General features: G+C 42.7%; 6 protein-coding genes across 13 annotated transcripts in view; 5 read left to right on the forward strand and 1 right to left on the reverse strand.

Moving 5' to 3' along the window:
* Positions 1–6415, forward strand: part of gucy1a1 (guanylate cyclase 1 soluble subunit alpha 1) — an 8433-nt gene extending 2018 nt beyond the window's left edge. The window contains 6 exon segments of the mRNA XM_029258900.1: positions 1–549; positions 1716–2201; positions 3244–3387; positions 4415–4569; positions 5899–6016; positions 6018–6415. The exon segment at positions 1–549 is cut by the window's left edge and continues 161 nt beyond it. Coding sequence (XP_029114733.1) covers positions 1–549; positions 1716–2201; positions 3244–3387; positions 4415–4569; positions 5899–6016; positions 6018–6155 — 1590 coding nt within the window. The 3' untranslated portion in view covers positions 6156–6415.
* A 2044-nt stretch (positions 6416–8459) lies between these two features.
* On the forward strand, positions 8460–23601 carry gucy1b1 (guanylate cyclase 1 soluble subunit beta 1). 3 transcript variants are annotated; one of them, XM_018735910.2, is made up of 13 exons: positions 8460–8555; positions 9009–9082; positions 11015–11115; positions 11356–11474; positions 11890–12087; positions 13782–14012; positions 14910–15026; positions 15109–15242; positions 15680–15877; positions 18919–19156; positions 19624–19764; positions 21972–22126; positions 22582–23601. In XM_018735910.2, exons 1-13 carry the CDS (start codon positions 8553–8555, stop codon positions 22712–22714), a joined length of 1842 nt encoding a protein of 613 aa, XP_018591426.1. In that variant the 5' UTR covers positions 8460–8552; the 3' UTR covers positions 22715–23601. The 3 variants fall into 3 exon arrangements, with proteins under 3 accessions (XP_018591426.1, XP_018591427.1, XP_018591428.1); XM_018735911.2 differs by having other exon boundaries at positions 13794–14012; XM_018735912.2 differs by lacking the exon at positions 22582–23601 and adding an exon at positions 20609–20716 and having other exon boundaries at positions 21972–22022.
* Positions 23602–28521: 4920 nt separating this feature from the next.
* On the forward strand, positions 28522–33513 carry LOC108924345 (tryptophan 2,3-dioxygenase B-like). Its single transcript, XM_018735660.2, has 12 exons — positions 28522–28640; positions 28756–28858; positions 28980–29070; positions 29203–29273; positions 29550–29677; positions 29964–30150; positions 31184–31291; positions 31410–31521; positions 31685–31742; positions 31828–31907; positions 32110–32200; positions 32803–33513. The coding sequence occupies exons 1-12, from the start codon at positions 28606–28608 to the stop codon at positions 32951–32953; spliced, it is 1215 nt and encodes a 404-aa protein (XP_018591176.2). The 5' UTR covers positions 28522–28605; the 3' UTR covers positions 32954–33513.
* Positions 33514–71213: 37700 nt separating this feature from the next.
* LOC108924448 (platelet-derived growth factor C-like) lies at positions 71214–102543 on the reverse strand. The gene is made up of 6 exons (XM_018735780.2): positions 102169–102543; positions 83717–83912; positions 81087–81264; positions 72875–73082; positions 71462–71682; positions 71214–71356 (listed from the first exon to the last, which is right to left on the reverse strand). Exons 1-6 carry the CDS (start codon positions 102293–102295, stop codon positions 71240–71242), a joined length of 1047 nt encoding a protein of 348 aa, XP_018591296.2. The 5' UTR covers positions 102296–102543; the 3' UTR covers positions 71214–71239.
* An 8146-nt stretch (positions 102544–110689) lies between these two features.
* On the forward strand, positions 110690–124974 carry LOC108924472 (glycine receptor subunit beta-like). 2 transcript variants are annotated; one of them, XM_018735847.2, is made up of 10 exons: positions 110708–111049; positions 113880–114014; positions 114956–115062; positions 115664–115731; positions 118120–118346; positions 119781–119863; positions 120114–120254; positions 120916–121068; positions 122074–122363; positions 124161–124974. In XM_018735847.2, exons 2-10 carry the CDS (start codon positions 113896–113898, stop codon positions 124455–124457), a joined length of 1485 nt encoding a protein of 494 aa, XP_018591363.1. In that variant the 5' UTR covers positions 110708–111049; positions 113880–113895; the 3' UTR covers positions 124458–124974. The 2 variants fall into 2 exon arrangements, with proteins under 2 accessions (XP_018591364.1, XP_018591363.1); XM_018735848.2 differs by lacking the exon at positions 124161–124974 and having other exon boundaries at positions 110690–111049; positions 120916–121265; positions 122074–122146.
* Positions 124975–133054: 8080 nt separating this feature from the next.
* Positions 133055–144179, forward strand: part of LOC108924471 (glutamate receptor 2-like) — a 28765-nt gene continuing 17640 nt past the window's right edge. For all 5 annotated transcript variants that reach the window (XM_018735845.2, XM_018735838.2, XM_018735839.2 and 2 more), the window contains exons 1-3: positions 133055–133497; positions 134114–134254; positions 143611–143850. In XM_018735845.2, coding sequence (XP_018591361.2) covers positions 133413–133497; positions 134114–134254; positions 143611–143850 — 466 coding nt within the window. In that variant the 5' untranslated portion in view covers positions 133055–133412. The remainder of the gene's footprint in view (positions 133498–134113; positions 134255–143610; positions 143851–144179) is intronic.

Below are 144179 nucleotides of genomic sequence, written 5' to 3' on the forward strand. Positions count from 1 at the left end.
AGTGCGGGCTGCGCCAAGGACGCCTCCGTGCTCTGCCTGGATAAGGACCCGGGCCAGCTGACCGTGTACTACTTCGACCCTCACGAGGCGACCGAGCTTTTCTTCCCGGGCATCATCAAGGCGGCCGCCAGCGTGCTCTACCAGACGGACGTGGAGGTGACCATGGAGCCCTCGTGCTGCAAGGAGAGCACCCTGCAGTCCCACCGCCAGCCCCACCTGCTCTACTCCGTGGTGGTGACCAACGCCAAACGTCTCACCCCAAGTCCTCTGAAGGCGCAGTCCCCGGTGGATATACCCATGTCCTTCTTCAACTCCACGTTCCCGTTCCACGTCCTCTTCGACCGCGACATGAACTTGCTGCAGATCGGAGACGGCCTGAGGAAGCGGTTGAACCGCAAAGATGTCCAGAGGAAGCCGGTGTTTGAGGACCATTTTCTCATAGTGTCCCCGCAGATCAGGGCGAACTTCCAAAGTATTTTAGCCATGCTGAACACGCAGTTTGTTTTAAAGATAAAGCACGGCACCGGCACCGCGGACGGCACGACTAAGGTAACGGACGACGCCTCCGTAACTTTGCTCCGCTTGCTTCTTGTTGAGGTCACCGGGAACTGGGAGTGACAGAAAAGGCCCAAAGCCGCCGAGAAGAAGACGGAGAAGGGAGGGATAATCGCGCGCCGGGTTTAAAGTTGACAGTATTTAAAGGATCCCCATCGTCCGGAAGTATCCTGGAGGATCTCAGCTCCAGATGTCAGAGCAGATGGAAACATTCACCCATCACACTTAGACGCTGAAAAATCCCATTATTTAATGCCGTGCAGAGAGCGTATCCCAGTTTAAATTAAAACTGAGAGTGGCAGGCGGAGATCGATTGAGTCCATTTAATCTCGTGCAACGTCGCACCACGCTTTGAGGCTTCGTCTTTCAGGAACACCGCGGTGCTTTGATACCGCTTTGATTCCACTTTACACGCTCTGTGGAATATGCTTCAAAGCAGTCCATCTGTTTATGTTACACAACTATGTATTTATGTGTACTGTGTATACAGTTCCTGGTAACCCGAGCCTCCCCAGAAACCGATCTTAACAATTCGAGGTTTCCCGGCTCGCAACTGGAACGGGGCCACGGGGGCAGTTGGTTAAACATGTGTCACTTCTCCAGTGTGACTTCACAGGCTTTTTCTTCGTGTAAAGGTCAAGCCCGTATCAAAAGAAATAAATAACGCAGGGCCTCCTTCCACGAAGGGCCGTGCGCACGTCGGTCGCCGTTGCAGCCCATTCGAACCCATTGGCCCAGTTGGTAAACAATCACAGGTTGTATTTGTAATTATCTTGAACTTTTTTGAAAGTCAGCACCATGAAATTTATGGTGTTTGTTAGGTTTGGCCACAAAAGAACCGCAGTCATCGGATGCACTTTGACATTTCATCCGACACTGTAGCACGCTGCATTTATCATACCGACTAATTAAGAGGTTGTTGGAGCCAAAACCTGCATACGCGTGGAGTGTACGGATCTGCGAACGCTAGTTTATATCCTATAAAGTTTCCCCGCGTGCTAATTTAGTTTCGCATGTAATCAGCGCAACCTTTTCAAAATCTGATTGCGCGTTTTAAAAATACAAAAGAACTCATGAAAATGTGCTCCTTTAATGACTGCCGTGCTCTTTTCTCTTAGCAGCTATGTGACTTTCTCTGAATTTCTTTCCCTTTCTTTAAGCTCATGGACCTCAAAGGACAAATGATCTTCGTTTCAGAGTCCAACTGTATTTTGTTTCTGGGCTCGCCATGCGTGGACAAGCTGGAGGAGCTCACGGGGAGGGGTCTCTACCTCTCGGACATCCCGATCCACAACGCCCTGCGGGACGTGGTGCTGGTGGGAGAGCAGGCCAAGGCTCAGGATGGCCTGAAGAAGCGCCTGGGGAAGGCTAAGACAGCCCTGGAGCAGGCCCACCGCGCTCTGGAGGAGGAGAAGAAGAGGACGGTGGACCTCCTCTTTACCATATTCCCGGGCGTGGTGGCACAGAAGCTGTGGCAGGGCCAAGCCGTGCAGGCCAAGAAGTTCGATAACGTCACCATGCTGTTCTCCGACATCGTGGGCTTCACGGCCATCTGCTCCGTGTGCACCCCGATGCAGGTGGTCACCATGCTCAATGAGCTCTACACCAGGTTTGACCACGAGTGCGGAGAGCTGGACGTCTATAAGGTGTGCTTCACACGACTGCTTGCTGCCGCTGTTGATTTCCATTATTTCACTAAGTGGCCTCTTTTTATTCAGTCGCTTTGCATATTTTGCAGTTTGGACAAATATGAACCCATGCAACTGAACGTCTTCGTCCTGGAGCTTCTACATGGAGTGCTTTGGTCGCATGTTTCGTTCCTTATTTCTTGTTTTTTTTTTTGTAATAAATTTGATCTAATACCACATTCTTCCCTAATGAAGTAACATTTTCCATGAAATTCTATGATTGCTGAACTCATAATGTTCCCATGTTAACTTCCTTACTCGCATTGCGAGGTAATTATATTAATTTAATTTTAGATAATGCCTTCCTTATCAAAGCAATTTAAACTACTTTCATTTCCAAGAAGCAGAAATCCGTTTCCCTTAAATAATGCAAGTCAGTGGATAAACTTCTTGGACCTCTTATCAGTTATGAATATACAATATGATAACGCATTTCACTTGGAGTTTCGACCCACCGTATTTTAATCTCGTTTATTTATGTGCTGCCGATTTAAATCATTTTCGGAATGGAATGCGGAAAATGTTGTACTTTTTCCATACACGTCTGCAACTCGTATGAAATATGACGCGACATCTTGCCGTAATACATCTGTGTGACCCTTTCGAGACCTGCTGATGGCAGAACGTTTCTTCATGAAGCTTCTGGCAACTCTAGCTGCAGTGAAACACACTCGCTGCCGTACCATCGGCGTGAAGGTGTGAAAAAGGCGTTGCAGAACTTTCAGTTCCAACTTTCGGGTTCTATACTTTATAAGACTGTATATTGAATGTTCCAAACTACAGTTGAGGAATGTGTGGTGTTTTGAGTTTGTATAACATTATTTCCAAAAATAGCTCTAATGTAACTATAACCAGGGAACTCTTAAGTGCCCTCATGTAGAAATAATATTTGGATGTGTGACATTCATTGACTGCAGTGTTTATGTGTCCAGCCGTTACTCCCGGTGAAGGAGAGGAGGAGAACGGACCTCAGATCTCAACCTTCTTCCACGAATTTCAGGTGGAGACCATCGGAGATGCGTACTGCGTGGCGGGCGGTCTCCACAAAGAGAGCCAGACGCACGCCGTCCAGATCGCGCTGATGGCCCTGAAGATGATGGAGCTGTCTGACGAGGTCATGACCCCCACAGGAGAGGTCATCAAGGTCGCTACTGGCACCCGTACTGGGGGAGATTGGGGGATTTCTGGAAAAAGTGGCACTGGGAAGCGCTTGCACGTTTGGTTCCAGAGGACTTTAAATTTGGTTTAGTTTTACATCACGCCCGTCTCTGCATGGCCACCCGGAGGGCTTTGGAAACGTGCGGCATCCTGGAGGAATCGAAGCACTCCCGTCAAAGTCGAATTGTGCATCGTAGTCTGCGTTCAAACACGCGCGCGCCAACAGTGTGGCGTTATTATATCGCGACGCTTTGATTAACGCGGAAAAATACGATTTGAGCCTGTCGAGGGCCGTCGGAAGTGGAACGGAGCTATTCCGAGAGGCAGGGCCGGCGTTGCTGCAGCCGCGCTCCGCGGCGCTTGTGCCGAGACCGCCGCTCACGTGGCCCTGGCGGCCTGCGGAGAGGACACCGAAAACGCGGAAGATTACCGCGGTGTCACCGTAGTCATCTCCCGCGATGGCGAGCCCACGGACGGGCGGCTAAAAATAGGCCGCGCTTTGAAAACGATTCCGGGCATGGCGGCGAAACACAAAGCCCTTGTTCAGCGCGTGCCGTCGAGCTCCCTCTCTGTCACGTCGATTAGCGAAAGCGATCGCAAGCAAATTGGCCTCCTGATGTGTGAAAAACGGTGGGCGGCCAGAGGTCTCGTACAGTCGCCGCTCTCCATCTGTGACAGCTCGCCGCGCATCCGTGCGTCGTCCCTCGTTTTTAGGGACATCTCATTTCGCCTTAAATGCAAGCGATGGCAGCAGACGGGTAATTAAAAACACTGGAGAGCAAGAGTGTAAGAGGTCACGTATTTACTAAATAAACATCAACATCAAACCTGTTTTAATGCGCTCGCTTTCCTCGAGTGCCTCTTCTCAGGCTTTCGATTGAAATTTTTTTTCTTTTTTTTTTTTCGTTCCGTGAGCTCAGAAGCATTTTCACAGAGGAAGCGCGGTGTAAATAACCTGTTTTTCGCTGCTCTGATGTGCTCCATTAAGTGAAGCTGTTTGTTGTCGTCCTCAGATGCGAATCGGCCTCCATTCGGGCTCCGTCCTCGCCGGTGTCGTGGGTGTTAAAATGCCTCGCTACTGCCTTTTTGGGAACAATGTCACGCTGGCGAATAAGTTCGAATCGTGCAGCCTCCCGAGGAGAATAAACGTCAGCCCCACGACTCACAGGTGAAGTTGGAATGTACATTTTGATCAGCACAAGGGCGCAGAAATGAGAACCCGAACGGTGCATTGAAGGAAGAAAGAAGAAGCTCAATTGCAACCGGTGTTTGAACCCAGAAAGTATTTGGATGGAATAACATACGGCACAGTAGAAAATATACTGTATGTAATTTGAATTTCTTTTTGTTCACACCCATATATGAAATGTACTGGAAAAAAAGTGAGAAATTTTCATGTTTATGTTCATATTTCTTACTTCAGTTTATTAATTTGTCAGGAGCTTTCTCTGCTTAAGTGACGTACGTCATATTTTATATTGTAGCCGTTGCATTTTTTCGAAAAAGACGTGCAACGTTACTGCACCTTGTGCGTTTGGCGAAGTGGAAGGATTTACGCTTGAAATGCCGCCGAAATTCGGATGGGTAGTGAATTACGGTACGATGATCTAAATCGTCCCGGAAGATACTCGGCTCAGATGTTTAGGCCCAACGAGCAAATGTGGGGAGAAGAAAAAAAAAATCAACAAGCACGTACATTATGACTAACGGCCTATAAATCGCGTGTTTGTTTGTGTGACAGCGAAGTGTCCAGCAATTCCGTCCTACAGCAGTTTGATTCAAACAACATCCTACATTAGTGTAGGACGGGACGTTATTTATTTGTGCGCTCAGATGTACCACGCTACTGCCGCGATCACGGCTGACAAGCTGCCAATGTGTATCCCTGTCAGAGGCGTTTTTTTCTCATCTAATGATTGATGCTGAAACCAAATAGCCTGCTGAACAAAGGCGGATAATTGAGTCACCAGTGGGAAAGTAATTTGGGGATAGGCGAAAAAACTGCATGTACTGAAAATACCCCTGCGAACTGCGTTTATTACATTTAACCTTTTAAGTGCTTTTTAAATGTGTTGTTAAAAGCAATTTTACGGAACCTACAACTGAAGCCGAGGTTTATTTGCTTTATGACAGGAATTAGGTTTACATGCTGGTGATGCCCTGTGTAACTTTGGTTTTCAGCGGTTTACTTGCCCTAAAATTACTCCAGTACAAGTTATCCAGCTGTGTAAACGGGTAAATCAGTGTAAGTCGCTTTGGAGAAAGGTGTCGGCTAAGTGAATAAATGTAACGTTTATTTAGAAGAACTCGGTGAGCTCGTGGCGTTCATTCCTCCACCTGCATCCACCTTTCTTATGTTGAGATTATTGATCACACGGTTGGGCTGTAGTGGAGTTATACGTTGTGGGGTCGGTTGAATTATTTGTGACGTTGCATTTGGTGAACATCTCCTATTATTGGGAATAAACTAACATCTGCACTCTTTTTTTTTTGCCAGACTCCTCAAGGAGCGACCGGAGTTTGTATTCACACCCAGGACCCGGGAGGATCTCCCGCCAAACTTCCCCTCCGATATTCCTGGGGTGTGCTACTTCCTGGAGGCGTTCGATCAACAGAGCGGCGGCACCGCCAGGGACTCGGCAGCCCACGATTACAGCAGCACGCACTTCATGGCAGAGCAGATGTAGTGCACACGACAGGCTTGTTCTGCGCATTGTGCCGGGGCATTGCTGCAGGTTCATGGGGGTCAAGTAATTCTGAAGATTACTCTCGAGTCACTAAATGTGATAATCAGCCTTTGTTTTAAAGCATTCGTTGTGCACGGTTGGATTCACATTGTGATACCATGTAACTATCCTTTTAACTTCTGCACAATGGAGTTTGCATAATGCTCTGTAAATGTAATACTGACACATAGTTAGACCACGATGAATGATTTACTATTCCAACAAATGTTTATTACAGCCATTATTTCCTCATTGTTTCAGAACTATAATAAACATGATTCCATAAAATGCGATTGCTTCTTTTTCGAATCAAGCACACGTTTAAAAGCAACTAAAAAGCTTTATCTGACATTTTTCTCCCGGGGAGCGTTTGAAAACGGGTAGAGGTTTAAGTGCATTAAATATGAAAGTGCCAAATTGCACTTATTTTTTTTAGAAACAATCAGAAAAACCAAGAGAATACCTACACTGATGTTTAATTTAGATTTTTAAATATTTAATAATTTACGGACAGAAGATTTGTATCACTGGAAAATTAGATCGGACATATTTCTCTGGCAATGTTGGTTGACATTTTACCTGTACTCTGTGTGTGTGAGAGAGAGAGAGAGAGAGAGAGAGAGAGAGAGAGAGAGAGAGAGAGAGAGAGAGAGAGAGAGAGAGAGAGAGAGAGAGAGAGAGAGAGAGAGAGAGAGAGAGAGAGAGAGAGAGAGAGAGAGAGAGAGAGAGAGAGAGAGAGAGATTTACAAGGGTGGCAAAGATGCCTTTTTTAATCACAGAACAGAGAATGGATACCACTTTGAATTCCTGCAGTTGAGCTCATTTATGGTGTTTATGAATACCAACGCTGACACTTTTATGCCATTGAGAGCACTATAACTGTCACTACACCCTGGCAGTTATGCTTATCTGAATATATGGTGTGTTTTAGTGGCATGCCTGTGTACCAAAGCTTCAGCTCAGTTTATGTGTGGGGGGTTGAGCCATAACACATTTGCTCAGTAGGGCAGCACACAGCGCTGGCTTTAGTACCCTTGAGCAAGACACTTAACCTGAATTCCTCCAGTAAAATGTTCCGCTGTATGCTTGGACACACCGCATGAAATCACCAGCTGAGCTGAGAAAGAATCGCTAAAATTAGGGCTGCACGCTTTAATACGGACAATTTTCGTGTCTTTCGTGTTGGACCACATCTTTGCCTGCACGGAAATTGAGCTGTTGCTTCTGCAAAGGGTTACTCTCCCCACCTTTACCGGGAAACTAAATATAGCATCTAGAGTACATTCTGGCAGCGGAAAACGTCTTCGCAGGTGCACTTAGGCGTACGTGTTTGCAGGAAGATCACGGCCACGTTTGACACCATCCTGTTTAGTCGATCTTTGGTTCAGCAGAAGGAGCGAGACGTCACACATTCTCCCACATCTCTCAACACCATTCGCCGAAGATGTCCAACACCCTCACTTGTCCTCGTCTTTCGCTTGAGCGCCGCTGGTCGGGCTGCGACCCCTTTCCGTGCGAAAGCTGAATTTGCCAAGTTCCATTTCAAACTGATGGCCATTTTTCCTCGCTTACTATTTGGTTGCCCTGGCATGGGGGACATCAGGGAGTGACCACACATGTGGGTTTATAGATGAAGGTTTACGGTGCGTTCGTGGTCATGACTGCGGGTACACAAGGGCGCACAGAAACTGTGAAAAATATGCCAGGAACACGTATCCTTTCCCTGCCTTACTGTGGTTTGTCATAAGCAGGACAATATCAATGCACACTTTGAGCTTTTTCAATAAACATGCTACGGTATGAATTCTGAACAATCCGGACGGAGCAACTTTTGAAAGAGCAGTTCCACAAGGGGTCCCATCAGTGCCACGTAAGGAAAGATTCCGAATGAGATTTTTAGTTAGTAAATTCAAGGTTTTTTTTAAATATGCTGTTTTGCTGATGTTCACTAGTCAGTAAGAAAAGTGTTTCTGTCATATTTTCTGTAACATTTTTCTAAAGTACTAGACCACCCAGACAGTAATTCCACATATTTCACCCTATTATTACATATTTCACTTTGGATTAAGAATCATTCTTAGATGTTAAGCTTTAATTTAACACCATCTTTAACTGGTACCCTTACACCAGCTGATAAAAGAGATTATTAGATCATTGTAGTCCAAAAATTCCCAGGAAGTAAGTGATGGTGACATTTGATATAACATCTACATACAGTGCCGTCGCACATAGCGCCCTCCTCCCCACACCTCTGATTGGTCACAACACTGGCGACTGTGAGCTCCGATTGGTCAAAAGCAACAGCAATCACTACGGAGACGCCCCACGGGGATGGTGGTACCTCCCGCTGCAGTAACGAGCCGCAACATTCAGAGATACGTTGTCGTTTGGGGAAATAAGGAAGAATTTGTCGGTTTAAATAAACATGGTACGTAAAATCGCCAAATATTTTATTCAGTAAATATGCTTGTGTTCAGCGCGCGAGCCGCGGTCTTTATTAAATGCATCCCTGTCATGGATTAGTGTACGTAAACGTCATTTCTCTCTTAAAATGTTGTATGATATGCGTTTTGGGGATGGATATGCAATCTGAGACATTTTAATCTACGAAATAATGAATTATGCGTTAATGCATCAGTTGCAATAAAACACGTCCGTTTAAGATGTAAGAATTCAGTAGAAGATGATGTGCTTTCATTTGGAATGGAGGTATGATGACAGCATCACGGTCATCATCATCATCATCATCAGGATCATGACAGCATCAGCATCACAGCATCAGCATCACGGCATCCTGTTCACAAACGCACTGCGTGATGGATTTCTTCTTCAGGTGTGCTGTGTGTGTATTGATCCCACGTGCCTGTGGTTATTGTTGCAGTATGGCTTTGTCAATCACGCCTTGGAGCTGCTTGTTCTGAGAAATTATGGCCCTGAAGTATGGGAAGACATCAAGTGAGTTTTTTTTTTTTTTTTTTAATAAAACGTGTTTGTCACAGCACAAAGAGACAATGCAAATCTTACACGGAATGATCCGAAAAACTTACTGCATGTATTTTGTCATAATGGCTTTTTTTTTTTTTTTGTAGTGCCCCCGGAATATGCATTTAATGAAATATTCCTTCTCAGTCCTTCTCTGAATCTTTAAAGGAGTTCCCTTTGAAAATGCAATATCCCGAAAACATATTAATCTGTCGTTAAATACTTTTTCAGATGTGGTGAGGTATACTCTATAGCACAGTAGTAATCATAATAGTAGGCTCAAGAGTTCATGTTATCTCAGCAGTTCCCTGCTGAACTTTACAAACATGACTTCATGCCAAAAATTTAACCCCTATGGAAAAATCCCTTTGAAGCTTAAAATGACAATTCACATAGAAAAAAAAGCCAAATCCACAGCTCTCATCTTATTTCGCTCAGATTTTCACATCCACAAGCGCTGTAAACTTGATCTTTTCTACTACGCTTACTCTTTACGTTTTTATGGACACGATTCCCAGAGTCGTAACATAATGCCGATGGTAAAAAAAGATATTACTAGAGCTCAGCGTGTCCACAGAGTCGAGGATGGACCATCGAGTGTCAGGATTGTGTAAACAGGCCTTCGCTCTTAAGCGCACAAACATAAAAGTGAGGTTTGTTTTACTTTTTCTGTCTTTTCGTGCCCCAGACTTGACTTTATCTGGTGCTTTTAGGAGCATGTTTTCAATAGTCTGCGTAATGTCACATCATGACAAATGCCTTTGGCTTAGTGTTATCTCAGCTGACGTAATGGCCCTGATTAATGGCTCGGTTGCTTTTATCGGCCGGTGTCCTGCGAAAGGATCAGAAAAATCAAGGAAGGAATACTATGGGATTACCTCGTTGGAGGTATTTGTTCAAGCAGTGCTGAGCGCAGGAGAATGTTGTCGCTGGCCAACTAAGCAAATGAATAATTTTTTTCTAACTCCGCTGACCTCATCCCCGCTGGTGAGGCAACAGGGGTCAAAAAGTTCGAGTTTGTGGCTGTGATATTCATTAAGTGGACAGATCAGATTGTTGTGATGCAAATTCCCTATTTAAAGGATTATGTAAGTGAGTTTTTTTCCCCTCACCGTAGCTTGTTTATTTTTGGTTATGATACAACCCAGAAATGCGATTAAATACATTTTGACTGATTATGGTTAGGAATTCTCACGACCTTGCTTGGCATCCAGCTTTAGCTGCACGGATTGCCATCAAACTCCATATAACCCTGAAGCCTTTACCTTAAAGATAAACACATGTCCAGTTTATAATAGACTCACTGTAATATGGATATTATTACGAAGTGTTTGCTTTTTGATTGTTTAAATGGTATGGTGAAGTTAGAGGAAATCAGCCCTTCATTACACGTATATTATGGTGACAAAACCTGCAATTACATGTATGATATACTGTATATAATATGTGACGCAATTTGTGCTTTCACTTAAGTTGTAGACAAAATTAACATTGTAAGTCAAGTCGGGTGATTAATAGTTATTTGCACAGCAACTAACATAGTGGTTACAACCGTTACCTTACATTTGCGGAGCTGGATTCGAATCGTAGCTCTTGCAGAAGTACCGTTGATGAATGTACTCACTCTGGATTGATACAGTAAAAATGACCCCAGTGTATGAACTGGTAAAAAAGCCGACATTGTAAGTCGCCTCGGACGAAGGCATCAGATCAATAACTGGGAAAATTACAGGTGCTCAAGTGCTGCAGTATATTTGCCGTCAGCGTGGTATGTTCTTATATTAGGGCTTCAGCTATTTCTACCTCAAGACAAGGTAAAAAAAGAAGGGAAGAACATGTACAGGTCATCCAGAAATAAGCAGGAGCACATTTGTCATTTTTACATGAACTTGAACGGGTTCCCAGGAAGGAAGCACAGCTGGATGTCGAAGGCCAGTTCCTGGTCAGAATCATTTACGAGGATGCCAAAACATATGACCTGGTGGCAGCCGCAAGCAAAGTTCTCAGTAAGTACAGTGACCGGTGCTTAATGAAGATACGCGATAAGAGAATTCGCGTTCACAATGTGACCTTTGTTATGGTTACGGCTCACGCTGTAGATATTATATCTAAATCAAGACAGATGTGTGTTCTTCTTCGGCGGTTTGGCAGCTGCGCAGTCAGGCTGCATTTCGTGTACCTTGTGGAGAAAAATGACTTTTTCTTATTTGTTTAATTCCAGCCTGTGTTTATTACTCTTCTCGTAGAGATCGACGCCGGTGACATTCTGCAGATGTTTGGAAAGATGTTCTTTGAGTTCTGTCAGGAATCCGGATATGACACTATCCTGCGTGTGCTGGGTTCCAACGTCCGAGAGTTCCTGCAAGTAAGAGGGATCGCGCTTTTCCGTTTCCCCGCTCGACGCCTTTCGGTCTGCCTTCAAAACGTCCCTGCTGTACCGTAGGCGACGCGAAACTTTACCTGCCCAGGGTGTCACTCTCCTCCCTAAGCAAAGCAGGTTTGCAGTGTTTCAAAGCAATTACGTCACTGTGGCATAGCGTTAAATTGCAATAAGTACAATATCGTGAGTGAAGAGACGAACGTTTGAAGGTTGTTTAACCGCACGAAAGTGGATGACCTAAGAAAAAAGGCACTATAACGTTATGTATTAATGCTAAATCTCTTTTTCTTCGTGGTGCTTCATCAAGACTGTGTTTCATGATGAAGATGCGAAAGGTAGAATATGCTTGTTATTACATCAGGGTCGGAGACCCATGGATGATTTCCCACCTTCTTTTCAGAACCTGGATGCCCTCCATGACCACCTGGGTACCATCTACCCGGGCATGAGGGCGCCCTCCTTCAGGTGCACCGACGCCGAGAAGGGAAACAGCCTCATTCTGCACTACTACTCGGAGAGGGAGGGATTGCAGGACATCGTGATCGGCATCATCAAGACGGTGGCCCAGCAGATCCATGGCACCGAAATCGAGATGAAGGTCAGTAGCTGGTCCTCGCTGTTTTTTTTTTTTTTAAAAAATAGTTTTTCCTGCTCTCCGCGGTGTGTCGCGAAACGGCACTCCACGTGGAAGTAATCTGAAAAGGCCGCGAGCCCGGAGTTGTGACTCACTGGGGGTATTTTTAGACTCCTGTCCGCTGTACGCCTAGTGCATCTGCAGATGGAGGGGTGGGTTGTGACACATTTCGCTGCTGTTATTGAAAGTCCATTTGTGCAGCACTGTGTGAAGCGCCGCAACACTAAAAACACTGAAATGCGAGTTTGTCCCTTTGCGAGGCACCATTTACTTGGGATTTCACGGAAAATGTTGCGTTGTGTGGTTTGCCGCGCCGCACATGCCACTTAGTTCGCCATATCAGATAGGAGCGTAGAAGCAAAGGCCGATAATGGTAACAGTAGAACCCAACAAACAAACTGAACGTGTTTGGGTGAGCAGCGCTAAATGACATACCGCATACTCATATTTTGTCTACACACATTATTCGAAACGTGATCCACCTCTGGGGATGAATCAGCAGGGCAGTGATCTGATGAACTAAACGCAACCGTTGAGACGTAATTCGAACCGTGGCTGCCGAGTTTATCCGTAAATGTTATCCAGCTTCTAATTCTCGCCAGCTGCATCGATTAACGTTACGTTTTATTTCGCGTGAGCTTGCGTAATCCCACAATTAACTGTTTAGGTTGCGTTTTCGTTTTTTGCCATCGACTTCTAATCCGATGGCCCGAATCTTAACCCCGCGTTAATCCGGGCATGAAACGAAAGTGCAGTATTGACATCCTTTCCAATGTGACAGGCGATTTATCCAAACGCTGGCCAGCGTAGCCATGGCGACCGTGTGCGACGAGACAGCAGTTTGACGTCAGCAGCGAAAGGTCTGCACTCAGTTACCCAGTGGACCACATTGCTTGTGTCTCTCCACCCAGCTTTTACCCCCTTTTAAGCACATTTAACCTTTGGGTTGGCTTCTCGCCACGCTGAGTTTCATTCTGCTGCCTCTAAGATTTACTTCACGCTGTGCTGTAAATACAGCATTTTTTTTTCTTCATTTGTGAAAGACAGTGTTTGCTTATGAACAAATAAAGGATGCCATCTGAGGCTGTGCAAACGCGTCGGGTAACACGGGCGCAGCCTAGAGCTCGGCACATAAAAGTCCATTCAGCGCTCAAAGAGGGTAATTATGATTAAACGTTTGTAAACTCCTCCGAGTCTTTGTTCCGGCTATTTCCCTGATTACGACGAGGCGTTGCAATAAAAGTTATTAAAAAGACAAAGTGTGTTGCGGGCACAGTGTGCTCGGTAATGAGCGCATGGCCCCGCGTGTATTTCGTGCCCGTGGCGGAAAGCTGCGGCCCCTTTTCCCAAACTCTCAAGGCAATCAGCAAGATATTATTTATCGCAGCACATTTTTGCAAAATCAGATGTCACAAAGTGCAGCACAGGTGACTTTCTGGGGGGAAAAGAACGCTAAAAAAAATCCAATTTGCTGTGTGCGAGAGTTTGCTTTTACCGAGGTGGAAATTTTGTGTCCCTCGTGGTGTTTAAAATTGTTATAGTTTCAAAGTCAGCTTTCTTCTAAAAGTGAAACCTTAGCGCTGCTGCCGAACCCTGGATGTAAGGGTGCGGTGGCCCCCGTCGGGCCCACCCTCTCCTGTGCACTCCCGACCCGTCAGGTCATCCAGCAGAAGAGCGAAGACTGTGACCACATCAAGTTTCTGATCGAAGAGAAGGACTCCGAGGAGGAGGCGTTCTACGAAGACCTGGACGGGTTTGAGGAGAACGGCACCCAGGAGACACGGATCAGCCCGTACACTTTCTGCAAGGCCTTCCCCTTCCATCTCATGTTTGACCGGGACCTCGTGCTCACCCAGTGCGGGAACGCCATCTTCCGTGTCCTGCCGCAGGTGAGGGCTCCGGCGAGCTCAGTGACCCCGTCCGAGGACACCAGATGGATTTAGCGTGTTGGGCACATCTGTCGTCTTCTTCCCGAATCAGTGCGCTGCAGATTAATATCGAGGTCGCTCTAGGCTGGGCGGTACAGTGGTGCAGCGGGTTACTCTGATGACTCAGGACTGGACTGTGCATTCAGGCACGAGTTCGGCTCTGGTTCTTTTTGCGAAGAGTTTGCATATTCTTCCTGTGTCCGTGTGGGTTTTGCTCTCGGTGCTCTGGTTTCCTCTCACAGTCCAAAGACATGCACTTCGTGTGAACTGGTGACAGTAAATTGCCACCTGTGTAATTGTGCTGTGGGGCTCTGGTGTCCTGTCCAGGGTGTACCCTCCCTCACACCGCATGTTTTCAAGATAGGCGATTGACCACCATGACCCTCTAGTGGAGCGGGAGCACTGGGCCTCCCGTAGCTCAACACTAACTACTCATCTGTGTATTTAAATTTATCTGGCGCTTTTCTCCAAAGTGACTTACGATGCCAAGCTGCTTACGGTAATTTAACGTTTTGTACGGCTCGCTTATTTTACTGGAGCGATGCAGGGTAAGTACCTCGATCAAGGGTACTACAGCAGGAGGTAGCATTCGAACCCGAGACCTTCGAATTCGCAGGCGTTTTAGTTATGGGGTTTGCCTTAGTGTGACCACATTATACGACAGTTGCAGTGAGAGCATACAAAAGTTTAAACAGGCATTAGCATTTCATGACTTGTGAATGAAAAGCACTCGACTCAAGGCAGCGGTAAAATGCAGCATCCACCGGGATTAGCCTTAATGCGGAGCGTTTGACAGATTGAAGTTAGCTAAAGGAGTCGGGTTGTTTGCGAATGAATAAACTCGGTGGTCTCTCGCAGCTCCAGCCCGGGACCTGCAGCCTGCCGTCGGTCTTCTCCCTGGTGCGACCGCACATCGACTTCAGTTTCCACGGCATCCTGTCGCACATCAACACCGTCTTCGTGCTGAGGAGCAAGGTGAGTCGCCCTGGCTCAGACTCCGCCCCTTCCTCGCTCGGTCATCCGTCCCCCAACTCTTTCTTTCCCTCCATGTGGGCAGGAGGGCCTGCTGAACGTGGAGGCCCCCGAGTGCGAGGATGACTTGACGGGAACCGAGATCAGCTGCCTTCGGCTCAAGGGCCAGATGATTTACCTGCCGGAAGCGGAGAACATCCTCTTCCTGTGCTCCCCCAGGTACGCGGGCGAAACACGTGACGTCCGCTGCCCCGATCCATTTGCGGACGTTTCTCGAGGCTCTTTTTTTGCTCTTTTTCTCACGCCACGTCGGAACGAAAAGTGTCATCCCACCACATGCAGGCAACTACTTTACACCTTTTAAAATAAGAGCAGTGTGCCTGGCTTATATACTTAGTACCTTACATTTGTACTAATGCCTGTATTTATCTAGCTGAAACTTTTATCCAAAGTGACTTACAGTGTTCAGCTACTTACAGTGATTTACCCATTTATACAGCTGGGTTGTCTTTACTGGGGCAATTTAGGGTAAAGTACCATCGTTAGGGGGAGGCGGGATTAACATGTGTTTATTATTGTTTCATTCAGAATAAAGATCCAGTATTAAAGTGCTGGAGTAGAACGGTATGTATATTCACTGACCCTTGTGTTGCCAGCGTGATGAACCTGGATGACCTGACCCGGCGGGGGCTGTACCTGAGCGACATCCCGCTGCACGATGCCACGCGGGACTTGGTGCTGCTCGGGGAGCAGTTCCGCGAGGAGTACAAGCTGACTCAGGAGCTGGAGATCCTGACCGATCGGCTGCAGCACACCCTGCGCGCCCTGGAGGACGAGAAGAAGAAGACGGACAGGTCTCCTTTCTCTCCGTGTCACGTCCGCCGTACATTGCTGTACCACTGCACGTTCACATCTGTGATGGGGGTCCATTCCCTCCCCTGCTTAGGTTTCAATAAGGTTAAGGTCGACTTTGCTGGTAACTGTGAGCCAAAGATCATTATGCATGGGGCTCGAGGCAAGATGTACTTCAGGGTGAGACGGGATGCTCTCAATTCACATCTAGAGGTGTTTCAGGAGGAGACCAGAGCACCTAGATAAAGCCTTCGCAACCCAGTAGAGGCTTGTTGGGTTGTACCTGGGTTCATCCCGAAAAGGCAGCACCTCTGACCACTACGCCACCTGCTGCCCCGGGTAAATAGGAGCAGGCAGCGATTGCGGTGAACCTCCTTGGACCAGTAAGTTCCCGTTCGCTGCCGACCTTGACCTCTGCAGGTCTACTATCGCTTTAAATCGCCAAATGAATGTGAGGCTCGAGAAGCGGAATATGAACATCCCTGTACAGCCCACGGGTCCAGGCCTTATTTTTACTGGCATACATTCTTACAGTAATATGGCTGGGATGTATAATTTAAACCGCCAGAATGTCTAAACCGTAGCATATTTCTCTTTTTCGACTTTTAAGTCTCGACACGATATTTCCAAAGCTGTGACAGTATTTTATTTTTAGGAGCTGGTTCGTAGAGTCGCTCTAGACACATTTACATACCTATACGAGCGCATATTTCTCCCCTCGGAGCAGTGTCTTCTTTCCATGTCACGTAGGCTCTCCAAGAGTTTGAGATATTTCCTGCATTTGGCATGTAAATTGCAGAGATTTGCATTAACCAACGTGATGCGCTGCGTTTCGGCTCGTAATTTCGCTCTGCTGTATTGCTGAGAGTGGCATGTTCATGGGAAGGGTTGGATCCTTTGAATTTATTTATGATTTTGCAGAAGAGATATAATGAGCACACGAGCAGCATGTGTGGGGATTACTTTGTGGACCCTCGCTGTCATTTTCGCTCTGAACTGTGGGTCTCGTCTTGCCGCTTCCTACACAAGCGCCGATGTGATTTGGAAGATGTCAGAGACCCATGAGGTGTCTCAGGGTTTCATTTTGAAAGGGCTTCAGCACTAGATTTTCAGCACCAGTTCACACAGCTCATGATATCTCGTGACATGTATACGGTGAAGCTATTCTTTTAGAACAATTATACTTCCCCACAATGGTTTTTGCTGGATTCAAGCTGAATTTCCCACGGTAATGGGTGAACTGTGAATAGTTTGCCTCTTTTTGAACAGTATTCTGCACCATTATAAGTCGACAAACTTTTTTGACCTCCAAAATTAATCTTGAGTTTTATTATTTTCAAAATATTAAAGATTACTATATTTACAGCCTCTTACCAACGCAATGGGAATCTGAAGATTTGGTAATTCATTTTAGTCATAATTTTAGTCACTTCTACAGTCCTTTTGTTTATTCAAGGGTGAGATAGTTTATCAACCTTGGAAGTAACTATAATAACATAAAATTTAAATTGACATTTATTAAACTCACACATACACACAGTCTGAACCACTTGTCCCATATGGGGTTGTGGGGAGCCGGAGCCTAACCCAGCAACAGGGGGCATAGGGCTGGAGGGGGAGGGGGCACACCCAGGACGGGACGCCAGTCCATCGCAAGGCACCCCAAGCAGGACTCGAATCCCAGACCCACCGGAGAGCGGGACCCGGTCCAATCCACTGCACCGCCGCGCCCCCGTTTATTAAACTAGTTTGTAATAATTTTCCTATTTGTAGAGTTGGGCAACTTTTACTGGAGCAACTTGGGGTAGGTACCACGGTCAAGTACAGTAAAGTATGAGGAGGGATTCAAACCTGTAACCTTTAAGTGCAGAGGTCTCTACGCTAAGCACTACGCCACCTAGTGCTGGTCAGTGCAATCTTTTGCTGATTCATTAGCACTGACACTCTCACCCCCTTATCCTGGATACATTATTTCATAAACGCCTGAAATCCATCTTACAAGCAAAAGTCTGACTGACCATGATGGTCATGCAGTAACCTTTTTCTTAGTACAATAAAAGAATGTAATGATTTCAATCTCACACAAGCACAATACCTGATCTGGAAAAAGAAAAAATGTGTGAGGTCTTCTTTGTATAAATGCTGCAGAACAAGATGCTGCAGATACAAGAAACAGAGAGACTTTGTGTTAAATTATCTGCTCGACAGAAAAAATAACAAAGTTCCGCCTCGTATCTGTTGGACAAATATTACGTTTTGTAACTTCGAACTGAAAATCTTCCAGGTGACTGATACTAAGTTGGGCTGCAGAGAATGCTGCACATTCTGTGCCTTGTAAGGCTGATACATTATTTAAAACATTTTGGATTTGGCAGAAAATAATGCTTAAGTTAGTTTCTATGGCAACCTCTCACTCAAAGTTTAAGCGTTGCGTGTGAATCGAAAGGGATGCAGCAGAATTTTTATTCCGTGACATTAAGAGGGACTTTTACAAACGGCATGTCACAGCCTAATGAAATTAAAAAAAAAGTTTGTGTAAAGTAGTAATGTAACTGATAGTATGTAACTGGTATGTACATACACACACATCTTGAAACAATACATTCAAAAGGTTTTATATATATTCATATTTCACTTATATATGTTTTCATATATAAGTTATATATAGAGACACACACACGCCACTTGTCCCGAGTGGAGGTCGCAGCAAGCTGGAGCCTAACCCAGCAATGTAGGGCACAGGGCTGGAGGGGGAGGGGACACACCCAGGACGGGACGCCACTCCATTGCAAGGCACCCCAAGCAGGTCTCGAACCCCAGACCCGGCAGAGAGCGGGACCCAGACAAACCCGCTGCGCCACCGCACCCCCCCTCCCTGCAGTTTTTGTCATTTTTGTTTATATTATTTTAAATATAACCATAGCTATAGATAAAGCCATATATATTTTGAAGTAAGAGAAATAAGATTTGAGCGTATTAAAAATCGGTTTGTTGGGGTGTGTTGTTGAAGACTAGAAATGCGTGTCTTTGTCCCCTTTCCCAGACTCCTTTACTCGGTCCTGCCCCCATCGGTGGCCAATGAGCTCCGGCACAAGCGTCCAGTCCCCGCGAAGCGCTACGACAACGTCACCATCCTCTTCAGCGGCATCGTGGGCTTCAACGCCTTCTGCAGCAAACACGCCTCGGCCGAGGGCGCCATAAAGATCGTCAACCTGCTCAACGATGTGTACACCAGGTTTGACATCCTGACAGACTCGAGGATGAACCCCTATGTTTATAAGGTAAAATAACGCAGCCCATTTCCTCCCCGCACCCTCCAAGTCTAGTCCACGGTCGGCTGGGAGTGGGAATATCCCCCCCATCGCCCCCCTCCAGTTCCACTATTGATTTTATAACTGGGCAGCTTGGCAGGGGTTGTCAAATAAGGCTATAAATGTACTCGTACACATCGGAAAATGTGAGCGCAAGCCAAGGACCCCCGATCCCGTATCTCGGCCTGGACTCCGAGCGACCTCGCAGCGTGGCAGATTGTTATTCTGAAATCTAATTTTCCCTCGACAGGTGAAAGGCAACGGCACAGTTTTTTCTCGAAGCGCTCCGTTGGATTTCAGGGGTGACCTCAGAGAGCCCGACCGCTCTGCGGATGCGAAACAGCCTCCCTGGTGCCGCCCCGGCGGTCCAGAGGTAGCCGTAGGAGGCGGCGGTGCAGGGCGGAGGGCTAACGGGACCGGCGCTCTCGCTCTTGCAGGTGGAGACGGTCGGGGACAAGTACATGACCGTGAGCGGGCTTCCCGAACCGTGCGGACACCACGCAAAGTCCATCTGTCACCTGGCCCTGGACATGATGGAGATCGCCGGCCAGGTCAAAGTGGACGACGAGCCCGTTCAGGTGAGAACGACGGACGTTTTTTCCGGTCGGCCGCGCGTCCGCTTTCCACAAAATTCCGCGGAGGTGTATTTTTAGCGTGCGGCCGCCAGCAGCCGAGAAGGCGACGACGAACCCTCCCCAGTTTAAACACAGCAGTGTGTACAGCTGCTGGGAGACACCTGTAAACGACGGCGATGGTTGACATTTCGGCAGCTCGCCGCTCCGCCGTTGTATTTCGAGGTGGTGTCAAACCCGTGTCCCACGCTGGGTTTGATCGGGCGGACGAGGACGTGTCAACACAACCTTCTGTTAGTCCCGATAATAGACCCTCTGTGCTTTCACCTCTTTCCGAGCAGCGCAGGTGCCGTGACTCACTATTGTTCAATCAGCCTTTCTTATTGTGCTACAAAACCGGCGGCTTTAGATATTTATGGCCTCCTGCTGAATTATTTATGTCGGTTGAAGCCTTTCAAACCACAGATCTCTTGAGCACGATGGTAATGGATGTGGTATCATGATTCTTAATCAGTTAATATATAAATAACCCATGATCTAGCTTTGGTTATAAACAGTGTATAATTAGTTAGAGTAGCCCGGAGCAGCCTTTTTATTACTGACATAAACACAAAGGGACTTCTTTAATCTGAACTCAGATATTTTTTTGAGCACTTATTCATAACTTGAATTTCTGTTTTTTTTTCTTTTTAAAACCGAAAGTTTGCTTAGATTATGCAGAAGAATGATGGGATTTACATTCTTTTATTATAAAGAATATATATATTTTTAAAGTCTACGCAAACAAATTCTCGATGGAATGCATAATATGTAAATGAAAATGGTTCATTGTTCTTGTTACATAAATTAGAAGAAAGCGTGCAAGCTGTGTTGCGGAACAGGCGGTGGCTCGGACGCGCAGGACAAATGGCTTTACCTGAAATAGCAGCAGCACGGAGCGCCGTTCCCTCTCGTGAAGGTCAGCAGCAGTAAACTTGATCTTAAACAGCCTACATTTGTTTAAACCAGCGGTTCTGGTTGTTATGGTGTGTGCGGCTGGGGGGGGCGTGTGTACCGGGCACATGGCGCGGACAACGCCGGAACGCAGCCCGGCAACGACATGCTCGGACCCCACTCGCATCTCGCCCTCCGGCCTTTCACGAGCACCCCGCATCCGCCCGTAAATTCGCCGGCTCGCGTCGCCGTGCTGCGCGGGCCTCCGAAACACAAGCTGTCACATGGCAGGAAGTCGGTGATGTGTTTGGATGTTCAAAGCAAAGTGTGTTATTAATGAATCAAAAATACTGGAGTGGCATCAGGGGAGAATGAAAACAGCGCAGAGCTTAGACAGCGAAAAAAACAACATGAAAAATACACTTTTCCATTTTTACGCTGCCTGGCTTTCGGACCTCTCCGCTAACACTGGCGTAATGCTTCCTGCCCGAGCTCCGAGGGCGCCGGTCCGTCCGGAGCGGACGGAGGTGGACGGTGCCGTGACCCGGTTCTGTCAAAGCGGACGGATTGCCGCATCGCGGCGGCCGCGGGGCCCGGCGAGACGGCGCCTCCTTGAGAGATCGTGCATGTCCGCGTTTCCCACCAAACCCCGAAAAAGAACATGCCGTGGAGAATGGAAGTGAGCGGGTGACCAGGGCAGGACCCGGACCGAGCAGCGCTGGGAAACGAATGTCGGGTCGGGCCGAGGTTGCCGGAGTACGGCGGGCTCTCCCGCCGCAGGGCCGGGAACGGATCTCAGATACGATTTAGTTTACTTAATGTGCCTCGCTCCCGATTCCGTCCCCAGCGTTTACTCATTACTGCCTGCCGTTGGAACCACCCACGCGCTCGTTTCCCTCGTATTCGCAGCGCAATGCAAATGATGCCAAGGCTGATATGGCACTTAGTCAGGGTTACGCTTTCAAATGGTGCGGGTTTCCTTAGTAAATAAAAAGGCCGTGCAGCACTCGCAGCCACCTTAATCTCACGAAGACGTACACACGCTGAAATGTTTATAAGGTAGTAATAGCTACGTTCCTTAAGAGCCTTGCGGGCCGCGCATACATTTAGCATCTCGCTCGTGGGTGGGCCCGTAAAGTATGAGCCCTCGTTAAATTCCCTTCTTGTCTTCTCGTTTTTCTTATGTTTTACGTTTAAAACCCTCTTCGGTTCTGTTCTGCCCAGGCTGTGTAAATAAGCCCCGTGGGGTCAAGTTTAGGTTTTGGCTGTTTTCTCTTCAGATTACCATCGGAATCCACACGGGAGAAGTGGTGACAGGGGTCATAGGGCAGCGGATGCCTCGTTACTGCCTGTTTGGAAACACGGTCAACCTGACGAGCCGCACCGAGACAACGGGCGAGAAGGGGAGAATTAACGTTTCAGAGTATACCTACAGGTGGGTTCTCCGCATGGTCCTGTTACATTATTTAAATATAGATATATGGATGGATGGATGGATATATGGATGGATGGATAGATATATGGATGGATGGATAGATATATGGATGGATATATGGATGGATATATGGATGGATGGATGGATGGATGGATGATAGATGGATGGATGGATAGATGGATGGATGGATAGATATATGGATGGATATATGGATGGATGGATGGATGGATGGATGGATGATAGATGGATGGATAGATAGATAGATGGATAGATGCTTATTCATGCTTATTATTAAACGTTTTCGGTTTTCCCTTGAGAATGGCCGATAAATCATGGACGGTGTCAAATTTTATGTTACTGTATTCCAGTAGCCGTTATTTTCTTACACACTGGTGTTTTTGATCTCACGTGAAAAGGTTTGTTGGGTATGTATTCCTGTCGCCGTGCCGTTTCAGGTGTCTGCAGTCGGAGGAGAATGCGGACCCTCAGTTTCACCTGGAGTACCGCGGTCCAGTTGCTATGAAGGGTAAAAAGGAACCGATGAAAGTGTGGTTCCTGTCCCGGAAGAGCGCCGAGGCTGAAGCGTGACCGGGATGGAGACTCCAACACGCTGAAAGCTATTAAGGAAGCCAGGAAAGTATTATTGTCAAATAAGCGTATTCTTACATTAATTACGTGCCACATTAATATATATGTGATACGTTTAAAAATATTTTTGAGACGGCTTCAGTTTCTTCCTATCCATTTACGTATGTTTCTTACATCACCCACCGAGAGAAATAAAGCGACCAACTAAAGTAACACTTATTTTAAATACACAACAGAGTGTTGTACATATTATTTGTGTATACATACTATATTTAATTTAAAAATATGCATAGAATGGTATATTTAGTGGTTTTGTAGTCTACACATCTATCGCTAAGCTGAGCACTGACTCAACTGCAGGTGTTTACTCGTGAAGCGATGCAACATCCGAGTTCACTTTTACATCCGCCACTTTTTTTTTCGTGAGAAAAGAAAGATGTTTTGGTAAACTGTATTAAATAATGCATTCGTCACTATGTATCGCAGCGAAATGTGCAATGTATTATATATTCTTTTTTACTTATGTATCATGATTGTCACTGTGTACCCTCCTGGTTTTTAATTTGTATTTTTTAAAGTGAGGTGAAGATTTTTTTTTTATATTCGCACACACGTATTGATGCAAGAATTGAGGGTTCTGGTGGAAAAGCGTCACTTGAAAACACTTGGTCTCAGTTCGTAATTGTAGGACCAAATTACATGGGAGTCTGCAGGGGGAGGGTAAATTTTACCTGAAGACGGTGTCAAGGAGGGGACTCTGGTCACGTCACTGCGTTTCCATGCAAAACCTTTGACTTACATGTGCCAAGTGCCTCGCAAAATAGCGTGCAATTTTGTACCATGAGGAAGAAGAGCCTTTCCTGATAAATAAAGAGAAACAAAGATGATTTGTCGTGGTTTTCATTTTCTCCGGACAATTTAAAGTTCCCGTTAAAGTGATCCCAGTGCCACGGGAAAAACAATCATCTTTATCGCCGCATTAAGCCCTCCTCTGCTCTCCGTCTGCGTAAGCTGGTCGTCGGATCTCCCACATAAACATCTGCCTCTCGGTGCGTCCGCGAGGTAACCGTGGGCGGGCTTTCAGGAGCGTGAAAAACGAAAATAGATCCTTCGTGCAGGTGTTTGCATAAAGAAAATTCATTTTGCAGGTGTTTGCAGGGAAGTCACAAATGGGAGGACATAAATGTAGGCCTTGAGCATTTGGTCTATTATAAATTCATGAGCTTTGAGAGAGCTGAAAAGACACGCTCAGCCGTTTTCTCTGGATTTGTGCAATCCTTCCTTGCATATTGTTTGAAAATGTTTTTCATTCTTGGTGCCGCTTTGGCCAGATGTTTGACGCTCTTCATTCATGTTGTAACAAGTAGTGATGCGTGACCATCTTAGGGATTAACACTTTTCTTCCATAGTAGATACAGCATCCTGTCAGGTGACTCCGGGATCAACATATGATAAACACATTTAAATGTTCTTGTGTTGTGCTTTTACAGACGGATATAGAGAAATAAAGTCAGATATCGCCTTGCATAAGAATGTGTAGTTAAAATCATATTAAGTCTACTAATCCCATTCTTCAGAGCCAGACTATAAAAGTCTGTACTGAACAGAGGAGGTACAGTACATAAAATCTAAGTTTTGTGTAAATATAAATTTTACAGTTTACAACCATATATTTTTTATGTATATACCTTGCTGGGATGAATGGCAAAGCTATATTCACAATGCAGTATTTATTTGTTAATCCAGAATATTTTCCCTCGAAATATTCACATCGTCTTTTTTATACCGTCCTCGGACTGAACATTGTTTGGTAGCGATAATAGATGGTGGGACATACAGTATGTACTCGTGTGATTAAAAATATCACACCAGTTCATTTCCATGTCAAATACTTGGACTGTCTCCTTGGAGGAGGTGAGTTTCACACCCCAGGAAAATGAGCTCTAGCTGTGATCACATAGCTTCATTATGGCCACTGTAGCTTTTCCCTCCAATAAACAGCTGACAGTTTGTCTATTATGACCTTTGATTTATCATGCGTGAGATTGCCAAAATATGCAGTAAAACTCATTCCAGCATCCTCTGAAAGTGTGAAACGATTTTATAGTAGCGCAAAAGAAGGCAGCTGCATAGCTTCCAGAGAAAACTCCATATAGAGTAAATTTTACATTTTAAAGTGACACCCATTCGAATTTGACGCCGATAACGTCCATGATTTAAGCTCTGGAGAGTGTGATTACTTGTCATTTTGCTCAGAGCCTAACAAATTGAACAGATGGCATTTTCCACAAACTCGTTCCATGTATCTTTGGTATAAATAGAGATGCGCAACGGATCCACAATTATTTTCTGTGTATTAAGTGGCCAGGGCTCCCGGTGCTCTGACTTAAAGGCTCAAATATAGAATTTTATACTGCACGCGCTTCATAAGAGCATTGACAAATTAACCCATTTTGTGTACCTTCGCGTAAAGTGTTGAAATCTTGAAATGATGAATATATTTTCGAAAACTCGGAATCTCCAAAATTCATTTCATACGTAATAGGCCCCAGAAAAACTTAAAATAACTTGGGTTTTATGACAAGAAGGGATTTTGTTCGATCTGATTTCGTTTTAACGCACGTTGTTGAATCATTGTGATGCGCACGCTGTGTTTTCTATGAGACGTACACCGCTTTGGAGAAAAGCGTCTGCTAAATGAATAAATGTAAATGTAACAGAGCATTCAGCAGTAGGTGACATTCTGGTGTAATGTGATTTACTGGTGTAGTGGGCTGACATGAATGGGGCGCAGAAGTACCAGGGGTCTGTTGTCCTGCAGTTGCTAAGCAGAGAGGTCAGCTTCCCAGCTCCGTACTCTGCTGTCGCACAGATACGCTGGCACTTGTTTCTGTGGGCGGTGGCAGCGGCGTGTAAACGGTGTGTAAAATCGTCCAGCCCGACTGGCCTACAGGGTGCCACCGCGTCGTCTGGCTCTTTCTCCGAAAATACCGTTTGAAGTGCGTGATGAAGCAGCAGCCAGCAGCAGTTGGTCCACTTTGACTCATCCTGACATCACGGAAATGCGCCCGTGGCCCGAATATTGATTTGTTTAGCGTGTTAAATTAATCAGTGTTGCAGCATGGTGCTCACTGCTCTTTGATGCCTCCCATTTATACAGCTATTAGAGTAGAGCTTCAAAAGAAGCCGTGAAGCGTAAATGTTGAAAGCAGCTGGGAAAAATGATGCTGCGTCTCCCTCATATGGCTTTACCGTGGTACTGCCCGTGCAGCTCGTGATGCATTACAGCATTTTCATTCGTTATTATTTTTTTGCCTTCATTAAAAAAATAGATTTACGAAGAGCAGTGGGTCGCAGCGACGTGGAGACGGTATACTGAGAAAAGGCAAATAGATCCAAATGCATCAACCAAAGACAGAAGGTCCGAAGGTTGTAGTATTTCGCAGGATTGGCCACGTAGCTCCGTGTAAAAACTTCCAGAAGGGTGACCAGACTTTCGAGAACTCCTTTGAATGATCGCAAAGATCAAACTTCCGACATTGTCAAACGGAAGAAACACAAACTTGAAACTGTTCATTTTTTCCAGCGGGCAAAAATGGAGCGCCTTCGTCACCCACGTATTAGAGAGGGAGCTTCCAGTGTAGAGCGCAACACGAAATAATGTGAGAATAGAGTCTGCAGATATTTCAGGAGCAGCATAGCCACTTCTGCAAGTGCAGAGTAGTGGTCAGCTTTATAAATTATAGGCACATTCATAACACTGATAAACTGATTTCTGTATAAAGCAATGAGGTGCACTTTGACAGACCATATATCATATTTTAAAATATTAAAATAGTGATAATATTCCTGCTAGGATATTTGGACGACAAATTGATAACGATAGTAAATTGTTAAAGCCGACATAGACCCCAGATAAGACATGACAAATTTCCACTGATGTGTTGTAAATAGGGGGTGCGGTGGCGCAGTGGGTTGAACCACAGTCCTGCTCTCCGGTGGGTCTGGCGTTCGAGTCCCGCTTGGGGTGCCTTGCGACGGACTGGCGTCCCGTCCTGGGTGTGTCCCCTCCCCCTCCGGCCTTACGCCCTGTGTTACCGGGTAGGCTCCGGTTCCCCGTGACCCCGTATGGGACAAGCGGTTCTGAAAATGTGTGTGTGTGTGTTGTAAATACAAGCTGAATATGTATGTTGCCCAAGGCCCATGACACGGAACCACAACGGTCACATGAGCCACACGGTCAATGTTTGACAGACCACACTCCTAAGAAAATGGTTATGGCTTTCAGGGTATTTTCCGGTGCTGGCCATTGGTTTTCAGTCAAATCTGGGAAGTTTACTCATTAACCACACTGAAATGTTGGATGCTGGTCTAAGGAATAGTCCAGAACTTGTTTGTAATAGGTCTGCTCTGAGATAAACCTCTCTTGTAGAGAATCAACATAAACAAACTTTAAACTTCTTTTGGGCGCTACAAAGAACTCAGAATGGCTTGATAAGCACTATTATGTCATCGCAAACATGTTATCTTTTTTAATACATTTCACTATGCAAACCCTGTATGATACATATTTATTTTTACCTACTGTATTATCAGTTATTTTACATTTAAATCGTGTAAGTCTATTTTTATGAATTTACATTTGACCATTTAATTATTTTGCAAACTACTACATATTATAACCACTATATATTAAATATTGTGATCACATTACTGGCATGAGTTCGTTTACGCAACCGCTGCATTTCAGCTTGTTTACTGTGGATGAGAAGTCAGATAATTTTGGAGCTCAGAGTCACAAAATGTTCTTTGTTTTTTTTTTAAACTTCCAGACTCAGAGAGAAACACTTGCTTCCGAAATTGTTACCATGTCTTCTCATTTGCAGTCATTTGACTTCTAAAGCGTACTGATATGCATAAAATAAATATGGACGCAGTTATTCCTTTGGATTCTTTGTTATGTCTGAGCTTTTTAACCTCTGATACTTGTCGGGGGCTATTAGCAAAATCAACAAGGGCAAATTATTCAGTCGTGTCTTCATGATATCGCACGTGTAAATATTTAGCACGTTTCTCCCCATGCGGCTTGCAGTGCTTTACACGTTTATGTAGCTAAGTTATTTTTACTCAAACAGTTTAGGGTAAGTACCTTGCTCCAGGGTAGTACAATAAGAGTGGGATTTGAATTTTTAGTGCTGGGTTTCTTCATTGCAATGAAGAGGCTCTAACCATTACGCCCCCTACTGCCTTAGTATGACCTTTGCAGTTTTCTGGGTAATATGAGTGGAAGTAACACACAGCTCCTCTAACTTTGAGCACTACTATGAGAACGGTATTTATACCACAGTACTGACAGGTGCATGAGGCATTGCTTCTCCCTCTACGGAAGAATGTATTGTATGTTATGGTATCTATTGTTTTACTTGAGTCCAATGTTGTGCGCTGGCCGTGTTATGGTTGTCAAAGACAAATTTCCCAGGAATGGGACAATAAAGTATATTCTGTTCTATTCTATTCTATTCTATTCTATTCTATTCTATTCTATTCTAAACAATGACATGTTGTTTTTAGACTTCAGGAGTTCATATGAAACATTTTTATTCAGTACTTCACTAGACTGTTTGGTTTTAGGTGAGTAAAATAAACAGTGAGATTCAATGCACTTTCCCCTGATAAGGAGCACAACATGCCGTCCGTGAGCTCAGTCCAAACACACCGGCCACACGGTGTGTTTGGACTCTATTGACATGCCTGGGCAGGGTTTCAGCGCAAGCTTTTCATTGGATGTGGGGAAAACTTTAAAAGACTTATTTACCTTGAGCCACTCACAGATTTCAGAGGGAACAGAGTGAGAATAAGTCTCGTTGCTGCCCTGGATCCTTCCGTGAACCATGAGTGGATGTCCCTCTTTTGAAAGAAAGCTCCAGTATGTATTTTTCGCTCACTGGAAAGTGCTGTTAATTCGCAGGTTAATCTCACATTGGCTGTTTTTAATTTTTCTGGAACATCTGTTGCATGATCTTTGTGTTTGAAAATGATAGAACGTTCCAGAAGCGGTCTGCTCAGGTGGACAATGGGGATGATGCCCAGGCGGGATGCAACAAGGCGACCAAAGGAGGCACCGTCTACGGAGAGTATCTACAAGTAAAGACCTCTTCAGGATTCATAATTGCTGAAAATACTGATATCCCGGCACTCATAGTATTAGGTGTTACGTTCTTAGATGACAGATGGGAGAAGCATGAGCTTTTCCTCTGTTTTGTAGCTGGACAAAATTGTCGCCGCTCAATTGCTGCAGAGTGAACGGAAGGGAAAGAAGGTCCATGATGAGCATCTATTCATTGTCACGCATCAAGGTAAATTTGTGTTGCTGCTACCTTGTGTGGTCATGTTACTGATTTTAACAGCCAGAACAGAGAAGCACTTTCATGGTAAAAATAGCGAGAAATTTTAATTAAAAATATGCATTTTGATTTTTTTTGTTTCAGCTAATGAGCTCTGGTTTAAGCAGATACTCTGGGAACTAGACTCAGTGCAACAAATTTTCATGAAAGGTCATGTAAGTGTTTCTTCTTTTGACTTTCTTAACTGAGACTAACTAAAAATATACGTTGTTCTTAAGGCTCGTGAAAGGTAAATAAATGCGCAGTTTATATTTGCGTTATTTACAAAAAGAAATTTCTTTGAACTGTACAGTATTTCAGCAATTTCACTGTCAATTAAAATTAGCTGCCGGAAATCTGTCAATCAATTGTTTAACTGCCCGTCAATGAAAAATATATAAAGAAAGAGTATTCAGTGTAAAGGTGCACAAGGCAATGTGATCTTTTACCAGGTTCGCGATGAACGGAATATGCTGAAAGTCGTGAGTCGAATACAAAGGATCGCAATGATCTTCAAGCTTCTGGTTCAGCAGTTTATGGTCCTGGAGACCATGACCGCCATGGATTTTTTTGATTTCCGGTGAGATGGTCCGAATATTCTTTGATATGCGCTCTGACATGACCTTCTACTAGTCTGATCATGTCAGCTGTGGCCATGAGCTTCTTCTAAACTCATAAAGCGATCGATTCAAACATGATGTTCTTCTCGTTTCACCAGAAGTGACCATTCTTAATATGATCCTCTTCCTATCACATTAACAGTGCAGATTCACTGTTTCTAGGCCCCCAAGTTCCCATTTTGTCCCCAGTGCTTTTCCTGATACTGTGTCTTCATGACCAACCTGTTTGTGTACTGCTACCATCAGGGAATACCTGGCCTCATCCTCTGGCACCCAGAGTCTTCAGTTCAGGCTTCTGGAGACCAAGATTGGAGTCCCAGAGTGCCAGAGAGTCCCTTACAACCGCCGGCACTACAGAGACAGCTTCCAGGGCAAAGAAAATGAGATCCTGTTGAAGTCTGAGCAGGAGCCCACCCTTCTGCAGCTTGTAGAGGTGTGAAACACACACCTGTTCTCATGTTACTGACACTTGTTTGTATCTGTCTTGACACCTTTTCACATCCACCTCTCACACATTCAAATCTATGTGACACCAATTCACCTTTACTTGACACATGTTCACATCAATCCAGTTCAACATACAGTTACCACAAACAAATTTGCCTAACATACTAATATATTAATATACAGTATATTAGTATGTATTAGTAATATATATTATGTATTACTATATACTAATACTATTGCAGACGGTTTCCGACTTACAATGGGGTTACATTCCAATAAACCCATCGTGAATCGAAAATATTGTAAGTTGAAAATACATTTAATACACCTAACCTACCGAACGTCATCGCTTCTTATCCTTTAAGATGGTCGAGATTGCCAGATTGCGAAAGTCCTAGTTCATGTTCGATGGCCATTACGGGCTTGCCGCCTTCATGCTGGGCAATTGTCTTGAGTTTCTCCTCAACAGTAATTGCCTTCCTCTTCTTCTTCTCACCAGCAGCAGGAGACACAGATGGGCATTTTGTAGACATGATGGATGCACAAAACACGACATAGATATGAGGGGTATCCAAAAAAACACTGGCAACACAGACCACTGTAGAGTATCGGTGTACTGAATAGCGACCACGTGGCAGACTGGGAGATACTAATTGCTACCCAGCTACCCAGCATCACAAGAAAGTATCGTACCGCATAAAAAAACGAAAATTTGAAATTCGAAGTACGATTCTTACGGAATGCGTATCGATATTTGCACCATCCTAATGTCGAAAAATCATAAGTTGGACCACTGTAACTCGGGGACCATCTGTATACTAAAATAGTAATAAAAAAGCTCATAAGGTAATATAAATTCTGATTAATTTAAGCAGCCAATGAAACCTAGTCCTTCACATCTTCTCATGGATGTGTATTTTCACTCCTCATGGGTTCACTCCATGTCGTCCAATTGACTGTCATCACATTCTGATCTCAAAAGTATTTAATGGTAACCAAACCTACTTCATGATTGGCAGAAATGGCTGGAAAGAACACCTGGTCTTGAAAAAGATGGGTTTAACTTCTGGGAGAAGCTGCAAGCAAATGTCGAAGAGGGCTTCAGGTCCGAAACGAGGAAACTTGACGTATGTAATTTTATGTAATTCACGTTATGGATTTAAATCCATAAACTTACCTTAAATTTATATTTATTTTCGATGGCTGTGTCGAGAAAATAAGTGATATATTATTGTCTGCTGGCAGCAAAAACCCAAATCCGAGATGAAAAAGGAGATAATGGAAGATCTCCAAAAGCGGAAGATGGTTTTCACTTCTTTGTTTGATGAAAAATGTCACAATCATCTTTTAAGCAAAGGTGAACCTTTTCTCTCTTTCATTTTTCTTTATATACATGATCAGACTGTCAGGCGCTTTAGGCGTTATCTGCAATGACAAAGGTTCAAACTGAGACTCATCTACAGTTCAGATAAACATACTAGATGAGAGAATCTCACAGTGAATCTCCCCCTGCCTTCCAGGTGAAAGACGGATCTCGTACAAGGCCCTCCAGGGAGCGCTGATGATTTACTACTACAGGTATAGCTCTTCGCTCTTCTTCCTCGCCTTTTTACTTCGTTCCACTGGAAGAACCATTTCACACCCGTCTTTGCTCCCCACCCAGAGAGGAGCCCCGCTTCCAGCTTCCATTTCAGCTCCTCACCTCTCTGATGGACATCGATGCTTTCATGACAAAGTGGAGATGTGAGTACCTGCTGTGGATGGTCGAATTTTGAGAACATAATCAGTACTGACAGCTGAGACTCTCATATAAATATGTAAAATACACTGCCTGGGAAATAAATAGTGTGGTAATGTTGAGGTACTCCTACTCAAGTGCTCTTGTTGAGACACCCCTGTTAAGAAATCCCCATGGAAGCCTCTCTTATCCACTACACTGCTTTAGACAGCCATGTCTGCATGGTACACCGTATGATTGGGAGCAAGGCCGGTATTGGGAGCTCCTCCGGATACCACTACCTGCGCTCTACCTTAAGGTAAGAGCTCCTTTCTGTGAGCCACTCACTAAGCCCAAGCACATTGCTTTCTGATCACTACCAACCAACCAACGTCAACAACCACTCGTCCCGAGCGGGGTCGCTGTGAGCCGGAGCCTACCCGGCGACACAGGGCGTAAGGCCAAAGGGGAGGGGACGCACTCAGGACGAGATGCCAGTCCGTCACAAGGCACCCAAAGCAGGGCTCAAACCCCAGATCTGCCAAACAGCAGGCACCGTTCAAACCCGCCATACCACCACGCCCTCATTTACCAGTTCAGTTCATTTTATTTTTGCACAGCACTCTTCTCTGCAATGACACAGAGTGACAAACAATTTAACTGACACATAAATGATGATAAAAAAGCAGATTGCAAATGAACAAGGAATCTGGCTTGTGTACTATTCCGGACTAAGCCATTCGGCAACTGAGGAAAGGAAAAAAAAACAAAACAAAATCTACAAGGCTAGGAAATGGGAGAACACTGGAGGAATATTCTGGAAGTGTTTCAGGGTGAAGAATCATTGCACGCACCCCCGTATTCTGGGGGTTCCGGGGATCTGAATCCTCACAGACTGGTACCCTCCTGCTTGTGTTGCAGTGACCATTACAAGGTCTTTGTGGACTTCTTCAACCTGGCCACATTCCTGGTTCCCCGGAGCTGGGTGCCCAGGCTGAATCCCAGCATCCACAAGTTCCTCGTCACGGCAGAGCGCTACGACAGCTCCTACTGCAGCGAGGACTCGGACTAGCGCTGCTGGGATGGGGTGGGAAGGCAGCAGGTTTGAATTTTCAGGACATGTAGGACTGTCTCCTCTAAGCGTAGCTGCACTTGCAAACAGTGCTAAGTACACATTTTGGAGATACTTGGCATATGACAGCAGCTGCTGACTGATGTTTGCTTGTTCATGTGATCGCTTTAACCTTGGAGTTGCCCCAAAGCGTACTTCAGAAAACAGAACATAACGCACATGCCAACTGGAAGCAACGGGTCAAAACCATGACTCTGTGAGGACTTGGAGTTTATTGACCCTGCAAAATATTGACATTAAGAGGTTGACTTACGAGATGCAGAGCTTCCTCCAAACATTCGTACTTTACTGCCGGAAAATCAATGCTCAAGTGCAGTATATAAATACATAATTACAATTATGACTTATAATTGCGTGTATATATTGTTTAATTCCTTGTGCTAACTTATTAATATACATCTGATGTGCACCCTTGTATTTCTTATATCCTGTGGTACTTATTCCTGTGATGTGAAATGTGCTGTGCATTTTTGCCCTGGGAATAAACAATTTTTAATAAACTGTTACTGTATGTTTAATATCTCACTCATATTTTCATTAAACTGATCTGAGTCTATGGTCAACGTATCCAGCTTTACATTTTTAATGTTCCTATACATGATGTAACACATTTCATTATGTGGCAAAAATTACATTCCTGGTCTGTGCTTCTCATGTGAAAATCCTGGACAATAAAATTATTTCATGCATCAACGCAGCATTTCAACAATTTTTAAGGACCAGTTGAAGTTGAAAACACAACATTTAATGAAACGAGTTAGAAATTAAGTTTTATAGTAAAACTTTGCAGAAAAATACATACAAAAGGAACAGGCTTAATCAAGTTTTGCCACCAAAATAATATATATTTGAACCACATGGACAGGAGTATCTGAGGCCTCAGCCCCCGTCTTGGACTCACGAGCACTCCTGGGGGTTTGTTAAAAAGAATTAAGTACAAGGTGCAGTCCTTTAGTATTTGGAGACTCCGTTTTAAAAGATGCTTGAGGGTGCGGATGGGACGAGGGTTCGTTGTTTTGAGAGTGGTGGTTTAATGCTTCATTTCTCTTTGTTTCTTGAGTTTTTTCTTCTTCCCTTTCGTTATATGGACGGTGTTGATTTATGTTTCGGAAATACCGAAAGCCCTAAGCTGACAACCCGGTGGCTCATGTCTTGTCACTTCTGCGACCAAACACGCCCTGAGCTGCCGAAAACCGACACGGTTTCCCTTTTCAGAACACAGAAAACAATGAAATACAAAGAAATCTAAAGAGTGTGTAGTGAATCTAGGGATCTCTGAGATCAGGCTGAAAAATGACAAATTTAAAGAACAATTTTGAAGGCCACTGGTGATGGTTTGTGAATTTGGAGGATAAACTCAAATCACTGTATTTAGCTATTACATATACTGTTATTTATATTTATTTAGCAGACACTTTTTCTTCTTCAAAACAACTTACAATGAACTCTATGTAGTGCTACCAGCCCACACACCTTATTCACCATGGTGATTTACACTGTTAGATACACTACTTACACTGGGTCACTCATCCCTACATCAGTGGAACACACTTTCTCTCTGTCACTCACACACTATGGGGGAACCTGAACAGCATGTCTTTGGACTGTGAGAGGAAACCCACATAGATACAAGGAGAACATTCAAACTCCACACAGACTAAGCAAGGATCAAACCCACATCCTCATCCATCACCCAGACACTGTGAGACAGCAGCTCTACTCACTGTGCCACAAATCAAACCGGACAACTCACTCATTTTGCCTACGCCCTTGGCTAAGAGTTTGGGAGTGATGGCTGACTCAAGTTTATCTTTCTCTCAGCACATCGAAGCCACAACTCATACCTGCAGATACATCCTGTATAATATTCTTAGGATCCATCCCTACCTCACAACTGACTCTGCCCAATTACTTGTCCAGGCCATGGTGACTTCCCATCTGGACTACTGCAACTCTCTCCTGTGTGGCCTTCCTGCTACTGCCATCAAACCTCTGCAGCTTCTACAAAATGCTGCTGCACAAGTTGTGTTTGATTTGCCAAAGTGTTCCCACGTATCTCCTCTACTTGTTTCTCTGCACTGGCTTCCTACAGCTGCCAGAATCAAATTCAAGACCCTGGTTATTGTCTACACATGCATCAGCTGAACCCCTCCCACCTATTTACAAGTCTTGATCAACCGCTACACTCCAGCCAGACCCCTTCATTCATCTACTTCTGCTCACTTGGTGGTCCCGCGCACGGAAGGTAAAGCATGGAGGTTCTCGGTTCTGTTATGGTGGAACGACCTCCCCTTCTCACTCAGAACTGCTGAAACTCTGTCCACATTTAAGAAAGGTCTGAAAACTCACCTCTTCCAGACTCACTTCGCCCATGATCTCTCCAGCTCATGTTTCATGTAAATGTTCATGCACCATAACTTTATAATCATGCCCAGATAATCCTTCACACAGCTGCTACTCCTGTATTGTATATAAATGTGTGTGTACCTTCATAAAAAATAATAATAATAAAAAAATTGTAGGAAGGTGATCAGGAGTCGTCTATTCTGAGTTTTATGCACATACTCATGCGATGAAGATCGGTGCATAAAGTGGAAAGAAACAAAGTTTACTTAAGAATCACACGTCTGCAACTATGTCTCTTTGTAATGCCCTCATTGTATTTCTCCGAAGTGTATGTCACTTTGGAGAAAAGTGTCTGCTAAATAAATAAATGTAAATGTAAATGTAAATATAAACCAACTTACAAGGAAAAAAAGATCCAGAGAAGAAATACACAAGATGAACTGTGAACTAGATTAGTCACAACCACTGGGGACAGACAAAAAATTACAAACTCTAGCAGACTAAATATACTGTAATGTTGAGAATGATTCATATGTATATATGTACTTTTTGAATTAACCATCAAAGCAGCGGGAATGGCCTGCTCAGTGTTTCTGTGTGTTAATGGGCTGGTATTTATGTTCCGTTATTTGTGTTTTATTATCGCTCACATTTTCCGTAAATAAACAAGCTCCCCACAAGCTAAACTCCAACACCCACGAGAGAGAAACCAGGCAACCTGCAAAGCAATGCCTCTCCGAGATTACGTGAGGTCCAAATTAAACATGGCAAGGGTGTGCTTCCCTGCCAAAGTCTTCAGGGTCAGTAGCCGTGGACAGGGCTGCTTCGGTTTTCACTGCAACCTCATGGTCTCTTCTGTTCACATTGTTTAAGGTCTGGTAAGAAGCTGTAGCCTGTACAGTAAAATAAAGGCTTAATTTCGAAGAAAAATGGAAAATATGATGGACATCATCATTATCATCAATAAGGATATTCAAAATATAATTCCATGCATCGATGAATCACTGCTTGTCCAGTGCAGGGTCGCATCCCAACAGGAGGAAACAAGAGCATCTGGAGGAAACCAGCCCAAACACACGGAGAACGTGCAAATGCCACACCAAGTAGCCAGATTCAAACCTAGGGCCCAGAAGCTCTGAGGGACTAGTGCTACCACATATGTAGCAATGCCTTTTTGAAATATAATGCTCATATCACATGGGGATTGATAATAATGGATATGGCTTGTTAATACGAATAAATAGTGGATATACTGATGGGATGTTAAGGTAAAAGAGTGATTTAATAAAAATGTTTTCATAATAGCTTGGGATTAAGTCTTTAATATCAACTTCAATAGCAATACAATAGTAGTACTTTGCTCGCGCCTTTGCAAGGTGCAGGAAATCCTAATTCATAGGAAAAATGCGGAAAAGCTGCTGTGATTCATCCACAGTGTGTGGCTATAGAAAGAACGGCAGCCGCATTTGCAAAAACCTGAGTGTTTCATATTACTCATCTGCCTTCCACTGAGCAGCAAGAGCTCATTCATAATTGATATGAAACGCCCGGTCTAAATATATCTCCACAGGAGGTCACCAGAGTCCTTCCAAAAGGGAGCATCCAATTTTTCAACATCTAGTCTAACAAAAAGTTATTTATTTATTCTTTTAAATATTAACAACAGATCAACATGGGCAAATAACCTATGCATTTGCGAGGAATATACAGTGTTTCGCTAAAATAAATGACAAAAAGAGAAAAGCTAAATGTCAAAATATGACGATGAGGTGATCTCTAGTAATGGAGGTGGTCAGTGGCAGCAACAGCAACAACAGGAGCACTTCCACCTGGTGTCACGTGCACAGCTACAGGTGTTCAGATGTTGCACTGCAGAGATCCGCTTAATATTCCCCCCCACCAAAATGTGGTTAAAGACTGCTAGATTGGTTAAGGGCCACCGGATGGCAGTCATGTTACACACTCCTCTGTTCTCATGTGGGTCCTTTCCCCATATAGAGTGATTACGGATTTCAAACTGCACTGATTTGCAGTTAGTTCAGGTTGAACCAAATGTTGACCAGGGTCTCCAGTGCATACAATACCGTGTTTTCACCATAGTGCTGCTGAGTCCTTCCTCCTTGAGAACAGACACATTTTCTTCTATTTTCTGCATGACTGGCCCTAATAGCAGCAATTTGTTTGCGCTGCAGTTTTCATGCTCCTGGAAGCCTTTACCACAGATGCATGCTCTATAGCTACACGAACGCCCATCTCCTCATGCCCACAACGCTGTCCTCAGCACTGAGACACGGTTTCATCTCACGGTGCTCCTGCTGCACTTGTTGAAAGGCAGCACCACCTTGTAGTGCCCAACACTTTCTCCTAAATTTATAAATAGCTTTACATTTATGCCTCCATGACACAGCGAGTAGTGCTGCTGTCTCACGGTGCCTGGGTGGTGCGAGAGAACGTAGGTTCGATCCCTGCTCAAGCTGTGTGGAGTTTGCATGTTTTCCCCATGTCTGTGTGGGTTTCCTCCAGGTGCTCTGGTTTCCTCCCACACTACAAAGATATGCTGTTCAGGTTCCCCCATAGTGAGTGAGTGACAGAGAGAGTGTGTTTCACTGATGTATGGATGAGTGACCCAGTGTAAGTAGTGTATCTAGCAGTGTAAGTCACTGCGGTGAATAAGATGTGTGAGCTGATGACACTACATAGAGTTCACTGGAAGTCACTTTGGAGAAAAGCACACACACACACATTTTCGGAGCCGCTCGTCCCATACGGGGTCGCGGGGAACCGGAGCCTACCCGGCAGCACAGGGCGTAAGGCCAGAGGGGGAGGGGACACACCCAGGACGGGAGGAGAAAAGCATCTGCTAAATAAATAAATGTAAAAGCAATGTGTTCTCGGAGACTTCCCATCATGTGAGGTTATGAAGGTTATGAGAGGAGCACACTATACCATTCCTTGGATTTATTTATTCTCCAGTTTGAGCTGTTTACTCAAACTCATTATGGAAAGGAGAAGCACATGCATCTCACATTGTTCATGGAAATCAGTCACTGAATTGCAGATGTAACCTAAAATCTACAAGATAGCCTGCACACCTGATGATTCTCCATTGTAATATGAGTCACTTGGAGATGCATTTTGTAAGCAGAAAGCCTCAGAGACCACACTCTAAAGTACCTCCCATAGGTGTCCGAAGGGGACCTCCGTCAGCGAAGCCACATAAAACGCCAAAGAATAGGAGCACAAACACTTCGACACCTTCCTACCTCTGTTCCTAGGGATGGGCTCCAGGGATGGTGGGAATCCAATAGTGGGCACCAAGCATGAGCATCACCGAAACAGTAGTGAGCAGAAGACTGCACAATGTCTAGCTTCCCCCCCAGTTCTCTCCCCCTGAATTTGAGTAACCTTGCTTTAAAGCGACATTAAAACTACATGGAAAATAGCATGCCGTAACTTTCACCATATGGCAAATATGAACATTTACAGTTTATCTTCAAAACACCCATATGAGACCGAGTGATGGAAATAACCTATTAAATGGAATTCATCATCTGCCAAAAAGAGCAGCAGTTTGCAGTCCATCAGTCTACCCATCCGTCATCAATAACCTCTAGTCCAATCCAGGGACACAGTGGTACAAAGACTATCTTGGATGCATGGGGCATGAGGTAGGGCGCACACTCATTCACTCACCCATGCACACACACACACACACACACACACACATTAGGGGCAAGTTAGAGCTACCAGTCCACTTGAAACACATGGGTTTGGACTGTGGGAGGAACATGGGGAGAAGATGCAAACTCCAGTTTCTGCTTTGAAATATAAAAAAATATTCAGAAACACACAAAACATAAATATCCTCAGGCGAGGCCAATGTTGTACTTGCAACCTCAATCTCAGCACAATTTGAGCCCCTTACTCACCCCAAAGCAACCCCGTTCCCCCTCAATGTACCACTAAGCCAGAGGTGCTCTCACCATAGTAAAGGTAGGGTGCATTTTAATTCTCCCGGAGCACCCTTGGGACCTGCGGTGTATGTCCAAAGTGTGTGCGTTTGTGTCTGAACATCACATGCGCTCTGCCGCCAACTAGTAGGAGAATTTTCTGGACGGCAGTCCAATCAATTCATTATGAGCCTTGCGGTTAAGTGAGTTTGCAGGGGAAGGAGTTCATGTTTATTTGAAAACAGTAACATGGAACTCAGGGATAAAGTATGCATTTTTACATGGTTTAACTATCTGCATGAAAAATGAATTCCATCACTTGCCATATTGGGTTAAATATAACATGTCAAAGTTGTTTTTCAGTAACACATCATCTGTGCTCAATTGTTTTTTCATTTTCTGTTTAATATTTTATCATTTATACATTTTTAATTTGTCAAGTTCTCTTCAAACGCCTCTGAAAAGTCACCCTATTGTTCTTGGGTATTTACAGAGAAGATTAAATCATTTATCACACAGCAAGACAATGTCAGGTGCTAGAACTTAATTTGCAGCTGCAAGAGATCATTTAGAGTTTGATAGGTGGCTCGACTAGAGAGCTTGCTATTATTTGATTGATATATCCACACTTTACGAAAAAGAAACATATTAACATCCCACACGACTACATTGAAATTATGAAAATAAACGTACAGTCACGTTGTGTCAGAAAAGATAAAATAATCACAAGCATTTCATTCATGCAATTATTAACGCGGTAAAATGTCTGAGATTCCTTTCCGGTTGGGATAATCTTTAGGTTTACATATCATAAGTGGATAAAAGACCTGTAAGTGTCACAGAACTTTAGAGCAGATGGACAAGAAAAAACCCTTGATCAAAATTCCAAGAACATGGGAGGAAGAAAATGGCAAAGGTGCATTTGAACCAGGAAAAAGGAAGGCCCCCCAACCCCCCTGCGTGGCTCCAGCAGCATCGAACAACCTCTTCATCAGCGGCTGCTCGCCGGATGCCTTTATCCACAGAGCCCTGCTGCTCTACAGTTTGTGCGTCTGATGGGGAACCTTCTGCTCTTGCTGGGATCTTTTCCTTTTAGCTGAACTTTCTCAGACGCGGCCCTGCCGGAAGACGAGCTCCGCCGAGTTGGGACGGGAGCCTTGGAGGTCCCTGCAACTTCCGAATACTCCCATTAATAATTATACTGTAAAGCGGATGGTGTAGTAGCCGGAGCCTATACCTTGCAATCAGATGAATCAGATTTAAATTCTCACTCATGCTGTAGCGCCCTTGCGCAAGGTACTTAGTCATTAACCCTGAATTACCCCAGCTGTACAAATTTTAAGTGGCTTCGTGTGCAAACAAAATGTTATGTCACCTTCAAAAACACCAGGAAAGCAAGAGCTGAATGAATTAATACTACTACTACCACTAATAATAATAATAATAATAATAATAATAATAATAATAAGGATAATAATAATATTTCCCTGCTGAAGGAAAGCCAAACCTGAACTGAGTGGTTGACTCTGCTCAGAGTTAATTTGTTTTCTATTTTATGCCACAGTCTGGTCCACTTTTGATCCCTCCGGTGACATTATGAAAAAAATTCTCGGTAAACATTTCACGCCCCCCCCCCCGCCCCAGGATACCCTACAAAGATTAATTTGTTAGATATGCTAAGGCATTCTTTAAAAAACATGGGCGCGTGAAAAAGGGATTTCAGTCTTAATCTTTGTGCTCATTTCAGTTTTATGTATCTATTTCTGATCTTTATGTGTTTGACTTATTTGAATTCAAACGGCACCGAAATACCGTAACTCAGGAGCAGAGCGCTGACGGTGTCTTCATTGCATGCAGCAAAATTGCTAAAAGGATTTTTTTTTCAGCCTCTGACCTTTATGAAGGAGACAGAGAAAATCCAACAGCAGCTTTCACATGCGATGCTGCTCTACACTTGGACCCTGTGACAGCGAGCGCAGAGCAACGGGACCTGGAACAACGGCACACGGCCTCATTACTCCAATTCTCCGGCCTGACAGTCAGGGCCAGCGGTGGGAAGACGGCACCTTGCTATCAGCGCCATGACATGTATTATGTGATTTTTCGCTCGCCAGAATACACACCAGTATACACTGACCTGCTTACTTCTTAAACAAGTCAGTGTTCTGTAATTATAAACATTTCTGAAACTTGCGCAATCGCACGTGCCGCTAAATTCGTTGGCATTTTGGATTATGTTGGTGCGCAAAATAATAACAGTAATTATAAATCTGATAAATCAGTGTTTCTTTTGTCACACATTTGCTTGCATTTACTCACTTAGCTGATGCTTTTTTCCCGAAGCGACTTACACTGTTGTTACATAGAAATGATTAACCCATTTATTTATTTTTTGCAATGTCCACAACTGCTCGTCCCGAGCGGGGTCTCAGCAAACCGGAGCCTAACCCGGCAACACAGGGCGCAAGGCCGAAAGGGGAGGGGGCTCACCCTGGACGGGATGCCAGCTCGCCGCAGGGCACCTCAAGCGGGGCTCGAACCCCAGACCCGCCACACAGCAGGCACAGGTTACCCATTAATACAGCGTCATAATATTTCCTGTATCAAGCCAGGTTCAGCTCCATTCTCCGAGTGCGAGGTGACACCTCTAATCACTGCATTAATCAATAATTCTAAATAACTTTGCTATCTTTTTATGTGCCAGAGTTTTTACTAAATATATTTGCATTATATTCTGGTGAAATTTTTACTAGAACGCTTAGTTTAAAAGACCCTTTGTGGGCATGTGGTAGAGGAGTGGTTCGAGCTGGTACCTGTAGGACACAAGACTGTGGGTTCAAATCTCCCCTCCAGGTGTAATACCTATGAGCAAGGTACCATTCCTCAATTACTCTAGTAAAATTCCTCAACTGTAGCAATGAGTAAATAATTGTAGGTGGATTAATGCTGTAAGTGTCAGCTGACGAGGTGAATCGAAATGGCTGTGAGGCATATTCAAAAAAAAGACATAATTTAACTGTCACAAGCTTCCCCTGTAGGTGGTACTGTGGTTCTTTTATTTACTAATTACTATTGTCATTCGTCATAAATGCAACGGAGGCGAGTAGAAGCAGACAGAAGAAAGCGCAGCGTGAACACGGCTAATCTCCGCAGTTTGACGGCTTCGGAGATGAGTCTCACGCGGCTGCTCCGCGGTCAGAGACGACTGAAGGCGTGGAAAGGAGGGAAGTGAGAATTCTGAAGGTCTGCAGCTCCAACGGGTTTGCTGCTATCGGTCATCGGTTGAGTATCGGGAGGGCTTTGGAGCTTTGAAGATGTAATCCTCTTCGGACAGTGAGGGCATGTGGACAACAGGTGCTCTGTTTACTCTCTCTGTGTGTGTGTGTGTGTGTGTGTGTATTGGTATTTCTTCATGATGATGTGTGCTTCCTATTAAAGGTGCTCCTCTACACTGAGGTTGGCCTGATTTTCAGAAATTCTTGACACCATGTAAGGAAAAGCCAGTGGGGACAAATACAGATACATAAAATTATAATATCTAATCCAATGCTTATACAGTGTTGACTTTCTTTTCCGCACACCTTCCGCACATACTGTGGGACAGCTGGTTTTGTTGGACAAAACATATATGGTGCATTGAGACACACTGATTAAAATGAATTGTCTAATAAAAATTACTGATGGCTTTTAACTTGACACCTCAGAGAGACATTCTCACGTTGTTGATATGCTGCACCTTGGACCCATACAGGGAAAACGTAATCGTCCATCACGGTAAGGGGAGCCGACCAGATGGTAAGGGTGTTTGATGAGGGCTGGACTTACCATGGAGCTCTTTCAGAGATATCGACAACGTGGGAACCGAAGAACCGGATTTGTGTCCGTTTGGTTGAAGAGATTACATCAGTTTAACTGGCGTTCCGGGAGCCCCTGCGAACTCCAAAAGCCCAGTTGCCTTGGCCCGCTGCATAACTGCAAAGTTTCCTACAAATAGGCAGCATGAAATACAGACTCCATCTATTTAATGCATTACATTTACTCATTTAGTGTTTCTCCAAAGTGACACACGATGATTTATCCATGTACCCAGCTGGGTTATTTTTACTGGAACAATTCAGGTTAAATACCTTGACCAAGGGCACTAAAGCAGTAGTTAAGATTAGAACCTCTAACCCTATAGGCTGGTCCCCTAAAGAAATGTCGGTCCTGCTATAGGTAAGATCCAATAACCTCATATACACACAGACACACCATCTGAAACCACTTGTCCCCAGTGGGATCGCAGTGAACCGGAGCCTAACCTGGCAACTCAGGGCATAAGGCTGGAGGGGGACGGGACACACCCGGGACGGCACGCCAGTCCGTCACAAGGCACCCCAAGCAGGACTCAAACCCCAGACCCCCCAGAGCACAGGATCTGCTCAAAACCGCTGCGCCACCATGTCCCCCAGCTAACCTCATATAGCACACCTCAAATTCTCTTGAACGAAAACCCTACTTGTTACCATGGCAATGCTGTACCCTTAAAAACAACAATGTTTAATGGCATTCCACTGATAGTCACCTTGTACAAAGGCATCATCCAAATAAAGTACAATAATATAAGCTTACCCTCAGCTGCATGCTTCATTAGTAGTCCAGAAGAATATGGGAAGTCCAAATAAAGCAAAGTATTATTACTGCTATCATTGCTTCTCCCGTTCCTTCCAAAGTGTAACAGACAGCACTGATTTTACAACAACATGTTAAAAAAATAAGGGTGGCATCTCTAGACAGAGGGAGAAGAAGCTATAAAACATACTTGTAAGATATTTAAGTAAGGTCAGTCAGTACAAATGGTTCGGTATCTCAGTCTGTCTACATAGGAATAATAACACTTTGTTTTGACTGGCTGAGATATGACCGGGAACAATGTGGAATTCTGGTGTTCTATAACCTTCTGAAAATCCAGCCTTCCGAATTTGTTCTTCACAGCTACTTAATCATCGCACAGTTTTTTTCTTTCTACAACAGCAGCAAAGAGCGGAAAAAAACGTTCAGCTGCCTCTCCGAGTCGGTGGTGGTTTTCGGCTCGGTGAAGTCATTGCTCGTAAGGGGTATGATGCATAAATAAACAGCACGTGTCGGCGCTGGAGAAGGAGGAACAGAGAAGACCCTGTTGGACATCAAAAGACAGTCATCCCTTTGAAAATAACTTCATATCCATCGCCGAGTTATCCTGTCATCTATTCGTCTTTCTGCGATGTCATTGATTCTCACTCACACATATGCAGTCATCCTCCGATGGGTCAAAAGGTGCAACTCTGTGCTACAAAACAGAAACAGGGCAAGTGCAATGCGTTCAATGCTTTACGCTTTTATTTCTCTGCAGTGTGTTCACTCCGCACAAACGTTGGACATCCATGATTTTAAGTCACTCCATTTCAATGGAATACAGCTCACAAGCATATTTCACCTGTGGCATGTCATCAGTGACTTTAAACGCCCCTTATGGGACAAAAGAAACTGATGTAATATCTGTGGTACAAGGAAACCATGTGGAACATAGTGAAATATTACATCCTCCCCAGGTAAACGGTTGCACGTCCTCCCCGTACTGCAGTTAACACTCCGTAGTGGGGAATGTGTGGGAAACAATTCTCCACTGAACACATGGGCTCGGCATCTTATTGATTAACTGTCTGACGATCAGTGAAATGAGCCTGGAACACTACAGGGATGGCTTTGATTCACAAAGTCTGCTTTAAAAATGTCTGATGGGCCCGCTGTTCGGAATTCTACTGTGTTCTTTAGCGACATTAAGGCTCCGAGCGCATCGAAATATGTCGGACAGCGATCAGTGCTAATGTGATCTCTCTAAAGCCCAGAGCCTAAAGCCAGGGCCCACAAAACCCCATCATAGAAATGGCTCAGTTAAGAAAGTCAGTCTTGCTAAAGGGCTGCTGTCTTATTTAAAAGGTTTCTTTTCTAGAAGACTCCGAAAGCCTGCGTCTCGGGAATGTACTCGGATTTCCGCCTGCATGCGTGCGGCATGCTCTCGTCTCCGCTCTCACCCAGGCGCGTGTAAGGTCAATCCACGCATCGCGTCCTGTGTCAGCAGTAGCAAGCAGCTGGAGCAGAAGATGCCTTGTCGGGGCCATAGTTTGCAAGGCTTTATATTTACAGGTAGTTTTCTTTGCGAAAAATCAGGAGAACTTGTGAGACAGTAGGTAGAATTGCGGTCCAGCAAAGTGCTTAGAGGTGCTGCCTTGCAGTTGAAGGTTTGAATGCCTCCTCCTACCGAAGTACCCTTCATCAAGGTAATTACCATAAATTGCACCAATAAAAATGACTCAGCCGTATAAACGGGTAAATTGTACGTCGCTTTGGAGAAAAGTGTTAGCTAAACAATTAATTAACTATTTCTCACTCTCGGAAGATACAGAAGGGATCATTTCATCATAGACATACATCTGCATTATTGTGCTGTGAGACCCTACATGAGTTCAACATCATGCCTCACGGGACCACTGTTGTGACAATAAATTGGGCATTAAACTCCTCATAAAAGAGCTATAATGACTGTCACGGGCATGGCAATATTTACACAGAGGACCCTTCGGAGTTCACAGGCAATTTGCATGTCTATGATCATATAAATCAAACACTCATGGAGGATAATTTCATGTAATTAATGGCTCCCAGGTCACAGTCATGGTGATGTATGCATAGCAATGAGTTGTCCATAGCTCACACTTAATGACAGCATGGTGGGGGCACAGCGAGTAGTGCTGTTGTCTCACGGCACCTGGGTGGTATGAGAGGATGTGGGTTTGAACCCCACTTGGTCTGTGTAGAATTTGTATGGTGTCTCTGTGGGTTTCCTCTGGGTGCTCTGGTTTCCTCCCACATCTAAAGACATGCTGTTCAGGTTCCCCCATAGTGTGAGAGTGACAGAGAGAGCGTGTTCCACCGATGTATGGATGAGTGACCCAGTGTAAGTAGTGTATCTAGCAGTGTAAATCACTGTGGTGAATAAGGTGTGTGGGCTGATAACATGACATAGAGTTCATCAGAAGTCGCTTTGGAGGAAAGTGTCTGCTAAAAAACTATAACCCATCTTTTAAGATAATGCTCCAGCTTACCTGGGTGCGTTCTCTGGCACAGTGAACACGCAAGGAATACATAGATATGCTGAAACATTTCACTTGCAAGAAACAGATGTTGTAGGTTTTATCTGCAAACATCTCTTTGTAGCTGCCACATCGAGCAGACCTGAAGCTACATGTGACCTTATTTTTTCTGTCATATGGCCTGGAGAGGGGCCTCAGACTGGGGGCAGAGAGAAGTAGACATGTTATTGTCAGCGGGCCAGAAAGGGAGCTTATATCCATATGCACGGCCTGAAAGCCAAGCAATGGGACAGCAGAGTCCGGGTCGCACAGTCTGCTTTCTCCGACACAAATCCGGCATCAAGGACGTGAAGCACCGTGGCCAAAGATAACACAGGTGCAACAAAGATGTCCATGTGGAGCAACGGGGGACTTTGCAACAAAGTGACCGCGATGTTTCTCTCTTACAAAAAAAACGGTTTCTTTCGGTGTTGCTTTCAGCACATTTTGCCCTCCAAATTTCCTTCTGGCAGGTAGACAAAGTATTTGAACTGCATCCACAACAAAGCCAAGTAGAAATATGCAAGCATATGTCCTTGAGCCATGTTCTGAAGCAAAGCTCAAATTATAGCCAAGCCATATTGATGCCTTTTGTTTTTTTTTTTTTTTTGTTGGACCTTTCATCTTGCTGCTGTCCATCTGTGTTCGGTACCCGCCTGTGCCCTTGAACGTCCCCTTTTCAAAAGGAGGAGGGGAAGAGAGGTCAAAAATAACTGATGGTATAATTGGATAATTGAGCGCTTCTGTGGCTCCCTGCGGAAAAGGTTCATTTAGGACGTTCATTATCTCCGCTGTCAGTGCAGGTGCATCCTTTCAGCTGAACCAGCGGAAGCACGACAGGTGTAGAATGGTGTTTCATTTCCTCTGCATCCCCCCAACTGACCTGTCACGGGCCCATTATCCCCCAAATAGTCCGCACCGCTTCATGGTCCTACCCTTTGGCCTGACTGCGGCTCCAGTTTAATAGGGTTATAATGGATGTTTATCTTCCCGTATTCTTTATTTTCTCAGATTAATCCTGCCTGTTCCATCTGAAGAATTGAAACTGACCAATCGTGGATGGACGGATCGAGGAGACAATTTTCTTTAATTCATGGCTTCCACCCATTTAGAAAATAACATGTAGCCTCATTGCTTGAAAATCGGTTTTTAAAAGAGTTACAGTCCTCTCACAGGGATATAAAAACAACCAGCTGACTGTAATGAGTTAACACACTTAACAAGTATCACTTGTCATACAATCGCTGCCTGGTTTGACTGTCCACAGGAGATATTATATTAAATTCTTATACATTTACAATAATAATAAATTGATTTATAAAATATAATATTATATATTAGAAATTAGATTAGATATTAAACTATATTAAATTATAGTGTGTGAGTGACAGAGAGAGCGTGTGTGTTCCACTGATGTATGGATGAGTGACCCAGTGTAAGTAGTGTATCTAGCAGTGTAAATCACCGCAGTGAATAAGGTGTGTGGGCTCATAACGCTACATAGAGTTCATCGGAAGCTGCTTTGAAGAAAAGCATCTGCTAAATAAATGTAAATTATCTTGTAAGAGCCTACCCTTATGGTTGCTTTTTGCACTGCTTTGTGCTGAAATTCCCAACATCTTGCTGTAGCGCAGGTACATCTGGCAGCAGGTACATCTGTAGCATCTGGCAGCGAGGGACTGAACCGTGTTGTAGCCGGCGGTTCGGATGTGATTTCAGTTGAACACAAAGCAATGCACTCATAAATGTTTTTCCCATTAGTGAGACAAATTCGAATAGTAATTTGTTTGAAAATGCTATATTTATAAATTAATATGAGAAGTCGGTGTCATTGAAGATGTGGCTTCTTGCTTAGGTGTTAAGTTTAGTATTCAGACTGCTGGCCTTGATTCGTATTCAAAACAAAGTGAGAGAAAAATGTCCTTGGCAGACCATTATCTAGACTGACCAAGGAGACAACCTTTCAAATAAAGAAGAAAACAGAAGCAACCTCTGCAGTGCAAGTACAAGCAGATCTCTCTCAAACAGGCACCGCAGTTAATTACAGTCATTATTTATTAATGCTATGATGTTCTCACAATACTATTTTTAGTGAAGGGGTTTCAATTAATAAAGCCAAGGTCATACTTTTTTTTACAACATGGAATGACTTCTAGCTTGCAATGTTAAAGACTGCCACATCTGGAACAAAGGAAATAATGCATTGTGAACCTTGGGTATTAATATTCATGAAAATGCATCTCCATCCAGATGGTTTAGCTCATTTGATGCATTAAACCTGAAAATAATAATTACCATAATTGATTACCTACATTAATTAACATAATGAGGTTTCATAAAGATACCTATATTAAGATTGCTGTATAACTTGGAAGTTTTCTTAATAAAAATACTAAAAACAGACTTTTGGTGTTGGGTGATATTCCTCCGTTTTCAAAAAAGTTCTGGGAAACTTTTCAGACCGGTTCAAAAAAAAAAAAAAAAGAGAGCCAGAATTTCTAATACTGCAAAGTTCTGTTTTTAGTGAACGCATTCCCATTCCAGCAACATTAGTCATACACACATTGTCTGATTAACAGATCATAACACTACAAATAAAACAACTCTCTTTTGTGGGTATATTTGATAATTACGAAGGTGCGAAAGTTAATAACATACCTTCAGCCTTTAAACAAGGAAATAACTTTTAATAATTGTGTGCTATTAACTGTGTTGATGGGAACGATGTATTATTTGTTGCATTCTTCGGCGTGCAGAATATTGTGGGCATGATCTACTTTATGTAACCCTTTAGCATAAAACAGTTATCAGTAAATGGTGAAGTTTAAATAGAGATTCACTGCATGGTTCTGGAATGCAAAACAATATGTGCAGCCTGGAGCTTAATGTCTGGTTGCTAGGAGACCGGCCTCATTGTCCTAAACTCATTGTGTTGGACTGAAGACCTCTAACGGTGTTATTAACTATGACTCGGTTTAACCTGCTACCGTTATATCTCTCTCTCATGTGCTAATGACAGTGATGAGTTGTCAAAACTGTGGCCTTTTCGATGACATCGCTCACCTGCACAGCTTTTTAAGCTGACTCCTACATTTGCCAGTGACATGGCTCACCAGACCGAGTTACCACAGTGTACCCGCCAGACAGTTAGGTATGCACATATTTAAATAAATGTACATTTACATATTTAGCAGACACTTTTCTCCAAAGCAACTTCCAATGAAGTCTATGTAGTTATCAGCCCCCACACCTTATTCACCAAGGTGACTTATACTGCTAGATACTCTACTTACACTGGGTCACTCATCCATACATCAGTGGAACACACTCTCTCTGTCACTCATACACTACGGGAGAAGCGGAAAAGCAGGTTTTTGGACTGTGGGAGGAAACCAGAGCACCCGGAGGAAACCCACGCAGACACGGTGAGAACATGCAAACTCCACACAGACTGAGTGGGGATCGAACCCATGTCCTGTCTTATAATCAAAACGATTGATTTACATATCAGTTGCACAACAGAACATGATATTTATTCTCACGTGAATGTAATTTGTATAATGAAAAAGCACACGTGCAAAAGCTCATGTAATGCACTACACGTGAGTCGAGGAAAGCTCATAAACCATGTTTATGCACCTGGAAACAAGCACATTTGTGTGAAACAGCTATTTTCAAGCTGACAGCAATAAAAACATTGACTTTATACACCTAAGCCACTTCCTGGAGTATGATATACTATGCATCAGGCCTGCTCGATAAACGTCTTCCTCCGCGGTACCTTGGTTTTGCACAGTTTGCTCGGTTGCCTTGAGCAACGATGTGATTCTGAGGGAAACTGAATAACTTGTTACATATCGGTGCTTCATTGGTGCATGCTGATTGATAATTATTTTCAGGTTTGTGAAAGAGGACGCCAAGCCCGAGGCAGCAAATGAACAATATTCAGTAACGATGTGTTTGACTGATTGTCTTAAAACAGAAGGGGAAAATAAGTCATTAGAAGAATGTATGCATTGCAAAAACTAGAGCACATTGGGCTGGCAATTATGTGCAATCAGCATTTTAATGGCCTAGTCCTTCATTTGCTGTTGTACACAATACAAAACTGAAAACTTTGACAGCCCTGGGACTGAACAAATATTTTTGCAGGGCAAAGGTACACCGGCATGTGTATGCTGAAGTCATCAGGGTTGCGGAGTTAAAGTGAGCAGTTATGGAATCATAATTCGGTTGATCAGTGTGTAAAAGAATGAGATTGTAGAGGTACACATACTGTCTGAAATCACTTGTCCCAAACAAGCGGGGCCACGGCAAACCGGAGCCTAACACAGCAACACAGGGCACAAGGCTGGAAGGGAAGGGGAGACACCCAGGATGGGACGCCAGTCCATTGCAGGGCACCCCAAGCAGGACTCAAACCCCAGACCCACGGAGAGCAGACGTTGGGCAAAGCTACTGTGCCACTGCACCCCCTAGTTGTTGAGGTAATACATTCTTAAACTGATACACCGCAGTTAGAGTTTGAGAGAAATGTTATGATTTATGTTTCTTTAATTGTACAAATATCATAGAAATAGGTATGCATTTTGCCTCAATGGAAAAATCATATCGATTTCATATTAGCAGTTCTAATGAATCATTTCCTGAAAGAAAGTTACTTCTTTCCAAACATATAAATGGTTTAATCTTTATAAATATATTTGTCAACCATATTGCATTCAAAAAGAATAGCATTTTAAACTACTAAACAGAGGTATGCAAAGGATGGTAACTTTACCACATAAGCAAAGTGCCTTTCCTGAAGACGCCTTTGAACAGTCAAGGATTTTACCAGTTTTTGGGTTTCACAGGTTATACAGTTTTTTTTTTTTTTTTTTTTTTTTTTTTTTTTTAAAAATCATTACAAACCACTTTTTTTTAATCTTTCCCTTATTTTTGATGATCATTTTGAAAACAAACCTTGCCTTGGAACAAAAGCATTTTTACACCGTTAGACTCGAAAAAAGTGCAAAGAAATGAATTGCAATTAGGTCTTTAAAGAATAAGGAGCATATTTAGCCGACTAAAATAAACTGCGTAATACTGAGTTGCCCATTACAGTGTAAATGCAGCAGCCAGAACAGTCTTGCCACAAACGATATTTTAAAACTGCACAACTTTAATTGCTTTTTTTGATTTTTTTTTTTTTTCCCCCGAAGCATAATTTGATTTGTGCCTACTATTTGTGCTAGATCTTACGCTAAATGCCTTGGGGTGATCAAGATGGAATGGAGGTTGTGCAAAATGCAATTGATTTGAGTGTCAGTTTCATAGATTGGGAATGTGTTGCACCTTTGTTCTTGTGGGGCGCCTTCTGGTTTCCTTCGGTGTGACTGCATGAAACCCGCATTCCAGTGCATCTCACACTTACTGGAATACATGATGATGTAACCAATCAGTTCATGCAAGTCTAAAAAAAACAATAGACTTGGTTAATATGGTCTTGATGTACCTAAACCTATAGTGATGACTCAAGCAATGCAGACCATAGTGTAGCACTGGAAAACTGACCCCCAAGGCAGAGGATGTGTCACGTCCCAGGATGCCAGTGATGAGCTAGGATGCGAACCTTGCCTTTCCACCTGGAATGTGTGGGAGTGGATGTGTAAGCAAACTGTGCGTCACATCTTTACTCAGACGCTCGGAGCTCCTACAGATGCAACCACACCCTGGCGGCTCACGTGTCTTTTCCCACAGCCATGGCCGCACCTACGAAAAGAGAATCTGCTGAAATATAATTATTTTTACTGCTTGGCAGGCAGTTGTCTTTGTTCCATAAACCACTGTGCTTGAGTGGATCTCACTGTAAGATGTTTTATAATGCTGCTAATGCCAGGCCAATAATTCTTAGAAACATAGAGGCCACGCTGATATTTTTACGCACACATGCAGTCCTATGTGAATCGCAGAGCAAGACGCATTTTATTTCTTGCTGAGATGTAGAAATAATTTATCGGCAAGTTGTTTCATATCCTAAGCGTTGAGGACTGGACAGAAATGAAAGGCCTGATTTAATCTGCTAAAAACCTGGTTCTACGTCGTAATTTTATTTTAACAACACCGATTGGAAGATTTACATTTATTCATATAGCTCATGCCTTCCTGTTTCTCAGTAATACGATTCTGGCAAATTTTCATAATGACTAAGGGAATAATCACCTCGTCTGCTTATGCATTCGTCTGTCAGCTGGGTACGAGTCAGTGCAGCGGTGAAAAATGCTGACGTGTTGCTCTTGCTTCAGTAAGTGTCATAGGATGGACTGCATCCTCTTTCCTGATAAGAGTCTTGGCGTTTTAGGTATATGGGCATCATGAGTGCTGTTGTGTCCCGTTGAAAGTGCAGATCCTTGGAAGTGGCGTTTGCACAAACAGGCTCCTGGTGGAGGGAGCCTCTGTATAGGGGCACCGCGGGAACGCCGTCAGTCACCGCCAGTCCCCGTTTGCCTCTGTCGGCACTCATTACGCCCTGGCAAGCCCTGTGGAAATAACCTTTACCATCTTCCGTGCTCAGGTGAGCAGTGATGAGTTTTAGATGCGAGACTGGGGTGGGTGGTCACGTCAGCTGCGTGTGTTTCCAGGCTGTAGCGTACATGTGCCGCCCTGCCTCATCCCCCCCCAGGGTTTTACGTGCTCACATATTTTACTGCTGATACATGTTTGTTCTTTCACAGGAAACGTTTAGAGTTGTTTCTGACATTGATCATTTTTGCTTTTACTCTGTAACATTTTCGCCTCTGTATATTGGATTTCCCACTTTTAATGTTGTAACCGATGACGTCACTTTCAAAGGGGGACATTTGTGAAATCTACTCAGTGTCAGCTGAGTGGTTTCGATGGGTTTCATTGTCCACCGTCAGCTGTCAGTCATGGTCACTTTTACTGCAAACTGTTGGTGGTCGCATATCGTTATACGATCGACATAACATTTTGTAACTTATTTAGCTGACACTTTTCTCCAAAACTGTTTCCAGCAGCTTACCTGTTTATAGAGCTAATTTTTAAATTATTTTATTTTTTACTGGTACAACACTAAGTACTTTGCTCACATGTACTACAGCATTGGATGGGATTGAAACCAGGGTCCTTGGAGTCCAAGGAAACATAGTCGTAAAGGGTTAACAGTCCTGAGAGCAATGAGACCAATCAGAATTTTGTGTTGACAAACTGGAGTTCACTGCTGACCAATCACAGACTTGGGCTGAGTTTTGCACTGCCTTGTCTGACAACCCCGTTTTGTCCCACCTTGACTGACACCCTGACATTAAAAATGCAACTATCCGTGTTACTGTTAGTCTTTCCAATATTGGGAGAGTCGAACTTTATGGGGGTTAAGCAGATGAGAAAAAGCTGCGAGTTGTGAGAAAGACGGTAATGGTAAGCAATGGTAATTCACAGAATTTATAAGGGTTTCAGGTGAACCGGTGACTAAATTGTGTGCAGCATGTAAATGTGTGTGTGGCTACCCTGCAATGAACTTGTATCCCATGCGGGGGGTACACTGCCAAGCCGAGCGTCATATGTTTCCAGGATAGTCTCTGGACTACTGTGATCCAACGCAAGACAAGCAGTTACTGACAGGGACACCGAGTAATTTTATTTAGCTTTGGTGTAAAAATTCTGTACCCAGTGTAGTGTTGTGGAAAATATTCAGTGGTACATTCCCAAGGCAAGGGTGGGCATATCCCATGAGGCACTCATGAATAGCTTGCCTCTGTTTGGCAGTGAGGAAAAAAATACTACAAATAATACCACTAAGGGGCAATTTGGAAAAACAGCAGTAACAAGCAGAGGTAAATACTGCAGGACTGCATGTATACATAATTACAGAAAGTGATTTTTTTTTTTTTTCCACTTTGTCACATATGAATATAAAGGGATGGCCAAGGACTGAATTAGGACACCATAGTCACTCCCCTTAATGTGCTGAAAATTACCAAAAGTGCTTTTGGCTTCTTTCAAATGCATTTTCAATCTGTGTATCACCAACCCAGGAAACTAATGATACATTTAGATGTTCAGCAGACACTTTTTCCCCCAAAGCAACTTCCAGTGAACACCATGTAGTGCTATCAGCTCACACACCTTATTCACCAAGGTGACTTACACTGGGTCACTCATCCATGCATGTGGAACACACTCTCTCTGTATCACTCATACACACTATGGGGGACCTGAACAGCATGTTGTTGGACTGTGAGAGGAAACCAGAGCACCCATAGGAAACCCACACAGGCAGAACATGCAAACAGCACACAGATTGAGCAGGGATTGAACCCACATCCTCTTGCACCACCCAGGTGCTATGAGACAGCAGCAGTACTCACTGGGCCACCGTGCCACCCTTGTGCTTGACGTTTAATGTATCATATGTTAGGAAACTACTGCATAATACATATCACGTAATGACCTAATTAAAGTTTACATTCTACAAGTGGAATGTATGTCAAATGCAGATGGAAGTAATGCATATTAAATACAAAAAAAAATGTTGCATGTCTGCTGAAGCTTCATGAAGCTTTTCCTCATCTGCCCACTCTGGAACGCGGCATATTGTATCTCTCTAAATCTTACACTCTTATGGTATTTTTCTACAATATGAAGGACTTCAGGAGCATGTGAGGTCTTTGTCCTCACGCTGTACCTACAGATCTTTATGATCCCAACTTGGAACACTCCCAATGGCTCTGCTGCCGGAGTAATTTTTACACTGCCCCATATATACGTTTTGCCCCTTTATCCCTGGTGAATAAGATGTGTGGGCTGATAACACTACATAGAGTTCATCGGAAGTTGCTTTAGAGAAAAACGTCTGCTAAATAAATGTAAATGTAATGTAAATGTATCCTTTATTAGTCCATTGCTGCTGCTTTTCCTCAATCCTCTTGCTGGCCCCCTTGTCTTGACTACATGTGTTGAACAAGCCTTACCTTAAAACGCTCCCCAGTCTTCCTCTTCATATGACCTCATTAGGCCTGTGGTTTCTCCCGTAGTTGAAATTCCACTGCTGGAAGTAATGAAATGATTAATGTTATTTATGCGTTACCCATAGCTGAGATCAATTCCAATTTCTTCTTTTCAGATTTGTCAACCTGTGTAACTCAGAAGACCATTTGCCACCTCTGCTCTTGGTTATTATTCATCTTATTTTCAGAAATGGAATTTGTTACCGTAACGATCTTCATGGCCACTGAAGACCAAATAGCTGCTTTTTTTACATTAAATTCTGCAGTGTTTACAGCTTGTTTTAACTCGTTGATGTTTCACCTTATTGTGCATACTGCATTACCCTGTTCCCAATAAGCAGGTCCAAGCGAGGACATACACCTACCAGCTTCCTTCTTTGTGTCACAGAGGAATAAGATCATAATGCTCATAAGTCCATGATGCTCTACCAGGGCTTTGCTTTCTTTTTTATTGGTTTATTGCTGCAAAGTCAAGGGGGGCACCATGGTGCAGCGGGTTTGGCCGGTTCCTGCTCTCTGGCAGGTTTGGGGTTTGAGTCCCGCGTGGGGTGCCTTGCAATGGACTGGCATCCTGTCCAGGGTGTGTCCCCTCCCCCTCCGGCCTTACGCCCTGTGTTGCCGGGTTAGGCTCCGGTTACCCGTGACCCCGTATGGGACGAGCGGTTCAGAAAATGTGTGTGTGTGTGTGTGTGTTTCACCTTATTGTGCATACTGCATTACCCTGTTCCCAATAAGCAGGTCCAAGCGAGGACATACACCTACCAGCTTCCTTCTTTGTGTCACAGAGGAATAAGATCATAATGCTCATAAGTCCATAATGCTCTACCAGGGCTTTGCTTTCTTTTTTATTGGTTTATTGCTGCAAAGTCAAGGGGGGCACCATGGTGCAGCGGGTTTGGCCGGTTCCTGCTCTCTGGCAGGTTTGGGGTTTGAGTCCCGCGTGGGGTGCCTTGCAATGGACTGGCATCCTGTCCAGGGTGTGTCCCCTCCCACTCCAGCCTTACGCCCTGTGTTGCCAGGTTAGGCTCCGGCTTCCTGCGACCCCACTTGGGATAAGTGGCCTCAGCCAGTGTGTGTGTGTGCGTGTGAGTGCTGCAAAGTCAGTTGCGTACGAGTATTCCTACAGCATGGTAACAAAAGCAGGTTAAAGACAATCTCTTATGAGTATAAAAATGAAAGTGACTAGAAGTGCTGCTTTATTACAGCTAGGCATTAAATTCATCCGCATGAAGAGAAGCTTTTACTGTAATAAAAAAGTGTAATTAATCTTTTGATGTTAACTCATTGTGTCCTGTCTTATGCAAAATGGGTCCTGAATGCTAAACAAGGGCTGTTTTGGTTTTCTGTCTGAAGCATGTAACAGGGTAGAATTACAGACTTTTGTTATGTTTTAATACCAGCCCAGGAGGTTTCAGCCCAAGTTTTCAGTATTTCAAATGCTTGACATATGTTGGATGTGTTCAGTCTGTGTTCTGGTCAGTTCTTCAACCTGTTATGCTAAATGTTTGTCTTTTGGCAACCGTTCTTACCTCCGTGAATCTGTAACTAAAAAAACATGTTTCTTCCACTTTCATGAATATTAGACATCAAAGCTGGCTGAAGATCTTAACAGGGAAACATAGTAATAACGATGATGAGAAAAAGATGGCTGTGCCGAATTTGAGATTTTAATGGGCGGCACACAGTGCTCCACATCGTTCTGCTGAACTTTGATCATAATCCTGGTTAGACTGGATAAAGCGATAAATTGAGAACAACAAGAGCAAAGAACTACTGAGATAGTTCAACATATACAGACCCCGGGTCATCAACTAATGGTCGCAATTTTTCACATTTATTCATTTATCTGACACTCTTCTCAAAAGATGCTTACTGTGTTCGGTTATTACTTGCAGTTATTTACCCATTTATACAGCTTGAGTACTTTTACCGGAGCAATGTAGCTTAAGTAGCCTGAAGTGGGATTCAAATCTACAACCTTTGGGTCTAAACGCAGCAGCTCTTACCACTATGCGACCAGCTGCCCTATACTGGAAAGGCTCTTTTTATGATAACCTGATAAAATATGTTAATGCTTTCAATGATATGGCCTTTAATGTGTCAAATACTGATATAAAATGCAAAGAATATCTGAAGAAAGAATGCCATCTACATCAAATCTCAACATTAAATAATGCCAGTCCAGTGTATTGTTTAGAAAGCTAATTCTAATGATTATTACGTTGAGATTCTCATGTTACACATCCTAAGGAGTAGCAAGGAGTTTAGTGCATATAATGGTTGAGTCGGGCTCTCAGGTCAAGTACTTGCCCTGAATTTCTCCAGTAAAAACTACTCAGACTGTATAAACCACTGTAAGTTTGTTTGCAGAAAAACGTCAGCTAAATTAAAAATACATGTTGAGGGACTGTAAAAAATGTCATTGAGACAAATGCCGTCAGCGTGCTACCTTATTTGCACAGAGTTAAATTCCAGTAAAATATGGTACATTCAAATGTCTCCTTCAGTATGACAGCGCAAGTCTAACTTGTTTATGGTCTTAAATATGTTTTGGTATGGTATTAAATTATAATATTTCACCTTAGCTTGTAAAGGTTTGACATTATTTGGTAGTTATATGTTATACTGCACATTCCTCATATATTTCAAACACAAACTTATAAACAAGAACACTGAGTGGTTTTAGAACATGGCTTGCATACTTTTCAATAAAGTCATCTCCTTTTATGACAGATACATTTAGGAGGAACGAGCTTCTGTAGTTCCAGTCGGTATTGGATAAATGACTTTGTGTGCTGTTTTGCTTTGCGCAAACATGTTTTTGAAAGATTCGAAACACATGCAGGATTTCTCTAGTGTGTGGCAGCCTTTCGGATTGTTACCAATAGGGAGGGAGAAGTTTGAGGAAATTACTGTGTATGCTGGGTTAAATTGTTTACAAACCACCCCTGACATTCTGAAAATCTCAAAGCACCAGAACCACAGATTTTTTTTTTTTTTTTTGGGAGGCCAACGTGTCTTAACCTCAAAGCTCCCAATCACAGAGGTAATAAAATAAACTTCTAGCGCTTTTTCAGAAAAAATAAGTCATGCCATTCATTTTTGGTCTAATGATAGTTTTATGAAGGGGGGTGCGGTGGCGCAGTGGCACAGTGGGTTGGACCGGGTCCTGCTCTTCAGTGGGTCTGGGGTTCGAGTCCTGCTTGGGGTGCCTTGCGATGGACTGGCGTCCTGTCCTGGGTGTGTCCCCTCCAGCCTTATGCCCTGTGTTGTCGGGTTAGGCTCTGCAACCCTGTATGGGATGAGTGGTTCTGAAAGTGTGAGTGAGATAGTTTTATATGAAACATGACTTAGTCTGTGAGGAGTTTGCATATTCTCCCTGTCTGCATGGGTTCCCTGCAGGTGCTCTGGTTTTTGCCCACTGTTCAGAGATTTTAAATTGTCCATAGCGTGTAAATGTGTGGCTATTCTGCAATGGACTGATATCCTGTTCATGGCGTATAGCTCCTTTGCTGGCACCCAGTGATTCCGGGATAGGGTGAAGGCCACCATGATCCTGGTCGAGTATGAATATGCAATGTAAGCTAACAATAAAATACAGATTAACTATATAAAAGGACCTGACTCCATAGGGTTTGCAGCTAGAAGTTTTTTTTTTTTTTTTTTTTTTTTTGAACACTCCACAAATCTTCCCAGCTCTTCTATAGCAGCTCCCAGATTTTGCTTTTCTACTCAGTTCATCCCCACACAAGCGTTTGTAATGTATGGATGAGTGACGCCTTGTAAGTAGCGTATCCAGCAGTGTAAGGCATCTTGGTGAATAAGGAGTCGGGGCTAGTAACACTACATAATCTCCAGTGTAAGTTGTTTTGGAAAAAAAGCATCTGCTAAATAAATCAATGTAAATGTGTTTCTCATGTGTACTCAGACTTTCGACTGATGCTCTTGGTTATATCGTGCTACAGTAAAAAAATGTTCTGTCTGTGTTAATGCTGTAGCGATGAATGAATGTGGAATGCACAAGCTTGCACTAATTTTTGTATGATCAGGTCATTTATGAACTGTATGAAGTTGATGATTTCAGTTTAGTCACTACAGAAGGATTCACTGTGGGATTATTGTCTGGCCAGTCTAGCTTCTGGGAAGTCTGGAAGGCATTTTTGGTCTAGACAGCAATGCAAGCATGTAGCCCTGAGGGGCAGCTGAGGAATCCCTAGCAGACTGCTCCTCAGACAGGGCTGTTGGAGGGACAGGCAGCGTGCTGGCTGCAGATCCAGCTCAAGGCATTGAGACGTGCACCCAGGGTCAAACAGGCCCAGAGGGAATGTTACACTCACTGCACAAACCCCAGCTAAACAGATGGAGGTCCCTGCTCAAATGTCCAACCAAATTGCAGAACTTCAGCTCCAAAAAACATGTTTCGAAGCAACATCCTAGCCAACTGTTCTACGCGTGGTCCCAAGGACTTTTCTTAATAAGGACAAGGAGGGGCCATTGTGGTCCTGGAAGATCTTCATATGTTTAGATGGGACATACCGTATTTTATCAGCTTATTTTAGATTTTATTAGCTTAAACTTGGCCTTTTTAGTGCAGGTTACAAACGAATGAAAAACAACTATGATGGAATTTATCTTACAAGATTTCTGGAACTTTATTTACTTTACAAACACTTTCTGTGCTAATTTACATGTAGCCAACACTTTTTTCCACAAAGCAACTTCCAATGAACTCTGTGTAGTGTTATGAGCCCACACACCTTATTTACCAAGGTGACTTACACTGCTAGATACACTACTTACGCTGGGTCACTCATCCATACATCAGTGGAACACACTCTCTCTGTTACTCACTCACACACTACAGGTGAACCCAAACAGCATGTCTTTGAAGTGTGAGAGGAAACCAGAGCACCCGGAGAAAATCCAAGCAGACACGGGGAGAACATGCAAACTTCACACAGACTGAGTGGGGATCGAACCCATGTCCTCTCACACTACTGAGGTGCTACGAAACAGCAGTGCTACTCGCTGTGCCACCCCTAATAATTCTCATAATAAATTTTAAAAGTAATCAGAACTCAAAATCTTGCAGCAGAGTCTTAATCTTGGCTGATGTAGATCTCTGATGGGGTTATTTTGCTCGTTCTCCAGTCCTGGGCTGTGTGCAGAAATTACACATTTGCAACTGTTAATTAAGATGTGCATAGTCCCATCTGTTGAGAAATCACTGGAAAACAGGAACTCGGCTCAGACAACATTTACTAATTGGGGCACACGAAGGTTAAATACTACACTAGTGACACATGGACTTTAATTTTCTGCATTAAATTGTGACAGATTTCTTTGCAGCATCATTAAAAAAGGTATTTGCATTCTTGGGACTGCTTGGAAGTTTACCCTGAGCTGGAAATGGAGGCTTATTTATTGGAATAAAATAAGTGGTATTTTAAAAAGGAAAGTACTGCTGTCAACATTTTAATAAAAACTATAGTATGGCTTCTGAAAAATAAAACGGCAAAGTTGTGAAGTCGGGGTGCGAAATTTCAGAGCATCTGTTCAAATATTAATCCTAGACTTAGGTCCATGTGCTATACTTTGTTGACAACAGTCTGTGGTGGAATTTGTTTTTAACGTATTTATTTTACAGGCAGCGTTACAATTCTCAGAAAATATATGGCAAACCCAGGATTCATATTGAGCACAGATTGCATTAAAAATCTCCCAGAAATGTTGGAGACGTCGCAGGTGGACTTCAAACGCTATTCGAGAAAAGCTCAGCACTTGGACGTATTTTGTAATTCCATTACTTCATAAATTTCAGCTTTTGATCTCGCAGATCAGAGGAAAAACATCAAAGATATGAAACTGTACCGTTTCGCTGAGAACTTAATAAGAGTAATTTGACCTGTGGAATACAATGAGAGCAGCTCAATGTTGTCCGCAACCGTGCGTGTAAGTTCTCGCACCTTTAAAAATATCCCTGGATGCAAGGTCATTTTTGAGTTTTAAGGAAATATATTTCGCAGGTCAGTACTAACACAGACCGTTGCTCCAGAAGAAATCTAAGAATTTTCACATAACCTTTCCGATCCCTATGCTGTTAAGTTATCTGAAAGTCTCAAGCTCTGAAATTGACAGTGAGGGATTATCAATTTTTTGGATATCATACTTCCGAACAGCCATACCAGATAATAAATTTGTGTATGAATTTTATTTCAGCATGTTTGGCATGTGGCATGTTCTCACACCCCCAGAGTGGAATTCAGTAGGTCTATGAGCCTTGCCATCACATCTGTATCTAATAAACAACTGGAATGGGCTAAAAAAAAACTGACAACCCAAATGGACCTTATTGAATCTTGAAAAAAAACCACAATGACCAACCTACCTTGATAAGTGACAACAACCCAAGAGCAAAAACCAATCCTAAAAGTCATCATCCAGGTCATTATGAAATAAATGTAAATGTAAACTATCGTCCTCACCTTCACCTTCGTCTTCTCCTTCTTTGGAATTCATCGGCCTCCCTTCCTTGGGTTCCTGCACCTTGTCTTCCCACTTTGGATCTTCACCACCATCTCCACAGACAATCTATTGTTTCTCACAGCCAATCTTCATTAATAAACACTGCACTTGGGTCCACATCATCTTCACCTCAGGGGTTTGTTGCGCATGTCCACCGAAATCAAACATCACCACTTTATTTTTAAAGATTGTCTTCATTTTTGTTAACAGCTTGGCACACAACTATAGCGGAGCTATACCTGCCTTGAAATGATGGGCCGCGTGTGTGTGTGTGTGTGTGTGTGTGCGTGTGTGTGGAGAGCTCAGACCTGGTGAATGCTACCCAACATTCCTGTTTTTTATTTACTTCGTGTCTGTTCCGCTTCTGATTTTGCTTTGTAATAAAAACTCTATAAATCCACCCCATACTGCCTCACCCCTGGTCACCTCCCTCATTGCCCATGTGCAACCTGCCTCAAGTTATTCATTCCCTACCACTTCTGAGTACCGCAGTGGGGTTTTAAGGTTGACAAGGACACTACCGGTAAACTGAATAGATTTATTTTGCTAAAAGTACATTTTGTTAATGCTTTTGCATGTGGTGCCTTTTGAAGAAAAGTAAGTATAACAAAAATGAAGCCCTGTGGTGTCACTCTGCCAATGAACATTTGAAGAACATTTTAAGAATTTTCCGCAACATGTTTTTTGCTCCTCAACATCTCCGGGAGATGTTTGGTGAAGAAAATGCTAGCAAAAGCTGAGATGGCAGCCATGAATAAAAAAATCCAATTGGACACAGAGGTCAAAATTACCAAAAAAGCTGACATAATTAACTTAAAGATGTTTTCTGGAAGAGTCTCTGCTCCAGCTACTTGGAAGAGCAAGCCCATGACCAAAGGCTTTTCAGTTCTGAGTTTCCTTTACTTTTTCTGTGTCACTATCAGATACTTCAAAATGTGAGAGAGGTCGCCTGTTGCCACGGTGACCATCTGAGCAGTGCTGCACCATTCCAAAACTTAAAAAAATCTGTACAACTCATTGGAGCTGATATGTTTCATTCTAAAAGTTTTTGGCCTAAAATCCCCAAACCCTGCATATGATCGTAAAACTTATCAAGCACTTAACCACTGCCTAATACAGTGGGATCTTCAGGTAATTCATCTTTATCATTCATCTTTATTGTGGTTCAGTAATTTGCGTGACTTTTACATAAACTTTATTATAGTATAATTTTTTGTAAAACAAAAAATATCCCAATTACATACAAGGGTTGCACTCAAAGTAATGATCATATTGAAACTACTAACTAATAGTTTCATCTATCATCTCACATCTGCATGAAAAATTACATCACCTGCTTCAGTCATATGGTCATATTTAAGTGTGAAAAAGTGGCTGTCAAGGATGTATTGTTTTGACAGTGTGTGCTGATTGAATTTCTTCAATAACTGTTGTCCTGCTCATACTTGCAAAAAGTAGGACGAGAAAAGCTCACAAAAAAAGACACATGAATTGCATGGAGTCAACTTCTCCATGCAATTCATGTTGGTTTTTTTTTTTTTTTTTTTTGAATGGCAAGACAAAGTTCAAGGTGATGTACAAAAAATGAATTGCATCATGAGAACTACAGGTCATCTGTTCTGACTGTGTTCCAGCTTTGTCTCTCATGCCATGTAACACTTGCATTTGTGGGGATTGAGGAAAGGGCCAAAAAGAGGCTGAAACAAATACATTTCCAGACAAACATATTCTAAATCAGTACAGAAAACAATGTAATTATATTAACAGCATGACTGGCTGATGGGACGAGGCAGATGCTCAAGACATGTGTCTCTTCTGAGCCTCTCTGTACACCCACGTCTGGTTATCTTTCAGAAGAACACTATGGGGGTACCATTTAAAACACTCTTGGGTACTCTCCCTGTGCCTTCACAACACTTATACATCATTATGATTTTATTACAACTCTAGAAGTCAGTTTGGTTATCATTTCAGATGCAGGAGCACCGTGAATTCCTGACTTCCCAAAGAGTCACTGCAGTTGCAGGTGGACAGTTAACCTTTGGGATTAAACCTTTGGGACAGTAAACCTCAAGGATTAACCTTTAGTGTCTGGACATGCAAGACTGCAGTTTGGCTGTAAATTCCAAGGTCCATGATTTTGTTTGTTTTTTGTTCTGCACGGTGGCGCAGGGAGTAGTGCTGCTGTTTCGTAGCACCTCGGTAGTATGAGAGGATGTGGGTTTGATCCCCACTCAGTCTGTGTGGAGTTTGCATGTTCTCCCTGTGTCTGCTTGGATTTCCTCCGGATGCTCTGGTTTCCTCCCAAAGACATGCTGGTCAGGTTCCCCCATAGTGTGTGTAAGTAACACAGAAAGAGTGTGTTCCACTGATGTATGGATGAGTGACCCATTGTAAGTAGTGTATTGAGCAGTGTAAGTCACTGTGGTGAATAAAGGTGTGAGGGCTGATAACACTACATAGTAGCCATTGCAAGTTGCTTTGGAGAAAAGCATCTGCTAAATGTGTAAAAGTAGGAAATGTAGTTGTGGTAAGTTTTCTACTTGCAGTTTACTGGTAGAATGGGAAGGGAAACACGGGCACTTTTGCACATGTGAGATTAGGAAGACTTGGCAAAGAGTCCATGTGTCAAAGTGGTACGAAATGGGAAAATGGCCACTTCCCAAATGGTAACTATTTCACACTCCTGTGACCTTGGTTTGATTTGGTCGGGTCGTCAAACAGTTTGCTTGGATTGACTGAACGCAAGCAAATCCCAGCCCACTTCAACTTGTGACATCACTATTTCTTGGATTATCCTTACCTCCACAAAGAGAACCAGGCATACGGACATGGTGAGGCAGGGAAATGGAGAATAAGGGAATATGTTCTGAATTCTACTGGAAGCAAAGCTTAAAATCAAAGTCTATCTGTATATTTTATGTAGGGATAAAGAAGGACAAGTTTTTGTTTTACAGCATCCTGTACAAATGAGTAATAACATTTTACAATACAAAAATATACTATAGAATTTCTGCTTTGTAAATGTATTATTAAAGCCAACTCAGCTGACAGGCGGTCTCCTGTGACATTCACTCCTATAAAGTGAGGGAGGCAGACTGCTACAAATGATTGCAGTAGGGTAATTTATTATTTTTAGATAATGGTTTCACATTTACAGTGACAGTATGGTGATTTATCATTTTAAATGATCTTGCTGTTCATTGGTATTGAGTGAAACCTGCAGAAGTGAAAGTGCCTCTTGTGTCTGTGAGATTGCTATTTTATTAGATGAGACATTTGGTTGAAATCTTCCAGAAACTAATCTTCAAATGGCACAAAAACACAGTTACTCACTCTATTTAAAATGACATCACTGCATGTTGTCAGAGATGGGTGGCTTCCTACATTTGTGGATGATTGCTATTAAAGTGAAACCCAATCCTGCCTATTGAGTAACCTTGCAGAGAATGATGGATTTTGAGATGGCCTGATGGTGAATGTTGTAGACGGCAATATAACAATTGGTAATTTCCTATGAAAGGGTTTTAACTGTATAAAAATAATTTAAGGAAAACATTCAGGTATATGCATAATGATTATAGGCAAAGTGAGGAAGTTAATTATGATAAGATTCTGTCACGGCTCATAGGGAAATCAACTTTTCTTTATCAGAAATGAGGTTGGTGGGACTGACTGCTGCTCCTGCAAGTGAAGTGTGAACCTCCACAAGAAAAACCCAATTGAAGTACATTTTTTGGATTATGGTTTATATTGACAACAGCAAGAAAATTGACATCTTTCATTTTCCACAATTATGCAGGACCGGTGGAGATTTCAGAGCAAATTTAGATATGATTTCCATTAAGGAAACTTATTTTCTCAATGAACCCTTTGAAATGTTGTTTTCCGTGGAGAACAGAGGATTGTAACTGAAATAACAGGTTTACAGATAGCTAAATGCTTCCATATCTGTTGAAGCGTTCGTTTGCATTTTTATTTCAGGCTAACCATCTCTAGATACAGATCTGGGCTTCTGCTATGTGGAATTGCTATACTTCTGTGGCCGGCTCCATGCCCTGACTCCCAGACGGATAGCAGTACCAGAGGATGGCTCATTGAAGGGGCACGAGCACCAGGAGTGGCCAATCATCTACTGTAAGACTAAAGGGTAGACTCTGAGAGCCTGATGAGGAGGTCTTAGGGTTTTTAGGGAGAAGAGGTTTAAAGGAGTGAGAGAAGTTTCAGGACCATTTGGGTTTAGATGTTGAGAGAGTTGAGTTGGTGTCTATGTTGTTGCGGGGAGTGGATTAGAATCACTCAGATTTAAATTTATGTTTACCTTTGTTAATTGAGATTTTTTAAAATTTCTTTGAGTGGAGCTAAAACCATTTCCACTTTAGGTTTTCTTTTTGGGAGTCATGGTGATGCAGTGGGTTTGGCCGGGTCGTGCTCTCTGGCAGGTCTGGGGTTCGAGTCCTGCTTGGAGTGCCTTGCGACGGACTGGTGTCCCGCCCTTCTGCGCGCTGTGTTGCCTTCACGGTTCGCCGTGACCCTGCTTGGGACAAGCGGTTTCGGCCTGTGTTTGTTTTCACTTTGGATTTTGAAAATATGTTTGCTATTAATAAAACTTATCGGAAGTATTGCCAGTATAAGCCTATCGCTGATTACTTCTTGAACCGGTGATGCTTTTGTGTCACAACTGCATTAAAAATGCTATGAAATGGCTTTAGAAATAATGTAAAACCTACTTTTTTAAGTTGCAAGAGCCATCATCACTGAGATTATTATCGAAGATAAAATTTAAAGTTTGATAACTTCTTTGTACCTCATATATTTTACTGGAAATACACTACATTTGTTACAGTTGAACAGGAAACTGAAATGAAGACAAATTAAAAAGACTAATTCACTTTTCAAATGTCTGGTTTACATTTTCAAAAGATTTTTTTCAAGCTAATTGTTTTACACGGGACATGAAGAAATGAATAAACTGAAAAACTATACATGTTTTCATCATCTTTGACATCAACAGCCTTGCCAAACAGCCAGAACTTTCCACACTCAAAATTTTGTAATAAGGTCCACCTCCCAGTTTCACATGCACACTCTAAAGTAACACATCCAGAGGGTTTGTTTAGAATTACTTCATTTTAGGGCAAAATGTGTATTTCTAAAATTTTCTTCCTCATTAAATTCTAAGGGCTTTAAAAGAAGGACCCTTACAACATTCTGGTAGTTGTCATCAACAGATTTGGAGCCACATTACTGTGACAGACGAGGGTGTGTCCAGATCAAGAACGATTAGACACGGGTAATAAAGGATTGTTTTCTTCTCCGTCTTACTAAAACACGGCCACAGACTTTAAATTAATGCGTAAATATAAGATATGAAAACACTAAAAAATGCCACCTGCTTGACTCCGTCAAGGCAAATGTGCTGGGTGAAGTCGACTCTGTGAGCGGCTGGGAGGAGTTTGGAATTCATGAAGCACTCTGGGAGTGGTGGAACCAAGCAATGGAAAAGTTGCTTATTTCATGTCCACAGTTTTATGTTGTTTGGCTTCAGATGCATTTTCCCTCCTTGGTGACCATTCCTTTCATATGGAACTGATGAATTTCCAAGTCTCTGGAGTGAAAGTAATGGATGATGGATTTCTTCACTTGGGCTGGTTGCGCCTTCTCTTTGTAGTTGACCTCGAACTTTGTAGAAGTTGACTCTGCATGAGATTACGTACCACCTGCTGAAAGCAATTTTGCACGAACCTGCTGCCAAGATGCGTTCAACAAGTAGTTCTGGGTCAGTTGTAATCAATGCCTTGTTCAGCAATGTTCGGTCAACATGAGTTTGTAAAGAAACAATGTAATATGAAAGGTGACACCAACTCATCTCAGAGGTCCTGAATGAAGACTTAGACATTCAATCAATGACACAGACCAGGACTCTCATAGAAACTCATCACTGGCCATACCCTTTTGGAAATGGTTGCTGTCACTCTCACTGCAGGTCAAATATGGCTCAAGGTTGGTTCTGCTAATGCATTCAAATTGCTGAACTATGATACTTCAATTCACTGGTTGTCCAAACATATATCAACATCTGTCCTAAATTCTGAGTTGCATCTGAAATATGTGCATGGGAAGTACCGAGGTTAGTGTCACACTACTTGGATTAGACCATGTGAGGAGTGTTGTAATATAGTTCCCACTGTTCCACCCTGGATCCAAATAGCAAGGTTTCTTTGGAAAATTGTGACGGACACACATACGAGAGCCATGACTGGGGTTACTAATGAGTATTAACTTGTATGCAGTGGATTTTCCTGATACTTCAAATGATTACAGAAATTACATTAGGCCACCAGTGTCACGGAGGCCAAATCCACTCTCTGGGATCCTCATGTTTCTACTCCAGCTCCTTGAGTTCCACATCTTAAGGAAGGAACTTGTCCAGAATTTCTCCAGTACAAATACCCTGCTGTAAAAATAAATGTAAACCACTTGAAATAAAATTGTCAGCTATACAATGAAAATGATGCAGTAGTGGTCCTGGTCACCAGTGGTTCACCGATGGCCACTCATGTTAATTTCAAGGCCGTTGCTCCTGACATACTGTTGAATCCCCAGCAGCATCCCCTCCTTCTAAAAACTCATTAATTCCTGGCCCCCACCTCCGCCCGCACCTCCACCCATGGTCTTTTCACCCTCAGACCATCTGGAAGAGGCTCTTCAATACTGCCCGCTGGAGTAGGCCAGCTGTTTCTCCTTCCTGGCCTCCCTGCGGTACCGTGACCTTACCGCCTCTGTGAAAGGTGGAGCTATTCAATATCTGTCAATGGCCCATTAACACACGTCTGCTCCTCCATACTCATCCAGCCTGCAGTCTTGACCCCTGTAGATATTAATATTTCCTGGGTGGTTTAATGAGTATGTCCTTTTAAGGCTGTTCTCTGAAATCTGAAATGCAGATTTCCACAGATGCATAACATGGTACAGTATATTAATCTTCTGCATATATGTTGAGATAAAATTATTGATTATTCTGTATGATTTTCTTCCCCTCAAAAGCTGAATATTTGCAGGCTTAATTTTTTCTGAGATTTAGCCTAAATTGTTGGAAAAAGAAAATTATTTTATAAGCAACAATCCTAAATTAAAGCCACAAATCTGAATCGTTTTTCATTCTGGAGGATTCTTTTTAGTTCACTGACCTTAAAGCTACTTATAATGAGCTCAGCTTGTCAGAAAATAATAAATGTATTTACATGCTGAAATGCAATGTGTGCCCTTTTGCTGTAGTTTTATTGATCTTTTTACAAGTAAATCATTTTCATAGATTTGGCTCCTGTATAAACCCTCCAGCGACACTGTGATCAAAGATAGCTACCAATGTGTTCCAATAAAATTTTTAGAAAAACAGAAACACAAAGATCAAAACAACAATAAATGTGAAATGTTTTTGGATGCATGTACTGGACTGCACTTGACTGAAAATACTGAAAATAGAAGGTTCCTGACAAACAGGCCCTTGGTCAGGTCTTGTTTAGTGTTTCCTTATTACCATAACACCATAAATGGTCCAAAGTAAATAATTTACCAAACTCTGACCAGAGAAACTCAAAAGGGATGTGGATTTTGCAAGTCTTCACTGTACTTTTAAAATGTATCTTTAATTTTACCAGAAACATTTTTTTCATCCTTGAAATTCAGATGTAAACTAGGTGTTATGATAAAAAATTTTATTAGTGATTTTATAAGGTATAGTTTTTTGAGTTCATCTTCCTTTCTCAGTGAATGACAACAACATCATGATCCTAATTACATATTTACGAAAAGGTGAACGTTTAATGACAAAGAACCAAAATAATTCTCTAGTTTTACTCAACCCATTTTTCTTTCAACCATTTTCAGAAAATAGGTGTTGACACAACACCAACAAGAAAACAGCCATCTAAAAAATATTTACATCTAGTGTAAAAATTAATTGCTCAGTTCCGTTATACCGATGAAGACAATGAAGCAAATTAATGCTTCACACATAAAGTACAGACCCATCATGTTGTGATATACCTGGTACTAAAATATAACTAGGGAGCACTGATACAAAAATACAAAGTTTTGATAATAAAATAGAAACCAGAACTACTGACAGATCTAATGAGCACACTTCATGAATTAATATCAAACCATTCATAGAATAAAAAAATCCTGATCTACTGAATGGACAATAACAACGGAACTATATACAAGTACAGCCTACAAATTCCTTTATTGAACGATGTCTGTCATTGCTGCGACTGTCAGTAGACACATCTTCTGTTTTAACCGGCTGATAAGCGTCCGATTTTACCCTGTCCATCTAATATGGTTTGAATCGCTATACGAGACCATGCAATCACAGCATTCCATACAACCACCACATTTTTTTTAAAACTAACCTGCTCGTACTATTATATTAAAACGTGAAATGTTCTACAGTTTAATTTGACACCTTAGACTCAAAATAATATATTTAATTTGGCCTGTGATCTACTTTTGTTAGTTTTTTTTTTCCTTTCCATGTATTGCTGCCTTTAAATAGAGCATAAAAAGAAATGTTATGTCTTAAACACCTTTGGTAATACTGTACTGAAAAGTATACTAGTTAAGTTTAAAAAAAAATTCCAACAAATTGGTGGTGCTTATATCTTTATGTGTTATAGTGAGTAGTATGATGGAGTAAAAATGCAGTAAGTGGATTAACAGCAGAAACTAGGCAGGTATGGTTTATAGAATTAGAACAGGGATATTATGGCTTCCCACTCCTTTGGAAATCAGGAGCCTGCGGCCGAGGGAGCCTCACTTGCGCAGATGGGCACGCGGTTAACAGAACCTGGCGTTTCCCAACGTGCTCCACAGCCACGTGTGCAGAATTTAAACAATCTTCAGCAAAAGGGGTTTGCGGGGAGTCTGAGGGGAGTGCTGCCAACACGGCCTTGGAAGGGCTCCTCTCCCCAAGGAGGCCCTTCTCCTCCGCCTGTTCATCCAGCGATTCAACACAAGAGGAAATGTCTCGGCAGCAAGAAAAAGAAAACAGGAACGCCTCCCGTCCAAAGCCGTACCTGTCAGTCTCCTCCGCCGGAATGGGCATGAAAGTGCCTCTCCGGGGAGCGGCCTTCGTCCGGTTTTTTCACATAAAGGTGAAAAAACGTTGGGAGTCGCATCATCGGCCGTTTTGCAGGCTGTCCGCACGCGTACGATCAAGGCGACGGTGTGGGAGCCTCCGGGCCGCTATCCGCGGGAGCTGTCTTTGCAGATGCAGGCGCACTCCTCGTGGTGTTCCAGGTGCACGTCCGTCAGAGATTTCTGCAGCCCGCGCCCTCCGCTCCTGAGCTTCAGCTGGAGAACCTGCCACACGAGAAAGGAGAATCATCAGACCTTCATTTTTCGAACCGCGGCCAGAGACACGGCAGAAGGATCGGGAGAATCCAAAGGCGTCCACGGCTATTGTACCTCGTGGTACTTCTTGGTGACTTTGGCGGGGGCACACTGGCAGTCGTGGCAGCCGTATGCGCAGCACGCGCAGTTGCCCCCGCAGCGCTTCACCAGCAGGCAGCCGGGCCAGAAGATGGCATCAGTCCTCCTGAGCTCCTCGCGAAGGGACACGGAGAAGTTGCGCGGCGTGCAGCTGTACAACCTCACCTCCTCCTTCAGCGCGTTCAGGTCCACTGTCCCTGGAGAGCGACCGCACCAGTAAGGGGACGGAGTAAGTTCTGAGTACGGAGTACACGCTGAGTACCCATATTCTGCTTAGCGGAACGGCAGATGGCGTAGTGGTCAGAAGTGGTTAGAGGTGCTGTCTTGCCCTTGAGGGGACCAGGGTCAAGCCTCTCGTCCTGCTGAGCAAAGTGCTTACCATGAATGAAAAAATTACAGTTGCGTAAGTGGATAAATTATGGCTACTTTCGAGAGAAGTTTCAGAAAAATGTTTAAATAATGCAATTTTATTAGTCGCTGCTATTTCCGTACAGTGTTTATTTTATTTCTTATTTTGATAATTTTATTATTTTATATATTTTTTAACTTCATAATTATATTTCCCTGTCTTTAAAATAAACCTGGCGTATTTTCCATTTCTGTATTCTTTCATTATCAAAAGTCAGCAGAACATGTTGTCATATATAATTCAGCATATTGCACATGCATGTCAAGTGAAGAAGCGCTGATACACATGGTACTGGGTTTTGTGGTTTTATTGCTTTGACGCATTCCGCGTATTGATTTTTAGAGCTGAAATGAACGTTAATGGAACGGATCATGGAAAGGGACTTTTAGGGAGAATTCAATACACACACACACACACACACACACACACACATTTTCAGAACCGCTTGTCCTATACGGGGTCACGGGGAACCGGAGCCTACCCGGTAACACAGGGCGTAAGGCCGGAGGGGGAAGGGGACACACCCAGGACGGGACGCCAGTCCGTCACAAGGCACCCCAAGTGGGACTTGAACCCCAGACCCACCGGAGAGCAGGACTGTGGTCCAACCCACTGCGCCACCGCACCCCCCAAGAATTCAATATTCAAAACATAATGGGAAATGGTAAAAAATTGTAAAATAATTCCATCTGATGAAGAGAGGAAAGCGGTAATACTTTTGAGGATCGCGCATGTGTGACTGCGAGGAATGACTGGCGGGGGTTTAGTGGTCGGTCACATGTAGCTGGATTCCAAGCTGCACAGGTGCAGAGGCTAACCTGTTCGCACCTCTTTTCCCCCGTGATTGAGGCACAATGTCCAAAACGGTGAAAGCTCGGCCCCGTGCGATTCCCGGCAAAAGGTACCCGATTCGATCGGCGTTGCTCCTCTAAGTGGAACAGACGGGCAAGAAAGAAGAACTAGAAAACCGACGATGTTACCTCTGGATTTTTTGGGATGTAAGAACGTCTTCCCCAGCGCGTGCCACGTGGGCTTGTACAGGTTCTCCATGTCCAGCTGCCACCGATCAGGTTCCAAGTATTTCATGACGTCCTCCACGGTGCTGAAGCCAGACACGGCGGCGGTCAGCACGTCCACGCTGTGCAGGGAGGGCGGCACGCTTGTTGGCTCCTCCGGCTCCGGACCTTTCTGGATTCAAGGCATTAAAAAAATAGATGTTTTTAAAAACAGTGCCCTTTGATTAGGGGTATGTACATGTTCCCACACTCATTCAATCAGTTCCCAAATTCCTTATTTTGCCTTGTTTTTGTGACAAAAAATTGGGCCGTCACTGCATGAATTCTAAATTGCTGTCCTTTGCCATCAGTTCGTACATATAAAACATTACCTAGCATTATAATTATATATTATGTGTTGTAATATATAATGCTATATATACAGTACCATTACATAACACACACATTTTCAGAAGCGCTTGTCCCATACGGGGTCGCGGGGAACCGGAGCCTACCCGGCAACACAGGGCGTAAGGCCGGAGGGGGAGGGGACACACCCAGGACAGGATGCCAGTCCGCCGCAAGGCACCCCAAGCGAGACTCGAACCCCAGACCCACCAGAGAGCAGGACCCGGTCCAACCCACCGCGCCCCCGTGCCCCCACGCCCCCCCCATTACATAACATTATATATAAATAATATGACATTATCATTAGAGTTACATAGTTATTTAATCCACTCCAGTTTCAATAACTTATCGGGAGCTGGGGGGGGGGGGGGGGTGCCAGTATGTCATATAGTGTATTAAAAAAGATATCCTGAGGTTTGCTTGAGACTTTCATGTCTGCAGCTACGTCTCCTTCTCTCAAAGTAATGCATAAATTGTACTTTTGCTGAGATGTATGTCGCTTTGGACAAAAGCGTCTGCTAAATGGATAAATGTAAATGTGTCTTATATACATCGGTGCCATCGAGTCAGATGTGACCCATAGCAGCCACTCGCGTTGTTCTCACACAAGGGAGGAACGGAAGTGGGTTGCTAGGTCGGTATTCAGCGTGTTGGGGGAGGCACGCGCGTGGGAGGAACATGGAGCCGCCGCACACCCCAAGGAGGACTCGAACCCCAGACCCTCCAAAGAGCAAGGTACTGCTGCGCCACCACAACCCCCCCATATCTTATATACAGAAGTCTATTAATGATCATGGAGACATCACATCAGGCCTTAGTGTTGGAAAGGTGCCTCGTACCGTGTATCTTTGACTTAATCACTACATTATTAGAGAAGTAGTCTACTTAACACCAAAACCTGACCATCTATCCATCCCTTGTCAATAACCACTTATCCAGTGAAGGGTCATGGTGGTCCAGGGCCTGAGACAGGGTACACCCTGGATGGGACACCAGCCACTCACGGAGCAAACACACACACTACCTGCAATTTAGAGCAACAAATCCTCCTGAATCGCATGTCTTTGGATTGTGGGAGGAAATAGGAGCATCTGGAAGAATCCCACTCATACACATTTACATTGAAAAGTCATCACCAAACTGAGCAGGAATCGAACCCACGTTCAAAGACACCGGCCAGTAGCTCCGAGGCATCAGCGCTACCACTGTGCAGCCCGTTGAGACCAGCATATTGTTCATAAAGTCATATAAAGATATGCATCTCAGAAGAACTGGCAGTAGGTAAGGACCAACCCTAGCATGTGAACGGAGGAAAATGAGGAGTTGTGCAGTGAGGAGCAGAAACCTGGTCCTGGCATAGTGGCCACAGCTACTCTTCCGTAACGTGAGCTCGCTTGCGGTCCACATTACTGCTAAAGTTCTGAAACTGTACGTGTATACTTCCATAACGCCACCGATGTGGGGCTTTGTGGTATTTTAATCCTGTCTCCGGTTTCATGAGCCTCAACGTGGGAGTCGAAGTCTAACCGAACTGCGACGTCCTGAAATCTGACCGACAAGCCGTAGCTAACATACCACATTACTGCTTTATCATTTTTATTATGCTGCTAACAACTTTTAGAGGCAGCTGTTTCTGATAGGAAGGGAGTGTCGACCCACGGTGTCTTTTAAAGTTAAATTTACTCCAGAATTCTGTTTTACTTTATTAAAGCCATCCATCAACTCATTCTTTTTTCACATCAAAAATAATAAGAGCAGCGTAACATCTATTATATGTGCTTTTGCCAGAAGTTTTTGTATGATATAATAATTTATATCCTTTTCACATTTTAGGTAAACTAAAAATATTTTTTAAAAGGGTTCTCTGCTCTCTGGTGGGTCTTGGGTTTGAGTCCTGCTTGGGGTGCCTTGTGATGGACTGGTGTCCTGTCCTTATTTATAGGGTCAGAAGTACAATTTTTCTATAAATCCTGATGCGATGGTAAATTAAACATATGACCACCAATATAGATTACTTTAGTTTTATAGATGTTTTTAGCGTCCTTGCTTCTGAAAAGTCTGAAAGGAACTTTGAAGTGAACATGAACAAAAAAAATGTTTTAGACCAAATTAAACCTATTTCTATTTTAAGGCTGTAGGGAGATCACAACAGTTATTAAACAAAAATGTTCACCTATATGCCTTCTAGCCTCCCAAAGAAGGTCTTGAATAAATTTCAGTGTAGATATGAATATTGCTTTTAATATTTTTCCCTGAATTATACCTTAGAGTTCTTCATGGCACTAATACGCACACTTTTTGATATCAGTTGGATAAAATGAAAGGCACAGCAGCAGATGCAGTATTACTCTGCGAGAAAAGTTTTTCAGTGTTTCAGACCAGGACACAGAGTAGGAAAAGAAGAGAGCAAATGAATAAGCGACGACAACGCATTTATTCACGTGCCAGTGCTGGGAATTAGTGGCACTCGCTGCACTATGTACACGTTTGCGAAAATTGTCCGATTCGGGTAGGTTAAAGTTCATAAGTGCATCGCATAACCACACGTGTAAAAGTTCTCATCCTTTTTTAAGTTCAGATTTTTCTGAACGCGCTGATCCCTCGCCGCAGCGCTGGCGTATAAATCTGACGGACACGTTTGACGAAATGCTTTTTTTTAAATACAAAACACGGCTTATAAATAAGAACAGCTATACGGTTAAATAGAAAAATCGAGGATATTTATTTGTTAATGCTCAGGCTACACTGTGGCGGCTGGGCTCAAAGAGCCAGCGCTGGGGCAGTTACGATGCTGTAACAGAGGGCCCTACTGTAGTGTGAGAAAGCACTGGAATGGAAAGAGGGATCCATCACGTACTACTGGTGGAGCGCCGCGCGGTAACACTTCATTTAGCGCTGTCAGTGCCGTGACTCTGAAGTTCTCACACCCTGTAGCTCTGGCTCCCGCTTCAAACGACACTCCTGCGCCCGTCCTCCCTCGACAGCCGCGGCACGGGACGCGCCTCCTCCGACCTGGCTTTCCCCGCTCGGGGTCTGACCGCTCCGTGGCCGTAAACGCCGGAGCACAAGGGCTCCTCAGTGCGGGGAGGAAACGGGACCCCTGCCGCCGGGGTTCACCGGCGGCCGCCGTTTGGACGGCGCTTTCGTCTCAGTCAATCTTCCCCGTTTGCCGTGTTTTCACAACCTCTCGCCTGGCCCCTGGTGCTTCCAAAATCTCTTCCGAAAAATTACAAGCAGGGTTATTATTTTTTTTTCCACCCAGCCCATCCACTCGCCTGCCCCCACTTTCATGGAAGTGGTGAGAAGAAATCACTACTGTTTAAATATAAACTCGCCGCTGCCTCATGGCTCAGGGCTCCAGAAGCTTTGGTTTACCACAGTGAAACAGAGGCCTGCTGTTTGCACGCGGTCCTACAGCTAAGAAAAATGTGGCAAAGGAGCCAGGCAGAGTTCGGGCGATCTGGCGGCGCTCCTGCGAATTCCATTAGCTGGCACCCCGCCCTAATAAGAATGACAGAGTCGCTTACTGCAGGTAATTGCGTCCGCTCCTTGTCGACGCAAAAAAAAATTGTTCTTTCGTTATTCCTTGCGCGCTTCACCTCTGGCGACCCTGTCGAGAACTTTTACGCTCGGCCCTAGAAAAACAGCCTGAGGCGAAAGCATATAAAAGCTCATAAAGTAAATAAAACACAAAATTCCGTTTTTCTTTCTTTTTTTTTTTTTACACATTCATTCTGAGCTGAACTTTCGAATTTCCTTCAGGTAACAGTCCGTTTCATTATAGATGAAGATTCAGCGTTGCTACTTTTTCTTTCTCGAATAAAGGATCTCATTCAGATCGTTAACGTGGCATTTAATATTAGAATATTAAACATTTTGCGGAGCAGCAGCGACTGTGGCACTGTTTAATTTTGCGTGTGCACTGTTTTTCTTGATTCCTTCACAAACCTCAGTCCCAGAGTCCAGCAGAGTTAGTGCATGTATGGTTTTTTTATACATACTGGCCTAAAAAGATAACCGAACTGAAAAATTGAATACTCCATTGTATTAATGCAACACAGTAAATCATGTAATTTAAATACTGTAATGTAGGTCTAACCCACACACCTTATTCACCAAGGTGACTTACATAGTAGACACTACTTCGAATGGGTCACTCATCCATACATCCATGGAACACACTCTCTGTCTGTCACTCACACACTATGGGTAAACCTAAACAGCATGTCTTTAGAGTGTGGAAGGAAACCAGAGCACCCAGAGGAAACATACACAGACAGAACATGCAAACGTCACACAGCCTGAGCAGGGATCAAACCCACATCCTCTTGCACCACCCATGCACTGCAAAACAGCAGCGCTACTCGCTGCACCACCCTGCCACTCTTACAACCCCTCTTGTCTTTTGACGGATGACATCAGCTCCGGCTACCGAACGAAATAAAACATATTTCAGATGAAGTCGGTCTAAACTGTATATGTCAGGGCTGCAGCAAATTATTGGTTCCACAAGCATCCTCCTCCACAACCAAGACAAAAATAACAGACAGGAGGTAGCTGGATTATCCCTGGACACTTCCACAAGGGTGCAACTCCTCTCACAATAATAAATGCTTTGGGAAAAAAAAAATAACAATAAAAGAAATCAGTACAGATTTCACCCAGTTTATAGACTAAATGCCAAGAAGAACAATTGCCTTCATGGGCTGTAAAATTTAAACATCGCTTTTTAGATTTATCAAGCTCATCTCCTATTTTGTTATAAATCCCACTCATGAGACATTGATTACCGTGTGCAGTGCCTGAAATACTATAATACTGGACACAAAAAATGACCACACAGAACACAAAATTTGTGGATATACTGTATTAGGAGTCTGGACTGAGGACCTTTATTTATTACCATGTCTCAGAAAATATTTTATTTTAAATTTACCATTAAAAGACATTTAAGCAATACAGAAAAAAGACATGAGGTCAAATACGGTATCCAATAAGAGACTGGAGCCAATACACAACCTGTCTGATGCAAAGCCTCTGCCTAGTTGCCCTCCAATGAACTCATTAGGACAATCACACTCAGGTTTGGACAGTTTAATTACAGCCATTTAAGGCCTATTGCAGCCTGGGTAATTTAGAGCACCAGGTCAATAATGTCATCTGTAATGGACTGAAACAAAGCCTTTTTCAGAGCTTTTTTTTGGGTCCAAAAAGTTTAGATGATGCCAAATACCGGTGTTCTGGGTTTTGGGTCCAAAAAAACCAGAGCTTAACTTTCCTTTGCTAGACCTTTGCTTTTGTGCACAAACACAGCAAGCGCCGAAGGTCTTGAAATGCGCTGCAGTGAAACCGTTATAAATCTTTTATAATGCATTAGCTATGACATAAGTCGCAGTAGCTTGTAACTATTAAGGCAATACAGAAATGATAGATTGTGAAAGTGTTATCTTTGATGATGCAAATCTCAATTTGGCATAATGGCCCCGTAAGAACAGCACTGCAATATACTACACCCAGTAAATCAAAAGCCCCGTGAATGCTTCATCACATAACAACGAGTGTTATCTTGGACAATATGTGTTTTGTGTTCTCGTAGACTTAGTCCCTAAATATTTACTGTAGACACATGCTGCCATTTTTTTGTCTCATGAAGATAAACGTACAAAGGGCACTTTTAAAGTTACTGTTTTGGGGATTTTTGCTCTAATTTATCATCTCTTGTCAGAGCTAAGGGAGAAACATAAGTTGCACTATTGTTCAGGTGCAACAATAGGGCTCTTTTACAGGAGCATTACGGTGTCGGCTTTCGGCGATTCTCTATCAACAGCCCTGAGGAGTTACAGTAAAGGAACCATTGTACATCAAAGGAGAAGCATGCCGAAAGATCATCTCAGACTTAAAATGTACAACGAGTAAATCAAAGAAAGGGGATGGGTTGTGGGAAATGTAAATGTATAACTGAAGGCCCTCTGCGAACTGTAGTTTTGCCAGATATCAACCTCTATATGTTATCATTGCTTTGGCTACATGGAAGCTGGGGAAACTTCAGCTGCACGGCTCTGACGTTCCAGTAAACACCTGTCCTTTAGTGACAGTCAGGGCAGATCCTATTCCTATTGATGTATTATTGCATACCAATACATATTGCACTGATTTAACTGTAATTTTACCCATGAATACACAGCCGGGGCATTGTCTTGCAGCAATTTATCATTTCCAGCACTCAGACCAACAACTTTCAGGTTATAAGCCCATGTGCAACACTGCTGCACCACCCTCTGCTGCTCTATGACCATTGTGGGAAGGAGAAAAAAAGCAAACAAAATCTGAGAGTAACAGTCCCCAATTTTTAGTGCCTGGAAAAGATTTTTTTTTTTTTAAATACTGGATCCATTCCATGCACGTAATTGGTATATTGATATATTATCTGCCCTCATCCACTTATTAAACATGTGCTCAATCCAGCACTCAGAGCAATCTGAATACATTTACATATTTATGAGTGCATTATAATGCCGAAAGTATGATTAGCAAGTGTTAAACCGAGCAGGGAAGTAGACCTTCCTCTTAATGGAATAATAAAACAGTTTTGTACAGGACAGACCAGATTGGGAAAAAAAGAAGCTTCCTTAAAAATCATATATGGAAATCACATACTGAATCATAAAAATGACAAATCTGGCAGCATTATGTAACAGGGTCATACTGGAGGTTTCAGCTGAGTATATGGTCTTTTAATATAATCACTGTATAGTTGAAGAATGAACATAGACAAAAAGTTTGCATGACTGAAATATCTTACATGCTACATGAGTTTTTCCTGCGGTAATGGATATAAACTGAGAGGATATGCTGTCTCCAACTCTGATCTCAGGCCCTGGGCAATAATCCACTTGATTTGTTAAATGAACTTATGGATGTGTGGATTGTTTTTAAACTGCATGTAACTTTAAAACATATCTGCCCTTCATAAAATTTCCTAGTTTTTGATTACTAGTAATGTGTAGCATTAAAAAGAATAATCTAGAGTATATAAGAACAAAACTTTGCATGCATATAGCAGACTTTTCAGTATCGATAATAAATGTGAATGAGTATCACATGCCCCTTAAAAAATAAGGCTGTATTCATATTAACTTGGCAGGTGCCCCAAGGAGTTAGACAGCGGAGTGCCGGTAATCGATGGGCGACCGAAGGGAAATGTTGAGTCTACAGTGCAGCATTGTAACTACTAACTGACTAAGACAGATTTTTTGTAAGTTCATTTTATCTCTTGGCTTTTGGAAGTGTCAGGGACCATAGATCAGGCTTCTCCGTGTGTGGTCTGACGAAGAGCCCGACAGTACAATGGCATGGGGCCTGGGTGCGAGGCTTGGCCCCAGTAAAGTCTCTTTAATCCTCTCTTTGTGTCCGAGCAGAGAAGTCACTCAGGGCACTAATTCAAATGGCATCTTTTTTTTTCTAAGGGATGGGGGGGTGGGGGTGAGGCCCAGATTGTTTCTAGAGGTTTTTTACTGAAGCTGTATGACTCACGATCTGCAATGAATATTAAAAACCCATCTCAGTGCTGTTGACATAATCTAATTGTGAACTAAAAAGGCCTGAAACGTATGCCAGTGCTTTACGAAACTGCATTATCTGACGAAAAGAAGACTCAGGACAAGAGAAAATACCAGGATTTGAAGTTTTAAATCATAATAAAATTATGACAAGGCCAGCAAACCACAATATGTAAATAGCATGTTATGAACACTATTTTGATTTACGTTTATTGAGAAATGCAGCTTACCAGGGGCACCAGGGAATAGTGAATACAGAATCCAGGCTTTGAGGGAAGATACTGATCCGATACAAAGCGTATCCTAATCTGGTTCCCCTTGGACACCTGCCTTCCTGGCCTTTGAGATCCACACCATCGACCCAGAATAGTGCCCTCGGCAGGTTCTTCAATCTCCACAAAGTCATACCTGGTGGAAGGTGTAAGAAGAAAAACATCAAGTGCATAACAAGGAGCTTCTTCAGCCAAGCAGTATTACACATTAACAATGCGGAAAGTCACCTTCAACCTTACGCCTTAAAGTTTCTATTGAACCTCTCACAAAGACCACAAGAGTAAAAGGGCCAACAGGTGGCGGGGTGGTTGATGCGGTTGCCTTGAACTTGAAGGTCTGTATCCCACCTCCCGCCATAGTACCCTTGATCATGGTACTTACCGTAAATTCCAGTAGAAATCACCCAGCAGTATAAATGGGTAAATGTCCTGTTCTCACGGAGAATAGTGAATAGAATGGAAATAACCCACTGCTTTACTTCTCATCTCACTTTAATTAAAACATGTTGATCTCCTTTGCTGAGATTAACCTATATGTCTTTGTGACTCTTGTAGTGGAACTGAAAGCTGACTGATGTATTTCACAGTCAGTTGTATGTTTTGTAAACACGTGGCTACAATGCCAAATCTATCATGATCAAAAATGATGTCTGCCACATGTAACATTTTATCCATATGAATTCTTAACAGAGGGAGAAAACTTATTAATTAATGGTCTAACGGTGTGCTGTAGTTGAGTACATCATTGTAGGTTAACAATTCCAGTCACCTTGCAGATGGTAGGGTTTGAACCCCTACCCTTGTACCCTTGAACACGGTACTTACCCTGAATTGCTCCAAGAGAAACTGCTCACCTCTATCAATGGGCACATGATTTTAATTAGCCTAGTATACAAAATTTAGCATTGATCCCTTATAAAGACAATTAAAATATAATTGATATTAAATGACAATTTCTGGCTGTATGTTTGAAGTTAACTCCATAAAACATACTGTATAGCCAGAAAGTAGCATTTGAAGAAATCAAACAGCATGGCACACATTGAATTTTCTGCAGTTCCCTCAGTCTTATTATAATATCGCACAGCGTTAATAGCTTGCTTATTAAACGAGGTTGCTTCTTTAATCCATCAGCAGGAAAAAGGAAAACTGTTCAGTGTTTGATTGTCACGTTGTACGGAGCCCTTCGGAATGAAAGATATGTAGAAAATGCTGGTGATATTTTGACGGTTCAGTTTCAAAGCGAATATAGTACAGCACCTACAGCGGCAGGCTCTTTTACAGCTTTGACCTTCATTCGTCTACTTAGGGATATCACCGTTCATAAGATAAGGAATGACACTGCCTGGTTGTACGCATTTAGCCACTTGCCCTGGTGATCACTCTCTCCGTGTAAAGTCCTCTTTTGCAGGACCCACTGCTCAGAGGTCAGAGTATTCAACAAGGCTTTTGGGGCAGCGGGTGGTATGGCAGCTGGAGCTCCTCTCGAAGGACCCAGGTTCAAATCCCACCTCCTGCTCTAGTACCTCTGATGAAGGTACTCAGCCTGAATTAACATAGTAAAAACTACCTGACTGATATAAAGTTGACACACTGATCATGGCTCCCAAGATGAAACATCTGAGAAGCCTGTAAGGTCAGAATATTTGACAAGGCTGTAATGTCTTGGTGTTTAATATGTGTGTGATGCTCCTGCCCTGGAATGGCAAACAGAGCCTTGGAGGCAGCAGTATGGGCCAGATGGGCAATGTCATCACAGCCATGCCCTTCGTGAAGGAGAGCCGCTCCGGAGACACTACAGAGATCCCATTCAGCACAACCGCTCGCCATTCCGGTCAGGTACAGCGCTCTTTAATTACAAGGAGGGGAGGGGGGTGGATAGTCGTCGGATGTGCCAGACTGTGATGCATGATGCATCCGTCAGAGGGCCCTCCAGGAACAGGAAGCCGAGGTGCTGACAGCTGCGTCTCGCTTTACGGTAGAAGGACCCTTTTCCCCGAGTGTGAAACGCAGGGTGAGAGGAGGTCGACTTGGACTGCCTGCCGGAGCTGCAGATGTGCGCTGTGTTTTCAGGAGGCCGGAGCCTCCAAGTAATAACAGGATAATTATATATATACTGTAATAAAATATTATAATACATATATATAGTATATCTATACTGTTATGTTATCTCTTACATAATAATTATGCTTATATAATTCATAGATGTTTTTTTCCCACTTCTATGTTTCTTGTATTGCTGTATGTTTGTTTCTATTCATACTTACTTTCAGTGATGCTAATAATGGATTTGAGTTTCAAGAAAAGACACACTTTTCAGCTTATGTTTTCAGTTTCTCCCACATCTGCATTTTTGGTTTTCCTCCTGGCTTGTTTTGTTTGGAGAATCCTTGAGACACTGCTTTATCATGAATGGAGTGGTCATACTATAGCATAGTAGCATAGTCAGTCCTACAAGCTTCCCGACAAAATCCCCAGGGACAACGTCCAAAAGGAGACTTTGCGCACGTGAAAGCGTGGCAGCGTAGGGTTCGCACTGCGTTCTCAGCACTGCGGTCGAGGTGTGCGTTCACCGAAATTGTGCTTACTTGCATATTCCGTCCTCGGGCTCCTCGAGCCCGAATCTCTCGTCGAACGTTAATCGTATCTGCGTGTTCTCACTTGCCGCGATGAGCCTCCAGACGAGCGCTTTGTTGCGGGGGTAGGTGTGAGGGAAATCCGGGCTCTTCACCGTCCCGTCCGTCGACACTCGCACCACTTTCTCGTGCTTGGGGTCTCGCGCTCCTTCCAAGAGAGCACAGCGGGAGAGCGAGTCACACACAAGATCTGGCGCAAAAGGCCTGCATGTGGCACCTGCCTTCATGGTATTTTTCAAGGAGATCATACGTTTTCTAAATAAGGTGCCCTCCGCTGGCATGACCGAGTTTTACTCTACCTTGTAACACTGAAAAAGGCAACTAAAACAGAGGAAAAGACAAATAAAACTACTTTCTGAAGCACAAAAATGAAGGCTGTAAATGTGATTGCTGCAAAGAGCACATATTTCTGGAAAAAAGTGCTTTTTCACTTCTGCTCACTTATTTTTTTACTTTTTGCTTTTTTTCCCTCATTATTTTACACTTTTCTCTTAGTTTTTTAATATTATTTCACACATTATATTTCACTTATATAAAAAGTGGCTTTTCACTTAAAAAAAAAAAAAAGCTTTTTTCCATATAGGAAAGTCTTGAAAAAGAATAATGACAGCTTTAATCTATACATACACATGATGAATTTTTACAGAATCTATAAAAAAGCCAAACATTTTATGTTACAGCTTTACATATTTATAAAGATTGCGTAGATACTGTAAGTCATTGTGTTTCAAACAAAATCCTGCATGAAGATGACAGGAATATTGGAATATTGCTCATGGTCCCGCAAAAATTCACTGCACCTCTTACGCAGCTCACCTGACGAGTCAAGAAAATGACTCCATGTGTTGAGAAAAGCAAGAACAGTTCAATTTCGTACACAAAACGGAAACGTGGGCCTGGTTCCTTAGGTGGGAGGTGTCACTTGGTCACCGATGGGCGATAATGAGTGTCACTCCTCTGACGACCGAGGTAATCAATCAGTGTACCGGGTCATGTGGAGAGAGGATGCATCTAATGGATTAAACAGGTGGGTGAACATCTTTACGGCCCTTCGGCGTATCAGATGGTGCCTTCTTTAGGGTGGGAGTTTAATTACACCTGGCAACTAATTACACAGAGGAAGGAAGCAACTGGAACCATTTTTAAAACAGTTTAAAAGAGAGATGTAGAAAAACATCCTTAATTTTAAACATATCAATGAATAACTTGTAATTTTTATGCTTCAGGAATGGCGCAAATGTATTTTTCTATTCTGCACTGACAGGTAAACCCAACAACAAACTTGTATAACAGTCCAGCTGCAATGTAGAAGAAATATAACAAATTAAATTTTTTCACAACTGCCCTTTCAAAGTGTGTTTTGAAACTCTTTGAACGGGGTTCTTGTAGTAAAACAGCCATTTGTCTCTCGGTTTACTGTGCAGTTTTTAATGAAGGTGGATTACTGGTGATTTTGTTTGTTAAGTGTGATTTGGGGGGGGGTTTGTCCTCCAACACTCAACCAAGCCTGTGCATTACACCAGTGAGTATCATTCATAGTGTTTCTGTGCCCCTAAAACCATGTCAATTGTACCAGCCCAAAAAAATAAATCAATAGTATTATTAGAGCATGGACAGCTCAACATCTTCATATAGCACACAAGACTGAGAAGGTCAAGTGAGTTGGGTGGTTCCATGGATGGCATTCTTGGTGATGAGTTTTGGCTATCTTTGATTTTCTTTACGTGAGCTTCGGCTTCAAGTCAAACTATGATTTTTGTCAGGTCTCCTCTCCACTGTGATCCCTTGGGTTCTCCGGGAATCTGGGAAATGGCTTTCTCTAAGTGTATGAACATCTGAAGAACTCTGTTGTCGTGTCTGATCACATTTAATCATCTGTAAGAGCCAGCACGGCGCTCACAGAATATAAGATTTTTACTGGGCAGCTCAAGTGAAAATCAGAAAGCGCCGCGGCACAACCCTAAAGCGTTGCCTTCGGTAGGGAATTGTGGAAGTTTATTTGTGGTCTTAATCCCTGTTAACGGACTGGGCCCAAACTAAATAGGTGGCCCTTGGCAGTCGCTCCAGAACACACCTCAATTTCAACTCATCCCTCCTGTTACCAATCGCGTCCCCCATCCCGCCGACAAAAAGCCGCCGCAAATGATCGGTGGCAAGACGGTTCCTGCCCTTTGCATGTTGTCAGCGGACATTTCGTGAAATTTTAATCCAAGTACCAAATCCTCGAGGGCGAAATCCATTGCTGTGCACTGAAAGCACGCTCCCAGTTTGCGAGAGGAACAATTAAAGCATTGAATAAGTTATATAAACAGGTAATACTTTCCTTTCTTCGGCTAAGACACCTTTGATGTGTTTTTTAATGAAAGGCCTCGATGGTTCCTTCCAGCGTGCCGCAGCAGCGCTTTGACAACAATGTCCCGTTCTCACGGCTCTGTTTGTGTCAGCGCTCCGCTCGTGGGTTTCGGATGTCAGAAAAAACCCACAAGCATCCCGTCTCCCGTTGCCACAGGAACGGTGGCTATAATCGCAATCACATGTTTTGATTGACTCCACATTACACTGCAGAAGCACTGCTTCGTATGGGAAATATTGCTCTGGTTAACGTACGAGAGCCTATTCCACGTTGGGCGCTCACATTACACATGGTTTTCATGGAGGAGGAGTGACCTCTTCGACACCGAGGCTATTAAACAAAAGGCGTTTTTGTAGCACCCATAAATGTAATGTCAGGGAGAATGGGAAGATCATGATAAATTGAATGGGTGATTGTCAAAACATTCCCAACTGCATGCTTAAGGAAATTATACAGAGCTCTTTTTTTTTTTCTTTTTAACCCCCCGTGGGTGCAGATATAGGAAACAAAAAACCATGGAATGTTTATCATGGGGGAAGTTATTTAGACATTAAGATCAAAGCAAAGTGTTACAAATTGCCTATTAATGGGCCAGTAGGACTTGTTCCATTAAATGCATGCGCCGCGTCAGGGGAGGAAGCAGATTGATTTTTTTTTTTAGCCATCAATTCGCAAAGTCATTTTACGAAATGTATGTTCTCTGGCATTCGTAAACAGATTAAGTATGGTTTTACGGTTAATGAGTTAGTTAATACTAAAGCAATAAATACCAATGAAAAATGGCACAGTCAAGAGATGAGTGGTGAGGGCTGCTGTCATTGACTTACTCTGAATTCATACAGTAAAAACTAGCTAGCTGGATAAATGGGTAAATCATAGTAAGTAGCTTACCACTGTAAGTTGCTTTGGAGGAATGCAGCAGCTGGGTGGATAAATGCGCGCTACTATTTACAGCAAAATGGAAATGAATTTACTAGTTATATACAGTGTGTGAAAGTTGTTTTGTCTTCTTCACCCAGTGTAAAATGTGAGTAAAATATTCCCTCCTTTCCTAGGTTAACCAGTGTCCTGTTCTGATCACATCGGGTGCACTGGGTTAATTGCCTCCAGCGTGACTTTTTCTTGACCTAATTTTCGAGGAAATGTAACTGGAGAAGGAGCACGGAGCCGCCAGGCCAGCACTGTACCCCCGTTGTGCTTTGTTCAGCTGGACACCATTGTCAAATATTAACTTTGCGTAGGACATATGTCGGGCGCAGGTTAAATGGAAATACAATGAAATGCTTCTGCTTCTTTAAAATAGAATAATATTTTTGTAACGTTTCTGCACAATTAAGCTTGTGATTGTGCCATATGTACAATACTCTGGTAAAACTGACAGAAGCTTTTATTAGAGGATGAAAATCTAAAGTAAATGAATCACTTTGCGATCTTTGTTGTCAAAGCAATTTTATCGATTACGAACACAAAAATGTTGTATTTCATAAAGGGATATTATTTCTGCTTACTGTCAATGCAAACATTTACATTTTATTTAAACTGAAAGACACACAAAATAATACACTTAATTTATCAACATTGCTTTATGCACACAGAATATGTCCCCAGACTACGGAAACGTGACGTTAAGCATCGTCATTTAACCAAAAATTTACTGAAAATGTTGAAAATTCTTATGTGACATAATTCTGTTGTTTTTAGAAAAGAAAAAAAAAAAAAGCAAACACGGATTTTTACATCAAAATGATATACAAACTTAAAATGGATCTTCACGAGGGCTTTTCCCTCCCATGATGAATGTGAATCTGTTGGACATATGGCTCGCAGTCAGCATGCTTTCCGTCAGGCATATCAGCAAGGCCATAACAGAAATCCAGCCAATTTTTTCTGATGAATTCAAATGACTCCCACTTTGAGAACAGCAGCAACACAAGTGTGGATAAACGCAGTCAACATTATGCCTTTGATCCTACCCTAATCTATCATATTCTCATATGTATTCCCTGCACATGTGGCCTCCGTCCTCTTATACAGCTCCCACATGAGGCATGTGTCGAACACGTTCATGAGCGTGTTCAGGCCGTAGCTGATCGCTCACCGGCAATGCAGAGTTCCTAACGTTCACGGGCCCTTAAATCCCTTATATTCTGCTGGGGCAAGGGGTCATAGGTCACAGTGAGGATTTAAGGTGTGTGGAGTGGAACCACACCAGGAGGGATACCATCTGGAGGGAAAGGGAGGATAATTGGGTTTTATTTGGGAAATGACTCTCCAATTCCTATCAAAGCATCAGTGAAGGAGACACTATATCTTTTAACACCCCCTTGAAAAAAGGATCAAATGTTTGCAGTCAGACAGCCTCAGTGACCAACTGGCAGGGGTTCTGTACAGCAAGATGTTTAAATATATACAAGGGCAGTAAAACAAAGTTGAAACCTTAATACTTTTAGTACTGATGTTGAATTTCTCTTTGAGATTAATAAACTCCGTTTGTTCATTCGTTCGTTCGTTCGATCGTTTGTTCGTTCGTTCGTTTGACCGTTCATTTTAAAATGCTGCAGAGTATCGATTCAGCTTTTTGAACAAACATGCAACCACTGGAACACATTTTCCACAGTTGAAAGGTTTACAGCTTTTCGCATTTATGTTAATTTATTTTATACCTTTTGTCCTTTGACAAATGCTGCGGACAAAACGAGTAGCTATCCCCCGCTATTCCTCACTGCGTCACAACGGCAAATAAACCTTTAAACCTTGAAAATGAACCTTTACAAAGAGACCGTGAGCGCGGCTGCCGGGACTTTTCAGCGATATGTCTGACAGACAAGGCTCATGAGCGGACGGGACCTCGCTCGCCTCCCGTCGACGTGCTCCGTCCTGCCCCGGCTAATCTCGAGCCACAGACTTGTTCGTGTTACACATGGCGGTGGTCCAACAACAATTCCGGAAAACCTCTAATTATTGCTGACACCGGCCTCTCGGTGTCGGCCGCGCTCATGTCTCGCAAGCTGCCTTTTGACAAACTTCCTTGGCTTTCGCTCGAAACGTTCAAGTGCGGGAATATGATCCCGTTGACTTCTCATCCTCTTTGAAGCTCATTCCTACATTTTACTGGGAGGATATAACATATCTGCCTTCAAATAAATACCCTGGTAACACAGTTGCTGAAAGCAGGCATAATTTAGTGACCTTTGTCCAAATGCATAGATGGCTTTTAAGGCTCTAGAGGACTCGTTCTTCTTTGTAAGTCATAATGTTGATATAGAACAGCCACTGTCCTCCCACTACTGTCTTACATATATTTTTGCACATCAGTAAAGCTATTCAGCTATGGATGAGTGAAGAAGCTGAAGGGTTGAGTGTGTCAGCAGGTGACCATGAGCTGTCTCACGGCACCTGGGTGGTGCGAGAGAACGTGGGTTCGATCCCTGCTCAGTCTGTGTGGAGTTTGCACGTTCTCTCCGTGTCTAAGTGGGCTTCTTCTGGGTGCTCTGGTTTCCTCCCACAGTCCAAAGATATGCTGTTCAGGTTCCCCATAGTGTGTGAATGACACAGAAAGTGTGTGTTCCACTGATGTATGGATGAGTGACCCAGTGTAAGTAGTGTATCTAGCAGTGTAAGTCACCGCGGTGAATAAGGTGTGTGGGCTCATAACACTACATAGAGTTCATTGGAAGTCGCTTTGGAGAAAAGCATCTGCTAAATAAATCAATGTAAATAAGCGTGGCGACGCTATCCCGACAGCGGTGCCGTCCTGAAGGAGATATGGTTGTATGGCCTTTGTAGCCACATCTGTTAATAAGTGGCAGCTGGAACCGAGGACTAAATTACAGTGTTATCCGGCCCTGCCAAGCTGGCAGGCGGTTTGTAAAAGCAGGGCAAGGTGCTGCCATTAAGAGCGATTAAGGTTCCAGGTTCCCAAAATCCAGGGATTCAATTTCATCACTGAGTGACATACTGCAAGGCCAACTTTGTTGTGGCCTAGCATCCCGCTCCTGCCTGAAACAATGAGTCCAAACAGGAAGCAAGCCATCGGAAAAAAATTAAAGGCTGCCAGAGAAAGGCCGTGAAAACAGATACCTTAATCTGTCTTAATTTCTGAGGTGTACGGCGAAGCGACGCTTTCATGTTTGCATGTAAAGGCTACGCATGTGGAAACGCTCGCCTTCAGCCAGAAACCGCAAAATTCACAGAAACAAAATGTTCTCAAGTGTTTTCCAGGTAACGGCTGCAATGGCTACATTCACCACAGAAACACTGTTTCGCGCACCACCAAACACACAGACACACATTTTCAGAACCGCTTGTCCCAGACAGGGTCGCGGGGGACCGGAGCCTACCCGGTAACACAGGGCGTAAGGCCGGAGGGGGAGGGGACATACCCAGGACAGGACGCCAGTCCGTCACAAGGCACCCCAAGCGGGACTCGAACCCCAGACCCACTGGAGAGCAGGACCCGGTTCAACCCACCACGCCACTGCGCCCCCCTATTCACCACCAAACAGTTCATCGCATTTCTGTACCTACGATTCATTATAAGGGAAATGAGGACTGCTTCTCCAGATGAAAGCAGCCTGATGGGATGTTAAGCACACACAAATCTTCTAATGTAATTATGAGAAAAAGGAAACAAACCACGCAATTTCCATAAATTAATCAATCCCGAACCACAGGGCACATCACGCAGCACAGCACTTCAGTTCAGCAGCTCTCCCTCTCATCTCTCCAGAGGGCTCATTGTGGGAGTTTTTATTTTTATTTTAAATCTAAACCACTAGTTCTACTGTGCTACATAAACAAGCATTATGTTGAGAGGGGCGTTCGGCTGATACGTGTGTTGCGGTTTACATGTCGCGTAAAACACAAAAGGTTTTGAAACCGATCTAGTAACCTTAGGAGCGTAATAAAACCTCTGAGTGCATTTAGGAGTGGGTATCACACATTGCCTTGATATAAATTAATTAAAGAAATCGCACATAAAAGCCAGTTCATTGAGACATTTAATCTGCTCGATTCCAGTGTGCCGTATTGTTCATTGTATCTCTCGCTGAGTTGGATTTCCTCTCCCGGCACCGCGCTCTAACCGTGTTGCTCTGACTGTGTGTTAATGGTACAAGTAATGGGAGGACACAGCATCAGCCCTGGGAGAGCATAGCAAATTAAAAATACCCAATAAACTGATTAATCATTTTTTAAGTACTTAAAACAAATAGAAAATACTGAATGATTATAATTAAGCCTCTTAGATGCGCATTTGGGTTCTTAAGTGCAATACCAATTTCCCAGTGTTTTTAAATTGAGGCTTGTAATAAAGTGTACCTTCACTCCTCCGTGTGATTTATTAGGAAATGACTTAACAGCCTCCCTGCCGCTTGTTTCCAGGGAAACTTGGGCCGGAATACGTATTCGACAAAGCTAACGAGCATTTTTAGAGCAATCCGGAATACAATGACCCCATCAGACATGCAAGTGTCCGTCATTTACGACAAGAAGTAAAATTGGATTGGAATAAAATATGACACAAACCCAGAAGCAATTAAATCATTTTAACTATTGTCAGATCGGTAAAGATTTGGTTAACGCACAAGAAGGACGCTGCATTTATGCCATATGTCTTGGCTTCAACACCTTTGATATGTAAATGCGGACATGTATGGACGATGAGACGCTTTCTTTTGGGATGTCAGCACACACCCTGGTGTGAGTAGGGAGGCATGGCATGTCCACAGTGGATGGGGGGTAAGGGTTGGGGGGGGAGACATATATGTGAAATAGTGTGGAACATAAACATCCCCCTGGGCGACTGCAGGAGACAACCTTTAATCTTCAGGGGGCAACAGGGAAGATGCACACCAACAGCGGCAACTGAACAAAGGGTGCAAATCCTACCCTGAGCTTTGGTTTTGCTCTCAATGCACAACTCTTATAGTTTCAACTTTAATGGAGGATAAACCTTTCTATTGATTTATTTAGCTGGCACTTTTTTGCAATGTGAGTTATATCAAATAATTCATTTATAGAGGTGGGAATTTTGAAAATCTTGATAAAGTTTCCCTCCGGTAGGAGGTGGGATTCCAACCTATATCCCTTGAATGGATAGCAGCAGCGCTCACACCTACTCTACCAGCTGAAACTGCACTACCAGCTGATGGAAAAGGGAATCAGTGCAGAGGATGGATGCGGCTCTGTAATTTGCCATTAACCACATGTTTGCAAGGTGACTCCAGATTGCTGGTTTCAACATTAGAGAGAGCAGAACCATGAGTTACTCCTATGCTGATAATATCAAAAAAATTCCCTCGGCAATGTCTGTCCATTTCAAATGCTTAATTCACGGTGCAAGACCGTGGGTTTAATTTGTGATTTGTAGGAGCAAAGAGATGCGCTGATAGTCAGCAGAGAAGGGCAAAAGAAAAGTCAAAGCAAAACAGTCTTTTTTTGCCCATCCAGAAATGATCTGATGATTAGACACGTGAAAACCTTGCAGCACCACCCAAACTTGCTCCAAAACTTGAGAAAAGTCCAGTAAATGAAAGCCCAAGACAAATTAGCCTCCTTAGTTAAATCCCACTATCTGGCAGGGTCTCTGTTTCATGTTGGCTCTTGTACTTGGAGACGGCGGGCGTGGGAAGACCGCAGGTCTGGGGAGGGGAGCGGGCCGTGGCGTTCGGGTAACCAAGCTAGGCCTGCCAGCAGGGTCTGTCCGCTGCCGTACCACTCAGAGCGCTGAGCTCAACCAGCTGCCACCCTCCAGCTTTGCCAAGGTGGTGCCCAGCAGCCAGCCACCCGTAGAAAGAGGCCCTTCCTTCCAAATCTTGAACGACGGCGTTCTTTGATCAGCACGGTCAGCATAAGCAACTCTTGTCATCTATAAATCAATTTTTCAGCATAAATGGATAGTAGTTCTAATGTATTCTACCTTTTTTTTTCCCAAAATGGCTTACATGTGGGGGAATAAAGAAACATATTTCTCGCCTCAGCAATTCATGCAATGTACGAGTCACCACATAATTAATTATTTGCTTATCTTACAATTTAGCAGATTTGACGAGTTTATACTGTTGGGTATTTTTAACTGTAGCAATTTAGGGTAAGTGTGTTTGTCAACGGAAATAGAGCAGCAGGGAATGGGGCTCAAAGTGGCAACTTCAACATTAAGTCCTTAACCACATTGCTGTACCTGTAAGAATATTTCTCTTTTTTTTCTATATAGGAAATGTAATTATAGGAAATATAATTAGTTAAACACACAAGCGCCTCCTTAGGCCAAAGTGCCTTCTTGGGGGTCTCTACGAGGACTACTCTGAGAAAAAGAGCGCACTTGCAGCAAGGGGCATTAATCCTTATTTGTGTTTTGGGAGAATTTGAGACTTATGCCTTCAATGACTTTTCAAAACATTGAGATTAGGTTACTTCCCACAGAACTGGCTTGCGCTACTAAATCAAATGAGAGCGTAAGCAGTGAGCGTTAATGTTGAGCCAGCAGCACCAACATGGCCCTCGAATGACTGGGATGTGGAACTGAGTGTGCATTTTTCCCATTCCTTGGGCATATTTTCAAAAATGTGAAAAACTGTACAACAAACTAAATGTGGTCTTCAGGAACACGAGAGAACAAATTCAACACATTTTGTGTGGCATCAAATTCTGAAACAAAATTGACAATGACTTTTTCAGTATGGAATAAAAATGCTTCAGATTAAAGTTAATCCACATTATTGAGCCATTATCTTATTTGAACTGACTCAGTATTATATTATTTGTATTTTAATAATTTCATTACCATAAGTAGAAAATTGTTAATCACTTGGAAGTAAGACACAGAGGAAACAAATAGAATAAAAAGGCAGCATGGAGTTATAATATTTTTTTTTTAAAAGTTATTACACATGACAAAATCATACAGTACCTCCCGAACGTGCAGCCACTGAGTAAAAAGTGCTACTGTATGGCTAGGAAAGATTATGGTTATACACACTAGATTATGTTAAATGCAGTCATGTTTAAACACACACACACACACACACACACATTTTCAGAACCGCTTGTCCCATACGGGGTCACGGGGAACCGGAGCCTACCCGGTAACACAGGGCGTAAGGCCGGAGGGGGAGGGGACACACCCAGGACGGGACGCCAGTCCGTCACAAGGCACCCCAAGCGGGACTCGAACCCCAGACCCACTGGAGAGCAGGACCCGGTCCAACCCACTGCGCCACCGCGCCCCCCTTGCCATGTTTAAACATCTGATTTGAATAAGAGGAAAACAAATCTAAATGTAGTGGCTGTAGAGTTTTATCAGATTTGGGCTCTGGTCAGAATGCACAACTGAGAGATGGGAAACAGAGGGTGTGTGTGTGTGTGTGTGTGTGTGTGTGTGTGTGTGTGTGTGTGTGTGTGTGTGTGTGTGTGTGTGTGTGTGTGTGTGTGTGTGTGTGTGTGTGTGTGTGTGTGTGTGTGAGATACCTATTTGTACCTTAAATCTCATGTCCCAGGTATCTGCAGTACTGCACCTTCACTGCGCTCTGTCAACCTCAGCAGATCATTACACCTGGAAATTTGGAAGACAGCTGTACCCACATTGAGGACACATCTGCAATTCATTTAATTACCATAATTTTGCCGACACCTTAGTCTACTGCTAATTACAATGATTTACCTATTTATACAGCAGGGTATTGTTACTATATCAGTTCAGGGTAAGCACCTTGATCATGGCTACTGAAGCAGGAGTGGGATCTGAGGACCCCGGTCCTTCAACTGCAAGGCACCAGTGTCTGTCTGTCTATCTATCTATATATCTATCTATGTTTGTCTGTTTGATGGTTTGTTTCATGACTAATATAATGTATTTATTTGTTTATTTATAGGCAACAGAAGAGTACTGGGTTGCAACAATGTAGAAATAGAATTGAAATGCTAAGAAGATGCAAATACATAGTAATACATAATGCAACTCAAAGGCAAAGGGTTACAATAGGTGATCCCTCAAGTTATGTCATAGATCAAGTAGTAACTTGAGTCAACCTCATATTTAGCTGGGTAGCTCGAGCAGAAGTCACCTCTCTGAAAACATTTTTGTCTGACACTAAACTAACAGACCGGTGAAAAAATGCAGACGTGCAAAGGTGTATGTTCCAGGGTAGGAAATGCATTACATTATAGCGCCTGCAGGAAGGCGCAGCCACAACGGGGCACACGTCCACCACGGAGGACGGTTTAAGAGGGCAAAGACGCCGAGCAGTGACACTCTTGTTTTTAAACGTTTTCACGGACTTTTTAAAACCCGTGCAGGCCCTTGGTAGAAGGCTGCTAATAAGTGCAGATGCTTGTGTGAAGATAAGGCGCGGGCCGCTCAAAGACGTTTCACTGACAAGGGGTGATGAAATCTGGCGGGGAATGTAGGTGTGCCCTCCTCCGACACAATCCAAGGTCAGCTTGTCAGCTGCACCGCGCTCCCAGCCAAAGTTCTAAGTCTAATGGAATTTCTCTGACTTTCTGACCCCCACAAAAAGAGACCATATCTGTGTTAAGCCCTAAGGTATTATTAGAGCACCTAGTCTATTGTTTCACATTTTTAAAAACACGGCTGGAGATAAAACATCGGTTTACATAAATCCAATGGCAGCACTCCAGTCAAACAGGGGCTCAGATGCGATTCTCCTGTGTTATGTCGATCGTGCTGCATATTTTTATTAATGTTTATTATTTCAGCCTCTCTATTAATTTAAGATGACGTATCAGATATGTCAGATAACAATGGAGATTATTGTTTGGCGTGACCTTTCTTTACGCCTTTTACCTGCTCTCCCCGAAGTGCGTGCTACTCGGAACGAGAGGCAACAATAAAAAAAAAAAAAAAAAAAGTGGGTAAATGCGGTTATTGCTCAGCTCAGGAGGACAGGCATGAAGGGAAATCATGACTTGAGGCAGAAAAGCAATGCGCTCCAGACAGATCAAGACAAAACATATCTTGTACCGCAAGGGCCAATGTTAGCATTGGCCGACAGGAGTCCAAATGAGACGCTATTATTCCAACAAGTAATGTTAATCAGGTGTTACGCCTGAGTCTCTTTTGTGCGCTATTGTTTTTTTTTTTTTTTATCCTGGGAAGTTCCACATTTTGACAGATCCTTGGCAGGTACATTAGAAGCTCCGTGAGCCTCTTATAAAACGTCCCTCCTGCATTATTGATGTTTTCATCTGGCTGCAGAACAGATCACGCTGCCATTTCGGTTTGCGTGCGTTTGTGGGCTTTGAAACGCTCCTCTCGCACCGGTGCACCCCGAACGTTATAGTAAGGACCAGTACCACGGTGATCACGGTACAAGGCCTTGCACCCCTATTTCCTAATAGACACGGGAGAAATTCTGGGGCTCTGGAATAATGGCTGAAAAGATCCAGTGATTCAGTTGCGCACCAGACACTTGTATTCATGCAATTCTAAACATGAACGTAGCTGAGTACTACAAACCGATTCAGGTTACGTACCTTTCCCGAGGGTACGACAGACAGAAAAACCTGCACCCTTTTGATCGCAAGTCCAGCCTCTTAACGATTTCATCTCCTGTTCTCCTCCCACAGTGGGATTTTTTTTTTTTTACCCTGCTCATGCCAAATTATCCAACATTAGATCGCTTTCAAAGTCGAGGGCTGTAAATTAAAAGTATTGTTCGCCGCTTCATTATTTGTAAGATTTCCAGCATAAATCTGTCTTTGCCTCTCTTTGATACATTCTACATTAATTGCACATGCACATCTATTAGGGAAATTTGTTGTTATGAACTGTGCTTCTGCAGTTTTGGCAGTTCCACAGTCAAGGCATCAATCAGGTGCAATGAGTCCAGTCACGGTCCGCAGTCAAATACAATACGGTACAGCATGGAGAGGAATCTGTGCTCTTTAGAGCTGCTTTATTACAGTTTAAACAATCATTAGAGGGAATCAACAATAAGGCCTCAGTAAGCCTTGTGTTCAGTTCAATTCAATGTATTTTCATAGCGCGCTCTTCTCACGCAGTGACACAGCGCTTTAAGTTTAACACAGGCATAAGGCAATAAAAACAAATAGATCAGATAAAGAAACAAAGAAGGCAGCTGACTACTGACTATCAGAATATAATTCGTTTATAAAGCTATGGAAGCTGTAAGTTTGCCTAGTGGCCACGGAGGAAAGGAACAAAAACTCCCAACCGAAAATCGAGGGAGAAAAAAACCTCTGCCCACCCCTCCAGCGCATTCTCATTCATTGCGTCGTGCCCACTTGTTTCTCTGCTAGCAGCTCCTTTTTTTTAGGTGGCACTCTTATATTAAAAACCATGAAGCATAATAACATTTCATGTGATGCAAGACTTGTTTCACTGAAAGCGGTTCGCCCACATTGCAGCCCAGTGGTACATTTGATGTGTGCGCCGCAGATGACCTGTTCACAGGAGACTCTGCACAAATGACAGGGCAGGAACAGCTGTGGAATTACAGTCTATTTTGATCTCTCCAGACGTTTACGCCCGTGTTAGTAAATGGAAAAGGAAAATTATATGAGAACGACTCACACATATTTCGATTATCAATAACACCTGTTTACCTCCTCGCAACGAGCAAGGAATCGGTCGTTCAGCGCTCAGCATCTCAGAGCCAGATGGATGAAGGAATGTTGAGGCAACACTGGTCGAATCCAAATTTGAATGTTATATATTGTCGTGTGTGTAGTAATAGGTTTGCGCAGAATACCGCATCGCCTTTTAGTAAATTAAAACGGCGGTAATGTGAAACTGTTTGGATTTCAGTAAGACGAAACCCACCGTGCCTGCAGACCACCATGTCTTCAAATTAAAGTATATACAACTGCTGGCAAGCAGCTCTCATTTCCAGTGATGTGATGCAGAAAAAATCAGTAACCCTAATATTTGGGGGAAGAACTACAACTGTGGAGACCATTAGTCAGTAAGTCACTGCTGGTGGTCATTTTTTTTTTCTTTTTTTTTGAACACCCAAACATTAGTTCAGGGATTGTGTTGAACAAGATGGTGAATTGAGAGAGAAATTCTGTGTGGGCACGATGCACGAGAGAGAGAGCGAGAGAGAGGGAGAACACCAGCATAGTGGCCGTACCTGCATTTCCTCTTCTGCGGTGTTAAAAAGACAAATATTTAACATGACTTTCAAACAAGGGTTTGGTTGCCTGCGCCGAAATGCTTAAAGTGAAGAGCACCGTAAGATATGATCAGCAAAGTGCAGTGAAACCTTTTGATTTGGTTTCCGCTGTTTGAGCAGTTGTACAGTTTAAGATCGTTGCCTGTAGGAAGCCTGTAAAACACACAATCCCTGGAGCAGGAATGGTTGGGAGCGTAAAAGGTGAATGTTGTTTTAAAGCCATTAGCTGAAGCTGGGAATGGCCCTTCCACCTTCATTGATCTAGGACAAAAGGCCCGTAGCGGGACTCATGCGGAACGGGACCTCACTCTTAGCAGAAGGCTGCAACAGCAAGGCCCTGAGACATGGCTCATGTGCAGAACTGGATGTCCACCCCAACCAATTTACAGGAGAAGCTGGTCCCATGTGTAAACCCTCCCCGACACCCCCTCAGATGACAAACACCAGGCGGGGGGAAGTGACTTCCTTGCATGCCAAGTGTATTACACTGTGTTCACTGCGGGCAGAAGAGGAGAACTTCAGCGTCCCCTTGGAGCTTAATGCTCCAACAAAACTGCTCTCAGTGCTCTCACTGCTCAGTAGACCCTGTGATTAAAAAAGCTGGAACCTTGGCTCATTTGAATGTCATTTCTCGGTCATTTCAAAACACATTCTCTTTCTAAACCTCCTGCCGGTCCACAAAATTTACAGCCACCCCACAAGTGACTGAAGCACGCAGACTCGATAGTTCAGTTCAAACCCAACAATCTTACAAGAGAATTTTTTAACAGAAAGTGAGCAATTAATGCCATCTATGTGTATCAGAATTCAACTGAAACAACCTACAGTATTTTTTTCACATTAAAAATGTCAAAAAAAGCAGAATTGGGCTTAAATGTACACTTCAGTGTTGCATGCATAGGACTTGATTACATGAAGTGACACAAACATAACAGAAATATTGACCATTACAAAAGGATGAATGAAAGGATGAATGATTTATATACACATAATTCCATAACGGCCAATGAGCGAATATTATAGTTTTACTTGCTTGTTGGCCTGGCTTCACCTCAGAATATACTGCCGTTGCTTGACTTTAACCACGTTAACCGTTATGTATCATGCAATACAGAAAAGTTTCATCTGTGGGAAATTGCCAGACCATGAGAGTTAGAGAAGCATGAATATTTGCAGACCATCGAGACAACGTTAAGAACTATCTAGAAACTTATCCACAGGAGACATGCTCAACTGGCTTTATAATGTGTGCTACAGATGGGATGGGATAAGCTGAGTTCATGTACTCCTCTTTTAAATCCCTCGTTTACACAGCATCTCCTGTCTTTGTTGTCTAAATAGAAGAGCTGCTGTTTCTTAATATTACCTGACAGAAAAACAAAAAAAAAAAAACAGATCAGTCAGTTGTAGTTCATTCTCACCAGTGTTCGAAGAGGACAAGCAAAAGAGTACCAGAAAGAGCATCAGCTCCTGTTCTTGCATCAACCTTTTCATCATTAGACAGAGTCATAAAACGTTTTGGAAGGAAACATTTTGCAATATAATTACAGAGACGTGCTGTCACAGCTGGAAAAACAAGTGGACGCAGAAGATGCGTGAAGCACTAGTTATGACAAGTTATTTCCGCCGCTTTTAAAAAGGATGTATGTTCTGTTAATCTTTCAATCTAAATCTGTGGGACAACTGGTCTGTAATCATTGCTGCGACGTGGGAACAGTTGACATATTTACTTCCTTCCCTTTACACGGTGACAGGAGACACAAAAGGACCGATCTGTTTCTTAGAGGGTGTCTACAGCTGGCTGTTAAACGTGGCCTCATATATGCAGTGACACCCAGCAGTGGGTGGGCTTCCATACACACTTTCATACACACTGACAGCAGGGCTGATGTCATGTTTGAGTAATGGTTTTCAGCCGCTGAGCCTTTACGCTGCTCGGGCCCTTTGTTGGAAAAGAGGAAAGGGAGACATTTATTTTACTCTAAAAGCATAAAATAAAAAAAATGGTCACTCTTGTCAAATGATTTTTCTCACCATCTTTACGACGTGAACCGCTTGACCGATTGCTCTTTACTTTACCATGAAGGGAAAATAAGAACACAGCACAATGTTTTGGGAAGAAAAAGAACATTTTAAGATTCGTTATTGCTTTAAATAACCCTGTTCTGAGATTTTGCTGTAAAAACAACAACCGTTCTGGAATAGTTTCCGTTGCTGTCAATCAAGATATTATCAAAGCAGTTTCCATTTCTACAAGAACTGGAAATGTAATAACTGCTCTTTGCTGAATTTAATTACGCTTTCAGGCACAAATCCAAATTTTCGAAACAGTGGACGCGGCCCTTTGCAAGAATATCCCTCGGTTTAATGGATATAACGTCCAGACGCACAAAAATGTCCAGGTTTCATAACTGGTGTGGGCCAGTGCCTTGATCTCATAAAGTGACAGAGAGATGACTTTTTAATGAACATACCAAACAGCGCCGACTGGGTGATCTGAGGACATGGTGTTGCAGGGGAAAGTTTAACTCGAACGTCTGTTAATAAGTTTACCCTGCAGACGGCAGAGTGTCTTTCTGCAGCAGTGGTGGTCATCGCATGTGTCTCCACGTCAATGAAGATTGTTTGACAAGAGATCACTTGCATGACTTCTGGGTGTGCAACCGGCTCTTTAATTTGGCACGGATCAGTAGTGGCTGGTCACCAGGCATCTGATATCAGTGAAGCACAAAGAAAATACTGAAAAATGACCTGCAAGTATCAAAGGTCACATTCTGGGCTAGAGGAGTAACTAGGAGCGGAGGAGTAACTACTCTTCGGGATCTTTTGAACAGACCTTTGCAATATGGGTCTCCTAAATCTGATGAGGCGGTGATCAAGGAGCAGATCTTTTGATGGCCAATCTTGAAACTACACACGTGATCCCTGCCAACACTTTCAGTCACAGCATGCATCGACAATGCTCTCTTCAGCAGCGGAACAAAAGTGGTTTCAGGACTTGATTTCATATTGAATCTTTCATTGCTGCCAAGCAGCTGAAGCCCAAAGGCAAATGGGCACCATGGGCTTAATAGCAAGGGGGGGCAAGTTTAAAATGACTGAGGAAAGTGGATAAATTCTGATGCAATAAATGTAAAAAAAAATTACTTGTGAAACAAGCCATGCTTGAAAGATGACAAGAGAAAGAAAAAACTGTGTGACTTAGTTTATAAGTGACAATAAGCAATATATCGATACCATGGTACAGTTGAGTAGAATAACACTGGCTACACATCTGCAACTGTACACAGTTGGGACTGTAGGTGAACTTAAATATTCAGTGTGATGAAGTAATGTTAAGGGGTTTTATTACACCATCAGCACATTACAGGTCTGCATATGGAATCAATAACCGTCACGAGAAATTTAAGTTAATCATAAGTGAGATGAAGACACCCAAGACAGTAAATGTGAAGCCCACACAGAGAGAGAGATCCACAGCAAACTGTGGAGCCGAAATGTGATAATGGGTAAGATTCTCGAGTGAAGGAACACTGATTCAATTACTTTCAAATTAACAATTCTTGGGGATCCTAAGCTAATGTGAATCACAGGAGGTAAGTGAATTACACACACCCTGCCTGCGGCTGTGCCGTGCGCTCTGCGGGAAAAGGAGCCCTTTCGCGGTCGCAGCCAAAGCTCCTCCTGTGGGACACCGAGTCAGGGCAGCTCGAGTCTTTATGCCTCTGCCAAACTTGTACAGCAGTTTAAAGTAAAAAAATGCGCTCCGCTTCGCATGCAGGTCTGCGCAGTTTGCGCGAAACGAAAGCTCATCATCGCAATGGAACCGCAATGGAGACGCACATTTTTACGCGCCGACACCTAAGTTCCAGAGAGAGAGGGACCCCCAGCAAACTCACCGTTGAGATGTGTCTCACTTGTTGCGTGAGGGAACTTGTTGCTGACGGTGGACTCGGCTCCTGTGGCGCCATGATGATGATGCTGCTGGGCAGTGGACGCAATGAGGAACAATAATGAGAGGATCATTTGGATTACGGTGCTCTCGAACCACTACGTTGCGCGAAACGGGTCCTGGCGGAGGGGACACAGCGCGAGCGGTATCCGCATAATCGCGTCCCGAACGAAGTCCTCTCCTCTCCTCTTCTTCGCGCGCATCCGCAGATCTCACATCATCATGCTGGTTGCGGGACGGCACGGCTCAAGTCCTCAAAACTCAGATGTGCTCGGAAAAAAAAAAAAGCACAGGAAGCTCCCGCTGACTTCTGTTTTTTTTTTTATTATTATTATTTTTATTTTTTTTTATTTCTGTTTGTTGAAAAGTTAAAACATATGCCCGACACCCGCGGCGAAGCAACACGCGTAAATGCGCATGGCGCGCGCCCAGGCTTTATTAGCGCGAGCTCCGGCAGAAACTTGACTTTTTATTCGAGCGGAATGGTGCGGGACTTCGGTGTTCGGGCGAACTCCACTTTCTTCGCCTTATTTGCGGCGCATCGGTGCTCCGATCGGCGGCTTCGTGAGCGCGAGGAGGCGCAGTTCGAGCGGGGGGGTCGAAGGAGGGGGGGGGGAACCTCTCCGCAAAAGGAAAACTTTCCCCGCATGGAGATCGCAGCCTGAACCCTGGGTAGATCCAGACTGCCAACTGGCGACACAGCAGGTGCTGTACATAAAGCACAAGTTCCCGGTCCCAGGACACCCCCCCCGACCCCCACCCCCACCCCCAGGGGGAAAAGGTCCGACTGCACAGTTCAGTGTAACTCTAGACACGCTCTTCTGACTACATTTTCATATATATATTTATATTATTCACTGGGCGGCCTCCCAAGCGTAGACTTTACAAAGGTCCCCCTGTTTTGTGGAAATAATTTTAATTTTCCAGGGTTTTGACACAATAATAAAGGCAGAGTTCAAATTGCATTGACACTTAGTGCATGACTACATTTATTTATATGTTTCTTTATTTATATCCTGGGGAAAAAAATACTAAACCACCTGTGTTCTGTACATGACACACTGCATTGCGTTTCAAAGGACCGCCATAATTTTCAGGTAGGACAATCTGAATTTGTGCCACGAATCGATGAACACAGAAGAGTGGAAATGCCGATTCCAGTCGGTTTCATTGGGCAGTGTTCAACGCGCACGCATCAGCTGAATTTTTACCCTTACTTGTGTTCATTTACTGTTGGTGTTACAGGCAGCAGCACGAAGGAAGACCAAGAAAACATCAGCTACTATGAAAGGAGAAATTGATTAGAATCCAGCTACCTTTTCTTCGACACAAGTACTGACTTGCATGGAGGTGCAGGGCAACTTTCGCTGTGGCCTCTGCAAACACTGTGCAGGTACAGCGTTACCCAATAAAGGCACACATACAACATACAAAACCAAGTCAATGTGTTGTTTACAGGCTCGATTTTCATGTGGTAGGACTAAGTGGAGCTTTGAAATTAGAAGACCTGGAATGTGCCTTTAGGATATGCTGCAAAGCATTAACATTTTTTAGTAAATATTCCTCACGAGTGCTTGGAGAATGGCCAGTATTAGTTACAGTCGGTTTTATGAGCAAAGCACTCATTAATATTAACTGAGAGAGTACTTTCAGCTATTGCAACTTGAAATGTCCTCGATGTGGGCAAATTCGTAGAGCTGAGAAGATTCCTGCTAAGAGCCTTTAGTCTGTTCTGCGCTGCAAACTTGATGGGCAACAAGTCTGCCTTCAGACCTGCTGGAGGTTAACCATTAGTTCAGCAGGAATGTGATATTAAAAAATATACACAACTGGTATCAGTAAAACATTAGTTCCGACATTGTTGAATAATTTACTAAATAAATGGATCTTTCAGATTTATGGCCTTAGTAACACTGGCTCCACAGTAGCTCTCTCGGCACTATAAGTACCTTTATACAGTGCTGCTTGAAAGTATGTGAACCCCGTTGTGTCTCTTAGTTTTACCACAAAAATCAATATTTCATGAGAACCAGCCTCATTTTCACCTGACATAACAGGTTTATAATGACTAATGCCATATGTTGGTTTAGAAGAAATCATGTGTGTAAAAATCATGTAAGTAGAATAAGGTTTGTAAATCATAATAATTTATTCATTTTTGTTGTTTTTTAAACATTAAGATTTAACGTTCAGATTTTACAAATTTATTTTAATATTTTACATAAGAATAATGAATACCGCGATAGGGTTCACATACGTTCCTACTTTATTCATTTAGCAGATGCTTTTCTCCAAAGCAATGTACATCTTATATAGAAAAACAGAACGACTATTACATTACATCAACAGAAGAGATTTGGATGCAGACACATGATTCTAAAGTACAGTTAATTCGTCACATTCCACCATAGAAACCAGTATACATCACATGAGTAGCTGCATAAAGGTTCATCCATAGTTCAACAATTTCTGATGACAAAATTATTAAACATAAACATTTACATGCTTATCATGCTCTTAATATGACATGTTCTTGATAAGACGTGAGATCTGTTGGAAATTGTGTGACGATCAGCCACTGACAGTGCTAAATTGTGCTGCTTTGCTCCAAATAACAGGAATTTGTTGCATATATGGGACATGAGAGTATATCCGCACTGAACTGTGGAGCGCAGTAGTAGTGGAACGCTTCTGGGACTGAACTGGACTGATCTGAGGATAAACAAAGACTGTGTCCTGATTTGCCTGACATGGGCAATTTCAGGCCAGGGGACCTCCGGTGCAGAGCTGAGGGCTATTTATACAGCCTATGAAAGCGTGGCTGGAATGTGTTAAATTGCGTGGCGGTTTGACCCTGCCAACGGCGGTAAGCTTCACATGTCCACATGGCCAGTGGAAAAAACGTGATGGACACGCTGGTTTGCACTGAGGGCCATTTTTATTAGTCACCCCTTGTATTTGTACACAAATGGAGTTTTGTGTGACATTAAAACCCATGGGTATAATATCAAACATAATATAAAGTTTAAAGTAAAACTCCTTTAAAGATAAAATATTGTCAAATAAAGAGTCCTTTCTGCAGCAGTTCCCGAGATTAGCAGTGGAGAGAGAGGACAAACTTCACTGGAAGACTCAATCCGACTGCATGTGGAAGCTCTGGACACCGCGGTAATCCTGTTCTCATGTTTGCGATTTATGTCACAGCGTAAGACTTCATGAAATGCTTTTCATGTGGCTTTTTTCGTTTTCTTCCCTCTGAACAGAATCCTCCGGAATCCTCTGTTTATATTCCCTTTAAGTGCTCTCACATAAAGAAAAGATAAATGAGGCCTTGCGATCTGAATTTGATTCCGATTCTTGATGTGTGATGCAATGGCGGCGCAATTTACCTCTGTGTCACTGAACCATGGCGTTTTAACCACTGCACCGGGTCGGAGTTTAAAAAGTAAGAGGAGGTCTACATTTATGTCTGAAGAATGGATTCTGTAAAATTCTTACCATTTGACACATTCTTAGCATTTGACATGTTGATTGAATGGAAAATTAGCTCTTTGCTGTGCAGCACAGTCTGGGTGTCTAATTGAAGGTATCATATTCCACCTTGGGGGCCTACAGCAGATGTCAATATGGTGCAAGTTTCCTCCCCCTTTTTTTCCTTTCCCCTTGTCAAGATTTTGTCTGTGTTGCTCAGTGTTTTGTCTCGTTGACTTTTGTCTCCTTCCCCAGTGGTCTCAATAATGGCTGTGACTCTGAGTTAAATTTACAGTTAAATTTATTCATTTAGCGGGCGCTTTTCTCCAAAGTGATGTCCATCTCAAAGAACGATATACAAAGTGCAGTAAATCAACAGAAGGAGAGATTTGGATGCAGACGTGATTCTTCGGTGCAGCCAACTTGTCACGTACCACCATATGAACGAACATTCATTACAGGAGTAGCTTCATAAAAGCTTTTCTGTTATTAAACAAATTATTAACAAAGAAGTGAGTGCGAAAGAGCTGAGTTCTGAGACCCTTTTAATGTAGAGAGAGATTCATTAGTTCTGAGCGAGGGGGGAGGATTTTCCACAACATTGGAGTCAAAACCGAAAACCTGAGGGCTTTTTATTTGAACCTTCATGAGACCGCTAAGTTGGCAGAGGTGGAAGAGTGTAGCAGTCTGGTTGGGGTGTAGTGAGTGATCAGATCTTGTAGATATTGGGCAGCAGATCCGTTGATGGTTTTGTGGGCTGCAACCAGAGTCTTGAATTTGATCCGGGAAACTATGGAGCAAATGCAGAAAGATGGGGAGGGGTGATACATGAGAACACTTGAGCACAACTCGTGCAGTGGCATTCTGGATCATCTGGGGAGGTCTGATGGCAAAGGCTGAGAGACAAGACAGGAGAGAGTTGCAGTAGTCCAGGTGGGATATCACCATGGCCTGGAGCAGGAATTGCGTAGAGTTGGTAGTAAAGATCAGGGCGGATCCTACAGATGTTCTGCAGGATGTATCTGCAGGACCAGGTTGTGGCTTCGATATGTTGTGAGAAAGACAGACTTGAGTCAATTGTTACTCTCAGGTTCTTAGTTGATGAAGTAGGTGAAATGAGTGAGTTGTCCAGTTTGATAAAGAGTTCTCGACAGAGAATGGACCAGCTGGGAGGTGAAGGATCTCTGTTTCTGAGAGGTCGAGTTGTAGGTGGTGATCAGATGTCCAGGTAGAGATGTCCGAGAGGCAGGCAGCAATGCAGGAGAAAACGTTTGTAGTTCTGGGGGGAAAGGAGAGGAAGAGCTGGGTATCACTGGCATAGCAGTATTGTATTGTACTGAAACAAGTGATGTAGTGGAAAAACCTCTGTCACAAGCCAGTACTTGCAAGTGCTTTTGGGTACCAGTGTAAGAGCAGCTCCGGGAGGCACAAGGTTATGACTTGTGGAAAATTCACACTTTAACTGTGCTGTCATTAGAGGTACTCTTAATACCCATACACATATCCCACATGCACAATCTGTTATTGCTCCCTACACACTGCAATCCACGTCTAAGTGCAGCATTCTTCAAAATCCGCAGGTTTGCTAACAAACTGGAGACACCTGGTGGTTTCTTGAACCTATTCTGCCACAGAAGGTGATGTTCTAAACCATACATACAAAAAAAATGCATTTACTTTTTGTTCCTTTTTGTTTATTTACACTGAATTTCCAATTTTAACACTGTCCCCAAAAGGTGCAGGTGTGGGTTGGAGCCTCTAATATTGGAAAAGCCAAGTGCTGCAAAGTTTTGTGGTATATTTACTATACTGTGCTATAAGAGATCTACATGAGGTATTTCATCTTAATTGTTACATCCATCCCTTCGAACAGGGACAGTGTAGAATACACAGTTATCTGAATGTAAAGGTCTGTGCCAACAGGAAATGATCAAACACACCATATTAAGTATAATGGTTTGAGCCCTTAACTTGAAGGACCCAGGTTCGAATCCCACCTCCTGCTGCAGTACCCTTGATCATCGAACTTTGAATCAATACAGTAAACTCATTCAGCTGCGTAAGTGGGGAAATCATTGCCGGTATCTTAATAGTGTAAACTGCTCTGAGAAACGCAGCAAAATAGGTAAATTAAATCATTATTCATTTCAGACCGGAGTTTTAGGAAGAGGGGTGGTGTGGTAATGCAGCGGCTTTGGCTGGTTCCCGTTATGTGGAAGGTCCGGGGTTTGAGCCCTGCTTGGGCTGTCTTGCAATGGACTGGTGTCCCGTCCAGGGTGTGTCCCCTTTCCCTCCAGCCTTGCGTCCTGTGTTTCGAAATAGGCTCTGGCACGCGCGACCCCACTTGGGTCAAGCGGTTGAGGACATTGGTTGGCTGGTTGGTTTTATGCAGAAAAACGTATACATTTTGGCAACTTCATACAGTTTTTTACTTCACTGAAGAAACTCTGATATTGTACCTTGATGAGTGGTACAACAGGAGAATTAGAAAGTGGCCTGGAACCAAGCACCTTATGGTTATAAGACCATGTCCTTAACCGGTCAAGTACCTGCTGCCCTTCATGCCCACTGCTGTTAAACGATGCTATTGGTTATTGGCCAGGAATAATTTCAAGGGCAATAGCACTGAAGAGATATATTAGTTTTTAAAATGATTCATATGATACCCTGACGACACACTTATTCCATTGTCAAGTGTCTTTGCACAAGGCCAAACAAAGTATCTTTTGAGTTTTAAAATCTGCGTCATAAATTATGTTCACCTTCAGTAAAGCCAAGTTTTATGCAACCATGATCATAACAAATTCCAAAATTGTTTTACATCTGGTGTGTGTTTAGCATGTCTGTTTTACTTTGTCTGTTGCACTATTTGTAGAATAGCTGGAACCGTCATTTCCAAACAATATATGAGTGCACTGAAGAAAATTAAATGTCATTCACCGGCACTTCACATGGGGATTGCTAATGCAGGATGGACCATTTCGCAGCTGCATTTATTTCATGAATGCAGCCACGTAGATGCTTCTCTCCACCAAACTGCAATCTCTGAATCATTTACTCTTTTATGCATGGTGAAAATAATGCTGTCAAGTGTAGTGAACAGCAGGTTGTGGCATTTTGCCAAAGGCACAAAAAGAGACTTAATGGGATGTTTCATAAAGCATCAGAACAAAAGCATCTGTATAAATATAGAAACGTAGGATGTCAGTGTTTTTGAACCTGTGGAAATATGTCTTCCTTTTCTAAAAACTGAAATCTCGTGTGTGCAGGAAAGCTGCACAACCTGTTCTTAACCCCCCATAATATAGTGTATCACTTTAATTCTTTAAAAAAATTACACTTTTGGGAGCCCTAAATGTAAGCTACATTTTTAGGATATACTAATAATCTCAGATGACCTGATAAAGTAAATTCTAAGATCTCTTCAGTATCATTTGCATAATAAACCCAAGGAGAAAAAGTAATATGCAAGGAAAATGAATACTTTGAAAAATGCCACATTGTACAATTCATCTTCTTCAATCACTAAAGTAAAACAAAAAAACGAACATACTTTGCATCCATTCTTTTAAATAAAGACTTAGTTTTGTAAGTCCTTTGAGTCCTTAAGTATAACAATAGTGTATAAGTGTGTTGTTAGTGTCGTTTTTATTAATAGTAAAGATAGCTGTAAGACTTTGTTCCACTATTGTCTTACAGTAATATTTCGGAGAAACTCAAATACAAGGAAAAAACAATGTTTCTACCCAGATTAACTGACAATATATTTATGATAAAAAAATAGTGTTATTAGGTTTGAGTCAAAAATTGTGTTGCTAATCAACCTCACATTAGATGGGAAGATGAGACCTTTGATCCACAAGTCAACATAACAATATTACTGCTGAACATGGCAAAAATCATACTCTTTTGGTCCCATATTTTATTTTTCAGTTTGATGAAGATCAGTCAAACTCTTACTTCTTGATTGACCACTTCCTCTCGATGACAAATTTGCTTTCCATTGCCCACTGAATTTTCTTTTGGCTGTTTTTGTAAAAAATAAGCACTATCTTTGAATTATGGGGGAATTCCACCAAGAATAATATAAATTTGTAATTTGGGTTGATGCCTCCCAGTGTCCCCTGACATAAATACATAAATCTATACAGACACACAGCTTCAGCCCGCGGTAAAACTCCAATACGGACTGGTAAAAGGGCAAAGGCCCAGTCATGTCACATCGCAACTCCCATGTTAAGATACGTGACAACGATAACTCAGCTCTCCAGTATCAGGAATACTGACAAATACTTGCTATACTTAGTTTTTTAAGTAGCACAGAGATATAAAACAAACAAATATATATATATATATATTTTTAATTTGCTATCTAAAACAGTACAGAACAGGGTTTCGACAATGTATGTGTTGTGACAATGTTGTTCTGTGTTGTGTTTTATATGATGCCGTAGCCTTATGCAAATCCCTCTGGAATAAAAAAAAAGCTTTTATTAATTAATTGATTAATTCATTCATTCATTTATTCATTCAAGGCAGGAGAGACAGACTTTATTTGGAGAATCATGTATATTCCTAGAAGTTTTCCAAAAGAAAAAAAGTGGAATACAAAATTATATTAAAACATTAACTCCATTATTAACTATAAAAACTGTGAAAAATACAAGTAAATAAACGAACAAACGAGAAAAACCTGAGACAACCGACTAGGTCACTGTGGAAATGGGGCCTTCCTTCTGTTTTTGCCTCAATCAATGGCATCAGTGACATCTGAAACAGTGTATGAATTGATTACCATATTTATGACCATATTTATCACATCACCTCAACTTCCCTCTCTCCGTAATCATTTTCACCACTTTTACATGTCAAACATTCAATATGCATTTAAGTTTTATTTGTACTAGTCGTAATATCATAAGGCATTCATAAATATTAATGCAAGAAGTGAGGATGAGCAGAGAGATGTTTGGCGGGCGTTGCGCAGTCCTCGCGCTCGTGCTGAGGCAGTTATTTTCCACGAGCGCGCGCGAGGGGGGGGGGGCTGCGCATGCTGCAGGACGCGCGCACGGCCCGCGCGATCGATATCGAGCATCGGCGGCCCGCGGACACGGACTCGGACGCGCCAGAGGGAGAGAAGGTGTCGCAGACGGAGACGCGGCTCGCCCGTTCGTACCGTAGGCGTAGCGTAGCGTAGCGTTCGCGATTCCGACGGGGGCGCGCATAGCTTATGATATGATGGCATTGATGTCCCGTTCGGGACACCGGCTGGACCGCAGCGCGTGCAGTTAATGTTCCACAGAGTGTGACACGGAGAGAGAGAGAGAGAGAGAGAGAGAGAGAGAGAGAGAAAACAGGTAAGTGTTCGAGCTCATTCTGATCTCTCCGCGCGCATTTCCACAGCTCTTCGTGATCGTGATCATCTTCATCACCTCCGTCGTGGCCTCCTGCCTGCTCCTCTTCTCCCGTCCCAATGCTGACGTGACGGTGATGTGACGGTGGCGCGCGCTGTGCAGCCCTTCCTTCCCCTGCACGAGACCACACAAAAGTGCTAAATCAATCAGCTCCTTCACTCAGCTTTCATGTGAAAAAGCTCGTGTATCTGCCACTGGTTACCGTGCTGCGGTTCATAGTCCATTGCGGTTCTCCATGGTCCATGGACCATGCCATGGTACAGCACTGTGGTTTCCGGGCACAGATTTGTCGTGGGTACAGTATCGTGGTTTACCAGCCAGGGTACACTGCTGTGGTTAGCTGGGTGTATAGAACTGTGGTTGGGTACAGTACTGCAGTTTAGTGAATACAATGTGGTTTAGTAGGTACAGTACTGCGGTTTAGTGGGTACAATAATGTAGTTTAGCAAGTACAGTACTGCGGTTTGCTGGGTACAATAATGTGGTTTAACAGACACAGTACCACAGTTTAGTGGGTACAGTAATGTGGTTTAACAGGTACAGTACTGCGGTTTACTGCGTACAATAATGTGGTTTAGCAGGTACAGTACTGCGGTTTAGTGGGTACAATGATGTGGTTTAGCAGGTACAGTACCGTGGTTTAGTGGGTACAATAATGTGGTTTAACAGGTACAGTACCGTGGTTTACTGGGTACAATAATGTGGTTTAACAGGTACAGTACTGCAGTATACTGGGTACAATAATGTGCTTTAACAGGTACAGTACAGCAGTTTACTGGGTACAATAATGTGGTTTAACAGGTACAGTACTGTGGTTTACTGGGTACAGTAATGTGGTTTAACAGGTACAGTACTGCAGTTTACTGGGTACAATAATGTGGTTTAGTAGGTACAGTACTGCAGTTTACTGGGTACAATAATGTGGTTTAACACGGACAGTACTGCAGTTTACTGGGTACAATAATGTGGTTTAGTAGGTACAGTACTGCAGTTTACATGGTACAATAATGTGGTTTAATAGGTACAGTACTGCAGTTTAGTAGGTACAGTAATATGGTTTAACAGGTACGGTACTGCAGTTTACATGGTACAATAATGTGGTTTAGCAGGTAAAGTACAGTTCTGCAGTTTACTGGGTACAATAATGTGGTTTAACAGGTACAGTACAGCAGTTTACTGGGTACAATAATGTGGTTTAACAGGTACAGTACCGTGGTTTACTGGGTACAATAATGTGGTTTAATAGGTACAGTACTGCAGTTTACTGGGTACAATAATGTGGTTTAGTAGGTACAGTACCACAGTTTAGTGGATACAATAATGTGCTTTAACAGGCACAGTACAGTACTGCAGTTTACATGGTACAATAATGTGGTTTAATAGGTACAGTACTGCAGTTTACATGGTACAATAATGTGGTTTAGCAGGTACAGTACTGTGGTTTAACAGGTACAGTAGTGCAGTTTACTGGGTACAATAATGTGGTTTAGCAGGTAAAGTACAGTTCTGCAGTTTACTGGGTACAATAATGTGGTTTAGTAGGTAAAGTACTGTGGTTTAACAGGTACAGTAGTGCAGTTTACTGGGTACGGTAATGTGGTTTAACAGGTACAATGCGTATATGGGTCTGGTACTGCAGTACAGCAGGTACAGCACTGTTGTTTACTGGGTAGAGAAAATTTCTTTTCTCCGATAGTTATTACAAACAGTGTGATAGCATAATAAAATGCTGCTTATACTGTCAATAGCGGTATTACTAATGATACTAGAGCCTGTACTGGTATTGTTTTTACTGATACTACTTCTAGTATTGTAACTAGTGATATCATCAATGTCTAGCGCTATGAATATTTTTTCTGCTAATACCATGTCAGTTCTTTCGTGTGGCAATAAGCTGAAATATTATGGTAAATCACTTTGCTGACTGTCTGTAGTGGTTTGTACAGGTTGTTCAGTTCAGCATTTTGTTGGCATTTGGACTGTTTCTGTCCACAAGAGGGACGGCACCATCTCCAGCTGATGGGAATGACCCCTCTCAGTGAGGCAGTGCTCGTCCATCTGAGAACATGCTGAATGCAGGAGTAAGGAGAAGATGGAGGCAGGACCCATTCCACCAGAGGACGAGGATATTAATAAAGCAGAGGGACTGTGTGAGACAGTGGCTTGGTGGACTGCCATCAGCCAGGGAGCGACTGGGATGGGAAACAATGCAGAGGTTAAGATGCAGATAACAGACTGTAAAGGCTGAGCAGAGGGCTCTAAATGTGAATTTGGTGGCAATAGACAGACCGACATGCTTGAGGGACACCTGGGGTGGGGGGTGGAGGATTAAAAAGAGATGTGGCAGCAAAGCCCAAGGATTCTGATTAGCAATGGTGAGCAATCTGGCTATATGTTAAGTGACATGTCAGATTCTCACTTCTGGCTCTAATGTGATGCAGTGACCTCCCTCTCTCCCTCAGAGCTGCTGAGTCCCCCTCAGTATTCAAGAAGGGTGGCAAAACTCATCTCTTTGAAATCCATTTCTCACCTGATCTCCTATCTGCTCCATAAACTTTCACTACATTATCTGTTTAAAACATTGACTCCATATTAATTCTGCATGCAGCTACTGGTGTAATTTATACTGGTTTAACAGTGGTATTGGACTACGTGACTGTACTTAGAGAATCATGTATCTGCCACCGTGTTCCCCACTGGGACCTGTCAGCGGTGGGTTAACAGATATGATGTTTGTGTGTGATTTGTGTCTCTCTTTCGACTTGCTTTCCAGGCTATTGTGGTTAAAGATGCACACAGTAGGAGTGGTCTTCATCCTACTCGTCTTCTCCCTGTGGATAGCTGAGGGATCCGCCAAGGAGAAAACAGCCCGGAAGGGGAAGAAGGGGAAACAGGTTTTCTGTCCCTCGTAAGTCCTGAGGCACCCCCTTATGCTGTGGTTCGGTATTAGTCAATGTGAGTCAGGAATCCCAGCCTTGGACAAACTGAACATCACCTCATTTCTAGTTTGTTAAGAAGGCCTTTTTTCCATCTGAGCATCTTATTGGGACCAGATGATGTTGCATTCATCTCAGATGCTTTTAATAATACATTCAAGATCAGGTAAAAATTAAATCAGGACACCCTAATTTGAAGTACAGTTTTTTATTAGTAACCATTCTTTGTTTTTTGTGTTAAGTTTCAAGACTATTTCAGATTAATTTTATTTATAATTATCCTTTCTTTATATATGAATGAATGAAAAAAGGAAAGGAAAGGAAACTTTATCAATTTTAGAGGGAAATTCACTTTGGTCGCAGCAGCATACAATGTACAAGACACACACGCAAATGATAAATGATGTATATATACATTCTATATACAGAGGTGAAGAAACCAAACTTTTAATTTAGCTGACACTTTTTATCCACACAGCTTACAGTTTTAAGCTGCCTGCAGTTATTTACGCATATATACAGCTGGGTAATTTTTCTTGAAGCAATGTAGGGTAAGTACCTTGCACAAGAAAAGTGCAGCAGTATGTGAAATTCGAACCGGCAAATACTTTCCAGTTGCTATTTCAAGGGTACCTGTGCAAAGGTCCTGGTGCGTTTAAAATACTTAAGTTATTTAGAGTTATGCAAGAATTTTCTTTGTTGGCGCAGATTTACAAGGAACTTCTTAAACGCTGATATTTAGTAAATATCTGTCATAAGCTTCATAAAGTGTGTTTTTCCCCATCTATTCATTTTAGAGCAGGGAAAGACACAGAAATGTACACATCCTCCAGGAGATACTTAGTTTGTGTTTTTGCACCATGCAGAAGCAGTGAACTGTTTGATTCATAGTTGTTTTTTCTTATTATCATAGTCAGTTATCAGCGGAGGATCTGGCCAGGGTTCCTGCAAATTCCACAAGCAATATCTTGAACAGGCTCCTGGTCCCTTATGATCCCCGAATTCGACCCAATTTTCAAGGTAAATAATTCACTGTGGGATGAATGTACAATTTGTTCATCATTAATTTAATCGTTAAGTGTTGATTAATTTAGTTCCTACTTTCTGTAATTGAATTGTAATGTTTGTGTAAGGAAAGAGGGAAGCAGTCATCCAGTGATTTTGTAAAGCTATGCACAATATAACAGTAACGGTTATTTTTTTTCCTATCTTCAATTGTTAAAAAAATGACATTTTTTTTTGAGAAAACAGTGCATTAACAATTTAAAATTGTATTTTGTGATGTAGAAAAACCAAAGCTAGAGAATAATTCTTATAACTAAGCCATGTGTCATTTTTTAGAATTTAGATGCTCGTAATGTTGCGGAGGAAGATGCTGCCAGTGCGGCGTTCTGCTCGGCCATATGGCGCTCCAGAGCCGTGGAAGGGTCATCCGTGGGAGGGTTATTCTGCTTCGTGACACATATTATTTTACTTCACGGGAGCCAACATATTATTTTATCATTGAAGCACATTATTTTACTTTATGGGAATCACCCCTAGAATTTTGAAAGGTATAGGAAAGGGATTTGTGAAGGAATATGTACCATATATTCACAAAAATTCTGACATTTATTTACAGGTATTCCAGTTGAAGATAAAGTGAACATCTTCATAAACAGCTTTGGCTCTATTCAGGAAACAACAATGGTGAGGATGACTCTCACTATAATAACTATGTCAAAGGGCTATTTTTATGACTCCGTTAGATTAATCAGTAGCAGTACTCTATTCCACTCACTTTTACATTTAGATTCATTTACACTTTTCACACTTGATTGCTATTTATGCTTTTTATTCATTCATGGCTCATTTATTTTCCGTAAAGATAACGTACGCAGGGCATCCCGGACTTTGACATTTTATTAGCTGGTGTCATTTCATATTACTTGTGCAGCAATATGAATTTGGTGGTCATGGAGGGCTGAAACAGATGACCTACATTGTAAATTTGATCAGTGAATTATCATCGTTCAATGAGTGTCACCCAAAACCACCAATTATTGAGTAATAAAAGTAACACTTCCAAGAAGCAGTGCTAACAGAGGACAAATTCCATTGATTTGCAACTTTGTGAGCTAAATTAGACTACTATGCAAATCTGTTCATTTATTACAGTTATTTTCTTTGTATTGCTTTATTATATGTGTACTATGATTTGGTGTAAGTGAAGAAAGATGACTGATTGTTTTCTTTAAACTTCTGGGTTTTTTCCGGTCAAATTTTACCAATTTATAACTTCAAGCTATCATGTAGTTCCTTTCATCCCGTTGCCATAATTCTTCGTAATGCTTTACGACATCCACCACACTGGGAGTGTGAGCACATACAATTAATGACCACCAGTTTCGCTGAATCTTATGCATTTTATTCACATGTTGCACATCTCTGGTGTGTCTGGTCAGATCTGGTCACAAGTAGGAAATGAACATGTGAGACTATAATAAAGAGCAAGAAGTATCAAATGCCAAATTCGGGGCTTCACACACACAAGTGAAATCATTTCAGATGAATGAGCTCTACAGACCATACGTCCCAAATCGAATTGCAGAAGTTGTGAAAATGGCTTGAAGGGGTAGTTTGAAAGGTTTCACAACATTAGCTTTTCTTTCCTCCTGCTTGGATGATGATGCAAGAGTTTGGTACAAAAACAGTGTGATCAATGACATTTTTTTTCTCTCTTCTTTGTTGATCTTCAACATTTTACTATGATTTTGTCAGAATCACTACCTGACTGAGCGTGAGAATGGTTTGCACTGTCAAATGATGGAAACGTTACATCAAAGTGGAAGTGCAAATCATGTGGAGGAGGAAACCCAGTGACCCCAGGGTCTGTTTCTGCCAGTCCCAGACATGTTTTCTAAGACCTGTTGCAACAACAGGGCTCCCTCAGTTTAGTTCATTGCTGTTGGAATGCCGGTCATCCTCCTGGGAGATATCACAGGGCTCCTTTGCACAGCTGCGACGTCTTTTTGCTTGTTTGACGTTCTTTCCCTCCACGGCTCGGGAGATCCCGGCTGACGGCTGAGCTCAAAGCCGTCTTTCTTTCGACCGCGCCGCAACTTGACCTCACGTGAAAGGGAAGGCCAAAGAAAAGCCGCTAATGTGCGCGGTTTGAAAAGCCTCGGCTCGCAGTCGAATCGGCCTGGCCAATTAGCGCTAATGAAGACCGTTCGTCTTGCGTTTCCCACCATTGGTGTGTACATAAGCTTTGAACCCCCCAGACTCGCCGAGCAATTTGCACGGAGCGGTTTCCCAGCCGACCTCCCTTTACGCGGGAAGGTGTTAGTGGCGTGAGACAAAAAGCCCATCTTGTTAAACCACAGCTGTGTGTTTGAAACCAGAGCTGAAGAAGTAGCTTGTTAAACGATGCCCACTTATTCCCTAATATGTGTCTTTTATTTGTGCCCTAAAATTGGTTAAAAAAAGACAATAAAGCTGCATTTCAGCTCAGTGTCATTATAATTTCATTGCTGAACTTTATCCAGGACTGCAGTTTTTACAATTCAGACAACCCAATATGTGGTACGTCTGGGTATTGCCCTTAGGGTGTGTATGTCGGAGTGAATGATTATGTATTGGTGTGTGTGTGTGTGTGTGTGTGTGTGTGTGTGTGTGTGTGTGTGTGTGCGTGTGATTCCTCCATGGCGAACTAGTGTCCCATCCTAGATGTACCCTGCCTCACACCCTATACTCCCAGGGCAGACACTGGATCACTATGACCCCTCTTTGGAGATCTGGATTTTGACAAAGGATGGACGGTTTGATGGACAACTGAATGGTTTCTATAGTATGGTTCATACTGGGTATCTTGCTCAGGGGTCCTCCAGAAGGTTCTCTGTTGATCTTCAACCAACAGCCTTCAGGTGAGAGCACTGAGCTCTTAACTCCTTAGATTATGGTAGTGTTCCTGTAGGAACTCCTGCAACTGTGTCACCACGCATCGTTTTGGGTTTTTAAAGCTACACATGGCTTGTATGGTTTTAGATAGATCATTCTGTCGTTGTAACCCATTGTCACCGATGTGGCTTCCATCAGGATTACAGGGTGAATATCTTCCTGAGGCAGCGATGGAATGACCCCAGACTGCGACTCCCCACAGAGTTCAAGTCAGAATCCCTCACTGTGGACCCGAAGATGTTCAAATGCCTGTGGAAGCCCGACCTGTTCTTCGCAAATGAAAAAAACGCCAACTTTCACGATGTCACGCAGGAAAACATCCTGCTATTCATCTTTCGCAATGGCGATGTGCTCATCAGTATGAGGTGTGCATTTTTGAACTCATAATTTCACTATCAGCTTCATGAATCATTTGCATTTACATTTTTACAACTGAAATATCTCATAATCTCTGGAAAAATTATCTTTTAAATCACTCATAAAACCTTGAAAACATGGAAAACAGGAATAAATAAATATCAGTTAAAAAATGTAAAATATTACAAAAAATAGTGTCCTAATAAATGAAATGTTTCACTGACACCTCAGTACCACACAAACAGTAAGAGGTCAGTGGTACTCTGACAGCATGAGACCAAAGGTATCATTACTGAATGCCATTTTGAAATATTTCATATACAATTTGCACATTACATATCAGGGCAATTGTCATAATATTTAAAACTGAATTAAAGTGCTTTTTACGGGCTTCCAGCTAACATACAGTCAATAAAGAATATTGCCCCAGATGCTGTGATCTCTGGGATGCTGCTCCATCACTGCTGAAGGTCCTCATTCAATAGCGACCCCCCCCCCCCCCCCCCCCCAACTGCCGCACTCCCAAAGCCCTCAGAAGCCAAGGATTGGTGCATTAATAAAGATCAGACACCCTACCCTTATAGCAGTTTATATCTCTGGCGTTCCCACACTGAGGGTGCCTTTGAAAGCCACAGAACTACCCAGGCTCATTAAAGTTAAGTGACAAGGTGGCAAAATACCAAGTTACAGGATTTTTATTTGAGTCTCATACATGGGTCACTGGGAAGCCTGTTTTCTCTGCTAATCTTTAATGGAGTTAAATGCAATGCATATTTTTTCCATTGCGTGGCCGTACTACAGATTCTGCGAACATTTTTGGATGCCAGAACCACAGTAGAAAAAATGTTTTGTAACCTGAGTTCTGGTTTATATGCATTTAATCACTGTTTACATATATTTAGAACAATCAGTTAAATGGCCAGGAAACCACACAAAAGCAAATCAGAAATAATCCAAAGATAGGAGCAGAACCTTAATCTCATTATGTAATTTTTAACATGTGCACCAACCGTAAAGCAGTGAACGTTTTTGATTGTGGATTATTTTTGCCTGCGTAACTAATGATCCTGATCCCTTAAGTGCACAAGGTCAAGGGTTTTATTCCAGGAATATATTGTGTATACATTGTGATATATATGGTGTGTAATTACCACTGACATAAAAATAGTTTTTTTGGGACTGAAACCAGATTTCAGGCGCATCTTTAAAAAATCAGCAAATAGGGGTTTGATGTGCATATTAATGTGCAAAAACACTCCTCTCTTTTCTGCCGTTCATCTGCAGTATGTTCATTCACATGAATGACTTCATGAATGGCTGCATATTTGTATCATGTTTAACCGGGGTTAAGTGCATTGTTTTAAATGAGGTGATTTGCAGAAAGGTACATTTATTATGACTGCACATGAAATGATTTTTTTTTCCTGCTGGTCACATTCCAGGCTGTCTGTCACACTGACCTGTCCACTGGACCTGACTCTGTTTCCTATGGACACCCAGAAATGCAAGATGCAGCTGGAAAGCTGTATGTAAATATACATGAACACAAAGTAGAATACAATACATTGTGAAAGGTTTAAATTTTTTTAGCTCATAAATATGCAGTTTTAAAGGCCTCGGATCAGTTCAACTAATCCTTTGTCACTGATGTTAGGATTTGTTAAGATTTGTAATGGTTTTTATGATTTTGCCTCTTCTTCATGGAGTCTTGGCTTGAAGGTTGTGTGGGTGGGGCTTCCATTCTAAAACCCATACCCATCTCTATATGTCCACAGTTGGATACACGACAGATGACCTGAAGTTCAGCTGGCAGTCGGGAGACCCTGTACAGATGGATGAGATCGCTCTGCCCCAGTTTGACGTGAAACAGGAGGACATTGAATATGGAAACTGTACTAAGTATTATAAAGGAACTGGTACGTCTCCTTTTTTAAACGCTGATAGAGAAGCATTTAAAAAAGCATATGGCCTATGTGCTCAGCTGGCAATTGTGGCTTTATGTTTCCTTGTGACTGTTTTAGGAGGGAAAATTGGGATTTTTGCGGGTGCAGATATCACATTTACATTCATTTGGTATAGAGATATGTGAGTTCAGAAAGTTAAAATCTATGTATTTAGAATGTGTGTAATTAAATTAAAATATATGTATAAATGAGGGGGTGTGGTGGCGCAGTGGGTTGGACCACGGTCCTGCTGTCTGGTGGGTCTGGGGTTCAAGTCCCGCTTGGGGTGCCTTGCGACGGACTGGCGTCCCGTCCTGGGTGTGTCCCCTCCCCCTCCGGCCTTACGCCCTGCGTTACCGGGTAGGCTCCGGTTCCCTGTGACCCCGTGTGGGACAAGCGGTTCTGAAAGTGTGTGTGTGGGTGTATATGTATAAATCATATGTATTTTTACGGGCTCTGTCATAGAGTGAGGGCTTGTAAAGAACTTAATCTGGATAATTAGACCTGTCTAGAACAGTAAAATTTCTGCTTGTAAGTCTCTTCTTTTTGTTTCAACTCCACGTTTTTCTGAAACAGCAGCATGACCTTAATTTTTCCATGTCTGACACATGATTCCGGTCACATGTCCTCTAAGGCTACTACACCTGTGTGGAGGTGATCTTCACACTACGGCGTCAGGTAGGCTTTTACATGATGGGAGTGTACGCTCCCACGCTGCTCATCGTGGTGCTCTCCTGGCTCTCCTTCTGGATCAACCCCGATGCCAGCGCTGCCCGGGTGCCCCTAGGTAGAGTCACCAAGGTTCTTGAAAAGCTACCGATCAGCCGCGACCTTCATGCTTCTCGCACGGAGACAAGCTGCCCATCTCCATTCCATCGTCATCATCTCCTCCCTGTTGTCGTGCCTTGCTCTTGTCCTGCTCTGCTGACATTCGTCTGTACCCTTCCTCCTTGCTCCCTGGTGGAGTAAACAGGTCCACCGCAGGTCAGTCTTGTCCTGTCCATCACACTTTGTGCTGTTTGAAGTTTTAAGGTGTGTGTGTGTCTGTGTGTGTACATGTGCATCTGGTCTGGAAAGACTGATGTTCTACTTCAGTAGCACATGTAAGATGCAAGTTTTCCTAAGGAAATGAAATATTCAGCTGCCCTTCAAATGCCATGTGTCCATGAATGTGTACAGTCCAAGGTTTGAGTACACTTGCTAGAAAAGGTTTTTTTTTCCCCCATGAATCGGTTAACAAATTTGATTGGGAAATGAGCAACCCTGTCTTCCCAGCTCTTCTGGAACAGTTCCCAGAGATGTGGGACATTTTCTTTGTTTTCACTTGTGTCACCGATTTGTCCCATAAAGGTAATTGTCAGATGTACTCAAACTTTTCACTGCTACTGTATACATATAAGTAGTGCCAAAGGTCCACAAAATATTTATGGATCAACACAGAGGAGAAAATTTAAAAATATGACAAAGTAAGGGCAAAAATAGAGACAGAAATTTAATGCAAGAAAAGCTTCAGAACTGCATTTCAGAAACATAATTACAGAATTTGTAGGCATTTCCTCCCAAACTTCCTTTCTTTAGCTTCTCCGTCAATCATGTTGTGTAGCAGTAGGATAGTTTGAAGTGCATCGCGTCAACCAAAGTAATTCAGTTGGTGTTTACACCCTGTCTGTAAATTTTACAGAGAAAGTGCCCAGAGCCTAAATACACCAAATTGTTGCTGTAGCAAGAAACTGTTCCTGACCCGTGTCCGTTGTAAAGTATCTGGATGGTCTTCTCATCGCTCTGTCGGCAGGTATCCTGTCAGTTCTCTCTTTGTCATCCGAGTGCACCTCCCTTGCCTCGGAGCTCCCCAAGGTGTCGTACGTCAAAGCCATCGACATCTGGATGATCGCCTGCCTGCTGTTTGGCTTCGCCTCCTTGGTGGAGTATGCCGTGGTTCAGGTGATGCTCAACAACCCCAAGATGATCGAGGCGGAGAAGGCCAAGATCGCCAGCAAGGACAAGGCTGAGGGGAAGACCCCCGCCAAGAACAACACGGTGAACGGGACTGGAGGAACGCCCATCCACATGGGGGCGCTGCAGGTGAGCGACCTCTGTGAATCAGCTCTTCACTACATCTTCTTGGCTTTTCTTCAGAAATCTCCACTGACTTCATGACTTCTCGGATTATACCAGAACAGCATGCAGACCTATGTTTGCTGTCCCCTTTCGATCTCCTGATTCGATTTCATGAAGCAATAAATATAGCTTGTGAGAATGAGTGTGAATATTTATTGACCCTGCAGTTTTTATTGGCAAACAAATTATCTGCCCCCCTGGTTGAGCAGACATTGCGTGAGTACAGATTTTCTTGTTTTTGTGGTTGTAGCTCAGACGGTTTTAATTGGTTTATCCATGTACACAGCACATCTTGGAGAGGAACTGGAGCTTGAAAAGAAAATACAAACAGGGATGTTAGGTTGGACCTTACAGGTATTCATAAGTGTAAGCATTGACCTGTTAGCATTCAAATATGAAGATTAAAAAAAAATGTAACTGAATGACTAAGAAAAATACATTTGTCCTGCCTTTCAAAACTGCACCTTTCACTTAAAATCCTCAGGATGTGGAAATTAGAAAGGTAAAGCAGAAATGCTCAGTCGTACTGAAAACATACGAGTATGAGTCAAAAAGTACCTGCAATAATGTTTATTAAAATGTTAATGTTTTTAAGGATACTGTTCGACTAACGCTCAGAAATATTCAGTGTTCCCAAACAAAGCAGTTATAGTCAGTGTTTCCTCTAAGTTGTGCAAACAGTTCATTAACAGCACCCCTAAAGCATCAGTAAACCGTGTAAAAATGGGATTTGTCCTTGGTACTTATTTAGCAAATGACAACTGGAAACAGCTGGCACTTAGTTAAAAAAAAAATAAACAGAATAAGTACTAATATGGAGTGAAGAACATAATGTTTATGGCCTTTGCACAAAGAGGTGGGAGGTTTAACTGATTTGTTTGCAAAAATACACACATTGTACTGTAGTGCAAGCTAACTAAAGCAAATTTAATGTTTTTCTAGGAATGGGAATAAGATTTGCCAGCAGAGAGCTTTTGCATTCTGCATTTGAACTGGCAAACATAAACACAATAATACACAACATAAGAAAACAAAATATAGTTACAGTCTCACATTCATGCATGTCTCTGTACTTATGTGTTTAACGCACACTTTGATCCACAGCCATCTGGACTCTGTCCATCCAGTAATTACTGCACAATGGCATCATTATATGCTGTAGGTAAATTGTGAATTAAATAGGCATGGAATTACAAAATTTCATATCGTACATTGTGATGTCATCTATTTTTTCTCTCTTTTTTCTTATTAACAACTGGGTCACAGAAAAATAACAAACGGAACAGTTCTCCGAGACATTCCAAAAAATAATACAAATATATAAATCAAGGGTAAAAAGTTACAATATTTCATACATGTCATCACTTGGTCTCCACATATTTATAGAGGGACATTCAGATTTGGATCACAACAATGGAATACATTTCCTTGCCAACTGTGTACAAGTCCATGTTCCATGACTTCATTGTGACATAATACTGACATGAGCAAAATTCCCTGATAATCAGAGGATGGAACTTAAAAGTACTAAGGATACATTTTTCATAAAGCCTCTTGTTTAGATCACTGTTTCCTGAGTATGTCTTCGATTGTTCAAATGTTTCTTTCTTTCTTTCTTTCTTTCTTTCTTTCTTTCTTTCAGGGTTTTGTACTGTATGTTTTCTAGACCATACACATGGCCAAAAGAAAAAACACGTTTTCTGCAACATGTAAGCTTGTTTACCCCTGGCTCTGATCTCTGGCCTGTCGCTCCTTCCACAGGTGGTAGAAACCAGGTGCAAAAAGGTGTGCACTTCCAAGTCGGACCTGAGGTCCAGTGACTTCAGCATCGTCGGCTCACTCCCCCGAGATTTTGAGCTGTCCAATTTTGACTGCTACGGGAAGCCTATAGAAGTGAGCAATGCCCTGGGCAAATCCCAGGCAAAGAACAACAAGAAACCTCCGCCTCCGAAACCGGTCATCCCTTCGGCAGCCAAAAGGATCGACCTTTACTCAAGGGCTCTGTTTCCCTTCTCCTTCCTCTTCTTTAATGTCATCTACTGGTCTGTTTACTTGTGATCTTAGCAGCAATACTCCTAATTCCTGATTCCTTACTCCCAGTTACTGAACTTTCAAACACATCTGTCCTTGGCAACAAAAGCGTCATGCTATAAAGGCATCCAAGGAGAGGAGAACGTGAGCAGTCATAATTTGAACTTCCTCTTCTCTTTGCATTTAATAGGCAGCATGATTGTGCAGTATGTGTGCTTCAGAGCCAGTATGTTGTAAATATTATCGCCGCTCAGCCCCATTCTCTGCTTTGAAAGCACAGTACAAAGAAATGCTTATTATCGGAGGTACATAAGAAAGAAGATCATCTCTTAAATTGACAGCATTAAATTAGACTCAAAGATATAGTATTTTCTAGCATATAGATGCACGTTTAAAATGCAGTAATAAATATGCATATATAAATGTATACATTTATAAACACTATTAAGGGTATAGATTTTCTTTTTTGGAAGATAAATCGCAATTTCTCCGATGCTTAATAACACAGCTTCTCATTAACTGAAAATTGTATTTTAACCCAGCTTAAATGAATTATTAATTATATTTATACACTCTGTTAAAGAAAGCTGCTTGTCTAGTAAAAACCTCAAGCCAATAAAGGTAAAATGATAATAAACCATAATCAGTGTTGATAAGTGTCTCTTTCTTTATCACTGTGTCTATGAGTGTATTCATTTCACTTTGACTGCAGAAAGAGTGTTTGTGCGCAATCCTAAAGACAGATCAATTGATAAATATTTTCATGCCTTTTACATTTTTGTAACATTTTGTTTTTTGACACATTATAGACTGTAAGTGTTAAGAGATATGCAGTCAGAATTGTTTTGACTATTAACTTGTTTTTCAATCAAGGGAAGACCAGTCTTATGAAATTTGTTTACACTTGTTATCTGTGTTTAGTTGATGGTGATATAATCCATTTAATTTTAATAAGTATATGCCCTGCGGAACCAGAACCATTGGACACAAGACAGAGGGGTGGTACACCCTGAACAGGATGCCAGTCCATTGCAAGGTAGCCACACGCACACACATTCACTCACCCATTCACACACATCGAAGCATTTAGTGTCATCAGTTCACCTGAACTTCATGTCTTTGGACTGTGGAAGGAAACCGGAACACCCGGAGGAAACCCACGCAGACAACATGCGAACTCCACACAGATTAAGCAGGAATCGTACCCATGCTCTCTCACACCATACATGTGCAGGCCACACACAAATAGTATACACTTCCATGGCAACACACATTATGGCTCAATTAGGCCAGCAATGTGCAAATGTCAGACAGAAACGGGTAGTTAAGGTATCCAAGAGTACCAGTTAAATTTACATTTATTCATTTAGCTCACACTTTTCTATGAAGCAACTTACAATCTTAAGATACTTACAATTTTTTACCCATTTATACAGTGGGGTAATTTTACTGCAGCAGTTTAGTCGAAGTGCCTTGCTCAACAGTACTACAGCAGTAGTTGGGATTGAAACCTGCAACCTTTGGATCTTAAGGTGATGGTTCTAACCGCTATGCTGTTTAACATGCAATGACTAGCCTGGGGGAATCCAGATTATTAAATTGTGAGATTCTTTTCTGACTTTTGAATAAATTGCAGGTGGACTTGACCCGAGTGGGAGGAGACTGCCTCAGACAAGATGCCATAAAAGTCATGGCACTGACTCGCTGTCCTGGAGTGGCTGTGGGGAAGCGCTTGTTCAACAGAATATTCCACTCTCTGCAAAGCCATACATTATGATATTTTACAATGTTCACAGATTAATACCAAAGTAATTTAATTCATTCTCCTTCATTCAAACTGTCTCTGTATAAAAATTTATTGTGTGAGGAATTGATTTTATCGTTATTGGAGTTCTGTTCTGGCTCCAGTAACTCTTCCAAGTACGGTACCTCACTCAAGGTTTTACGCTTTGGCTTTACTACTTAACTGCTTTGCTGTTCAAGGTAAGATATACTACCCGTGCCAGGGTAAACTTCTCAGCAGTTCTTCCCTTTAGGGTTAGGGTTAGCTACCATTTCACCCCCTGCCCAAAACCCCACCTCCTGATTGCAATTCTGAAACAGAATCCCTTCTCAGATGACACCTTGCATTGCTGACACTGCAGGCCATCCTTGGATCTCCGTCCATAACCAGTCTGCTCAGTCACCTCCAGCCCTCTCCAAAAACAGAGCTTCCTTCAACTAAGAGCCAAACGTTGAATCCGGATTACTGAGAGAACGAGCAGTTTGCAAGGATTTGTTGGTTATGGACCCAGGATTTCTCCAACATGGATAAAATGGGATCATGCAGTGGTTTTCTGAATTTAGTTGGATGGATGCCTTGTGAACACGCACGTTTACAAGTAAACAAGCAAGAGTTTTTTTTTTTTCCAGAATTAGTTAAAGAGCAGCCAATTTCCCACCCAATGTTATTTTACGACATCGCTGTCCCTAGGGGAGCAGGTGTGTGAACGTGAGTGTAAATAAAGACCTTGAAGGTTTGTTTACTCACAGCATTTAGAGGTGCTGTGGTTGGGTGCACAGGGACTCAAATCAAACAAGGCACTCCAAGAAGTCACCTCCTGACAGTCTCACCAGCACACATCAACTCTGCCTTGTCCCCTTCACCTGAGAGAAGCACCATTGCAGAGGACTGGACACTACGGTTTGCAAAATTCTAGATAAATGTATTAAAACCACAGGTTATTCTGCACAATAAAGGGAAGATAATTCTGATGTCAGATGGTTGAATTATGAGGGTATTAAAAGTTTCTGTAACACTCACTATAACTCATGTGGGACACCAGAGCTGGTGTTTGTAGTGATCCACCAGGAACGATTTTCTTTTCATTAATCTCTGTGGAATTGTACCAGCTGTCAAGATGAAACGAGAGAGCGGGGATTACAGCTGATGTCCGCTCTCGATGGAGCTGTCATCAACAGGAAAGACTGTCTTCATGTCAAAGCAGCCTGGGAGTTCCCTTGGTGGAGTTCTGCTGGGCATCGGATCAGCACTTGTACCGATGACCTAAACCATGGGCCACATCCTCTGCTGGACGCTGAGCTCTGCTCCCGCTGTTTTTGAAAGTTAGTGTTGCCATGACAACAAGCAGCTTGCACTGCTGTCTCAACGATGACTCAGAATTTTCTCAAATATATTATTTTTTTGCATTTCACACTGAATAGATTGAATAGAACGTAGGATGTAGATACATTACAAAATCCATATTGAATGCATTAATACAGGTAAATAGAAACATCTTGTACATCTGTCAGCAATGTAAGCAAAATTCTTGATGTTTCCAATAGGAGAAACACGTCAACTGGCAATGTTGCATTGGAGTTATGCAACAAATAAGTAACATTTTTAATATGCATCTAAACTGTCAGAGTGCTAATAGGCCCTTAACAGGACAAATCAGGATCGCTTAATCCACTACTTTAATAAAGGAGCATTAAGTAGATGGAAGGTAACATTTTCATTTCAAGCAACAGTCAGCGAGAGTTTTGTTGTTAAATAAAAGGTGTCGGTGACGTTTATTCTAGTATTTTCTCAATGATTTCCAATTTTGATGTTCATTAGGATGGAGTGATAGGAGGTAATTGACTCAGCGGTGTTTCTTCTTGGTCAGCTGTTGGTAATTGGGAGGCTGGACCTCTATAAAGAACTGTGAACATCTGCACCTTGTGTAACTTTGTCTGGAAAAAGTGAGTGATAGGTTGAAAGAGTAAGTCTCAACTGGTGTCTTCAAGCTTTTCTGTGCTAGAGAAGACAAAGAGAAATGGGTGGAGCTTTAAAATGTTGTGCGTACTATATGTTACACAAAACATCACTCTTTAAAATGATGTTCAGTGTAATACAATTTTTATGAAAGGCTTGGTTGTAGGTCTCGCTGCAGATCTCAAAGTGAAGAAGTTGTAGAGGAGAGACATTGAGATGAAAAAGGCCACACCTGTTTGTACTCACCTTTTGTAAAACGTTTTTTTTCATGTTTATGATGGCCACGGTCACATGTCAGTTGTGTGTTTGCTAGTAAAAATGTTCAGAGGCAGAGACCTACTGTACATGTACAACTCAGCTGATGTTTGTGGTCATGACACCTGTCTCTCCACGGTTCCACAGGATCCCTTCGTCACCACGTTATCGGTCAGCAGTTGGGATGCTACCAAAGTGGCAAGGGGCATCCTGGGAGCGTCAGAAGGAGTCTGAGAACATGATCAGGTTAAACTGGCTTCTGTTTGGTCCCTTTTGTTCATCCTTTTAGCTTCCATAGTTTCTTTGTGATGAGTTTATTTTGGCTTCTATACCATTAACCTCTCTGGTCTAGATGCCTTTTTCACCCACCTTATTGTTTAACACCAGCTTTCGCAGACCGGTCTGAACTGGTCTACAGCCCAGTGGTCTTTCAGAGCATTTATACTATAAATTCAGTACATGTTTTACCTGGGAGAACAAAGTCAGCAGTGAGTCCCAAAAGACATCCTATCTGGTCCATCATGCGGATGGACAGAAAGCATTCCATTTTGGCAGCGATGGGTGGGGGGAGCGGGAGTAAAATGATGGTTAAATGCATAAGGGTAAAGTTTTCTCTAGACATTAGGGACCTTTCACCCAGAAGAAAAGTCAGAGTGTCCGGTGTTATATCTCTGAGTGGGAGTCTGATAACACAAGACAGGAAAACAATGTCCATTTGCCGTGGTAAAACCATTTCCCGCTTGAAGGAACAGCAGCTCTATGCTTTTAGCGTTTTGCTGGCTGCTGAGGAGGTGCTGTTTTTTTTAGCTCTGTAAGCATAGAGATGTTAAAAGTTTTCGTATGTCTGAGTTACTCAGAGGATGTCTGTAGCACTGGAAAAAATAGTGCGCTTATCAATAAAAGGATATTTTGTGGCTTATAGCTCAGTCTATTGAATGTAAAATGTAAGCGCATCTCAGTAAGATTAAACAGGATGTAACCAGCAGGTGCCGTGATGGTTAGTGGTGATACCTTGCACATTACAAGTAGAGGAAAAAAATTAAATTTACATAGATTTATTTAGCACACGTTTTCCCAAAGCGACGTAGATCTCGAAAAACAATACAAAAATATCGTTACATCTTCATAAGGATGAATGAGCAAATATGTTAATTCCGTTCTGATAAATAAGTGCCCTGTATACACGTCACCATGGGACCTGTTTAATAAATTGCAGTCAGAACATTAAAACCTCTACTGCTCTCAATTTTTCAAAAAAAAAAAAAAAAAAACGCTGAGCCAAAAAAACACTTAATTGCTATTTTTGTTTTGATTATCTGTGTCTTTTTGATTTAATGCCCTTTTTCTGCGTTATAGATAACTAAACACCCGCCACGCACCACTCCTCTCATAATGTCTTCTTTGGATTGATCCTGTTTGACCACTTTATCATTTCTAAAATGGGGAGCGGCTATGAACAGCAGAAGTGCTTCCAGGTCTGACGTATTTATGTAATTAGAATATAAATCAGAAGGCTAAACTGAGTTTGTTCCCTCCTGCATATATGAAAAAAGGAGGTGGGAAGATCAATACTTTACGTTGCAGAAATTAAGACTGTACATAAATAACCTAAATGATGAGAAATAAAATTACAAGCTTGCAAAAAAAAAAAACCCCAAAGAGAATAGAGTTAATCCATTCTCTGTAAAGCAGAGGTATAATTGAGTAATTTATTTTTTTAATCCACCCTGAATATGCCCACCTGGAATGTATTCATCCAAAGTGACAAAGCTAGTGGTGTAACAATTAGAGCAGAAACACATGAATATTTTGTAAAGCGCCGGGAACTCGGGTGATTTGGAGGCAAACGCCTGCTGTGCCAAGCGAAGGGATGCTGGTTTACTCAACCTAGACCTGAACCCCTGAGCCAGGCATAGATCTTTCACTGGCAGGTGTGAGAGAACTGCACACTTTCTGATGTGCTCGTGGTGCGTAACGTGCAGCTCCTTGTCTGGGAGCGATCCGTCAGCTGGCTTCACGCAAATGCCGACTGGTCGTGCTCATTAGACGCGGTGTTGAAGGACTCACCGATACAGGGCTGAGGTGGCACCCAGGCCACCTGCACCTCTTCACACTCTACTTCTTCATCTTAAGGGTTCATTCTGGTGTGTGCTCCACCAGTGCTGGCCCTCATTTAATACCTACACCATGTTTAATTTTACAAAATATATATTGTGTGTGTATATATATATATATATATATATTTTTTTTAAAAGGAACTTAAGCTGTGGACAATTCCAATAAAATGCACTCCCCGGTATGACTTGTAAGAAGAGCCAACTTGGGTTCCACAACTTCATCAGAAAAAACGCAATCAGGGTTATGGTTTAACATGAATACAGAGGAGGAAGAAATGATAAATGGTTAATCTTTTGTATAGTATATAGTAAAACTGACATTTTTGTTGTACTAACTCATAGATTAGTGAGCAATATTAAGGAATTATTCCATTTAATCGCTCAATTTGCGCTATGTATTTTTTTAAATATGTAACCGGTGACGATTAGTGTGATCTGCAGTTTGATGATATTGGTCCATTTTCCTATGCAGACAGCTGTTCTTCACTCAGAAAGGCAGAAGACATAGAAGGGAACCCCTTGAGGAAACGTCACTCTTGTCGGTAACAGTGACTCACTGGGGCCGAGGGCGTCTGGTAGCCATGCGAGGGCCGCCGACCTCAGCCAACCCCTCCACACCTCATTCCGACAGGCGTCACATCCGCGTGAAGGAAAGGAGCCCCAAACAGGCAGTGAAACTGGTCATTGGTGTGACAAAGTATTACCTTTTAATTGTATTATTCTGATCAATTGGTAGAGTAGTGGATAGAACTGCTGTCTTTGGGTTCAGCTGATTATGAATTATTTTAATTTTAAGGTACTTACCTTAAAATTTCTCAGGCAAAATTACCCAACTGTATAAATGTGTAAATGATTCTAAGTCGCTTAACATTGTAAGTGGCTTTGGAGAAATTTGTCGGCAAAATGAGCAAATGTAACCAGAAAAGACTGTTGCACACAGAATAACCTCTCGTACCAATGCATTGTTCATTCATCACATGGGATAAATTTTTAGAAAAATGGAAAAAAAAAAAAAAAAACATTGGTGATTCAATATGGGCACCAGGAAATTTTATATCTGCATGATTATTTGTCAGGATGGCGAGAAAAACGGAATAAGCTTCAGCGGAGAAGTAGGGCTGCCATATGGCAAATGGAACGGGCTCTCCCTGTGCTCCTCTAACGCAATAGCCGGCCTTCCCGCGTCGCCGCGGCATCACAGCTCTTCCATAATTAAAGAACAGACTTCTGTGTCAGCACAAATGCGCTTCTGTTCAAAGCGCCGTTCGGCCATTTTCGGAATCTTCTAGAACTGCGAATGTAGATACAAAAGAAGGCCTTTCCGCTCATCATGGGACAGTGCTTCATTTCATACTTTTTTTTTTTTGGCTCATCTTTAAGATGCACTAAGATGAAAATATCATCCGTGGGCACTACAAGAACTATCCATCTTTTGTGAAGTGCCTTTCAAAATAATGCCCTTCTGGGAAGATAAGAGCATCATACACCAGTTATGCAGAGTTTGAGACTCACAAATAAAATAAACTTCTGTAAAGAATGAGATGATGGTGCTAAGAGAGAAATTATGCATCATAAATCCATTGGGATATACATTCTGGTAGTTTTAAATGGAACAGCTGGAACTCAAATCAAAATCTTTATCAGCTGGATGTTGTCTCGCTACCTTGAAAGACAGGTATCAGCTAAATTGATAGTAATAATAATACTGTTATTTGATGTGTTTTATAAGCGTGGTCTAATGACCGGTCACTTGTCACGCCCTCTTTTCCGCACCACCGATAGAGTCGGTGAAGTGCGTCGTGAGCACATGTTGGTCTCACACGTAGGTCCCGCCACGATCCCAAAGGAAGGGTAGTGGCAGGGTCACCAAATCGCTTCTAAAGTGCTCAGCGCCAGCACTTTCTGGCAAAAGCTCTTCATCTCCACCACTTGGATGTGTTCTGCCAGCACTTCTTTTTTTTTTTTTTTTTTTTAAACCTACACTAAATTGCAGTGGAAAATCCTCCAAAGAGTGCATATTTTAACACACACTCTGAGACGGTCCCTCCTCTGATATCAGTGCATTGCAGCTCATTAAATGCCATTTAATCTTAATGCCTCCCATTCTATTGCCTCTTAATAAGTCCAGTTCATAACACAGTGCACTCCTAGTGTGTTTAATGGGGTGAAATGCAGAAATGGCATTGTTTTAGCTAATTGGGTAAAATGTTTATCTTGCTTGCGATGGGGATGTGCATTAATGGGTCGGGGGGGGGGGGATGTTTTTTAAGTGTGTTTTATGTGTTTTATTTTTATGTGTGTTGAAGGAGCTCCCTGATGTAAAGATTGGGATGCAAACAGTGAACCTTCAAAATCTGAAATAAATGGTCTGTCAGGGAGTAAATGAACAGGTTCGAAATTCCCTCCCCCCTCCCCCCCAGTGGCTCTCAGGGAGGGAGGGAGAGAGAGAGAGAGAGAGAGAGAGAGAGAGAGAGAGAGAGAGAGAGAGAGAGAGTGAGAGAGCGAGAGAGAGCGTGCTGGTCTCATTAGGATTCCTCCCCTGTCCGTGGTGCTGAAACGGCCTCCAGCCTCGGGTGCGCGCATCCTGCGAGCGGCCGGAGCCGGGGCCGCGCACTCTGCGTCTCCCATCAGCAGAGAGAGAGAGAGAGAGAGAGACGGAAAGCGAGAGGGAGGAGGGAGCGGATCCTTCATCACACGTTCTTCACCATGAGCAGGATCTAAGAAGAAATAATAACAAAATAAAATAATAATAATAAGAATAACAAGAGCAGCAGTAAGGAGCTGCGCGCGCCCGGTGAGAGGGACTACTCGGTGGATGCGCGCTCCTCCTCATCCGCCTCATCCTCCTCATCCTGCTCATCCTCCCCGCAGATGCTGAAGACCATGAATCTGCCCGTGCTGCTCGTTCCGCTCTCGTGCGCTCTGGCGTCCGCGGGCTCCCCGAGCGTGCAGATCGGTACGTATGGAGCTCCGCAAACCGCGCAGTGTACAACACAGGAGGAGAGCCGGGGGGGGGGGGGGGGGGCTGGGGGGAATGAATAAATAAATAAATAAAGAAAGAAAGAAAGAAAGAAATCACAGGATCCAGCTGTAATACCAAATTCAAAATAATTTATGAGAGAAGCGCAATGAATCCGAGAATTTGCCCAAAAACTACAAATGAATAGGCAGCACCGGTATTCAGATCAGCAGCCTTCTGTCCACATGTATCAGTGCGATTAAAACTACATATTTATTAATGCATAATGTTCATTTTCCTGTTTATAGTGCTGTGCACATGTTACGGCTGAAACTATGTGTGAGTGTGTGATGTGTTAACCGTATACAATTGTGTACAGACATATAATGTTGTGGCCAGAACTATATCTATATATAGTGTGAAATAGTCACATTCAAATGTAGTGCTCTATACATGTAAAATACATGTATATTATGGTGTAAAGGAAACTGTATTTGTTAAGTATGTATGGACGTACAGTATAATATGGACCATATTGGCAGAGAAGCTGCATGTATAAGAGTGTATAATCACATCTAAACATATGTTGTGCTCTTTCCCCTCCGTTGGGCAGGGGGGTTGTTTCCAAGGGGTGCTGACCAGGAGTACAGTGCATTTCGAATAGGGATGGTCCAGTTCAGCACGTCGGAGTTCAGGCTGACACCCCACATCGACAATCTGGAAGTGGCCAACAGCTTTGCCGTCACCAATTGCTGTGAGTTAACATATCGCTCAAAATATTGGCGTTGCATCTCTGTGTCCAATTGACCCAGCGGGGCGTCGCACCGAACCGTCACCTCCCCCCCGATACAATGTGTATGATGCAGCTGGTGTTATAGCAAGGGGCATCACTTCACAGAGAATAAATCAGGGTAAACTACAGTGGAGAGTACTCTGTTTCAGGTAGCCTGTGGTTTTCCCCTAACAGCAGATTCATGCAAGCCTTTCATATGGGGTGTATTAATTCATAGCGGTGCAAAAAATACATTGTTGCCCACCTACAATGCAGTCACCGACTCTGCATGCTGGAATATGGATTTTTATTATCGCTTCGAGATTAACGCCCTCACATCGAATGGTGGGCTGCAGAACGGATGACTGACACTCATTGGAAGCAAGATGAGGTGAAGTTGGTTTCCACAGTAACTGTTTAAAGAGATGGACTGTAATTTGTCTACGGTGGGATGAGAAATGAAAAAAGGGAACCTGGATTTTGCACTACAGCGTGAATCCGGTGTTTGTTGACCTTTAGAGACCGAGTTCAGGTGTCAACATGCTGTGTATATTAACCACATGAGACAAAAGGCATCTTCCAGTCCTCCCAGTCCTCCCAAACCTCTTTACCCACCGACTGCAAGTAAAACCGGTAAGGTAATCCGGGACTGTCGAGGATTCCCTGTAAATCTGTGTAACGTCATTTGCTGTATTAGTGTCCTCGGGGTTTAGAACAGAAGCGTGGGTGTGTGGCGTGAAAATCTCATAATGTTAACATGAAGATGTGTTTGAATACATAGTAGGAATTAGTGCCGGTGTGTGAAAATACCCTAAATACGTGTGTTTTAACTTATTCACCACACAGGATTTCCCTTAGCCACTTTGCTTCTGCTCATTGTTTTGGGTTAAAAAAGAAAAGAAAAATCCCTGACGCGGCTGTCAAAAGTCTTTCGCGAAATGTTGCGCGTGCTTTATTTCACACGCGCGATTTAAGGCAAAATTATACACTGTTTTAATGAAACGCTTTTGCACATGCGAGGAATTTCGTACAGTGGATCCTTCTTCATACATGTTCAACAAAACAAAGTAAGACAAGGGTAACAGAGGATAAATGAAGACATTGATGATTATATATTGAGTATTGCTATGGGAACCTCAGAGGGAGGGTCACCTGGGCCCGACGAAGCTTGTGATCGGGCGCTTATGTAACGCGTGTCCCTGTGTTCGTACCGTGTACCCAGTTGTAGGCCGTTCCCTCATAAAATGAAGCCCTGCTGCAGCCGCTTTGTAACCGTCGGCGCACCATGTCACCGTGTCACACCGGATGCTGATTCATGCCGGCTCAGGCTCCTCGGTGTCGACCTGCGTAACGACGGTGGTGTTATAGACGATACGTGTTATGCCCGCCGTTGAATGTGTCCTCCTCATGCTCACATCTGTTTTTTTTTCCTTCTGTGTGAGACCTGAGCATGGCTTTTAAACATGCTTTTATATTGACAGCTGGAAGCCTTGCCTTTTACCAGGATTTTAAAATCTGCACAGTGCAACCTGGTTTTAAAAGTTATTTGGAAAACATGACACGACCAATACGTAATATTTATATTAGTTGTCTCGAATGAAACGTTACATATGTTGCTTTTTGTTATTAAATGAAAAGCATTACTTTTCCCCTTTCTTTTGAGCTTCAGGTATGTTTTACCTACAGGCATCCTCACTGATTTAAACTGAACGTGGCTGTGTATGGTTATTCAAAATGAGAAATCAGCTTTTATTGGCAGTTCTTTATGTCGATAAAGATTCCTGTCACAGTGTAAAATGCAATTAAAATGAACTGCATGGCTGCAAATTAATGGGACCTCATTGCTCAGTCTGTTAAAAAAAAAACAGGGTTGGGGATGTATAAGTAGTGCTTATGAATCTTTTAGTATATAGAGTCTAGTCTGACATGCTTATGAATATTATGTTTTGGGATTGTTATTATTTTGTTCAAAAGCGGTTAAATCAGTAGGGGGCACTGCAATTCAACATGAAGTTTTATCTCAGCCTTCCCAGTGTATTCCAATGTATCTATTTTCTATCTGGAAATACTTTAATAGAGGCAGAGGATGCAACTAGCCAAAGATTATTATAATGACAAATAAAATTTTCTTTAGAATTAAATCACTGCATCCGATAATTTGAGCGCTGGCAAATATGAATACTCTTGCCCCTGATTTCTAGCTATATTTTTGCTTACTTTTCTGCAATGACTAATGTTCAAATGTCTTTCTTGACAACATAGAATTAATTTTAACAATTTATATTCATTGAACACTAAGATGTGTTTGTGTGCCTGGTTGTACCCATACAAAGAAGATCAGTTGCATTTGACCCTTAACTGATTCAGATCTGGCTGTTTCATGTTTTTTTCCTAAAAAAAAAAAAAATGCTTTGCATGCTGTGTATATGACCTGGAGCAGGTAGTCGGCATAGTGTTTAGCGTTGTTTTCCAGCAACCTGAAGATGCTGGGTTCAAATCCCAGTCCTGCTGTACCATCTTGGAGTTGATATAGTGAGAATTCCCTGCTGTACAAAATGGGTAAATATCAATAAAACTTTGATCGTTAGTCTGGATTGAGAAAAGCGCCAGCTATGTAATCTAAAATTAATTGTAAAAATAACATATTACATGCTGTACTCCGAGGTAGGGCGTGCAGTGGCGCAGCGGGTTTGGCCAGGTCCCGCTCTCTGGCAGGTCTGGGGTTCGAGTCCCACTTGGTGTGTCTTGCGACGGACCAGCATCTCGTCCTGGGTGTGTCCCCTCCAGCCTTGCGCCCTGTGTTGCCGGGTTAGGCTTCGGGTTGTCACGACCTAACTCGGGACAAGTGCCTGTAGACATTGCGTGCGTGTGTGTGAGATTACAATGGATACATTCAATATATGGCCTAATATTTAAGATGCAGATAGAAGAAGGACTGCTGCACACTTAACTCTGAGAGCAGAAATGTTAGAAATGTATAGTATGTTCTGAATAAATGATGGAGGTAAAGTTGGTGCTCTGAGAAAGGAAGTATGTAGTAAGTGAAAGACACACACGCCGATCTCAATGGAGGAAAATGTCGCTCGACCAATGAACTAAATGTACCGGTAGCGCTGCCCTCGGGGCACTCTGTGTGACCCCCCCCCCACACAACCCCCAGGCTCCAGCACCTCCGTGATGTGAGGTGATAATTGAGCTCAGCCATAGAGCACCCAGCCCACTGTTCAGAACTGGTGCGCAGCAAAGCGCCTTGGCCTCTAAAGCTCCATCACCATGTGGGCATTAGTTCACAGTATCCGTACAGTCAGTGTTTAAATGCTGTCGGGTTGCTTGTGCTGAACAAAAGCTGAGTTAGAGGTCTCACGACACCTGTTGCGCTGTCTGAAGGTATGTAAAGTGGTGGCGCGCGCTCAGCCGTCACGCGCGTTATAGCTTACCTAAAAAAGATTGTTATTAGATGGAAATGATCTGAAAAAGACCGAAGGGATGAAAGAACACACCTGAGAGAGTAAGGAAAGTGCAATCAAATGCTACAGTTTACATTACATTAGAGTGCAACATGATATCATGTATTATTTCAAAGACATTGATGTATTATTGTGTTGATATATTAATTTTTCATTTGTTTTCTTGCCCCAGCGTAAATGAAGCACATCAGAGTTTTTGTTAATGAAATTTAACATTAACTGAATGTAATATAATTAATCACAGAAACTGTATTGCTGCATATCCAAAAACCACGAGTGCAACTTTCGTCTTGTGTATTTGTTAATTGATACTATATCTGTAAAATAACACACAGTATAGTAAAAGTAGCAAGACTTCATACCAAAACCTGTTTTGGTTCAATAGCAACTTTTTTTTTCTTTTTTACCTCAACCTCTCCGAGGTAAAGGGTGACTTACTGTCGCTGAACCTGTCTGTGCGAGTCAGTGGACGGCGTACATGATATTCAAGCGTGAACACACTGCTTTGCACACAGCTGCCTGATGCACTGGATGCATTTTCCACATTGTCAAGCGTAAAGTGATCGGGACATTTTAGGATAATTAATAACTCGAAGTGAAGCAGAGCTGGTTCGCTAAGGTTATAGAGAATGATGTTGTTTGTATGTGTACCTGTTTCAAGGAAAATAAAAGCGCCCAAAGTTTTGCTATTTATGGGCACTGGGAACTGCGTGAGTCTGTTTAAAGTCCCTGCAATGATCTCTGTGTGTGTGTGTGTGTGTGTGTGTGTGTGTGTGTGTGTGTGTGTGTGTGTGCCAGATACTTTGATTCTGCAATATTTTAGTGTGCTTTTTTAATAATGGTAATGCGATGGTTTATATTCATATCTTTTATAACACAATGCAAACAATGATCATGTGATTACTAAATGGCTTAGAATTTTTAACTTTCTTTCTTTCTTTTTCTTTACCTTCATAAAAAGTGCTGTCTCAGATCCCCCTTTTCGGCTTTACGGTGCTGAGACTTTGAGAAGTGAAGTGACTTTACTGTCATTTCAACCACGTACAGCTGGTACGGTGCACAGTGAAACGAAACAACCATCCTTCAGGACCATGGTGCTACATGAAACAACACAGAATTACCTACACTGGACTACATAAAGTGCACGTAAATAGCACAAGACAGTACGGTGATTAACAAAACAATAGACGCAGTGCAAAAAAAAAACAGGAGATATCAAAGTACAATAATAAATACTATAGATATTTCACACACATTTTCAGAACCGCTCGTCCCACACGGGGTCACGGGGAACCGGAGCCTACCCGGTAACACAGGGCGTAAGGCCGGAGGGGGAGGGGACACACCCAGGACGGGACGCCAGTCTGTCGCAAGGCACCCCAAGCGGGACTTGAACCCCAGACCCACTGGAGAGCAGGACCCGGTCCAACCCACTGCGCCACCGCGCCCCCTACTATAGATATAAATATACTAATTAACAGCCAACAATACAGTTGGTCATACAGTGTAGTGGAATTGTGTTCAGTTGAGTGTGTGTGTGTCGCTCCGGTCCGTGGTTATTGTGAGAGAGTTGAGAAAGAGGAGCTGCGTGAGTTGGAGGTACGAGCACGGCCTGTTAGAGCTGTCTTAAAAGTGTTACGGCGTTGGTTGTGGACGTGGCAGCAGCCCGTCTTATTGTGCAGAACATCAGTAAACTCCAAACGTTTGGGAATCATCCCTAGTGTGGTTCCGTACTCATTCGGGTCTTGACATTTGGTATATAGGTACAAATAAATACGTGGTACGGTCAGCAACAGGTATACGTGTACAGTATATGACGGCGATCGGCAAAGTGGGGAAGTAAAGTCCTTGAAATCAGTCGCTGAGTCTTACGGCGTTTCACCTGAAACGGGCCGAAGTAAGGCCCGTCCCCCACGAACAAGAGGTTTTCGGAGCATTTTTACCTACAAGCTCCCCTTTTCATACCGAAACAGTTCTTTTGTGATGAACATCCGCCAAGGACACAAGTGCAACTTTGGACACTGGGTTCCCGGAATTCGGGCGGCAAGATGTCATATCCCCTGGTTTGGCCCAGTGCATCACACACCCTAAAAACTGAGCACATGGCACAGGAGCACAACAGATGTCATTTATCTGATACCATGCTGAACATCATTTTAAAAAAAATGATTTAAAAAATAATAAACTGGAAAACATTCCCTGAGGCATTCAGAGTTATTGATGTGGACTGAGGGAGACCTCAGCTGTGAGGGATTAAAGAAATGTCCACATGGTCTAAATCTAACGGTACAGATGTCTAAATGACATTATCTGTGTTGTGCTCATATGAGAGTCGCAGGGGAGGTGTGTGTGTTTAGCAAAGTTCGATGACACCACTGGAGAGCAGGGAGGAGTTAGGACATTGACACAATACCGCAGCAGGGGAGTAAGAATACTACTTTTACATTTATTTTTTTAGCAGACACTTTTCTCCAAAACCACTTCCAATGAACTCTATGTAGTTATGAGCCCCCACACCTTATTCACCGCAGTGACTTACGCTGCTAGATACACTACTTACACTGGGTCACTCATCCATACACCAGTGGAACACACTCTCTCTGTCACTCACACACTACAGGTGAACTTGAACAGCATGTCTTTGGACTGTGGGAGGAAACCAGAGCCCCCAGAGGAAACCCACACAGACACAAGGAGAACATGCAAACTCCACACAGACTGAGCGGGGATCGAACCCATGTCCTCTCACACCACCCAGGCACTGTGAGACACTTTTAAGTCCTGTTTATTGCATGTGTACACTTTCATGGTTTATGAGTAATTATTAAACAGGGTCTGTTCTTAACATGAAAGCAACGTAAATTTCAAGTAATTTATATTTTCCAAACGTGGCAAAACATCCAACTCTATAATGTGAAGGTGAGAAGGTAAAAGCTTTGCTAACAAATTGCAATGTCAGCGTGTGCATAATGGGGGGAAAAAAAACCCCAGAAACAACCAGGTGTTCAGTTTTGAAAAAGCACATTGTAAACAAATAAGTAATGATGTGATTAGTGCCCACCCTATGGGGTTAGGGTAGAGCCATGCTAGAAACGCAGTAGTGGAAAGCTCCATTTGCAGGAAGCGGTACTCCATCATCTCTCAGCACCCTCCTGTTGTGCTAGAAGGTAGAGAGGTTTTTTCAATAAAACACTTGTCTACTAAAGCAAGAAGAAAGACCAAAAGTAAGGACCTAAGTAGGACAGCTAAATATACCACAAGGTGATGCTGTGCCTTTTGGGAAGCATATGGAGGGACTGTTTGTAGGGATGATGTGTTTTCTTTCCTCCATAGCTCTTCAATGGTTGCGTAATTGTCCTCTTTATAACAAAGTGACAAAAAAGCACATTGACTAATAAAAATATTTAAATAACATAAAAGAAATTCCATGACCTGAGGGAAGACTGGCTCCAGTGAGCTGTGAAAGTCATTCAGTACCTATGATACATATAGATGTATTATAAATTCATAGCCTGCCATTGCAGAGAAATATTAAGTATTGAGAAAAACAAACTCTTAGGAACATAATACATCATCTAAATACATTGTATAAACAGCCAATTGTATGTCATGCACGAAAAGGTTAAAAAAAAAGCCATAAAAAATCCTTTTAGTGTAGTTTTTACAGATCTGTGATCAATGACTCATGCCTCAAACAAACGGCTGGGACCGGATATTTCACTCGTAAAATGAAGATTCAGCTGTTTGAAGGCATGTCAACAAACATGCTCCCATTTGTTGGGACAGTTTAATAAGTACATTGTCCCATTCGGGGACGTGGCATTTTCATCGTGTTACTTCTCTCAGTAGCTGAAAGCTCTTCAAACTGACGAACGAGGCTTCATAGCGATAAGAGCGATTCTGAGTTTATCGAATTGTTTGAAGGGTAAATGCTTTTCAGCAAGAAATTAAATTCAGATTTACGTGTGCTCTTTGTAGAGTTTGAATGCAAAATAAAATATCGGAAAGAGCAAACAACGCATTAGTATGTTGTTTTAGTATTAGTATTAGTATGAAATAATAAGTAGTGCTAGCTGTTGTCTTTAGAAGAGCTCATATCCTTTTTGCAATATCATACACGACCTTATGTGTATATTAAGGGATGCTGGACCGTTCTTGAAGAAAGAAAGTTTAAATTTTTTGAGAGATAAAGTAGGTTGGAAAGTTATTCCACACTATGGGTTCACAACCCATAAAGGTTTGATGATGAGTTAAATTTTGATATGATCATTGGTGAGGCCATGGCATTTGACTTCATACAGGCTTTAAAAAGCCACTTCTGAATCCAGTAAGCAGTGTATATGGAGGCCTAAAATTGGAGATAAACCTGTGGATAGACCTGCTCTCCTAAAATGGGTTCATATTTCCCTGGCTATATGAGACCATGTAACGAAAGAGTAGGACCTAATGACTCCCAAGAGATGACTCTCTATACCATTACACATCATTTGCTGTGTTTTACAGCTGGCAGCAGACGATGTCAGTTGAGGTTTCCTTTCTTTTCTCCACCATAAACCTACTGTATGTAGCAAAATGTGTGAAAGAGCTTATTAGATCACATCAGTTTTTGAATGCTGCTCAGGGTTCCAGGTGTGTGCATCGATTATGTTGTGTTTTTGCAGTTTCTGCAACGTAGTCCTACTTCAAATACTAGACTGCCAAAGCAAGCAGCATTCGGTTTTTGCTGAGTTTGGGTCAAAGAGGCGTTCATCGATTTGGGTGGTTACAGTTCAAGGTTGTTTTTCTGTATTTTTTCCCCAGTTGTCACTCTCAAGGATGTGGGGTGACTTGTGATTTACTATGAATGATACTTAGCCCATTTTTTGACTTTTGATGCACGGTTATACAGAACCAATATACCACTTACTTATTTATATAAAAGTCAAAATCTGATATATATTTAACTATGTGGGTTAATGGGAAAATCAATATTCTCTTAATGGAAATCAGAGATTGGAAACATCAGTGTCCACATATTAATATGTTTACCCAGGAAGTGAAAATTCAATGGGCAATAATGAAAAAACAATCAACAAGCACAGCATTTTATCCAAAGGCCAAATGAGAGAAGATATTTAAAATCAATGCAGCCAGTGATTCAATAGCTGCACTGCAGTTACCAATGCAAGAATACAGGATGAGTTTCATCTGAATGGCCAGCATCAGCAAGTAAAGATTTCCTTCCCTATTGTTTTGTCCAAAAGGAAAATAGATTTTTACTGTGACTATAGAGCATTTAAATACATTCCCAAATCAATAAACCTGATTGCACTAAAACATTATCAACATGGATTCATGTGTAAAACCAAAATGAGTCTTTTCTAGTGAAAATTTTAAGCTTTGGTTGGTCTTGACTCTCCTGCTCATAAGTGCTGTTTTTAAATTTCCTTTTGGTTGTCAATTAATTCATGCCTTAAAATGTGTACGCATATGTACAAACATATATACAGTATGTAAAACTTTAAATGGTATCTGATCTGATTAGTTCTGGAAAGCACTTGTTTGTGCATATTTTACATGTTAAATCTAAACATTGTAGGAAGTCCAATAATAATTTCTAATAATTAAATGTATTATTAGTAGAAGGACTTTCATTTTGTATTTGTGGTTAATAACGCTAACAATAAAACAAAACTAAGAAGTTTAGTAATAAAGAAAATTAAAAACCATTGTCCAGATTGGAGTTTTTGTGTTTTTCACCTGATCTTAAAAGTGATGAATAGTTAATATAGTGCTCTAGCATTAGCACTTTGTATAATATTTTCCACGTTATGTACATGTGTCATGTTTGAAACTAATGTTAATCTATCCCACCCCCCACCCCCATTCCAGTCTGCTCCCAGTATTCAAGAGGAGTTTACGCCATTTTTGGATTTTATGACAAGAAGTCTGTCAACACAATAACATCATTTTGTGAAACTCTGCACGTTTCATTTATAACCCCGAGCTTTCCTGCGGATGGATTACAGCAGTTCATTTTACAAATGCGGCCAGACATCAAAGGCCCCCTCCTCAGTTTGATCGAGTACTACAAGTGGGAAAAGTTTGCATATCTGTACGACAGTGACAGAGGTAAGTGTTCATTTTTTACCTTTGACAGCTTTCTGTGCATTACAAACAGCTTACCCCAAACAATTTTATTTGTGCATACTAATTTTTCATGTCTTAGCATTGCTTGGCGATTCTTCATTATACTGCGTAGTTCAACTAAATTCAGTTTCTTATAACGCTAAAATGTTTACCTTTCATTGAAATATAATACTTTCCATTGTGGTTATATTTTGGAATTCGTATCTGGAGGTCCTAACAGAACTTCAAAACCTCGGAATATATAATAATTTTAATTGAATTAATGAATGAATTCTGTATGGATGGCTTCAGCTATTATACACTCATGAACC

This window comes from Scleropages formosus, chromosome 16 (genome assembly GCF_900964775.1).
Source record: "Scleropages formosus chromosome 16, fSclFor1.1, whole genome shotgun sequence".
Lineage (NCBI taxonomy): Eukaryota > Metazoa > Chordata > Actinopteri > Osteoglossiformes > Osteoglossidae > Scleropages > Scleropages formosus.

Coding starts and splice junctions, on each gene's coding strand:
- LOC108924345 (XM_018735660.2), top strand. CDS start 28,606: ATGAGTGGATGTCCCTCTTTTGAAAGAAAGCTCCA. Junction 28,859..28,979: donor TCTACGGAGAGTATCTACAA/GTAAAGACCTCT, acceptor TCTGTTTTGTAG/CTGGACAAAATTGTCGCCGC. Junction 31,292..31,409: donor CCGAAACGAGGAAACTTGAC/GTATGTAATTTT, acceptor GTCTGCTGGCAG/CAAAAACCCAAATCCGAGAT.
- LOC108924472 (XM_018735847.2), top strand. CDS start 113,896: ATGCACACAGTAGGAGTGGTCTTCATCCTACTCGTCTTCTCCCTGTGG. Junction 114,015..114,955: donor AAACAGGTTTTCTGTCCCTC/GTAAGTCCTGAG, acceptor TTATTATCATAG/TCAGTTATCAGCGGAGGATC. Junction 120,255..120,915: donor TAAGTATTATAAAGGAACTG/GTACGTCTCCTT, acceptor ATGTCCTCTAAG/GCTACTACACCTGTGTGGAG.
- LOC108924448 (XM_018735780.2), bottom strand. CDS start 102,295: ATGATCCTCTCATTATTGTTCCTCATTGCGTCCACTGCCCAGCAGCAT. Junction 73,083..81,086: donor ACTATTCCCTGGTGCCCCTG/GTAAGCTGCATT, acceptor CCTTGAATCCAG/AAAGGTCCGGAGCCGGAGGA. Junction 71,357..71,461: donor TCACCAAGAAGTACCACGAG/GTACAATAGCCG, acceptor CTCGTGTGGCAG/GTTCTCCAGCTGAAGCTCAG.
- gucy1b1 (XM_018735910.2), top strand. Junction 11,116..11,355: donor AGCCGCAAGCAAAGTTCTCA/GTAAGTACAGTG, acceptor CTCTTCTCGTAG/AGATCGACGCCGGTGACATT. Junction 19,157..19,623: donor TGAACCCCTATGTTTATAAG/GTAAAATAACGC, acceptor TCGCTCTTGCAG/GTGGAGACGGTCGGGGACAA.